The following is a 119,397-nucleotide window of genomic DNA, read 5'->3' as shown; positions in this document are numbered from 1 at the left end:
GAATAATAATTTCCATACAAATGAGAGAAAGTACATAATTTCCCGTGGCACTCCTTGGTGAGATCTCACGGCACACTAGTGTGCCTTGGCACCCTGGTTGGAAATCAATGGTTTAATTTACATGGGCCAGCACTACTAATTTAGAAGGCCATGGGCAGACTGACAAGGCTTTCATACAGACCGACATTTTATTGCATAAAACAAGAACAACAATAACAATCTAACATGCACATACATGTACTGTAAGCGGTTTATTTTAAATTAGAGTTTCAAAACAGCGTTGCAAGCCAGGGTTACGTTTTCACAGTAGGGTTTCTGGCCAGGGTTATCATTAGTATGATCAGTAGTGGGAGGCAGGGGGTGTTTCGGTCTCAAATAAGGGTTTCAAGACCAGTGTTAGAGTTTCTAGAAGGTTTTGAGTTTCAAAGTAAGGTTTCAACACATGATTAGAGTTTCAAAATGGGCTTTCTAGCCAGGGTTTGGGTTTCAAAATGGGGTGTCTACTGTCTAGGCAGGATTTGTGTTTTAAACTAGAGTTTCAAGACAGGGTTAAGGTTTCAAGGTTAGTCTTGTCATGAAAGATTTAGGGTTTAAAAATAAGGTTTTAAAACAGGATTAGGTTTCCAAGACAGTTTGAAGCCATTGTTGGGGTAGGTTAGGTTTCAAACAGTGATGGTGTTGCGCCAGGGCTAAGGGAAAAGCCACGTCAGAGGTCTGTGAAAACCCAGTTAAGCCCCTCCAGCATTTTATTTGATATTCTAATATATGATATTCTAATATATATTTATAAATTATTTTCTCAGCCCCCATCTGTATTGGTCAAGCCCCACTTTAGCCCCGGGAGAGAAAATAAATCCTGGAGCCATCCCTGGTTTCAAAGTAGGGTTTTAAAGTTGGGTTTCTAGCCAGGGTTTTGGTTTCAAGTTAGGTTTTGATTCAGGGTCAAGGTTTCAAATGAGGGTCAAGGCCAGAGTTAGTGAATATGATGTGGTGCTGCACTTCCATTGGTCCTTTCTCCTTTCCTTCCTTAATTAAATGAGCTAATCAAGTTCGACTTTTGGTCCACCTTGTTTGAAAAAAAATCTAGCCATGTTACGCCGGAGAGGTTTTTTTTTTCAAACAAAGAGTGTTCCATCACAAATCGTATAAATATATTGGGAGAGGTCAGATGCTTTGGCCCCCAACTCTCACCCCTCCTGCAAGTTGCTAATGGTACGCTCCGTTGCCAAGGTGCTCGTGGAAGCCAGTTCACTTCGCTTCACTTTAGCACGTCTGTCGTCAATCGTTTGCTAAACTTAGTTGTCTCTGAAAGGTGAGTAGGGGATTTCACAGCTAGTACGACACAGCTCTAAGTGTTGTGTTTCTTTTCCGAGTGTTCTCTTAGCACGGCGGTCACCAGTCTGACTACAGAGAGGAGAGTCTGACTAGCGTTAGCTGGGTTAGCGTTAGCTCCGCATTCAAACTTTGGAACTCGCATTGCCATTTTGCAAGCACTTAACTCACCACCGAACAAAGGAATGTGATGTTTTCAAATATGCTTTCGGGGCTAAATCACATCTTGGTTTCGCCTGCGTGGGCAAAAGGAATGCAAGTGGTGTGTTAGTTTGCAGGGGAAAAAAAAGGGGGGGGGGCAGGGGGTGGCACTCTCCTCCTCGTCTGACATTTGAAAGTTGATCTGAAAATTTAAGAAAATAAACCCCATACTCGTTGCAAGAAGACGTGGATAATGACTGGTGAGGACTTTCAGTACCTGATGACATGTCTTGTGTCTATATAAATCCTTACTTAAGCATTTCAGTAGATTGTCAATCCTAATCTCAATGTGCTTTTGTGGGATTTGCATTGTACCAAGTACTCTTTAACAAGCATCACTGATTTTTAGACTCCTTATTACTACATAAATGTTGTGTTTCATATACTCTGCAGCAACGATGGGGCGGAAGAGGAATTTTGAAGATAACTTTGGCACATGACATCCAATTGACTTGCGAGGACAAATCATCATCTAGAATCTTGCTCTTTTTCCCCTCCAACCATCCATTCCTGCCCAATGCTGCTCCATACAACCTAATGTGTCACCATGGACCAAGAAGAGGTAAACATTTCAACTGTTGATGTGCCTGCTTTTAACAACCTTCTCCGGTTTGCTTCTGTCACTCATATGACCTGCTGTTGTAATGCAATGACTGATTCATCTTTTGCGACACTAATTGCATCTCCTTACTACTTTTACTAATATCAGCACCCGAATGACCATTTAATTAAATCTTGTGTTCTCGGTTACTCTACTGGTAGTTATCTTTTGGCTGCTCTTGTTAACGTTATCGTGTCATTTGGTTCCTTCGTGCAGTAATATAGAGTCATTTGTGTAGTGTTTAAGTACAACAAGCCCCTGAGACCTGATACACAACCTGTGACAATATGCTGCATGTCACGGGCCACTCCTGGGGCCGCATGAGGGGCCAGCTCGAGTTACACGGCCTGTGAAGTACAGTATTGAGTTCAGCGACAGGTGTTTAGTGTTGGCACGCCATTCTAAAGTTGTAGTCATCACCTATGTACTCCCCGAAGCCAGCATCGGCTCCCCACAAGACTGACAGCCTTGATGTTGAACACTTTTTTCCAAGATGTGCTGTTCATACAGTGCAATATCTCCCCACTATTTGTGAAGAGTAGGGACCAAATCCTGTCGTGAATAGCAAAAAAAAAACATGAGTAATTTATACTGACACCCTGCAAAAACTGTTTATGGTCAGTGTCTGTTTATGATTTGTTTATGATTTATGGCCAGTGCTTACATTCACACCCCAAGTCCGCACGGGCGGGCCCCAGGGCGCATTGCCCACCCTCCATGTTACGTGTGCCAAAAATTGACATTTTTTTTGTAATTACATTTTTATTTGATCTCACTAGCTATTTTTTGAAGAAATACCAGTGTTGAGTTGTTTATCAAAAAATAGAAAGAAACAATTTGTGATTTTGTTTGACTGAGTAAAATCTAATCTGCAACAGCCTATCATGCTAAAAGTAAATTCGAATCATGTGACATATTTTACTGTTTTACTTGCAGTGGTGTGAAAAAGTGATTCTGAATCTTGATTTCTTATTTTTTTTGCATGTTTGTCGCTCTTAAAAGATTCCCATCACAAACACATTTAAATATTAGTCAAAGACAACACAAGTACTAAATGCAGTTTTTAAATTATTTTTCATTTTAATTTTTTTAATTAAGTGAGGGGAAAAAAACCTACATGGCCTTGTGTGAAAAAGTGATTGCCCCATAAACCTAGTAACAGGTTGCTGCTAAGCAGCAACAACTGAAATCAAGTGTTTATTTATTTATTTATTCACTTACTTATATTCTATTACAGGCAAATGAGTCTTTCACATCTCCGTGGAAATAATTTGGCCCACTCTTGCTTGCAGAATTGCTTTAATTCAGCAACACTGGAGGGTTTTTGAGCATTAGCAGCCTTTTAATGGTTATGCCGCAGCATTTTGATCAGATTAAATTCTGGACTTTGACCAAGCCACTCCAAAACCTTCATTTTTTAATGAAAAAAAAAATATATTTTTTTAGCCTTTTAGAAGTTGACTTGGTGATGTTTTTTCGATCATTGCTATGATGCAACCCCAAATGTGCTTCATCTTGATGTCACAAACTGATGGCCCAACATTCTCCCTCAGGATTTTCTGCATTCCACCATTTATGGTTCCATCAATTACAGCAAGTTATCCAGGTCCTGAATTAGTGAAGCAGCCCCAGACCATCATACTACCACCACACCATGTTTGACTGTTGGTATGATGTTTTTTTTCTGAAATGCTGTGTACATTTTCACCAGAAGTAACGAGATGCATACCTTCCCAAAAAGTTCAACTTTCGTTTTGTTAGTCCATAGAATATTCTCCCCAATGTCTTGGCAAGATATGTTTTGTAAAAGTAAGACAAGCTTTTATGTTCTTTTTGTTCAGCACTGTTTTTTGTCTTGGAACTCTGCCATGGATGTCATTTTTGCCCAGTCTCTTCCTCATTGTTGAGTTATGAACACTGACCTTAAAACTGAGTTGAGGGAGGCCAGAAGTTCCTTTGTGACGCCCTGGATGAGTTGTCACTGTACTCTTGGGGTAATTTCCGTAGGCTGGCCACTCCTGGGAAGGTTTACCACCGTTCCATGCTTTCTTAATTTGTGGATGATGATGGCTCTCACTGAGATTTGCTGGAGTCCTAAAGCTTTAGGAATGCCTTTTTTTTTCCAGACTGATACTTGTTAGTTACTTCATTTCTCAGCTGTTCTTGAATTTTTGGGGATTATGGCATTTTGTTTCATCTTTGTTGAGATGTTATGGCCGACTTCATTTTTTCCAGACACGTTCTATTTAGGTGATTTCTTGACTCAGCTGGTCTGGAGGTAGTCAGGCTTAGGTGTGGTCAGTGAAAATGAACTGAAAATTTTGAAAATAGCCACAGTAAATTCATAACTTGACAAGTGGGACACATACTTTTTCACACAGGGGCAGGTAGCTTTGAATATTTTTTCCCTTAATAAAACAAATCTCCATTTAAAATCTGCATACTGTATTATATTTACTGAGGTTTCTTTTGTCTGTCCTTTACATTTGTTTGATGGTCTTAAACATAAATTTGGAGAAACTATGCAAAAAAATACAAATTTAGAAGGGGGCAAATACTTTTTCATGGCACAGTACCTGATTGTGACTTCAGTGCGACAGAGTGTTAGAGCCTGGTAAAACTGGAGCTAGCATGTATTTGACTGACCATTCCTTTATTTTTGTAAGATATATCCATTTGGAGGTGTTTAATCATGTTCGTTTGCACAGTATAATCCGATTGCAAGTGTTGCTTTGAGGCAGCTGGCCATTTTACAAAATTTTGCTTCACTTTTGTTTGGCAAACACACTCCACAGCACACTTTGTCCATTTGAAGACTTCTTCACTGGTTCTGTCTGTGTATATTCAATCGACCCACGTGGTCCTGGCCCGTCCCACGCCGGCGACAGCCAATCGGCGTCGAGAACGTAATCTTCATGTCACACTCAGGTGCCGCACGAGCAGACACGCCGCCAAACAAAGAAAAAATATCAAACAAAAACAACTGACACACACACTCGCACAGCATTGTCATCAGTGAAATAAAAAGAATATAAATAAATAAATATGTTGATTTATCGCCCAGCCCTATGTGTATGTGTTTGACTTAACAACCCATAAAATAGCAATTGTCAATCAATAACGAGACTTGTCATATGTTAGCTTGAGTTTTTCAATAGCCAGTTGCCAGTCCAAAAACAAGCACACAAAAATGCAAGTTATTTCTTCTGCTAACAACCCGGGCTAAACCTCCCTAACATACAGATGCCTAGAATTCTTAATCGAGATGGAGCACTTCAGCGCAATTACGACTTTACAATTACACAGGGCTTTGAGTGGCATTTCTTTTTGTATCTTAGGGCGTTAAAGAAAGAGCACAATAAATGCGATTAGGTGAGTTTTTCAGTGTGTAGTTGAAAATGGATGAATTGGTAAATAACAAACCGCCATCAAGCATTATATATTAAGTCAACGTGAAAAATCGGCTTTGTCCTGTGCCCTCAGGTGCATACGGAGCTGGACCGGATATCTGCACGACTCCAGCAGGATGGTTTGCCTCCAGGGGCCAGTACGGAGGAGCGCCAGCACCACCTTTGGCAGCGACTCCTCGACACTGAAGCGCACCTGCAGCTGTCCGCTCAGGAGCTGCGCACTTTGCGCTCCCAGCAGGCCAACGAGATGAAGGAGGTGAGACATTGTTCCTGTCATGTTCCTACTCTGTCTATAATCAATTCAGATTGGTTACATTTTGTTTCTGTAGTACAATTTTGACGTTTAATTCCACTTTTTTGTTGTTGTCCAATGGAAAGTATGTACTGGTAACTTATTAAAAGATTTATTTTTTTTTCAAATCACAAATACACAAACATTCATTTTTACAAATTATGTACGTGCGATTGTGTTCCTCACTCTTTTTTGATCATGTGTTCAGAAATGCACTTTGCACATGTTAATGTACATTCATGTTTGTCAATTTTACCAACCTCTTCCAGAGGTTGAAGTGCAAATCTACCGGAAGCAGTAGGTACTGGTGAGGTAGATCAGACTCATCGCTGACTGGACCACGAGAGGGACAGTCCTCTCGTCCAATCAGCAGCGAGTCTGACCTCCCTTACTAGTACAGACCTCTTCCAGTTGGAAAATGTTGTTTTGTTTAATTATTTGGTCTGCTTTCCTTGAGAACTTTTGTACCTTTTGAAATGGGTTATTTTATTTGTTAGGTGGACAGCTACGTAGCGCATATCCGCGGCCTCCTGCAGCAGCGCGAGTGCGTAACTGCTGACTATGAAAGAGACAATGAACAACTGCGACAAGAGCTCCGCCACATCAGACAGCAACAAGGTGAGACCTTTGCAACTTTGCTGCACACCACATTCATTCAAAGGACATACACTACTTACAAAAAAATGTGAGGGTGACATTTTAGGATGGACTTGAAATGCACTTTTACAGGTGAACTGAATTTGACCTTCACTAAACCGGTGTCCAACTGTTCATTGTTTTAGTATTTTACACAACTTGCTGTCTTCTAGCAATGAGCTGAATGGTGCAATTTGGAACACATTTCAAATTTCACTCAAATTTTTCATGAATAGTCTACAAATTATACCTGTTCTTCCGTGAGTCTTATTTTCCCGTCCTGTTTTCCAAAACGTGTCTTCTAGAGATTCAGAGCAAGGAGCTGGCAGAGATGTTGGCGCAGGAAGACCTCGGAGAGATGGGCTTGAGCAGCCCCAGTGAGCAGGTGGCTTACCTCCTGGTGGAGAGGGCAACACTCCTGGAGAGGCTAGACACTACTGAGAGAAGGCTGGAGAGGCAGAGCTTGCCTGGCAATGCAAGGGATGTCCAGATACAGGTGAAGAGCACACTACTTACGAGTTCTGCTAATGGCCTCTATATATTTAGTGACTTCTGTTACACCGTTGTCAGGCATTAAAATGTCATTGTTGCAGAATAGAAGCACCATTTAGAATACAGTTAAATCAAGTAATGGAGCCTTGACGACCAAAGATAAGAAATGATGTCACCATTTCATTGGAGTCCCCTTAAGCACCCAATCAGATTGGAGCAATTTTTGCATGAAATCTTAACATTTCTATGATGTGAGATTATGTATAACCAGCATTTCTATTCCAAAATTAAATTTGCATTTCTGTATCTCTCTGGAGTTAAACATTCAATTGAAATCCAGTTACTTGTTCATCTCTCTTAAGTGGGCATGTCATGGTGATGGTCAAAGTAAACATCTTTTGACCAATGAGTTGAGGTGCAACCACCACATGAATGTAGCACTGACTTCTGGGACCCATTCTAATCTGAGTAGTTTTTTTGTTTTTTTTTAACTTCATATTTTACAATATTCTGTTGTCATGAGGCTCTCCAACTGTATTTCTCAGCATTCAAACACAATTTAGATCTGCAATATTCAGTTTATCTCTTTAATTTGAAATGGGTATATCAATCATCGGGTTAAAGCACACGTCTTTTGATCAGTGTGTACAGGTACAGCCACCTCATAAATTTGAGCGGACTTCTTCTGCGTTCTGCTGGTCAAAGACACCAGCGTCAAGCCCCGCTCGACCTTCTTTTGTCCTCTTCTAATCGTATTGTTTGGTGTGCTGCTGTACACGCTGGTCTTTGCTCTCAGCAGGGTTCATCCCAGACTCCATGGAAGAAGCTGTTTGGGCTGCGCAGGTCTGCTCAGAACAAAAACAATATTACCCCTGTAGGTTCCCTCTCAAGACTAACTAACTCAACTAACATACGCCATGATTTAAAACAACCACGTGAACAGAAGTTTCTGTGGCTTATTTCACTGTGGCATTGCTTGTTACTACTCGTACCTGCATGACCACAGCAATGGTTTTGTCACTAACACGTCCTTGTGCTGGAAACTGATGGGCTTGCAGGGGCACGTCGCAATTGCCAGCATGAGAATCATTTGTTGTTGCACTTGTGCAGGTGAATTGTAATAGAACATGTTGTCTGATAGCCCTCACTACTTTGCAGACGGGCGGCGATGATGAACTCAACTCAATCCTCAAAACGCATGTCTCTGACAAGTTACCCACTTTGTCTACTCCCAATCCCCCTGTCTAATCCACCTGTCATTAATGCCTATTTTGTCCGACAACAGGCGCACAGTGAGGAGCTGTCACGCGAGCAAAGTGAACGCCGGCGCCTCGAGCGTGATTTGGAGGAGGCGTCGAGCAGGCTGGAGATGGCTCATCACGAAATCCGAAGGCTCAACAATGAACTAGATGTGGCCAAAAGCAACAGCCTAGACCCCTGCGGTGTGTTACTCTAATGATACTAAATACCAGAGTTGGGCATTTTACTGAAAAGTCAGTTTATTGCCTACAGCCGGGGTACCCTTCCGCTGTCCGTTTATCGGCCCAAATAGTAATCGCCTATAGGCTGGTCCGACTATTGTTTGAAACGGGATTCCGTTACTGTTTCCAACTACCAACTTCTAAAAAAACAAAACAAAAAAAACGAAAGTAGAGAAGCCGAGCATTGCATCGATACCACGTGGGAGGCGCGGGTTACGTGATGTGACAATAAGGAAATACAAACACGCTTGAACGCACGTTGCTGTTCCACGTCTCTTCTTGCACAAACAACTGCCGCAATGATTCACGTGACCAACGCATTGTGCTGTTGGCGACAGGGCTGCAACACATGCCACGCACCCATCAGGAATTGTTGCTGCTCTCATCGGTCCATTATGTTGCGATGACATACAGTTTCCCACACGGAGGAGAGAATGCAGAACGCAGCTCATTGCAAAGCTGCTGCAAAGCAAAACTAGTTCGGCAGCGTTGTGTGTGTAAAGAATCGTATAGTCATCTCGGTCCCTTTATGGTTGTAGCAGGCACGATATGCATTGTTGTCGCTGTCTTTTTGAAGCGACGCCCCCAACTTGTTTCAAAACAATTTGTGTCCACGAGTATATTCAGACGCTAGCACATCAAGGTGGGGTCCATGCACTTTTATTGGTGTTCCCTACTTCCGGAAATACGCCATAGCAAACCTGCAGTGTATAGTGGTTTGCTGTTATGCTTTTATTTTGAAGGCCGGGAAGAAAGGGAAGTGAGGAAAATAAGTAACTTGACTGCGACTTCTGGCCGTCTGTTGGACCCAAATAATTATACAATTTTTTTTGGGGTCGGGGGGCGGAATAGGGCGGGGACCGACAATGTTTATGAATATGGCCGGATGGTCGCGGCCTGAAGGGTACCCAAGTCAAGGGTGGAGGGTCGTGGCCGGACCGGCAAAAAATGGTCAAGTGCCCAGCTCTGCTAAGTACTCTTTCGTATGGATTGCAGGTCAACATGTGGGGCTTGTCCAATTGCTGTTTAGCACATTTACTTTCTCCGGGCTGCTTCTACTTACGGTTTTGTCTCTAAAGTCATCTGCAAGGAAATGAAGTGTTTGCACCTCACAAAATAAACTGTTTTTAATCTCAGGGTCTGAGCTTCACGAAACACTCCAAGAATTAGACATTCTGAAGAAAGAAGTGGACAAACTAAAACAGTGCGGTGAGATTGTGGACATTTTGTGATTGACATGTAGTTACGGCGGCAAGATAAGCATTTATTTATACTTCAGTATCTTTGTCATTGATATGGTGCTCAATTTGTTTATACTGTACAGTTGTATTTAATGTCAACGTTATAAAATTGCAAACTTTTTTTATTTTTTATTTTTTTTAGAATTATGAATGTTACCAAAGTAATATGCCATCATCAGTCTAACTAATATGAATACGATGTCGGTCGATGCCAGAAAAAAATCCAGGACTGGTAGCGCAAAAGATAAATTTTCAATCCGAACTTCAAATTTAGAGTAGAACTGCTGCTCCTCTACATTGAGAAGGTGATGTAATTTTTCCAGATATGCTGAAGCTGCAGCGTGCCAAAGAGCAAAGTGACAGACTCGATGCTGACAACCGAAGTCTGAGGGAGATGCTGTGCTCTTTAGAGTCTGACAAGAAAAATCTTCTTGAGCAGGTTAGAGTTACTGTATAAGTCTATTTAATTTGAGACTATAGTATGCGGTTGTGTTTGTCCAGTTGGAAACAAGACACAAAGACCAAGATGCTTCCCTGAAAGAGGACGGGAGGCAAGACAACAGTTGCGGTGAACTACATAACATGTCTGACTTTTCAACTAAAGAGTCTGATCCGACTCACAAACGGTAAACATGTAGTCTTTAACAACGGTCTCTCGATCAATACCCTTATACTGACTCCTCCTATTCTGTCAGCTGTCATGCAGTGATTGAGGACAGACTAGTTCAGGTGAGAGAGTTGGAGCGTCAACTCCAAAGGCTACGCAAGGAGCAGGAAGATCTGGAGGAGAGGAATGAGGAGTTGGAGGCTCTGCTTGGCGAGGCCCAGAATGCCAGCAAGGAGGAGAGGCTTCGCCATGACGGAGAACTGGAGGGACTACACCGACGGGTAAAATGATCAGCATTAAAGCGTCCTTGAAAAATACTGTGGGATTGATAATTCATATTTTGGCAGAATAGTGGAAGGTAGGCAGTTTGTTTGCCAGACATCCAAGTAATGGAAGGTTTTTTTTTTTTTCTAAAGAGAGTTTAAGGTTGGCATTTAGGGCCATCTCCTTGAAGGATTAGTAATAGATGTGAACTGATCATGCAGATCAAAAACCTTGAGGGAGAGCTGAAGAAGCAAGAAACTCAAGAAAAGCTGTTAAAGAATGGTGAAGATGTCAAAACAGCAGAGTCCTTCTTGCAGCTGGTAAGAAACCCTTAGCTCAATCACTGCCAGACATTCTCACACCCTCTTTTGACCTAAAGTTTGAAAAAAATTTAAAATATAACTAGGTTCCTGGGATTGAATGGCAGGACGGTGAAAAGACAAATAAATTCGTCTCTGGCAGTGAATGAGTTAATGTCTGTGTGATAACAGTTATTATAAGAGCCATCTCTCTATAATGTAAAATACACGAGAATGAGTCTCATTGAGGTATTTGATTATACTTCCCTTTTTGCTTAAAACATACATTAAAGTATCTGAAACCTTAAGAACATTTTTTGTAATGACAGGACTTTTTCAATTAATGTTTACACATTTAGGACTTGTAACAACTGTCATTTTTATGCTCATATTTTACAATTGCATGGACACAGAATGCTGTTGTCATGAGGGAATTTACAGTATATTTTGTTGTTCTTTTGTCCAGGTAACTTTTGCAAAAAGTGTCAGGTATCATTTCCTAAAAAAATGCTGCAAAGTGTCCAAAAATACCCCACCCTGGTTACCTAAACAAAATCCTGGATCCAAGTCCAAAATTGAGCAGGGTCTTCCTCGGCCCCATTGCCCCGCAGTTCAATGGAGGGACAGCAAGATATGAATAGAAAGTGAACTGGCTTGTAATTGAAAGCAGCACCAAACCAATAATGTCCATTTTCCCCTCTCGCCTAAGTTATGGAAACTGTCCATGGTTTTAATCAAAACATGACTCTGAATCATCCTTCATGTGACATTGTAATGTAGAAAGGTTAATAGAGTAATAAAACAAAAGCAAATGCGTCATGCTCCTTTGTCTCTGTATATCAAGCACCTGCGGGACAGTAGCCCAGAGAGAATAGCTTTGCTGGAAGCTCGTCTGACTGAGGAGAAGGACTGGAGGAAACAACTAGAGCTTGACCTCAGTGCTGCTCAGACCGCCTTAAAAAAAGACAAGGAGGTATTATACTGCACAATACACGGCTTCGTTGTATGCATTTGCATTTTCTCACTGTGTAAAAATTTAAACTGAAACAACGCTTTTCCTGATTCCAACCAAGGCTTTGCAGATCGGTGAGCGAGAGCTGAAGAAGCTAAGACTTGAGGTCAACAGTCTCACGACTGACTGCCAACAAGGGAAAACCCTCATCAAGGGTCTCAACCAAGTCAAGGGGGAAAAGGCAGTTCTGGAGGAGAAGGTTTGCCAGATGTTGTCTTTACACAGAAGAGTTGTCTTAGTATTGCTCTTTTTACAATGAACTACAGTAGATCATCATTTCAGGAGGTTGGTTGCGACCTGTTTTGCAGAGCTGGGCATCGTCCCTCGGCCCCCGAGTTCCCATACTATATATTTAGTCGACCCACGTGGTCCGGTCCGAGTCAGCCAAACGGCGTTGAGAGTGGACTTAACAGATACCTCACACGCAGGCGCCGCACTCCTGACACGCGGTTGAGTAAGGAAAAAATAAAATATAAGAGTGTTGTGTACCTTGCGGTCCCACAGACGCAATGACATGCTTTGCAATGATATTCTTTTCATTTTACCGATCACCATGCTGTGCGTGTATGTGTGTCAGTTGTTTTTGTTTTCATATTTATTCTCCGTATGGCGGCGTGTCTACTCGTGCGGCGTCTGCGTGTGACGTGAAAATTACATTCTCAATGCCGATTGGCTGTCCCAGACAAGGGATGGGCCGGGACCACGTGGTCGATTTTAAATGCGCAGGACGGGAACTCGGCGATGGAGAGACGATGCACAGCTCTGCTGTTTTCTGGCTCTTCCTGCAATTTAATTTTATATACTAACACGCAGGACTGAGATATAATTGCATGCTAAAATTCACATACTAATTTATGATTGAGTACAGACAGGGGTCTCCTAAAACCAAAGCATGTGCATTGAATATTAAAAAAAATAATAATAATAATAATCCATTACCATGTGTCTCAGTTAGCCCAGATGGAGCGAGCTCACCGTCGTCTCCAGAGTGAGTTGGAGCGTCACAAAGACAGTAATGCCACCCAAAAGAACCTGCGGGAGAACAGAATACAGGTGGACCAGCTGCAGGAGCAGGCTGACCTGCTGACCAAAGAACTCATCAGCCTTCAGACAGAACACAACACACTCAGGTTGGTGGAATTTGACGTATGGCCCAGAAATTCTGAAAGGAGAGAAATGACGGGCCGATGACAGCAAAGCTTTCTTTTTTGGCTGACGTGTATTGGCTTGTCCAGAGATGAGATGGCCTCTGAGCGGCGGCAGGCCGTTGAGCTGCAGGCCAAACTGAGCGACAGCCTCCAGATGAAGCTGGTGGTTGAAGGGGAAAGAGAGAAACTAGAGCTTGAGATACAACACCTCAAAGAGCAGCTCCAGCAGCAGCAGGGACAACATTGTGTAGCTAATGAAGCACTTAGCAGGAACCTGAAGTCACTTCAATTAGAGTCAGGTTTTGGTCCAGTGGAGAATACCAACAACAAATGTTTGGATCAGGTAAGTGCACTGAACTTCATCTGGGAAAGCGATTTAGATTCACAAAAAAAAAATCATCTTGTATTAGTTATTTTGATGCAGTAGCTGTCATGAAAGCTTCATATCAGATCATAAACAGATCCCTGATGTGACTTCGTTAACACGTTCTTTATTTATTTATTCATTCATTTATTTATTTGTTTATTTTTAAATCATGAGGGCTTCCATTTTATCTTTAATAAAATCTGGCTAATAATTGAGCGTTTGTATGATTTTCATCCCTAGTATCCCTGTCTCTCCATTTTCTCTTTAGTCCCTGAGCATAGTCTTGAGTCAGAGGGCAGAAGAGGTTAAACATTTGAAGCAGGACCTGCAGAGAGTACAGAGCCTTTTCACCTCCGCAGAACGAGAACTGCGCTATGAAAAGGAGCAGAACATGGATCTGAAGAGGCACAACACCCTGCTGGACAATGAAAAACTCAGGGTGTTTTTTTTTTTTTTTTTTGTATTCGTTGGACAGCTATTCCTCAAGGCCTGGTACACACATAAGGATTGTTCAAATTTTAAACGATTTTTTTAAATGTGTGAATGACGTCACACATAACGATTAAAAAAAACAAATAGGCAATGAACAGTTTGGTCGTTTTGTGTGTGGTCTGCTCCAACTCTCTCAAAAAAAGATCACCACAAACCTAAAGATTTCTGCTCCAACACCGGTGTAGAATGCTGCCCTCCGAGGCAGAGCTCTCACGTGATCACACGTGATCTCACAAACACAAAGACAAGCAGGCACTTCCAGGTACGCGCCGATGGCCGCTGAGTGTTTCCAAAGAGGACCGTGGGAGCATGGAAAAACGGCAATGATTTTTTTTAAGATTGTCGTTCCGACTCGTTTTGGGCCAAATTATCGGGACTAATCAACTCTTAAAACACATCTGAGAAAGGGATAATATGATAGGCCAAACTTATAAGATCGTTGTGCTCCTGACATCCTTGGTCAGGAAGGGTTCAAATCGGGGCAAAAACAGCCCAATTGTCTTTTGAGTGTACCCGGCCTTAAACTATCAAGGGAGGAGGAATGAGTGACACATACAAGGAAATGTTGCTAATAATAAAATTGCCTCCTTTAGCTTTCTGCAGAGCTGAACCAGGCGCAGACCAAGTTGGCCCAAGTTGAGCAGAGTCTTCACACTCATATGGCTGTTTCAGAACGTCAGCAACAAAGAATCAAAGAGTTGGAGCTGGAGCTGGCACGCAGCTCGGCCAACCGCAGCGTCGCCAACAGTCTGCAGGAGGAGTTGCAGGCCGAGAGGGCGAGGGTCATTGCTGCTGACAAAAAGGTCATTGCGGGGGGAGCTCAAGTATTGCACTCTGATCCCATTGGATTGCTACATTTTGCTTTAAAGCAAATGAAAGCGATTGTCCTGATGCTCACCCTTACACTCTGTTGTTGTCCACAGTTTTTCATTTAGGTTTTTTTAATGCTAGTAGTAATGTTATTCTTCAAAGAATATTCTCATTTACTTTTGATGACACATGATTAGAAGAAAAAAAAAAATCTGTGCTGTATTTTTGAAAAACGTCACATCCTTATTGATATGCTTCAATCTTTCCATTAAATCATAACCACTTTGAAAGACATGGACAATGCTGGATCAGAAGCTGTAATGGATTTGGATCTGATCCAACATATTTGGCACCAATTTGCATCCATCCATCTACTAATTTTTCTACAGTGCTTATCCTAATTAAGGTCATGGGTCAGCTGGGCCTGGTACACCCTGCACTGGTTGCCAGACAAGTGAAGGGCACATGTAGACAAACAAGAATTCACACCAATGAACAATTTTGAACTTTAATGAATGTTGTTTTTTTTTTAAATGTGGGAGGATGCCAGAGTATCTGGAGAAAACCCACGACACAAGCATGTTGAGAACATGGAAATACCACAGAGGAAGCCCAGTGCCAAGATTTCAAACCCAAACTTCAGAACTGTGAGGCAGACGAGCAAACCACTATGGCACCCCACCCGTGCTGCCTAGCACCAATTTTACAGAGAAAGATGCTGTGATTGCTTTCATCAGATCATCTTATTTGGTGTGCATATCTACAGTTATATTGCATTTTAGTTTAAATCTGGGTCCTTTTGACTACTCAGAAACTTTTGTGGTTGCGTTTCACTCAATTGATTTTTGCCAACGTCTGCGCTCTTTTAAAAGATGATTTTCACAGGTTATCGGCAAACAAACTCTTTCTGTCTGGTGGTGTTGCTTCTGCGAGTAGCGCCGCTTTGTTATCGGTTGCATTTGATTGTGACGGCAGGTGGTGGAGCTGCAGCAACAGCTCAAGACCACTCAACACCAGCTGCGTGTGGAAGAGGCTCGGTCCAGCGAAAGCAGCCGCCTGGAACGGGACAGCAGAGATCTATCCGACACTTTGTCCTCCTTGAAAGCCCAGCAGCAGGAGGACCACATCAAAAGGTCCTAACAAAGTGCAGAAATGCCAACGCGGTGTCCTGTTTTAACCTGTCCCGTATCACTATGGCCTAGCTGCCGTCATCGTCCATCTGTCTTTTTCAGGAAGCTCTTAGAACAGCGTGAGGAGGAGCTCCAGCACCAGGTACGTTCCTTGAGGTTGAAGGAGGCCTCGCTCACCAGAACCAATGCTGAGCTCAGCCACCGAGCACAACAGAGGGAGGCAGAACTTAATAAGGCCCGGGAGGAGGTACAGAATGTCTTCATTGTATGCTGATACCATCAAATCACATTTCATACTCCTTGTAATGGTCGGTGAGCCCTTTAAAGAACTGTGCTTGAAAAAGGTGACCTACAATTTCAAGAAAAATACGGCCCAAATGTCAAACGGTTTCACCATGAATGTGTACAAAAATGGGAGAGACTAAACTGGATAAAGTCGCTTGATATCAGCCTCCACTCTCTTGACTGAGAGTCCACCGTCATTTGATTGATTTGCACTCTCCTATTCTGATAACATTTCACAAGGTGCTAGTTGTTCAAAAAATGTCATTTGGATCAAAATGATCCTAATTTGGGAATTACATTTTTTGCTATCCAAGATCAGTGATGCAAAAAAGTTTTGGGACCACTGCCTTTCGCTGGCGTCGGACCATAACCTCATTAAGTCACATTTTGGTGAATTTCATATTTTTTCAAAAATCGACACTATTGGTCAATCCACATGCGTGCGTGCTACTTTTACACATTATCGACCAACCTAAAATGTTGAAAATGGTTTGCTCGCTTTCACGATGCAATGCTTGCTGTTTTGGGGGTCTCCTAAAAAGTGACTATTTCGGTTGTGCAAAGTTTTGGCCCCACACCAGCGATATACAATACACGTGTGCATATAAGATAATACTTAAATATGATTTTAATTGATTTGTTCCTTGAAGCATTAATATAAATTTGTGCAATTGCAATGCCTCAATTATGTGTTATGGTGGTGATTTAGATGCATATCGTCGAAAATACTGTAATACGGAGCCATTGACTTACTTTCCTATAGTATTAATGGGTATGTTATGCTGCGTTATGTTAACGTTTCATATTTATATTTATCTGAAACCGTTCAATCGAGGCTTTTTGAATGTAATACACGAAATACTATTTCATTTAAAATCATGAGGATCTTTTAACCTGCATTGTTTATCACATTTGTAGTTTTCATTCATTATTAATATTATTATTTATTCATATTTTTCCATCAGTTTTTTTGTTTTAATTCCATGCTGGGATCCGGGATGCATCTTTAATTCTATTGCACTGTACACTGTACACCCCAGTGTGTCTCCTTCGAAAGAGTAACATTTTTTTTTTTTTTTGGGGCCACTTCAGACTGATAGCAGGCTTGTTTTTCAGATAAGAGATGACCAAGCATCTTGTCGCAGACTGAAGGATGACCTAGCGGCCAGTCAGCTAGATTGTGACAGAATGCAGGGAGAGCTCAAGCAGGTTTTCCTGCAACTGAATACATATGTCAGGTGAGACCAAAATGTTGTTCTTACGTGGAATGCGTTTTCAGCATGCACTTTGTCTGAGCCAAATAAGATCGTGCTATGAGTCACAGGTTGAACTGAAATGTGAGATGGGGGGGAAATGCCTCGTGTTAATGGCTTCATTGCCACTCCAACTAGGAAGTACAATGAAAAACAGAGTAGACACAAGACCAAACTACATCAGGCCAAGCAGGTCTTTGTCCAAGCCACTGCACAGCGGGACAACACCATCCAGAAACTGGAGAACGACTTATCCCTGGCCGCCAGTCTCTTGAACAAGGTCAGCAATTATGCCACCACCTTGTGCGACCAACTCCGATGCATGTCCTCATTTAAAAGTGCGTCACGAATTGCCTGAGATTTGACAAATGCCCTGGAACCTACAGGAAAAGGAGAGCATCCATAATGTGATGGAGGAAAATGAGAAGCTTCTGGAGGAGAGGAGGAAGCTGCTGCTGAAGATAAGCGAAGCGGAGGAAGTGGGCAGCAACGGCATCAGGGCGGCCTCCGCTGTCCAACACAGGTGTCAGTCGGACTTGCCTTCCAGCAACATATTGACCATCCTTACTATTGATAAGGACTTTGCTTCCCTTAAAGGGAAACAGTCAACTAGGTGAGAGTAGTAGTAGTCGATAAACACACACTGAATGAATAGTGTGTGTCTCTCCAAGGGTCATCGTCTTGGAAGCAGAAAACGGGCGACTGCAGGATCAAACTCTGAGGCTGTCCAATCAGGTCAGTTCCTTGGAGCGCGCCTTGAGGAACGCCCAGTCCTTCAACAGCAATGAGGTAACACACGCTTGTGTGCGCCCGCACACAGACACACGACTAAGTGTTGCAGCCCAACCCCCGTTTGATGAATTGAAATCAAAATCATGTCTCAGTACTTTTCAGTGTGTCCCTCTTGTGCTCAGAGTTTTAACACATTCATGATGTCGATTGAACAGAATTCCAAGAAAGTACTCTGTGACAGCATCATGCAAACATCCAACGTAAGGTATGAGTGAAAAACGAGAGGGATCGTTATTGTGCTTGGCACATTTCGATCACCCGATACATTCTGCCATGTCTCACATTTGTGTTCACTAGCCTCACGTCCGGTTCCTGTGACCCTTGGGAGTTATTGGACGCCATCTCCCGCACCAAATTTGAGCATGCGTTGGACGGCACACGAGCATCTGTCTCCACGCAGCAGCCATCAGAACAAGGCTACCTGAACCTTGTCTCCCCACTGTTTCCTCCTGACACTACTCTGGTTAGTCCAAATAGCAGTGATGACGCATGACAGGCACAAGAACTTGATGACGGAAAGACAAAGGGTAAAGTAGAAGTGGAATCAAAAGACTGGTGATGATAATAATAACAGCATAGCAACAGAAGACTTCCACTGTAGTTTTTGAGAAGGGGGTATTAAGATGACAGATTCTTATTATTCTGATGTAAATAGAACAAGATAGGACAAAGTATGTCAGGCCAGTGAATGTTGAAAGGATATCTGACTGAGATTTAAAACAGCACTTTATCAAGCATTTCAGTATGTTTACATTTAGGAAAATGTAGCCGTTGGATGCGAATAATTTGCATTTTAACCGTTTTTCTCTCCCCTAAACCACAATTTGTACTTCTGTGTTATTTTGCCAATGTTTTTACATTTAGTCATAGTGTTGCGGCCACTTTTGCCCGTTTAGTTATCTATGCCATAGTATGAACCAAGCAGCCACAACATTCTGACGATTACCCAATATAATGGTAGCCATTACAAGAGCTGTGTCAAATATTCTGCCTTTGCAAAGTGCTGGCGTCAGGCCGAAACTTCCAATGTCACAATTTAGTGAATTTCGTATTTTTTCACAAATTAGTCAGTCCATATGTGTGGCTGTTATTTTTACAAAGTATTGACCAATCTAAAGTGTTAAACATGGCTGGCTTTTGTTGATGATGCAATGTTAATGGTTGAACAAACACGTTGTTTTGGGGGTCACTTGAAAACTGAATTGAATTGGAGGTACGAGGACTCTTCCTGATGCTCGCGAAAGGGGGATGAGGGGGTGGTGGTCATGGACAGTGTTACTTTAATGCCCAAACTCTGGTAATTAATGCACAATTACCCTAATTAAGAAATTAAGAGCAGAACGCCAGAATTTTTGATATAATGAGTGATAGTATACTTTGAGTAAACAATTTCAAACCGTGACGAGGTTGATGATTAATTGATGTAAATGAAAACAGCAGAGCTGGGCATTTTACTCACCTTCTGCCTACAGCCGGGATAACCTTCCGCTGTCCATTTTTCTGCCATTTTGTCCGGCCGGACCAAATAGTAATCGCCTAAAGGCCGGTCCGACTAGCATTTTAAACCGGCGTCCGTTAGTGTTCCCGACGACAAACGTTGACGAACTACCACTAGACTGAGGGGGGGCGGCACTCCAGTTCCCCTCACGCGATAAAAAAAATGGTGTGATCAAGTTGGGGTCATTTCCTATTGAAGTCAGAGCAACAAATCCCATTCATTTGCAGTCTTTGTCAATGCTGTTGCAGAAAGTATGTCCTGTTTGACCAGAAGCTTCGGATAAATGAGGTTAGAAGTCAATTTTATCTTTGGCGGGCATTGTCCAGCACACATTCAGATTATTCTTAATTAATTCAACGATATGTTCAGAATGTTTCATGCAGCTCTTTATTGTACCAGTGGTCATAATATTGTGGCTGGTTGGCAAATAGTACCAGGTTTCTCTCCACTGCTGTTGCCACTCCAGTATTGATGATACGAAGATCGTTTTAAACGTCAGAAGAGTGAAGGCTGCTTCTTTCCTCTATTTTGACTCTACAAGCATGATTTGTTCATTCACAGGAGATTTTGCAAGAATGTTATTACACTAAGAGGGCGCTTTATGTACCATCACATCACTATTTGCATTATATGCTTTGTACAAACGGTAGTTTTTTTTGTCTTAAATGTGCCAAAATGACAAAGTGTGACTTTGTCTTGCTGCTCTGTGACGAGGTTGATAAATAGCCGTGTGCATGAAACGCAAAAGAACCTTGACTTTTTTTATAAACTATTTTCATAAATAAAGAACACCACACAAATTCGCTTGTGCATCTTGTTCTGCATGTACACTCAATTTCAGACAAAACAGGCGAACTGCTCTGAATTTATAACAGTCTCTTTATTAATAAACAAGGGCAAGATACAAAGATTTTTTTTTTTTTAAGTTTGAACTTTGCTAACCCATGGGTTAACTTTTCAGTCTTGGTTGTGCATATTTAGTTGTCTAGAAACTGTATATGAAGCCACAATGCAAGACAGGAAAAGGTTTAATAAATCTACTCAATATTTTTCCATAGAGAACTCAGGTTAAACAGTTATTATACAGATTACAGCTCCATGCAGGAGGGAACAAGAAAAAAAAAAGTTTGCATGACTGAATACTGCAGAACACAATACAGAATAATGGAGATGGGATGAAAAACAGTTAAGGCTTACATGTAAAATATAAAAGATTAATAACATACAAAGGTAATAGTTTTTTTTCCCCTCTCCAAACAAAACACATTTATTAAACCTTTAAAAAATAGATATTATGAGTAAGATGTTATACAGTACAGCAATATGAACATTCTGCCCGTTTTCTCGAAAGAGAGAGTTAAGTTGAAGAGGCAGGGTTTGTTGTTGGTGTAAATGTCAAAAGTTGCCAAGGCCAGTGACTTGAGTCTTGCACTTGGACTTTTTTGTTTACTGTTCATTTTTGTACACCGTTTAGTTCATGGTTCCTTCTCGGACGTGATGCCTCGCCGTGGCACCTTTGCACTAGTGCCCCGAAGGATACAGCGTATCCCATTAAGTACCATCAAGTGGTTTAGAAGTACAACGGAAACAAAACCAAGAATACTGTGTGCAGTCAAAATAATACTATGCGAGAGAGAACATAAAAGAGGAAGGCGTCATGAATCCTGGCATGTACAATACATTTTAGGTAGTGTTCACCACACCTCACTTTTCCCATTTTGTTACCCTACTGCAAAAATGCCAAATAATACCCAACCCCCAAAAATACTCTGCACAAAACACATAACATTTTTTGTATTTTTTTTTTTTTTTTAGTTTAATTCAGCATTTATTAAAACAAAATCAAATGAATGTTCACAGGTATATACAGCCTTTGCCATGAAGAGGGGTCACATACTGTAAGTGGTGTGCATGCACACTTAAAATTAAAAATTCCCACTCCGGTTCAAGTCTTGTCATTGCACATTTGTGCACCAAGCATTTTGGAGGGGGGGGGGGGGGGGGGGGAACTTGAGAGAAGATGCAAAGAGGAATGGGTGAAAGTGCCCATACATAGGTGTGCCAAGCTTGGGGTGGCATCATGTTCAGAAAGACTTGAGGCTGTATCTGCTCCCAAAGGTGTGTCAACAATGTATTGAGCAAAGGCTGTGAATACTTGTCTGGTTTCGTCTGCAAACGTCTCCAAAAGCTTTGTGTTATCATTATGTGCACAGTTGGGCTTTCCGCCTAGCCGACGGATCGGTCCGTTTATCCGCCTAAGGACGCCCATGTTGCCGGTGATAAACGATCAATGGGAAACTTAAAAAAAAAATAAAGTAAAAAAATAAATAAATCCCTAACCCATAAGCAGAAGTGTATTTTCGTCCGTCTATGTAATCGTCTATTGGTGATTGTTACGTTTGATACAGGTAGGTTTGCTGCTTGATTAGTGTATTTTACAGCTGGCATGATTTTGGTCAGTTAACGGGTCCTAATATGTGACATTTTTTTTTTTTTTGTATATTATCCCAAAACATAATTTCCACAATATACATAACATACATAGTTTAAGTCAAGTGCTATTTTTAGCCCGAGTGACATCACACCGTGCGGAAAAGGGTCAACACAGGCAAGTACAGACGCGCGCTCGCAGGCGACTCCTGTTAGTGCTGCTTGTTTTCTGCCCGAGAACGAAACATGCCGAGTAAACACTGCTGCTATAGAATTTGCAGAAACAACTCCAGACACTTCGACCGTCTGTGTATTCCTTATTCGTTTCCAGAAGCCAAAAACTCAAGAGGGATAAATGTGAACTTTGGGTCAACTTGTGCAGACATCGTGAAGCCTTTCACCTTCATATGTACGGTAGTAAACGTTTGGTTGGAGGCCATATGGTCCCACAGATGACAATCCCGATCCCTTGGCATGCCACTGCCTGCATCAAAGAGCTAAGCCATTGCGATCATTTTAGAACGGAAGCGCGTTTAAAGTGACAGACGGACGGAGCGACCTATTGATTACTATACCCACCCTTGACAAAAAGGTGGATAGACGGACAGCGGAAGGGACCCCGATTGTAGACGAAAGGCTATAAACGGACCAGCTCTGATTATGGGTGTAGGATTGCGGAAGAAAGGAATAGATTCAGATTTGTAATAAGGCTGCATCACAAAATGTGGGAAAAGTGAAGCGCTGTGAAGACAAAGTGTAAGCCTTGTGGATGTTTGTATTGCACTTCACTCCTTATGCATGAAGCTTATGATGAAATCCTTACCGAGTGCTATACAGTGACTTCACATTTTGGTCCAATGGTTGGAGTTAATGCTTGCTGCTCAAGTAAAATGACATATGCAGTAATCCCTCGTTTATTGCGGTTAATGGGAACCAGAACCCCCCCCCCCCCCACCCCCCACCCCCCGCGAAAGGTGAAAACCATGAAGTAGAGGTTGACTGTATTATTATTTTTTATTTCATATATTTATTTTTTGTTTTCATTTCAGGACGATTTGTGCCTCTATAATGCCGTTGCGAACCCCCCGACATAGATATGCTTGTGAGAGGAACGTTCGCTGCAAGCCCGGCAGCGGATGATTACGACGGAACGCGGACGGAACAGAAAGTTTTCATTTTCAACCGAAAATTGGCTTACCTTAACTCATTCAGTGCCAGACATTTTCAGACCCTCTTTTCCCGTAACGTTTGAAAAATATATAAATAAGTTCCTGGGATTGAATGGCTGGACTGTAAAAAGGCAAATAAATATCTCCTTGGCAGTGAATGAGTTAAAATATTGATTGATGAACTCATTCAATCACAAAGACATACTATGTCAAGACATATATGTCCTTGGCACTGAATGAGTTAATGATGCGCAGCCAAACCAGCTAACAGGATAAATCCACCAGTGCTCTCGATTGATCTATCTCGCGCCAGGAACCAATCACGCGCCTTGTACTGCCCGTGGGTACGTGCAAAGTCAACTATCGTTTTGAAACAACATGTCTTACCGCAATATGGCTGCCGATATGACTGTATTTTTTCATTTTTGTTTTTTTGATGAGTACTTTTCGAAAACCTGCGATGCACTGAGGCGGCGAAACTTGGACTGCAAAGTGGCGAGGGATTACTGTATACTGCTTTTGTACAGAATGTTTTTAGTAAGTGTGGTATGGCTGATTAGACCTGGCACCTGTTCCAAGTGTGCAGCAACCTATTGTCAAATAAAGCTTAATATTTCAAGATTGGCTTTCAACATATGGCACGAGTTTGCAGGACATGGGAAAGGCGAGGGGAATGGGCATTTAGAAAAAGCAGTGTTACTGTGACCATGTCATGTGATCACCAAGGTGCCATCAAACAGGGAGTGAAGGATTTAGGTGCAGGTGAGAACTTTGCTTCCCTTTATGCGTCTCTACTCCTTCCCTCCTCACATCAATAAAAACAATACAATCATTAAATGCTTCCATTGTCATCTATGATTGCCTCTCGAAATTTCGACGACCCTGTAAGCGTGTTCTTGAACAACCACGTGAGTAATACAAACAACAGTAACAGGGTAGCCTTTTTTTTTCTTTTTTTTTTTTCTTCTACACTGTCACTGCTCCTAGCTGCCACAGATAATGCCCTTTGGCATTTTCCCAACCAACAAGATTTCAAAAAATTTGAGCCGAAGCAACAAAGGCCTAAAAAGTGCTTTAAGATTCTCTTTGGATGTCTGCAAGAACACACCCAGCAAACATTTGACAACTTTATCAATTCTTTTTCTAGGAGAGGAATTTATTATCTGGTCTATCTTGAAATCCCATTTAATGGAGGAAGAGGAAGAAAAAAAAAAAATAGGCAAAAGTTTGATGGCCAATTCATCTGAGCCGGTATTCATAAAGAATCATCTACCGGTACTCTCCGAGAGGACTCTTTACGAAAACACGGCGCGGGCTGTTGACATGACGCTTACGAAAGTGCTTGTTAAATCTGACACAAGACATTCTTTGCCACCCCCCCCCCCCCCGTCCTCTGGACGACAGCTAGCTAAACTGTTACATTCACTAAATGGCGCCCCCGTTCTCGACTCTCGCACTGAATGCTCACGTCGGCTGTCGTAATGCTAATGTACGCCTTATGTGGATGACCGCAGGTGCGGAGCCCGCGAGGCTCGTGCCTAACATGGACTCTTAATAGAACCGATACTCGGCGCCAGACAGCTCAGATAAGGGAGATCCGTATGGGGATGCTGGGGGACTCGGTCCTCTGCGGGGACTGGTGGCTCACTAGGTGTTCCACCACTGTGTGTTTGGACATGTGCTTCATAAGGTAGGTCTCCTGCAAAGACAGACAACATGCACAGTGAGACACACTGATCTGCAAAGCTTACACAGTTACACGCAATACCAAAAGAAGCACAGCAGGAGGGCAAGAATCTGATTGGACACATTGGAAAGTGCATTGATCCTCTGGCGATGCTATGACATCACTGTACAGTGATGTCAATGCTTTTCATTCCATGATGTCGCTTTTTAACTTGAAACTAGTAAAAAAAAAAAAAACGACTTTGGATCTAGGGCTGCACGATATTGGAAAAACATGCATTATGCAATATGGATGATGACTACAGCGATAGATATTATTAGGATATTTACCTGTACCTAAAGAAATTACTTTTTTTTTTTGTTTTTTTTTAATCTGATGAAAGTACATTTTTTTCATGCGGAAAAATAAGCAAGCTCAATGTGTTCTTAGCTCATTAATTGAAATTCCCTGAGCTAATACTTAAGTATTACTTTACAGCTCTCTCATTAACAAAGACTGCGAATGAATGGGATTTGTTGCTCTGACTTCAATAGGTTACATTGAAATTGTTTACTCAAAGTATACTATCACTGATTATATCAAAAATTCTGGCATTCTGCTCTTAATTTCTTAATTGGGGTAATTGTGCATTATTTACCAGAGTTTTGGCATTAAAGTGACACTGACCATGACACCCCCCCCCCCAAACCCCCTCATCCTCTTGCTGAATAAGCCAAAAAATTAAATCAATAAAGACTGCTCCGAGTAGCTGACTTTGCAGCTTATCAGAGCAGCCTCAAAATACCATTCAATCTAATTGGAATCTTAGTAAGTGACCTTTTCTTTCCCTCTCTCAAACTCACCCACACAAAGCGTTAACCACTTCCCTTTTTCTATTAACCCTGATAGTATAGATGAGATGCAGAGTGAGTTGCATGGCAATGAATCATGACTAGATAGATCACAGCTCACTTCAGTGGAATGTGGTGAGCCAACTTGGCTCTCAAAGTTGCCACCTGTTTGGGGTAATCTTCTCAAATCTGCACCGCGCTGCTTTACTCATATTCCACAAGCACTATATGAATCAGAATGCCTTGTTTCTCAACTAGTGGGCGTGCATTGAACATTATTCTGGAAAAAGTCTGGTTGACTTCCCACTAAGCAGCCAAACTACAGAACCCTCAATTGTCCGGGTTCTTCTGTGTTTGGTGCATTTTCTGTCATTTTATTGTCCTGTTTGTTCACTGTCACTGTCCCTTACACAAGATTAACAAATTGAGGAGGTGGAACCTTGCACCCAATTGCTCTTCAAGTGTGGAATGCTTCAAGCTGTTGAGCTCTGCTAGCCTCTTTTTTTGTGTTTTGAAACACCATTTTTGACAGGCATTCCAATGAGACTTTTGTTCCCTGCCTTATATAAACTGCATTTCTGTATTTCTGTCGTTTAACCATGTGGAGCACTTTGTGAGGTGCGATATAAATAAAATGAATTACCGGTACACATTATTGCGCTACAAGCGTCACTTAGAAACAAGAATCATGGCTACACCGAGGTACAGGTGCGCACGCAATTGCGGTGGTTTACTTACTGAGGTGTACGCCCGGCCACACATGCTACAGCAGTAGGCCTTGGCGTTTTTGATGGCGTGCGCCGACAAGTGGATCTGCAACGATGCCGAGTCGGCGTAGGCACGGTAGCAGTTGGGACATTTGTACGGCTTGTCTTTATTGTGCTGCCTCTGGTGGGACTGGAAAGAAACATTGATCATCGCCATCATCAGGACCATTGGACTTATCGTCTCCCTCGGCGTGTTGACGCTAGAGTGGCAGAAATAAACCGACCTGCAGATTGGACAGCTGCGTAAACGCCTTGTCGCATCCGGGGTGAGCGCATTTATAAGGCCGGTCGCCGGTGTGGATTCTGCGACAGAGGGAGTGGACCAAGTAAGTGATGATGAATATTCCTATTTTATTTCAAATCATTCTTTTTAATTGCAGGCCCCCAACATCTGACTGACCTGGTGTGCTGCTGCAGATGTGAGAGCTGGCGGAAAGAGTTCTCGCAGTAGGAGCAATGATACGGTTTAATGCCCAGGTGGATACGCAGGTGCTGGGACAGGTAGGAGGCGTTGGCGAATGTCTTGGAGCAGTGGGGACACTTGTGTGGTTTGGCCTCTGTGTGAGACTTGGAGTGGATCTGCATCTCTGACTTGGTCAGGAAGGTGAGTGGGCACACTTTGCATCTTTAACAAGAAGACCCAGCGTCAGCTCGTTCAACACTTGAACAGAATGTGTTACTTTGCATTTTCTGCCTCCCTCTTGCAGTCGCGTAATTTAGTTACAAACACAACAATAAATGCGAGCTCCACAAAAACAAGTCGATTTTAATGCAATAGCATTGCTACGTGTTCTTGTAACAACCTTCCGAAAAATAATGTGCGGTATTTACACAATTACAGGGTTCAAGCCACAGTTGTGAGGTGTATTTTACGTTGAATCAAATGTGCTCAATACAGATGAACAAGTGGAAAAATAAAACAGGGTCCGACATTAAGCCTTTTTGAGTGGTAGCCCGAGCTAAGTTGTGGTGGCCCTGTCAGAACTGGAACCGGGGATCGAATCTGCAAAGTTGTTTTGAGTAACACTATTGACTTTATATTTTACTTCAATTTAATCCCATTTGAAACATGAAGCATAAAGTGGACATTTATGGCGATCGTAGTAATTCAGCCAAATCGATAAATTTTTTACGCACACCGTGACGTGACGTAAGTTAGTGATGTCTCCATGAAATGAGATATTAAAGCGTCGCCTCGTGATTTTCCCCAAAGACTGTATTTCTACCTCCGACCTAATGGCTTCACTGTACAAACGCCCCAACACGCTGGACCACATTTACTTCCGCAAACATCAATCAATCAATCAATCACATTTTATTTATATAGCACTTTTCATACATAAAAATGCAACTCAAAGTGCTTTAAAACATTCAAAGCAAAACATAGAATTATCTTCAATCAAAAGAAAAGATAAATTATTTAAAAGTTGTTGAAAGCCAAACTAAAAAGGTGTGTCTTGAGCTTCCTCTTAAAAATATCAACAGTCTCTGCAGACCTGACATCCTCTGGCAGGCTATTCCAAAGGTGAGGACCAAAATGGCTGAATGCAGCCTCGCCATGCATTTTGGTCCTCACCCTTGGAATAAATAAAAGGCCGGCGCCAGAGGACCTCAGGATCCGCGAGGGCTGGTATGATAAAAGCAAATCAGATAAATAAGACGGCCCAAGACCATTAACACATTTATAAACTAATAAAAGTACTTTAAAATCGATCCTGAAACACACAGGGAGCCAATGCAGCAATTTCAAAACTGGCGTAATGTGCTCCCGCCCTCTGGTTCTCGTCAGCACCCGAGCGGCTGAATTCTGCAGTAGTTGCAGTGGTGAAATGCTCTTTTTCGGGAGGCCAGAGAGCAGGGCATTACAGTAATCTAAACGACAGGAAATAAAGGCATGCATCAGCACTTCCGTGTTAGCCTGAGAGAGAAACGGGCGGACTCTGGCGATATTCTTAAGGTGATAAAAACCAATCTTGGTTACATTTTTAATATGAGGAATAAAACTGAGCTCAGAGTCAAAAATGACGCCAAGGTTCTTCACACAGTGTGAGGGATTAAAAATGTGTAGTTTTGGTAAAAGCTTCTCTCTCTGACCTTCGGGACCGATAACTAAGACCTCAGTCTTGTCCTCATTGAGCTGTAGGAAATTATCTGCCATCCATGACTTGATATCTAAAATGCAATTTAAAAGGGTACCAATGGGTCCTGTGTCATCAGGAGACACGGCAATATACAGCTGCGTGTCATCAGCATAGCTGTGAAAGCTGATGCCGTGTCCCCTGATGACATCCCCGAGGGGAAGCATATAAAGATTAAAAAGTAAGGGGCCTAAAATCGAACCTTGAGGAACCCCACATTTAATTTCATGAGTTTTAGAGGAACAAGTATCCATACTTACAAAGAAATATCGGTCTGTGAGATAGGAATAAAACCAGTCAAAAACAGTACCAGAGATGCCCACTAGATTTTTAAGTCTATTTAATAAAATTTGGTGATCTACTGTATCAAAAGCAGCGCTTAGATCCAGTAGCACCAAGACTGTGAGTTTTCTCACGTCTGCAGTGCACCTAATATCATTTAAGATCCTTAAAAGAGCAGTCTCCGTACTGTGGTTCATCCTAAAACCAGATTGATATTTCTCCAAAATATTATTTGTATTTAAAAAATGATTCAACTGGATGAAAACCAGTTTTTCTAAAATCTTACTTAAAAACGGTAAGTTGGATACGGGTCTGTAGTTATTAAAAACGCTCGGGTCAGAACCGCTCTTCTTCAGAAGGGGCTTCACCACCGCCGTTTTAAAGGCAGCGGGGAAGACGCCTGTCTGAAGAGAGCAATTGACTATATTTAAAATTTTAAATTTAAAACATGTCGGGAGTGACGTCGTCTCTCCTTCTGCGCATGCGGGCCACTTCGACGACGCATGTGTTCATACAGCAGACAAGACCGAGGTCGCATTTATAATGTAATGTGAACGCTTACACACACAAAAAAAAAAAAACCTGCTTCATTCTGAAAAGTGCGGTGATGTAAATTAGGACGGAAGTGAGCGCAACATAAATCCATGGGAACTATCTTGGTGAGAGAACAGCAGCTTTGAGTGACCAACCTGTATGTTTTGCCCTCTTTGGGTGCCACAGTGACGCAGCCTTGGTCTGCTAGAATAGGGTAGGGGACCACCAGCAAAGGACCTGAGGGGTTCTCAGCTTTAATCTTCTTTCGTCCCCGTGGTGCCTTGGGTGGGGGCCCCAACAGTCCCGCCAGGCCTCCGACTTTCATGTGGTCCATGCCAGGACCACTCGCCAACCCAGAGATGATGTTGAGAGAGGGGGCGCCACCCAGCCGATTATGGCTGCTGGAGGTCGGCGTCGTGGGGGTTAGGGCGTCAGTGGTGCTCTGGTGTTCGGGTCGGGATGAAGGAGCCAGACCTGTGGTGGTGGCGGGCAGGAAATTCTATTACACTCTTTCACTGACTACATACAACTATGTTATGTTATGACACTGAAATTTCATTTCAATATAAGGTTGACAATACATATGTTGTTCAAGTAATTTAATATTAAACTGGAATGTAAGGATAACAGTCAGAATTTACAGTTTTAAGGCCTGCAATGTATCCATGTCTTTTATAGATTCTATTTTTTTTTTTTTTACATTGCAGACTACTTTTGAAGACAACTTGAAAGATGTTTTATCCATAACAGCACTTCCCTACCTACGTCTTACATCTCACTCCCAAAATCTTTTGATATGGTCTCACACCCCCTACAGAAATAATGTCTCTTCTGAACAAGGTGAATTTTTAATTTTAGAGTACAGTGTACATATTTATTTCCAGGCACTGGCGGAGCTAGGATTTTTTTTCCTTCTCAGGGGTTCCACACAGCAAAAACCTTTTTTACAAAACCCCAAACTGATCAGAAAACGCTAATAAAAATTCATTATATGTTACCTATGGAGGATGAGGGGAAATTTTGAAAAAATAAAATAAAAATCTGAAAATACCAAAAATCAATTATCTTGTCTGGCACCTGGGGGGGTCCAAGCATATTACGGGGGGGGGGATTCAGTAGCTGGGTGGTCACTAACAAACTGTGAGATGTTGATAGCTTCACAGATCTGACAAGAAAGTGAAAACCTTTAGCACTTTATTCCCCAACTGCGTGCCTTGATAAAATGTAAGATCAAATCATCAGCCTGTCCTGTGAAATAACTACAGGTGGGCAATAAATCAAATTTTCAAAACAATTTGTGAATGTTGTTAGGAGCATGTGAAACATGTAATAGTACATTTACAATCATTTTTAGTGTGATTATAATCAAGTAGGATTTTGTACACAAGTAACATTTTCTACACAAGGGAGTTTGTGATACTTCAGTTGATAATTTTCGTGGGACTCTCTTGATTTTGCGTTAATAGTTGCGATAGCAACTTTGAGAAATCCTGGGGTGACTGATATACGAAAAGTGCTATATAAATAAAATTTGATTGATTGAATTAAAAAAAAGGTTCAGTAAACACGAGATCTCCGCCCCGTCCCCAAAAGATGGGTACGTTCATAACGTAGCAACACACAGCGCCGATACACATAATTTTTCTTTGATTATGTTTTATGATTGTGAGAAGCCAAAATCGAAATTACTACTAAATTTCAATTAATACCCCAGCTTTAGATGTTGCGCCACAATACTTACTGTGACTTTTAAAAAAAAAAGAGACCATATTAAAAAATAATAATAATAAAACTAATAAAAACAAAACTAAAATGAAGCCTTTTGGAAAAAATAAATACTAACAAATTCACACTGAAATCTAATTAAAACTACATTTAAAAAACAAAACTACAAGGAAGAATCCCAAATGATTATAACCCTGGTTCTAAGTACGTGGCCCATTTCTATCACTACAGCGTGCAGTTAGCTAGCCATGTCTACACAATGAAAATCCATCTTCCAGGATGCTAAAATGTACAGAATGGCTCGATGTTTTTTCAATTCCCAAGCGTTAATGTATTTTGTGTTATTCAGGCTACCATAATATATCGGCATGCAGAGCATTGTAGGGTATATAACTAGCAGGAAGTATGTGCTCAAACGTCTGTCATGTAGTGTGAGCCACAGGTTAAAGGTCGTGTGCCACCGTGTTTAATAAACGGTGAACTTTATGTGGGCCCACATAGTGACACAACACCAAGCGAGCAAGACAAGGCAAATTTTAGCTTGCGTGTCACTTATTTTCCTAGATATAAAATCTGCAGTACCTGAGCGATGGTTGGCGCGGGCGTGCTGCTCACTCAGTTGCCTCATGTGCCAGTCCTCCCATAATCCTTTGGCCTTCACAGCCGACTTGTCATCCATGCTTCCGTCTGGGATTTAAGGAGATTATATCAAACGTTACTCATATCTTTGACCGGCAGTTCGCAAGACAAGTCTTTGCAGACTCTTGTCTTTATTGAGTGTATTGGTATAAATAGAAATAAAACTTGAGGGAATTTCATGAGAGGTTTTAAGGATAACAAGAAAGAGGAGAAAAGTTTACTACCTGGTCCGGAGCTGGAACCTGAACGTGCGTGCAAAGTGACGTCCGAATGCTGCTGTGCGTGGTGGCCCGGCACCTGTTGCGACTGTGGCTTGGGAACCTGCATGCCATGCTGGGAGCCGGTGCCTTCCGGGGACGAGGTGGGCACCAGCAAAGGTTGCTGGGAAGAGGTGGACGTAGGCGGCATATGCAGGGGTCTGATCTTCTCTGCCATTAGTTGCTCCTTGATCTTGTTTATGAGCACCAGGTTATCCAGCTGAAAGGGTTAATGGGTCATGCTCAACTGAAAAGTGACACTGTCAACATGTGTTTCTTCCAGGACAAATGACTACGACACAAACAAAGACGAAAAACATTAGTTTGAGCGTTTCATCAGGTTTTATTTTCAAAAATGTGACATGACACTTGATCTAATAGCTTTTTGTCATCACTCGCCAATTCACACATGCTAACAACAGAAGATAGAAACATTAGAGATACGTGAAAAGCTGACTTACCTGGCCGGGCATGGATGGCGGTGGCGGCCAAAAATAAGGGTTGTTAAATCGAGGCTCTGCCATCCTAAAATTCAAAACATTGAATGAGACACTAACATAAGAGTGGGAATCATTTTGAGCTGTAAAAATAAATTTTGCTGATTAATTCCAGGATGCTCTGAATGATTTATTCCTTTAACTTGATTTGTATTTTGTGGCGTCTGTACAAAAGCAGACACTGTTGACTTTTTGACTGCTCTAGTGACTATTTCTCAAAAAAGCGACTAGGAGGTTGAATTCTCGCTGCGAAGCAGACAACGTGAGCGGTATATCATATTCACATTGTTTTCCATATGGCAAGAAGGAACGCAATCACGGTGTCACTCACGCTGAACATTCCCAAGGGCATGGTGGACATGTGTAAGTTGCAAAAGCACGGGTTTACTCTTTACTGTTCTACTCTGGAAATTTTGACCAAAGGTATGTGTTTCCAAGCTGATGTTGCCTTGCCTCAGCAGTTCAACTCTACATGAGAAAAGAGCAAAAAAGCTGGAGGGGTGCAGCATTACTGATAGACAAAGTATACACACGTGTTCAAATACCGGATTTTTGTGGTATAAAATAAGGAGACCAAGATAAGTACATTCAAAATGTCTTCACCATTAAAGCCCAAACATATTTTTTTCCAGAATATGTTCTATACTAGTGCTGCTCGATTATGAAAAAAAATATATGATTATTTTTGTATATATATATATATATATATATATATATATATATATATATCATGATTATTTTTGGTAATAATTGAAATCACGATTATTCAATTTTTGGTCCAAAATGAGAAAATGTTTAAATGTCCAAAATACAAAGACAAATAAAACAAATCAAAATTTATAGTGTGTTGTTATAAAATTGTTACAAAAGGTGCAAATGTATAAATTCAAGCATGATTTCCTTGTGTGAACAAAGGAAATTGTTCCTTGTTGGATATAAAAGAATATTAATAATCATTTTTTACAATCATGCCAATTCTGTAATTATGGAGTGTAATAATCGTAATTGTAATTGAATTTGGATTAATTGCACAGCCCTATTCTATGCAGGCCCACAAGTTTAAATACGGCATTCTGATGAATATTGTGTTTGTGGAATATAAATTAAGCAGCAAATTCACCCACTTTTAGCCATCTCAGGAGGCGGCCATTTTGTCACTTCTGTTGACTGAAGATGACATCAAAGTTGCTCAGGGCTCAAATAAGGACCAATCATGGCTCACCTGTTTTCTGAAGTTGAGCCATGATTGGCCGTTATAAATATCATACCGTGACATCAAACCGTGAGCATTTGATATTGTCTATTTTACACAAAGTGAGCAGTACAGTGTGTGTGTGTGTGTGTGTGTGTGTGTGTGTGTGTGGGTGTGTGTGTGTGTGTGTGTGTGTGTTGGGGGGGCTCGTTTGAATGCGGTGATGGAACGGATTACATTCGTCAATCAAGGTACGAAGTGCCTGCATACCAAGCGCATGCACTTATACACAAATGACTTGGAGGGAAACAAAGTTGAGTAGAGTTGCCCTACCAAATACGTAATGGCAAGTAATTCTGCCTGGGCATCATTAGAACCTTTCAAGGCTTCAAATCTTCAGCGGCACTTGAGTTCCCTCCATTCTAACACCAGGAATGAACTTCTCAAACACAGGTTGTTCACTTATAGGTCGAGCAGAAAAGTACACATCGTTGTTTCCAAAATTTATGAAGCACTCATATCAACTTGCTAAGAACATTTCACGGGCTAAAAAGGTATACAATGGACGGGAGTTTATCGGAACATGCAAACGAGTATTCGGGAGTGACGGGACTCGCGGGAGAGGTTTATGAATGCATATGGGTATTTTGTGGATCTTTGCAGTAACGGTCAAAATTGTGGCTCTCTTTGCCTTTGAGTGGTTGGCCACCCCTGAGCTAAGAGGCCGACAGCAATGTTCAAGGAGCTGCAGGAGCAAGTACTGACTGTTTAGTAAATGTGACAACAATCTCCCATCTTCGTGTGGGCAATGGGTGGTAAAACGGAAATCTTATCTTATAAAGAAAAACATACTCGCAGGGCTACATTTTTGCAATAACACTCTTGAAACCTCCAAAATTCACGTGGGTACGTATTATGGTCTGATGAAATGCTTTGCTCTTTGTCTGCAAAGATATTTGTTCTTAACAAGCAGATTTGGAGGAAGAGTATTTCACTTGCTTTAAGCATTTTTAAGGTATGTGTTAGCCTCAAACAAGAAATTCTATAATTCTTTAGGTCTATAATTCTATACATTAAGTTTTCAAACATTGGTGGGTGTTTTGAGGCTAGCTATGTTTGTTTGTTGTCAGTAATCTCGTGTCAGATAATTTTGCCTAAATCAAGTAATCCATTCTTATTTAATTACTTTACTTTTAAGACTAGTTTTGCAATCTAATTGATCTCATTAGACGTTTAAAGTATGTTTGTATTCATAAAATATTGTATACAGTTTTTCATTTGAAAAGGACGAATGAAAAGGTGACAAATTGAGGCGTCATATTATAACAAAAGTTTGACTCGAGTGTGCAGATTGCCGCCACGAGTTGCAGTTCAAACATCTAAATGTTATCCAAATTTAAATATAAATACTGGCCTGCTGAAGCGTAGGGGTTAGCTTTTATATGTAGTTTTTATTGTCTTTTCATCTGGCCTATCTGGCCTTTTTGCTATGATGTTCGTGTCTCCGTACAGGAACTAGTTAAGTCGACGTTTTGGATTTTTTTTTTTTTTTTTTATTAATTCGAAACTTTGCCTTTGTGTGGCCCGTGTTCGGCCACCTCCGAAAGCCCATCGTCAGGCTGCGGGAGTTTTTCGGAGCTCACATTTTCGACTAGCCCCAGACGGTCCATCTTAAAACATTCCCGGACAAAAGAGAAACAAAAATGGCAGCCTTATTTTTATAAGGCGGGACGCCATATTCTGCAGTCTTCTTCTCCCTCCCCCTCCCCAAAAATGTAGTGAGCGCGTCTTTGCCGCCGAGGTCGTGTAGTCGTGTAGCGTATCGTGTATTTATCGCGTCCATGTTAGCATGATGGATTGTTTACGGCCCCTTGCAGCTTTGAATAGCCCGGCCTCCCCACCCCTTAAAAAAACTGACACTTCCTACAACAACCATGCCCTGTCGAGGGGGGAGGGAAAAGAAAAAGCAGCGCGGAAACAGAAGACAAGATGCGGTCTTAAGCTCAACGGCCCATAAACGAACACCTATCTTTCCTCCACACAACGCCTCGACTATGCAGTGAAGGGCGACGTGCCATCTTAACCAAATACAACTTTGTGCGCTTTTTTTCTTTTGTTTTATTTTCTTTTATTAATTCTGCAACTTTTGGACGAATGAAAAGGACGGCGGGTTGCTATTTTTTTTCGTGCACGGTGCAGCCGTTTGGAGCAGATAATCGAACGAAAATACATGCACAAATAAATACCTCTGGTCCTGACTGCAGCTATTGTCTTGCGAGCACAGCTTTCATATACACAAAAAAGGCTGGCTGTTCTTTCTGCCTGCCTCCGTTGCGAGCAACGCTTCCGGGTCGCTTTGTTCACTTCTGGGTGCCACCAGTGCTGCAACCTCGATGGAGCTGCAAGCACGCACAGACGCACGCAGACTGAAGAAATTAGTTTTAGGCTGGCTTTTCATGTTTTTTTATTTATTTTATTTTTTTAACTCTCTGACCCATTTTAATAGCGTTAGATTAGAATAGAGTAAGACTGCCCGTGTGTTTCTGTTACAGTTGGGGGGGGGGGGGGGGTCTTCACAGCTTTTTAATGAGCAAATGCGTACAAGTCGTGAAAATTATTATGCAAAAAGGAAGTGGCCTAAAAAGAATATATGCGCTCACACCCAGGCTGCTACATTTGCATATAATAATTACATGTGAGCTATATGTCAAGAAGTGCATGTAGTTTTCAGTTTTTTTCTGTAATGTTGTTGATGTAATGTTGTTGATGAGAATGATTGCAAAATAAATGTGATAATCCAAACTGTACACACAATTAGGGAACTCAGTTGTATTAAACTCCAAGTTTGGCTGTATGTTGTACTGCATCATTTACCGATATTCGCCTCTGATCACGCGGGTCCTTCACAATCTACTAATGTTGCGGGTAAACTGGAGTCGATCCCATCCCAGCTGACTTTGGACAAGAAGCGGGCAACATTCTTGACTTGCCACCAGCCAGTTAAAATGGTTTTAAAGACAATCCAAACAAAGACAGGCTACTACAACTACTGCAATTCAATTTATTTTCAAATTAAACAGCCACAGCATAAAACGAAAATAAAACAAGAAGTATATCAAAAATATTCAGGAGATAACAATTCTGTAACTACAATCAATTCAGTTGTGAACATACGTGTCCACCATAGCAGCACTATGCACTTCCAAGACCAAGGAAAGCACTGATGAAACCCCCCTCCTACACAGAGCCCGAGACCCGCCCCCATAATAGCATCCACTGTGTGTTGTCTGCTCTCAGCACACAGGCGTCTAATAAAAAACAAGATTTTAGACGCACGTTTGAAAATTGGTGCCTGCCGATCAGACGTGCGGGACAGCGAGTCAATTTGCGGGACGCATCAAAAATCATTAAAATGCGGGAAAGTCCCTCGCAAATCAGGACATATGGTCACCCTAGCTGTGATTGGTTGTTATCTGAGCCCTGAGCAACTTCGATGTCATCTTCGGTCGATAGAACTGAGATGGCTAAAAGTGGGTGCATTTTGCTGCATAACTTATATTCCACTAACGCAATATTAATCAGAATGCCGTATTTCAACTAGTGGGCCTTCATAGAACATATTCTGGAAAAAAATGCTTGGGTTGACTTCCACTTTAAAATGTTAAAAAAAAAAGGTTGGGAAGCACTGAAAGTGAAAGGGATTACAATTGCTCCAACTAAAGTACTGAAACCACTTTTTTTCAGGTACAAGCACTTTCATTTTGAGCACTCGTCAATACCAGGAATGATTAGCGGATCAGCAAGATGACACACTTGCATGCTTGTGGATATTCTCATCCAACCAGGTCATTTTATTCTCAGAATTGATTGCAACTACATGCAGCAAGGCTTGGTGAGGACTTGCTGGTGCAGTGTCGTTGCATGAACTCATCAAGCCTACTCGAATGAGAGGCGAAACATCTTCAAAGAAAAATCTAGCAGTCCAGTTGGAATCGATCAAAGCCCTGAGAAGGACACACTAGTAATGTCACTTCCATGATTAGTGGCCAATATGGATGGCCATTAAATCAATATCGAATTGTATGGCAATATAGAGGTGTACCTTTCAGCTTTTTGGTGATTTTCACAGTTTAACTAACTCATTATTAAGCGTGCCATAAATGTTAATTTGGCCAGTCCCTCTTTAAAACGGAGGCTTCATGCTGTTTATTGCTACTCCCACTTGAAGCTAACTGTCAAACTAAACATGTGAAAAAGACAGTTACACATTTCATATTTAAAACAGCCTCATAACATCGCCTTAACCTTTTCCAGGACAGTGGTCAGTGATCACTATACTGGACAGCTATTCAATTGTTGCTTTCTCCTGTGTAAATGAATCAAATCCTTAAAAAACCTGATGCAAGTTATAATTCATGCATACAACTCATATGTATGTATTATTTATCCTCTGTGAGGAATGAATATTACTGCAGTTTACTGAACAATTGTGACTCCTCATCTCCTTCATGTGTACAGCCGTGGCCAAAAGTTTTGAGAATGACTCATATATTGTTTTTCACAAAGTTTGTTGCTACCGTATTTTTTAGATATTTTGGTGATATTTTAATATGATAGAATACAATACAACAACAAGCATTTCACCAATGTCAAAGGTTTTTATTGATGTTTACGGTAATACATTAAGTTTATACAGAGAGTACATATTTGCAATGTTGACTCTTCTTTTTCAAGACCTCTGCAATTCACCCTGGCATGCTGTCAATTACCTTCTGGGCCACATCCTGACTGATGACAGCCCATTCTTGCAGATTCAATGCTTGGCGTTTGTCAGAAATTGTGAGTTCTGATTTGTCCTCTTGGGGATTGACCACAAATTCTCAATGGGATTAAGGTCTGGGGAGTTTCCTGGCCATGGACCCAAAATTTCAGTGTTTTGTTCCCTGAGTTATCAATTTTTCTTTATGGCAAGGTGCTCCATCATGCCTGAAACGGTATTGCGCTTCACCAAGCAGTTCTTGGATGGTTGGGAGAAGTTGCTCTCCGAGGATGTTTTGGTACCGTTTTCTATTCATGGCTGCATTCTTAGGCAACATTGTGCGTGAACTCAGTCCCTGGGCTGAGATGCAACCCCACACACGAATGGTTTCTGGATACTTTACTGTTGGCATGACACAGGACCAATGGTAGCGCTCACCTTTTCTTCTGAAGCCAAGCTTTTTACCGAATACTTCAAACAATCTGGAAGGGCATTCCAGAGCTGGGCAGCCCATCACGAGGGCGGAACGGTCCGTCCCTCCGTCCCGGATGGACGCCCATTTTTGGGATGGAGGACGGGGGTGCCAAGTTTTAAAAAAGGGACGGACTAAGCAAGGGCGGAGGTGGATTTTAGTCCGGCCCACTAATCGAGGCGGCCAAAGTTCATCTCAACCTACTCGGCGAAATGGGCAAATAACACAAATTGCCTCCGAACACTTCAAATGCGCCACTAGTTACCCACCTGCATGTGCTTACTTGCATCGGGAACGCCCCGGTGGGAACGCTGTGTACTGCACACATTCGGTCTGCACGTAGGGGAGATGAAAAGGAAGAATGGGATGAAGAAAAAGTAGGAGAAGAAGGAGCGCTAGCGTTTGATCGGAGCAAATTTGAAACCCGAATGACGCAGCCACTTCATTCGCACACATCGGGGAGAGGAGGGGTTTTGCTTGGTAGTAAACAACGACCGGCAAAACAACAACAAAAAGATTTCGACATCGCAGCTGAATTAACTTGAGGAGACAATCCTGGCGTTTTATGGACTTTCTTGGGCACCCCGAACCTCTCTCCTTGAAGTTAAATTAACGGCAAAGAGGGACTTTAAATTAATTGCAATTCATCTGATCACACTTCAAAACATCGTAGAGTACATGCATACTGCCCTCATAAAAAATGAGGCAGTAGATTTTGTGAAAATTTGTATCATTCTCAAAACCTTTGGCCACGAGTGTACTATGAAGAGGTGGGCATTTTACTAAAGCAAAATACCGTTTCACAACCTCCTAACCCAATCTTTTTCAAAAATAAAAATAGAAACGTAAAACTTAACTCAGAAGAACTTCTCTGTAGAATTGTCTCTGTATTCAAAGCTACTTTATTACTTCTTATCTTATTAATTAGTCAGCCTGACTAACTCATGATTCTCTCTTTGGCGCATACTGTCATCTGCTGTACATATACAGTCAATGCAGTCTTGGTCATGTTTCTCTCGTCAGCAAACCGGGCATCCGTCAATGATGGACTGTGAGGTCCCTTCGGACTTGACCAGGTTAGTTATGATTACACAGACGGACGAAAATCCACCACTTCTGTCTGTACTTAGTGTGTCTTTTTTATTTTTTAAGGCTCATTTAAGTGTCGTCTAACGTCATCATAACTGGCGTCCGTCAGTGACGGACAGGTGGACCAGTCCGTCGGAATGCCCACCTCTGGTATTATGTATTATACTGCCTCCAGGTGGCCAAGGCGCACACTCTAGAAGGAGCAGCACAATTTCCATTGATCGAGAGAAAAACATTCAATTTAATTAGTCATTACTGTATGTGTTTTGTGTTGTGAGTGCTGTCATGGAACAAATTTAACTTTAACTTTATCTTTATTTAAATTTAAATTTATCTCAAGACACCTCTGAATAATATTTACAGTGATGACTTACTTGCACGACTGGAGATTTGCAGAAATTGATGGAACGATCATGAAGTGAAAGTTGTGACGCTGACAACATGCAGTCGCCTCCATCAATGCAGAGGTGTAATGTAATGTCACTGCATTTCCTGTGTCACGCAGCGCTTTTGTGAAGACCACATAAAACACCCCCGACGCACAGATACACACTATGCTTCTTCCTATTTGATCGGGCTTTACAGAAAATGATGGCAGATGATTTGAAAGACTCATCTTGATAGCTGCGTCCGCTCCTGGTGATGATGATAATGATGATGCCATGCTGTGTGGTAAACCTGTCAGATGACCAGCTGCAACTCATTGTAAGTTGATGTTTTCTTGCCTCAAGGTCTGCTCTTCCAACATGGATTTGGTGAGTGTTTAAAGTCCGACTTTTTGGATGTTGTAGTCTAGTGGGGGAAAAAAAATGCTGATAGTTCCCTTGTTCGACTGTTGCCAGGTAAAATAGGCGGTGGGTAATAGCAGATCATTAAATGAATCAATAAATATGTAATATAATATAGTATTGATAATAGATATTTAATACATAAATTACTGCTGTCAAACGATAAAACTTTTTAAACGAATTAATAGCAAAATTTTCCATAATTAATCACGGTTAATCGTATTTTTCAACTACAATTTCTTACGAGGCTTGGGACCATTATTTACTTGAGTAAAATCTTGTGGAAATGTGGAAAAAAAATAAAAGTATATTTCGATTCAAAGACTGTTCTAATAGCTTTCTTTGATGCTTGAATACGATTCTTTTCCAGTAAAATTCAACAGTTGAACAATACACCAAAGATGTGCAACTAATATGGTATTTGAAATTGGCTTTGGATTTCTCCAATGAGCCGTCAAGCAACTATTTAAAGTCCACCTTTGCGACAGTGACTCTCCTCTAAGTTTGGCTGCACAGGGAGCTGAGGTCAGCTGCTACAGGAAGTAAATAATACTGAGTTAACTGAGTTCTTTTTTTGTGCGTTATGAAATTTAAATTAATCTCCATAGTTAATGCTTTAGTTTTGACAGCCCTACAATAAATAAATAAATAAGTTAATTAACACCTTACTTGTGTTTGTTCCAACCAGTGAATCAGAAGCCCTAACATTACTGTTATCTGCCTGTACTTCACTTGCACAGATGGTGTCATCCTGTGTCATTGTCACCTCCTTCATCACCAATCCGGGTTCTCTTTTGGCCCTTTTGGAGCCACACCAACATTTATGGGTTCAACTATTTCCAAACAATGATTTTATAAATACCTCTTTTCAAAGTTTCAACTCACCCTACTACAGGCTTGTGCGCTGGTTCACTCCGACCGTTAGGTATATGGAATCCCCAAGCATTACTCAAATGTGCCTTATTAGTAGTCACTGAATCATCCGGCTACTGTGACGTCACATCTCCGGAAAAAGCCGAAGATGAGGGGGCGCGAGATTCAAACGGCAGACGACACATTCTGAATTGTATTTAGTGATTAATCTGCTGTCTACCACCGACCTAATCACATTTTAATGACAGTTATGCATTGTAAACGGGGTTCTAGAGGGCTACAGAAAAGTTTTCAATGTGTGCACCCGGATCTTTAAGAGGTTTCTTACAGGAATGCAGTTTCTGTGAATTTTGACTCCTAGGTCTAATCTGCATCTGGTGACAATATGATGGTTGTTGTAAGTGTTAGCCCAAAATATTGGAGATCAAAAGTATATAAATGCATACATACATACATAAATGACCCCAAAGTAGACTATAACACAACCATTATAATTCACTTCTTCTAAAACAAAAAAAACAAAAAAAAAGGCTAAGGCTAATACTGTGCAATAACGTAATAATGTACTCAACCCTTTACAAGTTTGATAATTCAAGTCAAGTCAAGTCAAATTTATTTATATAGCCCTTAATCAAAGGAAAGTCTCAAAGGGCTTCACATATGCACCAGATCATATACACGACATCCCCTGATCTTAACCCCCAGGAGGGCAAGGAAAAACTCAAAAAAACGCATCTGGGGAAAAGTGAGAAACCTTGAGAAGGGACCACAGATGGGGGAATCCCCCTTCCAGGATGATCAGGCTGCAATGGATGCCGAGTGGGCAATATTGAACACACATTATAGTACTACACAGTGATGTGTAAGTTAATCAAATGAAGTGCTGCAGGAAGATGACATCAATGAAGTGAGCAGGGGCCCAATGGTCAATGTAGAAATCGCCATAGCAGCGCCTCCGAGGATGTGGTCAGCCTCCAATCTTGTAGCAATCAGTTGCTGTTGGATCGAAACAGCAACCTCCAATTCGGTCGTCATAATAATGGCATAAGTACCCTAGCAGCAAGGGTTATTATTAAGATATCATTATCATTTTCATCGATAATAGCTAATAACTAATAAGCATGTTTCAAAATTAGTAGGTAGTAATAGTAATAGTAGTAATAATTTGAAACAGTAGGTTAATAACAGTCCAATTATCCTTCAATGAAGATGGCTGTGGATTGTGGGGTGCTTGGATACGTGTATGTGACAGTCTCACTGTGAGATAATGATTTGCTTCTCTTATTATCCATTCATCCGTTATCCGATGCGCTTCTCCTCACAAGGGTCGCGGGCGTGCCGGAGCCAATCCCTGCTGTCTTCGGGCAGTAGGCGGGGTACACCCTGAACTGGTTGCCAGCCAATCGCAAGGCACACAGAGACAAATAAACATACACACACACACACAATCACACTTATGGACTATTTAGAGCCATCACAGTGTCTAATGCAGACAATACAAATGTGAATTATGCAATTCACAATTTGTGTTCACCACCTTGAAGAAACAGAGAGATCTCCAAGGAAACTTCACATTGTGCACAAAACAGTGAAGGCAGGCTCTTGACCATTCCTGTAGTTGTGGAAAATATTGTGCTGAAGGTTTGCGCCTTCTTTTCCACACCTGCCAAAAGGAGAGCAAGACACAAAGTTTTGTAGGTTTTGTGACGATGACAGAATATTGACACACAAATAAAAATGTAACACTGTTCTTCCATCCCTGCCTGTGGGGGCCATGGCGTCCCCTTTTTTCAGGGGTGAGGTGGCAACCCTATTCAGGGCCTAAATATTTGAGCGGTAGCCTACATGCAGCCCCATTTGAGAAACTCGACTGGACCTGGTTCAAATAGCTGAAATTCACTCAAGACCATGCTACACTGTAATTTTTGCATCTGGTCAGTCCTAACCCAGATAGATTGCACTGGGGAACACATTTTTGTTAAGTTTGGTCTGACAGTTGTTTTAAAGTAATTTTTGGGTGCGGAATTTAAAACCTGTCAGGTCCGACAAAAGCGGACAGGAAAAAATGTGGATTCCAAAAACGCAGTACAAGACAAAATCATTGAATAGAAAAATATTTAATTACAAAATACAAAAATGAGTATGAACAAAGGACGCTGGCGAAAACAAGGCCAGAAAACATCAAATAGGAAACACAAAACGCTCGCACAAGGCAAGGAAGAATTGACAAGAGAAAAACAAAACGAAATTGCAAAAACTCCAATAATACGAAACACAAAGCGCTCAGTCAAAGTGACGAGGAACAAAACTTTATACTACAAAACCTAACCAGAAAAATCGAGAACAAGGTACGAGAACGAGGGGGCTAGAAAACAGAGCTTGGGCTGTGAAACGAGCAAGGTCAATAATCCGACAAGATGTGGTGGTGAACAGTGTCCTTTTAAACCTAGCTGATTATGATAAGCCACAGGTGCGCACCTGAAGGGAACGCCCCTCACTCCAGCTGGGCAGCAACTAACACAGAGAGAGAGAGAGAGAGAGAGAGAGAGAGAGAGAGAGAGCTAGAGAGAGAGAGAGATAGGGAGAGAGAGCCAGCGCGCGCCTAGAGCAAAATGACAAAACTGATCTCAGGTTTTCTCTAGCGCGCCAAGTTTTTGAGCTAAAAGATCCCTATTTCATTAAAAGAACATGAAATAAATGTGTATGTTTGTAAATAAAACACTAAGCTGGAATAATTACAAGCTTTGAAAACTAAAGACAAAGCAACATAAAACGAAACAGAACTTACAAGAGTATGCCCATGGTTACAAGGTTAAGAGAAAAGCCAGCACTAATCCTATTAATTCCTACTATGCTATCTTTTTGTTTGCAGATATTGATAGTACTGAGTTAGTGGGAGCTGCACACACCTCTCACCGCATTGTCTCAATTGTGACTGCACAAACAAGTTGCCACGTGCAGAAGCTGTAGATAAGTCCAATCGTAATCAGAGAACAAACTTGATGTGCTCTCAGAAAAAAAAAAAATGACTGCAATACCGGAATCAGCATGGCAATTTCAGTTTTAATCAGCATTCAAATTGCTCCTCAGTGTTATCAACCATTATGTCAGTCAGTGGCTTAGATTTTTGTGCCCATAATGATATTTGGAAACAAAATAATGGGTCAGCTGTGGTGAAATGCGGTGTAGTATTTTATCGTTTAATTGAATTTGTTGGTGTTTCATCATTGCATCTTTGTCTGTCTTCAGGTTTTCCTAATAATGGTCTTGCCTTGTATACGAGGACTCTTTAACCCTGAGCTGCTGGAACATTCCATTCCTTCCTGTTATGAAGAGTGTCCACCTGGCAAGTTAATCAATTTAGATTTCTTTCTATTATTAGTTGGATTGGATTTACTGAAGTATCTCGACTTCCTCCAGGTTATTATAAAGAGGGAAACTGTGATGATCCGTCTGCAAAGTATAGATGTAAAAAATGTGTCAATGGAACTTTCACAGCAATATCCAATAGCCGAGACAAATGCCTGAGGTGTAGAAACATGTGTGGTCGTAAGTGCCATTTGTCTATACACTCTAAAAATACAAAAATCTTAAGCATGAGACAGAAGCAATTAACTGAGAACCTTTCTGATTTCTCCTCAGTTAATGAAGTGAAAAGAAAGTCATGCTTCTTTAACAGTGACATTGTTTGTGAGTGCAAGGAGAGATACTACAATGCAGGTACCCAAGAAAGCCTGAACTGCTTTCCATGCCCGTGTGAAGCATGTAAAGGTAACAAAGTTAAGCCAGGAGCGGTACTGGGAGTCACTGTATTCACATTATTTCTTACAAAAGTATTATTTCCATATTTAAAAAAAAAAAAAAAAAAACATTTTGTTTGTTTGTTTATTTATTTATAGGTTCTGAGAAGAGCCTTTATGACCAACAGAAATGTGAGGCAAGCCTCAAGTGAGTACCGTAATTGTTGTTAAGTATGGTGTTGGACAGTCATTGGGAAAATGATGCATAATCATAATGAAAGGTGTTTAGTACAGTTTGTTTACATTGTGGTTAGCTACCATATTTCTTCGAACAGTGGCATGAAAGTGTTTCCATTACTCAACTGCAGTGCAAAATGGTAGTTTATTTGATGGTGGCGCCTTTTAATGGCCTGTATTTGTAAAACAAAATACAATACAATACAATACAATACAATTTTATTTATATAGCGCATTTCATAACAGCTAGAGCTGTAACAAAGCACTTTACAAACAGCAGACGATAACTAAATACAATAAAAGGCAGAGTATTCATAAATATAGATATAAAGATTATATATGAGATATAAATTTAAAAAATATATAAACAAATAAAGCCAACAAATTAACATAAAACAATGGTGAATGGTTTACTCAACTGTATTTTGTCAAGTACGGTATACATGGACAAACTAAATCATCTGTGTCTAGATAGTGTTAAAGTAGATGTATAGGCTGCTTAAATAATCTATCCGGATTCAGATGATTTTATTTCGTGCAACCACTTGACGAAGCAAGATTGAGTAAATGATGCACAGCATTTTTTTCAGTGATGATGAAATTCAGTTCTACATATACACCATATGCATAAATTCCAATATCCATTCCGCCATTAAACTGACATCAAAGCCTGGATGAAACATAACTTTCTCCAGCTACACTAAAAAAAAAAAATGTTGAATTTACTCAATTTTATTTCATCAAGAGGTTGCACGAAATAAAATGATCTGAATCATATATATATTTTAAGTAGACTACACACTTAAAAATTGTATCTGGATCCAGATGATTTTATTTCGTGACTCCGCTTGACAAAATAAAACTCCATCCTCACTCATCCATAATCCTGGCATTCTTCTTGACCCCACACTTTCATTTGAACCACACATCTAGCAAGTAACCCGGACTGCTTCTTTCCACCTCGAAAAACATAGCTTGACTCCGCCCACCTCTCACCTTCTCCGCTGCTGAAACACTTGTTCATGCCTTCATTTCATCCAGAATTGACTACCGCAGTAGTGCCCTTAAAACCCCTCAATAAACTGCAATACATTCAAAACTCTGCCGCCCAACTCCTCCCCCACACCCACTCAATTGAACACATCAGCCCTGTCCTTCACAAGCTCCATTGGCTCCTTGTCCCTCAATGCATTCAGTTAAAAATCCTTCATTACAATTTCAAAGCTCTCCACAGTCTGGCACCCTCATACCTCACAGATCTGCTCCACCGCCATGTTCCATCTTGTTCCCTCTGCTCTACAGACTCCAACCTCCTGTCCCTCCCCCATGTAGGACATCTATTTTTTTTAAATGTTCTTCTTATGAGTTTTTTTTTTTTATGGTTGTCTGATTTTGTTGTTTTCTGTTGTATTGTACCTCTGTGAAGCGACTTTGAGTGTCTAGAAGAGCTCAATATAAATAAAATCTATTATTATTATTATTATTATTACAGAAATTTTGCCTGTGTTTATGTTGTTTTTCAGGGAACAGTGTTTGAAAGATGCAGAATGCAAGACAAAATGTGCAACTGCAACTAATACCACAGCAGCAGAACATTTGGGTCAGTGGATAGTCGTCATTCCGGTTGTGATGCTCCTTTGGCTTCTGCCGCTCTGCATCTGCTTGGGCTTCTTCTTGCGCTATTCGCTCAACTGGAGAATCAACAAGAAGGCTGTGAACCTTACTGAGGTATTCAATGGTAAGTAAGTTCATTTGTAGTCAAATCCATTGTTGTTGTACTCCTTTTTAAAAAAAAATTTTTTTTTGCATACATGACTCATACCAGAGCTGGGCATTCCACCTATGTCCGTCCATCCGCCTATGACCGGCGCCCATTTTGTAGGCGAAACACGGGAAACGTAAAAAAATAAACGGACTAAGCATAATCGGAAACCCATTTTTATCTATGTAATCGTCTAGTTTCGCGGTGAGGCTTCAATGGCTTCCGTTTCCCTTTGGCCGTGGACAAGGTTTTTTGACAGTTTCTGGGTCCTAAAAGGAGATGCATTTAGTGGTGAGGCTTCCATGACACGCCGGTCGCGGAGAGGTTTCCATGTCACTGTGAGTCTTTCGTTTCAGATATCACTTGGGGCCTTGGGTTTGCTAATGATAGTTGGTCGAAGTTGCTGGATAGAAACATGGAATGGAAACCCGTTTAAAATGATAGGCGGACCGGCCTATAGGCGATTACTATTGTATGTTCTGGCCGGATAAAAAGGCGGATAGACAGACAGCAGAAGGGTACCCCCCGGTTCCAGGCAGAAGGCGATAAACGGACTGGGAATTTTTAGTAAAATGCCCAGCTCTGACTCATACACTGTTAAAGGGATATCAAACACGTCACTAGTTAACCGTCATGTGTAAACGTTGGCCGCGGCCCGGTGGTTGGGAACCCCTGCATTATGGCATAACTTTTGTTTGTGTACTCATTGTCTAATGTCTGTCTCTTGTCCAGCAAGTGAGTATCCACACATATTAGGTTTCGTTGGATACATGGATGTGTGATGAAAATGTTGCCGTGAAAGTGACATTTTTCACGAAAGTGGAGTATTTCAGCTCTTACGCACTTTTCCATGCTAAACTTATTAATAACTATCCAACAAGCCCCACCTAAAATTAATGAAGCTTTCCTTTAATAAATAATAGGTGAAGAATGTAATATGGTCCTTTCAGCCTATTTTTTTAAATGTATACTGCCCCCATAAAAAAATGGACGCACCTGCATTATTTCTGAGGTGTGCCAGAAAAGGTCAAGTACCGGTGTCACAAAATCTATCCAAACCCACACTATGAGTTTTACTTTTCAGTGCCGGCCAGACGATGAACCAGCACACCTACAAAAAGATCTTGCACCATTTGCTATATTTAGTGAGTGAGAAGAGGTGAGTTTAGTCGAGAGAGGGAGAGAAAGTTTTGTCGGACTCGCCGACGGACGGCTGTTTAGAATTAGAGGCAGACCGACCTATCGAAAAAAGGCGGACGACGGTCGACGGAAGGGTACCCACGCTGCAGACGTATGACGAATAACCGACGGCCAATTTTTAGTAAAATGCCCAGTTCTGTACTTACCACAAGATATGTTTAAAAGGACAATGTGTAGTGCCATCAGTGCCATCTAGTGGTCAACTAATAGAATGCAACGACCTTAGATGGAAGGGCCAGCATTTTGAAGCACACGCACTATGGTGCCTCCGAGAGACCACACGTCGCAAGCCTACCAACAGTTTCTTCATCTGAAGTGCAAGAAAAAACATTTTTTGCATATTGTTGAAATGAATAGTGGGTTTTTAAAATGAATGATCATTAAAAAATCAAAACATTCTACACATTGTCCCTTTAAGGGATGGACTCAAGACATTTTTACTTGCGTAAAAAGAGCCAAAGCTGCTTATGTGGTGGGACAGACAGTTTATGTGTGTGTGCATGAAAGAAAATGATGTGCAGGACATTAAATAAAGAAGACTAAAATTGAACTGGCTTGTTTTGTTACTTTCACTCTTTTGGGTTTTGTCAGGAATCTTACAGATAATATCCATTTTGTTCTCTGCAGAGGCTCACGGTCAGCCAGCCAGCCGCCCAACCAGACTGGTACGTTCTTGCTATCATGGCTCTTGTGTCCTGTTGAGATACTAGTTGAGATAGATCTGATTTATCATTAATATTATTATTATTAAATGTCAATGAAATAAATGAACTAATGACTATTTAAGTAGACATAATGTGGAAAATGATTACCGGTAGCTTATTATTAATATTTGGCTCTGCTGGGGTGCCTTCCTACTCATGTGTTAAGTTAAACAACCAGGTGACCATAAACAAAAGATACACTTTATTTCATTTCAAAGCCAAAAGGCAAGCAGAGCTGTGTTATTAGCACAGATTGGTGTGAGCAAATAGTGTCATTAGCTTCATCTGATAAACATGTTATAATAATATTTGGCTAAGTTGTTGTGTATGTAGGGATTAATGTGTTTAGCGATGCCATGTGCCATTCTGCCACACTAATTGAGTGTAATTCGTTGGCTTGTTGATAAAATTCGGCCTTCACGTGGCAAGTTCAAGTTCTTCAAGTGCAATTTACACTACCTGCACTTTTCAGCTGTTTTGTCACTTTCCGTCAACTGAAAATGACAGGGCTCAGGGCTCAGGTAACACCCAATCATGGCTCATCTTCGGAAAACAGGTGAGTCATGATTGGGCTTCAGAAAACAGGTGAGTCGTGATTGGTTGTTACTTAAACCCTGAGCAACTATGATGTCATTTTCAGTCGGCAGCACGTGACAAAATGGTCACCCCACTAGATGGCTAAAACGGGTGGATTTTGCTGCGTAACTCATATTCCACAAACGCAATATTAATCAGACTGCCGTGTTTAGACTGGTGGGTCTGCATAGAACATAATATTCTTGTAAAGAAAATGTTTGGGTTGACTTTCTCTTTAAATAATGATAGTAATAGCCCCTTGCCCCATAAAATATTTCTTGTATCAAACACCACTCTTTTACTCATTATGTTTCTCTTTAAAGTTCTCATATTTCCATCACACCCATCAGCACATTGTACTGATTCTGCCTTATTAAAGAAGTCACATTTCCTACCTTTATGTTCATCCATATACATGTTTTATTTAATGCAGATTGTCCTACTTTCCAGACACATTTGTCTTGTACTCAGCTTTAAAGGGTGCTTATGAGGTTTTTAAGCTGTATTTGCTGAATACACTTCAATGTTAAGTCAAGGCAGAAATGTCTGTTCAGAATCAATATTTTGTTAAGACTGTTTTCCATGTTTTAATCTAGACCATCCATCCATCCATTATCTGTACCGCTTCTCCTCACAAGGGTCGCGGGGCGTGCTGGAGCCTATCCCAGCTGTCTTTGGGCAGTAGGCGGGGGACACCCTGAACTGGTTGCCAGCCAATCGCAGGGCACACAGAGACAAACATTCGCACTCACAATCACACCTAGGGGCAATTTAGAGTATCCAATCAACTTACCATGCATGTTTTTGGAATGTGGGAGGAAACCGGAGTGCCCGGAGAAAACCCACGCATGCACGGGGAGAACATGCAAACTCCACACAGGGAGGCCAGAGCCGGGATCGAACCCACGACCTCTGAACTGCGAGGCGGACGTGCTAACCAGTCGACCACCGTGCCGCCTAATCTAGACCAATTTATTCAAATATGTTATGAACTGATTGTATTATGTACATGTAACAAACTTAAATGTTTATGACTAGGAAGCCCGTGATTTTAAGATTCACTTACTAGCCCCCATGAAGCATTTCTTGGACCTCATTTTATAGACAAAATTAGTAACGTGCAGGCATTAAAAAGAGTGAGTTGATGAGGCCGCCTCAACTCCGTTACTGACAAAACAGCAGCTCAGAGAAAAAGAAACAGCTCCTCAGATGAATTGAAGTGTCTTACAGAATGTTGTAAACAGAAACCAAAAGGAATATTATGGAGAGAGCAGGCAAGGTGGATTTATTAAATACCGTGCAGGGAATTTGTTTACAACATTCTGTAAAACAATTCAATTTTAAACTTTACTAGATCAATACTGTATACGGTACTATATTTTCATCTGGAAACTCAGTGATGTGAATGCCTGACACATAGCTTTCAAGGTTAAGAGACGATATTGTTACAGTGATTCCTTTTTTTTTTTTTTCACTCGTCATCAAGGCAGTTAATGTGTGTGAGGAAACCCCCATGATGACACCCTGTGAGTCTTCAAAAATACCAGCCCCTGTCGACCACATAGAAGCTTTACTGACAGACTCCCAACACAAAGGTAAGGGGTGTGCATTACAATAATGATACATCATAAGGTGTTTTGTACGGAGCCCGTCTGGTGCCAGGGTATGAGAAAAAATATTTTTTTGCTAATCTGTACCCACAGTTTAGTAATCTGTACCCACAGATTAATAAACTGTACCCACAGTTTAGTAATCTGTTCCCACAGTTTACTAATCTGTACCCACAGTTTAGTAATCTGTACCCACAGTTTACTAATCTGTACCCACAGTTTACTAATCTGTACCCACAGTTTACCAATCCGCTTGCATTCCGCCACCCTATAATGACAATAGCGTGATTGCTTGTGGCGAGCGAAAAAGGTTGTGAATGAATTTGACGCACGAAAAGTGAACATAAACACGTTGGCTAATTGTAGCCGTTCGCATCTGATAAAACTGCCTAAGCAACACATTAGAACTCAAGCAATAGTATTTCCATTTGATATAAGAGGATGAAAGTGAAAATAAACCATGCCATGACTGCTCTAAATGTGATTCACAAAGCATTGCACTACGCTCTAGAAACAATATACTTCCGAATTGAATTTACATTGACAGATATACGGCTGTGTGTACGACGGAACGCAAGCGGTTTGCTGAACTGTGGGTACAGATTACTAATCTGTTGGTAGAGATTACTAAACTGTGGGTACAGATTACTAAACTGTGGGTACAGATTAGCAAAAAAATATTTTTTGTCATTCAAATTTGATAGTCATGTGATCTTGCCGTGTTACTATGGATGCTGGATGTATGACTCTGTCAAGTGCTGACGTAATTAATGGTATGAATATTTTTAGACAGTCACTGATGGTGTGGTTTGCTCACCCGGCAGGCAGCATTGATTCAGTTCCCTTTCAGTGTGTCAATGTGCGTCAGGTATGAATCATGCCCTGTGATTGACTGACAGCCCGCTTTTTGCCAAAAGTAAGCAGGGATAGGCTCTAGCTCGCTACACCCCTGGGTGGGTAGATATTTTCCAGCTATTCCGCACAAATGATTCCATACATGTGATCAAAAGTATGCAATATGTCAATAAATAATGGGCCCATGCATGTTGTTGGCCATCAACTCTGCTCTTTCTTGGGGCTTCAAAGCAATGTGAAAATGATTGTGCTTATGCCGCCTGTTTCATATTGGGAATAACATTTCGTCGTCACTTTTCGTAAAATAGTTGATAGACATGTCGGACAAGAACAAACACAAATTTGGCAATAGGGCCCGATTTGAGACAGATTCCGATAGGCTATTTAGCAGAATAAAATCCCAGTAACATAAATTGGCTGATTCATTAAAATAATGTAAATATGTATGTATGAATAAAATAACTTATTTTATTTGGATCCTTAACACGTACAAAAATAAAGATATGAATTACAAGCAGAACATTTGACTGTTTTTACGGGTTAAATATCTTTACAACAGAGAAAAATCAGCAACACTCGACTGATTTTTTGGGGGCAGGGGGTAATGTTTATATGTTGTAATGTGTTAGTGTGGGGAAAAAAAACAACCAAAAATCTGCCCAAAATCAGCCGATTTTAAAATTGCTCATATCTGCTACACTTGGAACAACAGTGATTGTGCTTTTTGTAAACTACCTCGTTCCGTTCGCAACCATGTTTTCAGTGCAAGGGCTACATGTCAGTGAGGTCATGGTTTGACTATGAAAGTTGCGAAAAAAATCAACCTGTGCAGAGAACTTAAAATCACTTAATCACCCATTCCTTCTATGATGCGAAGCACCTAGATGCTTCCAACTTTGTCATTACTACTTTTATTGCTTAAAAAAAAAACACACACAAAAAAAACACAAAACACACTTGGACTTTTGAGATTTATTTATTCTTAACGCCAATTTTGTTTTTGCCCTTTTTATTTTAGAGGTTCTACTGACCAAAGGTGTAAAGCTACACATTCCCAACATTGTCATTTTATCCATTTACCATTGCTTGTCTTCTCCCAAGTTGGTGAACAAGAGGAGCCAATCAGGTGCTGGCCACCCACCGTCCTGTACGCTATCATTAACGAGGTCCCCCCGCGTCGGTGGAAGGAGTTCTTGAGAATGCTCTCGGTGACGGACCACCAGCTGGAGCGCGTAGAGCTGGAAGCCGGCTTTGGCCTGCTGGAGAAGCAGTACCAGATGCTGTGTCTGTGGAGCAAGCGCTCTTCATCCAGCGTAGAAGACATCTTCTCCGCCTTGCATGACATGGATTTGTCAGGCTGCGCTCAGATGCTTCGTGAGAAGCTGGAGGGACTTCAGCGGAGGGCTCGGCCAGAGGATAATTTCACAGCCTGCTGAGACTTCAGGTCAGGCAATATAACAGGACAGACTGCATTTGCTCAAGACTTGCATATCGTCGCTGTCCTGTGAAAAACACTTATCTCCAATTTTGGAAACTTTTTTAAAATTTTCACTTTCATGTGATGTCTGTAACGCAGAAACATGATTCAGGTAAAAATAAGAAAATGAAAAAAATGGAGATAAGTGTTTTTCGTCGTGACAGCGACGATATGCACAATTATATGACAATATGCACAGCCACCTGATATTGCAATATTGCAAGTTTATTCTATTTCTTTCATGAGAGATTAAGAACCATTGTCTTCTTTTTCTTTCAGCATAAAATATCTTTTTATTTATTTATTTTTTTTAACCACCCTTGTGAGGATAAGCGGTATAGATAATGGATAGATAGATGGATTTTTTTTTTAACCTTTATTGAAATGTTTGTTTCATAGTACAATTGTAAAATGTGTTTGAAGGTCAGGGTATGTCATCCTCAACAATGTGAAGTATATATTTGTTCATGCACTCAAGTGTATACGTATTCATAAGTATATATAACAGTATATACGGTGATCGACTGGTTAGCACGTCCGCCTCAAAGTGCAGAAGTCGTGGGTTCGAAACTGGCCTCAGTCTTCCTGTGAGGAGTTTGCATGTTCTCCCCGTGCTTGCATGGGTTTTCTCCGGGTACTCCGGTTTCCTCCCACATTTCAACAACATGCATGGTTGGTTAATTGAACACTCAAAATTGTCCATAGGTATGATTGTGAGTGTGAATGGTTGTTTTTCTGTGTGTGCCCTGCGATTGGCTGGCAACCAATTCGGTCTGTACCCAGCCTACTGCCCGTAGACAGCTGGGATAGGCTCCAGCACACCCGCGACCCTTGTTAGGATAAGCGGTTTAGATAATGGATGGTCGAAGCCTCAAGGGAGCTTATGGTTTCTTAAAAATGCTTTCTCTACCAAGACGTCAAGGAGCTATTTTTCAATTTTCCAGATACCTGCAGTCACAGGTTTATTCACATTATTTTCAGAGTTGGTGACCAGCTGCTAGCTAAACTCCTTTTTGGTGTTCCCTCCCAGCGCTACCCTATTTCACCTTCAAGCAGATTTCTTAATTGAGCACTAACATCTGACATATTTGGTATGAACTATGCAAGGTGTTGGATCATCCACATAAATCTTTGCAGCTCCTGTTTGTTCCGTGGGGCTGGAATTTGTGTGACCGCTCTCACTTTTTCCTCATCACGTCTCACTCTATCGGCTCTGAGTTGTGTGTCCGATGAATTTGATCCCTGTTGTCCTGATTACAAATGTGTTTTTGTTACATTTCAAATCATTCTCCCTTGCTCTCTTCAACAATAACTTTAGTCTGTGACCGTGCTCTTCCAGAGAGTCTCCCCACACTAGCAAATGATCAATGATGTTTACAACACCTTCGAGACTTTCTAACATCTGCTCAATAACCCTCTGGAACACCTCCGGTGCTGATGAAATTCCAAACGGTAAACACAGGAACCTCAACCTTCCAATGGGGTTACTGGATGTGTAGAGCTTTGAACTCCCATCATAAAGCTCATTCTGCCAAAAACCTTGATTGGCATCCATCACCGGGAATTATTCCGCATTTGGTCTACAGCATTTGTCCTCCTCCACATAGCACAGGTGTCAAAGTACGGTCCTCGAGGGCCACTATCTTGTTTTAGATACAAATGTGTGCCTTTCAGTTGTTAATTTCGCAGTTTTAGTTCACAATATGCATTAATAGTTCACAGTTTTTGCAAAGTAATTGTAACATGCTGTTTTGATTGCAAAGAACTCGAGCCAGAGCTAGCACGCTAGCATAAATGTGATTTTTTTTTTTCTTCTTCTCGAGCAATTGCCTAAAGAAGTTAATAAAAGGGGGGGGGGGGAAATTGATTGAGCAGATTTTTTTTCCCTCACTGTGTCAAGTTATCAAAATGAATATTGTATTTATTAATAATTTTGACCTTTGTACATGAACTGCTCAGCTGTCACAATCATCGCTTCTGATTCTGGCGCTGCACCCTTACAAAACAAGAAAAGTGAAATCCCCACAGCATGTATGATTTTCTGTTTGTGGCAAACCAGGGCTGTCAAGGCAAAGTAGGCTGTTCTTATTTTTTATGTATTTATTTTCAACAGAAGCCATATGCCACCGAAACTGTTGGTTTCCTTTTGCGGTATCTGTGTATCACATTTTGAGATTGTTTTGCGTCTGCACAGGTACTGACGGGAAAGGTTTTGGGCTTTCCAATGAACTCAGAATCATTTGTGGTTTTAGTATGAATTGCTGTTTTTGTGTGTGTGTGTGATTTCCGCTTTTTGCAGAGCTGGAACAAATGGATCACAATAATTTATTGTCCCAAATGGAATTTGTAAATGTGTATTTTTGGGGATTTAAGGTGGCTTGGTGGGCGGCTGGTAGCACAAATCTCACTGTCCTCACAGTTCAGAAGTCATGTGTTTAAATCTGGGCTCTGGCCTTCCTGTGTGAAGTTTGCATGATCTCCCTATGCCTGCATGGATTTTCTCCGGGTACTCTGCTTTCCTCCCACATTCTATGCATGGTAGATTAATGGCGACTCTACCTTGTCTACATGTAGCCGGGTTTTTAAAAACCCCTCTCCGTGTAGAAAAAACTTTCCATCCACACTGCCTCGTTTGTTTAAAAAAAAAAAACGCATCCATTCCGAAAGGCATAAGGGCAATAGAAGTAGGGCTGGGTCATTATATGATTGCGAATTGTGATATTAGTTGACCAGCTGCGAGCTATGAGCATATTTACTGAACTAGACATGGCAGCAATCAGAGTCCAGACTTTCCTTCAAACTTTGGTTTGCGAGTTGAAGTAAACAGTCAATAAATGAAAGAAAAAGCAGTAAACAGAAAGTAATCATATCAATGACCGAACGTGCAGCTAAATGCACTGCTGATGGGCGATGCCATGGCTTGGCATAATCCTCCGAAGCTATTTTGGCATTCTTTCCCATTGCTTGTGTGGCAGTATCTCCAGAGTGACGTGGAGGAAGCCATTGTGCACGGTACGTCATCAAAAACAAGGCAATACAATAAGCCCGTTGAATCATTTGATCAAGTAGCACCCAAGTAATGAAGTGGAAAGCATGAAAATGCAAGCGGTTTGCACAACCTGCCTATGTAAACATTAGCAGTTTTGCCGCTTAAACTAGATGGCAGCAACTAGAAGAAAGCAGCAATCAGTCGTGTCATCTATTGATCATGCACATTTGCAAGTAGCAATGATGCTAAAGCCGTTTGAAGGATAATAACTTAAATAATAGGTTTACGTTTTAATGCATACGCATTATTATTATTCATTATTTCTGAGGGGGGCGTTTTTTAGTAGTTAACTGTGCAATTCAATACAATTTTTGAACTAAATAAAAAAGTGTTGTATGTTAACAAAATGTTGAATTATTCCAAGTCAACCTCTAACGTCACCTAATAATTGAGCTTACATCCTAAGTGAGTGACCTGCTGACATTTTCCAACATAGCATATGCATTAAAATATGATTTCACTTGATGTGATTCTAAATGATTCTCTTTGTGTGCAAATGGCGTTTGGTGTATTAATTGACATTTTACCAGGTTGTTTGAGAACATTTCACTCAGAGTGCCATCAAGGTGCTGTGAATTTAGTTAACAGGCAAAGTTGTCGTGCAGTTACCATGGCAACCTGCCGAGCGCTCACGAGGACTACAGCTCACGCGCTGGTAAGTCTCGAAAAGAAGGAGAGGGAAACAAATATGGGAGGCGTTTGACTGTATTTTGAATGTCTTTGTTTTTGTCTGTGCTAACATTTGTAGCTTTTGTTTTTCAACGGCCATGTTGGGTTGTCTTGGCAACGCAGAGGGGAGCGCTATTGAATTACCGCAAATGAGGCCCACGTCGTGCTTTCCCCGGGCGGCCTGCATAAGACATGCACTCACACCGGCTCTATTTATTCTGGTTTTGTGCTGTTGTTGTTATTTTAGAAGACATTGAATAAGTCTGGTTTTCTGCAAGTTCTGGTCGGCCTGCTCTTGGACATGGAAAGCGAATGTTGCACGGGGAAGAAATACAGGTAGGTGGTACAAAAATTCCCACGATGCCATGGAAATTACACATCCCTTGGCTCATTAGTCAAAGTGCGGTACGAGAAAGAATCACTGCATTAAATACAATTTACAACATTTAAAATATGAAATAGCATTATGTAAACATTACAATGAAGACAGTCTATTTAAACTTTTATTTCTATCCAGTGCATATTTTACTTTTCATTTTTTAAGCACAGTTCACTTGTATTTAACTTTTAAGTAAATAAGTATTTTCAAAGTTTTAACTGACCTTTTTATTTAACATTAAAGTGCAATGGCTTTTCATTTAATCATGAAGTTGTATTATTTAATTTAATTTAATTTAATTTTTTAAAAATATTTCAGCGCAGTGTTAATGTTTACCTCTGCATTGTTTTTGAATATTTGGGCCTTATTATATGTTGTTGTATTTTATTGTTGGACATGATTATATATTGAAGAGCTATATTGTTTTTCTGAGGTGATACAAGTTTGAGAATCACTGCATTAGTCTACTTAAGGAATGTCCAAACGTTGCTACTAAGGGAACATGGAAAGTTCTCCTTATTTGTGAAATTAAATACAATCATGCTGTTGATCAACATATGCTTGCAGTTAAACACACAGTATTTCAAGACAAAAAAAATCAACTGAGTATTCAATAGTATTAGTGTGAAAATTGTGTTTAATATCTTGTAATGTTAAAGGTTTTCTTTTTTTATTATTATTTTTTTTACATTTTCATTCTTATTTTAAAAGATAGCTTGCATTCTTTTAACCTTTTTTAAGATGGCTGAGTTTAATTGTATGAATTGCTGCTGCAGTGAACTGCAAGCCATGATTATTTACACAATCAAAGTACTGAAAAACAATGAAGAAACAAAAAAAATACTACTCACACAAAGATGCATGGAGTTACTTGCAACACAGTTTCATCGGCACAACTCATGAACATTAGTTAAAGAGAAATCAAACCAAACACATTTTTTCAAGAATATGTTCCCAGCAGGCCCACTAGTTGGTATAGGTGCGAAAAGTATCGGAATACGATACCACGCATCCCATAATGATATTCTCATATATTGAATATTTTAGTATTGTGAATAAGATGACTCAAAGTGCTTACAGCTACAGTATTTCACAAGTAGCAGAGGTTCCAAAACAATGAACCAGCACCATTGTTCTTTTACATATTGTGTGGTATTATTAGTGATATTTATCCTCCCATAACAAGACATGTTTTCTACAAGTAAAACATATGACATCTTTTGTGTTGGCAGGTGACGCATGTGCCGAATGTGAGCGAATCAGTAATCATGACTACCCTGGTGAGACCTGGTGTTAAGGTTTCAGTTCTGTGTGAGGATGCAGACAAGATTCTCGAGGCTGGCGAACTAGTGCGGGCTACCTCCCTCTACATGTCAGCTTTCAGTACTCACGCAGCAACAACCGTGTCCCACATGCGCAAAATGGAGTTGTCCCACCTCCAGGGGGTCATCTCAATTCTAGAAAGTTGGCTCGACCATCACCAGGAGATCCAACCTCCCGAAGGTCTCAGTAAAGGTTTGGTCGCTGTCTTTCTGTCCACGCTCTGCCCAAATAATCTGTCAGCCACCATTTTCAAAATGGAGTCCCTCCTTCAGAGTGGTGGGCAAGGCTGTGAGGAGATTTACGATCGCTGTACTGCTCTGCTTGAGGGGAAACAAAAGCCAAATCCAGATGATATTTGTTTTGTGGCGCTGACGATAACCCGCGCCTTGGCCTGCTTGTTGTTTAAGCCCCGCCGAGCAAAGGGTCTGAAGCTTTACCTCAACTCCTACAAGAGCAACAAATGTGAAACTGTCACACTGGTAAAGAGCAGACAAGCTTCTCAAATACCTCATATAGTAAAGGCCTTTACAGAGCAAATGCATCACTGGCATCCGCCTTTGATGCTGGACAGCAAATGTGAAGTCACCAAAAAGGAAAGTCAACAGTTGAATGCTGAGGCTGCTTCTCCTCTGCTGGAATTCTTGTTGGAGCTTTCACCAGGTGACAGGCATGTGCTGGAGCTCCAGGCGGCACATTTGTTTTTCACGGGCCGCTTCGGTGACAGCGCAGATGTGTATTCAGCTATATTTCCGATGGTGCACGACACACCTGAGAGGCGAGCGAGGATCTTAACTGGACGAGCAGCCGCCCTCCTCTCGGCGGGAGGCCGGGTTGCAGAGGCCTGCGTGGATCTGGGCCAAGCCTTCGACGCGCACCCCGCTTGCGCCCGAATACACTTCCAAAAGCTCTTCACTGATCTTGGCACGGGAGTGGCTGCTCGCAACCATCTTCGCCAGCAGGCTGAAATGGGTCTGTCTGCTTTCCGGGAAGCGGTCCTCGTCCGAGCAGACTTGAGGTCCCCAGAGGGAGTGGAACTGCTGGACCCTGCGATCGCTCAATTACGGACCCTTTGCCATTTGGACGCTGACGGCGGAGGACGAGAGCTGCGGGTGCGACTGGCGGAATGTCTCCTTCTCAGAGGAGAGCATAAGGAGGCCCTCTCTATCTGCAGCCAGCTGGCTTCTGCCAAAGATCAGCATAGCTATCAGAACACTGTGCAAGTTCTCTGTGGCTATGCGCGACTTCTCACAGATGACCACAAGGGGGCTCTAGAGGACTTCCAGACGGTGATCGAACACAACGTCCCGCACCCGCCCAGTTGTGTGCGGGCGCTCTGTGGCAGGGGGCTTCTGCGCATGACTGGTGGCTTCAACTATCTCACCGCACTCGACTATGTGACAGCCAGCAGGCTGCACCCGCAGGAGACGGCGTTGACCGTTCGCTGTCTGGTGCCGTGGAACCTCCGGGGTCTGCTCTTGACTGTTCTTCTGGAGCAGGGCCGGGTCATGCTGGAGGGGGCCGGAGGGCGTCATTCGGCCCCATGTGACAACTCGAAGCAACCCCAACAGGAGGGTCAGCTGCATGTTACATCAAAGTCAGACGAGCACAAAGCAGGGTATTATGGGTCTTACGTCCATTCAAAAGTTACACTCTCCATCAGTTTAATGATAAACGACCAGAGGGGCAAAAGTACTCACACTCTGTACTACAAAGTAAAATGCTATAGACTCTAAAAGACACCTAAATACAAAACACGTTTTTATTTTCCTGTCAGTTTGATAACACAAAAAAAAGAATATTTGATAAAATTAAAATAAACATCAGACCAGCATGGTTTTATTGTGTTTCGTGCTGCTCTCGCTGGTGTCGCCAGTAAGACCAGCAGCAAAACAAAACGGCCAAGATCCAAACAGCCAATTAAACCTTCAATCACTGGCCAAACTGCTCTATGAATTGAGTCACAGCCGCCCAGCAGAGCCAGCATGTTGCTGGGGCCCTTGCCAGAAGTTGGTGATGGCTGCTGACCAGCTGGTGTCATCAGCTACCAGCAGGGCAATAACAGCACGTTGAGTTTGCTGGGTGACTGTGGTTCAGTTGGTAGAGTTGGTTGCTCAGTGACTCAAGGTTCAGAAGTTCAAATACAGGCTGATTTTGTTGGGTTTTGTTGCTGGTTTTGCTCGTGACACCAGCAAGACCAGGATGCTACTGTTGCTCTGCTCAGCTGGTGACACCAGCATGAACACACAACAAAACCATGCTGGCCCATGCTTTTTATTTCCAGGGTTATCTGCACACAAAATAGTTTCCTCGCTTCATGCTTGAATTAAGAAGAAAAAGACAGCTAGCATTGGGTAGGCTCAGGCTTAAATGTTATCTAACAACATTCCCACCATAGCTTTGCTAACATTGTGAGCTACAGTGCTAACACAAAATGCTATTACTGTATTAGCTAATTACAACTTGAAAAATATATCTTACCTATCTTAAAAAAAAAAAAGATAAATTCCAGTTTTTAGACAGGCTGGATGGGGATTATCTTGCTTCTTCTGACCTCTTTCTATTTACGTCTTTTTTACTTCGTGTTGCCATCCATGGCGATTGAAAAAAGAAATGAGTGATTTTTGTTGCAGTAAGAAGTAGAAAGGCCAGATATCTGTTTGCAAATATAGGGAGTGAATATAATAAGTTGGCTGACAAATGAATGCTATGATGTTTATTTATTTATTAGGATGAGTTATTTTTTATTCTATTTTATTATATGTGCAAAACATTTATGTATCTATCTTATTTACTGTATTATGAAATTCTTTGTTATATATAGACAGATACATGAAAAATGGATTCAAGTACAGTAATGAAATATTTGTACTTTGTTACTTTGAACCACTGTTAATTGCATCATGGTTTTTTACAAGATGTTTGAGCATAATTTTGTGTCGTTGATATCCAGCCTCACATGGCTTTCCATTGTGGACCTTCATCCCCCTCTGACATCAGGTCTCCTGCTGGTGTTCACTCTCTTGCTGTGCTGCTCATGGGTCTCCAACCAGGCGCAGATGGGCCTCAGATCTTAGCAGCAGACACCTTGTATCAGCTGGGACGAGTGGAGGAGGCATATCGCTTGCTGCTGCTTTCCATCGGGCCTACCGGTCCTCAGGCACCTGTCCTAGTCCGACTCGCACTGCTGCAGCTGCACAGGGGGTTCCTTTATGACACCAATCAGGTCGAGAAGCTTGAAAGTTTCCCCTTTTGTCATTTGTGTGCTACATGTACTTATTGGTGTCACGGGGCAGCAGTCTAGACAAAGCCCTCTGCTCTTAGGTATTTTTTTTCATTGTTGCAAAAGACTGGCTTGTTCTAATGTGACCCCTATTAATGGATTACTTTTATTTGTAGGCCTTTGTCACAGAAATAAAGCAAAAGAACAGCTATTCTGTTAAAGGCTTTAAAAAACAACAAGCCACCCACCATATACGGTACTTGTTCGTTTTTCGCTATTCATGGTATTGCTTGGTATTCACAGGGGACAACTGTGATTTTAGCTGAACTGATGTTCCCTGTTGGTTTGCCTTGTGACAAAGCAAGTCATTGCTAACAAATTCTATATTCGTATAGTCAGTCATATTCACAATACTTATATTTTCTTGTAATTTCCATTGAAAGAGGGTTTTATTTAATTTTCCTTCAATTTTGCAGCTGCTGAAAAAGCTCATTCAATGTGGGGACACCAGTTGCTTGCGCCCCTTGTTGGCGGTGGCGAAGCAGAAAGACCGGGCGCTGCTGCAGGCGCGTTGCCACTCTGCCGCCAAACGCATCTTGGAGTGCACGACAGACGAAAGCGCCATCAGGGAGGCTGTGGCCTACCTCTCCGTCGCCATCATCATCGGTGGTAAAAAAAAAAAAAAGGGCGAAAAAAAAAGCATGCTGGTGGTCTGAGCAGGAAACAAGTAATTTGGACATTCCCAGGTGGCGAGGCGTCAGACTCCTTGCTGGAGAGAGGAAGGTGCTATGCTCTGCTCGGCCAAAGAAAGACAGCCATCTTTGATTTCAGTGCCATTCTCAAGGAGCACCCCAAACATGTTCAAGCACTCTGTGGAAGAGGCTTCACATACCTCCTGCTGAACCAACAAAAGGTACAACTCAGACATCACTATACAGTATAGACAATGGGACACACCTCTTTTCTCTTCCACCGTCACTTCTACAGGTCTGTAAAAGCATGAATAGATTCTCGCATTCATAGGTGCAATTGCCAAGGATACCAAACCTTTTCTTTTCATCCCAAAATACAGGTGCATCTTAATTAATTAGAAAATGATAGTAAATTGATAGTATAATGATGATAATAGTAACGATAGTAATTTATTTCAATAGTTTAATGAAAAAAATGAAACTCATATACTGTATTATAGAGATTCATTTAACACATAGGAAAATGCTTGTGAGAAAGCCAATTGCTTCCTGATTTTCATTTTGGCTCCACCTAACTCGTTACTTATGAGGAAAAGCAGTATAAAATGGATTCTAATTTCTTGAGAAAAACCAATTGTGGGTATTAGAAACAGCAAACAAGGTGCACACTGGCATGTTGTTCCAGAATTTTTTACAAAAAGTGTACTTACGCAGGTTTTGTTGAGCCCATGGTGTGCGCACGACGAGGCAGGCATTGCTGGAGGGGTGGCAAAAGTCGCAAATTATCGTGAAAGTGTTGCTAAGTTGGCAAGACTGTAGACACAAGTCGTAGCGCTTGCTTGTACTAGCTTCCACCTGTGAACATCAAATGAAAGCACAACAACTCTAAAAACACAGCATACTTTCCATTATACTTTGACTTTATGGTCAATGTGAGGGCCAGTCTACTGTGGGCGGGCCAGATATGCCCGCGAGGCCGTACTTTGCCCAGGCCTGAGCTACTGTACACAATACATGCATGACTTTTTAAATTGAACTACTGAAACTACTAATTAGAAATTAGAAATAGTTTTCAATGATTTTCTAATTTATCGAGCCACATCTCCATTTTCATATTGCTTTTGCCCCCTAAAATTGAAGGTTGCATCCTAGCAAAATAACTCCACCCTTTCTTCCTACTGCAGGAATGCACTCATGACATCCTGGCGGCACTGCGGATAAACTCTGAGGAGGTCACCAAAGACCTTTTGTCACTCAAGGACAGGGCGCGCAAGCTGGTCTGTGATTGGCTGCATGAGTTCTGCAGGAGCAGCCTGTCAGACGTCCTGGTCGCCAATGCTGTCCCCTGTCACGAGGATCGGCTCAGGGAGGCTTCCGTAATCGGTTCTGCTCTGATAAGGGCTGACCGTGCAGCCCCCAGATGGCATCTCCTCTGCGTTGACATACTTTTAGCCAAAGGTGTTACTCAGCCAATCTTCGCTAATTGAATACACAGCGTGGCTTCACTTGAAATGTTCTGCTTGGGTTTGCACTGATACTCATATACTTGCTGTTATGGTCCATCTGCTTTCAGGTGAATTGGAGGCGGCAGGGGCCCACTTGAGCCAGGTGTTCAGTCATGAGCCAAGAGGTGCTGCGGTCCAGGCCAGGGCAGGTGTAATGGACGCTTGGCAGCACAACTATCGCAGCGCAGCTCGCAGACTCTGCAAGCTCGCTGAGAAAGAACCTTCATGTCTGGACTTCTTGTTGGCTCTGATCCCACCCAGTCAGAGGAAAGAGATAGCAAAGGTGCGCCATTTCTATTCATCCGTAATCAGCAAATTACTTTTAGGATTTTCAGTAGTGCTGGCCACTCATCCACACTTAGGAAATAGACTAAATTATAAAAAGACTTATTTGTATTAGTCAAAAGATTAAACTGATGTTCCTTGTAGGGGCAATGGAAATCTATTTCTGCCCCTCAAGGTACAATTTTTGCTAAAGTACCGCATAAGAAAAATTACTGGACTCCGAGGTAACTGTTTCAACCTTTTCCACTTAAATAATTAGGTAATTACCGTACAGTATTTCACTAAGCTACCCGCACCTATTTTAATTAACGATCAATAAGATAGAAATAATATAAGAAGAATAGCAAAAAAATTAATAAAAAAAAAAACAATTTTTTGGGCATTTTTTGCACAGTTCAGAGGGGTTAGCACATTGTTCAGTTGCATGATAGATCTAGACTAGATTTATAGATCTGTGCTCTAATGTGCGACTGTACTGCATTGTACTGAGAGCTGTTCCAAACAATTTGTTTTTTTTACTAGAAAGAGTACGAAATAGGACATTAAATATTATGTAATATTGCAACCTCAATAATGAATGTCATATTAATTGACAGTCAGCCCCCTTTATCGTTGGGAGACATTCCACACCCAGGTGCAAGTTGCAACATAAGTGACATAAACAGACCATTTAAAAAAAAAAATGTCAGTGTAATTTTCAGAGCTGGGCATCGTCTAACCGCCACCGCATTCCGTCCTGCATATTTAATCGACCACGTGGTCTCGCACGCACGCACACACCCACACACACACACACACACACACACACACACACAACGTGGTGATATGGGAAATCAAAACAATATGGGGCACATGTCATTGCGTCTGTGGGACCGCAAGGTACAACACTTTAAAATTTTTTCCTTACTCGGCTGCGTGTCAGGAGTGCGGCACCTGCGTGTGATATAGTACCGATAAATTCCGTTCTCGACGCCTTTTAGCTGACTCCGACCGTCTGCGACCACATGAGGCGATTAAATATGCAGATGAGAAGTAGGCGATGCCCAGCTCTGATCATTTTACCCCTCCTAAACACATTTAAATACAACACACCTTCGAAATAATGTAGGTTTTAGCACAAAAAACAATTGTAAGCATAAAAATATTTTGAAAAATACTATAAATATTGTCGTGTCTGTCTGTTAGATAGGAGATGGGGCCTGGGGCCTGTGACATTGGGGAGTCTGTGTGTGAGTGATTGAGCGTGAGCAGTGGCCGACAGCAGCTCCTGAGTACTTGTGCTCGTTGCGTATATGCTTTACTGTTCGCCACGCGTTTGATGAATGGGTGAAAGGTGTATCAGTGACTGTGGCGCTTCTTTCCCACATGCAAGGGGATTACAGTAAGTAGGTATACTGTAAAAACTCCTTATAAACAATTGCTATTAACTGCAGATATCCACAACGTAGAAGAGATATCTGTGATAAGGTGGTCATTTTGTAGGTATGTTCCACACAATTAATCTGCGAACTAGCGGAGCCACGGTATGTGAACCGTATTATAGCCGGGGAACACTGTCATAGCATTCACACAGCGTTATTTTTCTTTGAAAGTGGTCATGATGTTGTGTCCGGTCCGTTTATCTTATTCCTTTGGCAGGCAGCGGCACAGGATGCCAGCGAGGTGTCTTCAGACGGAAGCTGGCATCGGGCCCTTCCTCTCCTGACGCTGGCGGTACGAGCAGCAGACAAACACAGACTCCAGTATCTTCGCCAGCGTGCATCCTGCCTGGCGCGACTCGGCTTCCACGAGCGGACCATAGCAGACCTGGATGGAGTCATTCAGAAGCACGGCTGTTCTGACGCCAGCTGCTCTGACGATCCCCAAGTCCGGGCAGAAGATTTGTGCTGTCGCGGCCGCAGCTTGGTGCTGTGCTCCAGAGAAGGACCTGCTCTGGAGGACTACAGCAGGGCCCTTGAGCTTCACAGGGAGCGGACCATCCAATGTGTGGACGAAGGTCTGGGGAGGCTGCGTGTTGCCGAGTGCTTTTTGAGAGGTGCGCTGCAGCACTATGGCGAGCAGCAGCTCAGCAAAGCTTGGGCCTTGATCGAGTGCGGTCTTGTCGTGGACGGCAACAATGCAGAACTGCGCCGACTGAAGGCAAAGGTCAAACGAGAAGTTGCTAGCCCCTGTAATGTCAACTAGTGAGTCCACAAAACAATTGCTTATCCAGTCCAGTATCTTTTAGGACAGTGGTTCGGGGTCCGCAAAATCATGTGGAATAAATGATGCTGTATATATATACTGTACATATTTTTTAAGTACATATACTAAACCAATGAATTACTCCTCCCTACCCGAGCTTTTGGCCAATGAAAAGATTAGAAGTTCTGGTATGACTGTGATGCATCACATCAATCTGACACCCCTGCTTCTGCCTCGCATTTCTAGCCCGCTGTTATCTCATGCAGGTGAGGCAAGGCAATCTCGGCAGAATATTTGCGGCTTGGAAGGACGTACCTCGACTCAAAAGTTTCCAACTGCTTTTGCACTGCATCATGTTCAGTGCAGAGTGACTGCCTTCCATGCACCTGGCTCCTTTTTTGTCATATGGAACAAAATGTGAAAATGATTCCCTTCATGTTGTCTGTTTCTTAGTCAAAATCAAACTCACAAGCCACTTTTGTGAAAAATCCTGTAGATGCTTCAGCGGTCACAAAAGGCACGAAATCTAGTGACTGAATCGCTTAGCTGGCACCACTGTACTTTTGTAAACTGGCTCCTTTGTGTTTGCAGCCTTGTTGTGAGTGTAAGCAGTGCACATCAGCTAGCAACAAAAATTAACTGTTAAATTTAATTAATCTGAATTTAGTTACGTTCCTGTTTATTGAACAGGTCATGAGTATTTAGGTTGAAAAGTTTGAACAACAACTAATCCCCATTCAGAGATGCACAAGGTAGTTCATCTGGTTGTTTAATTGGTGTTGGTCGAATAAGAGGGAAGATGTTAATTGCAATGTTTGAATAGAAATGACATTTCTAGTCACTCACGCACAGGCACAACGTATAGTAGTCATCCTATAATTAATGTGATTGATGCAAAATAATTTGAAAAATCGATAATCCCAATGAATGACAACAAAAAATGTGTAACATTGATTTAAAGTGAACCTTCGCACTTAGGTTAGGGAACAAGACAATAGCGCTTTCAAACTGTTGTTCTCAAACAAATGACAAAGGTATTTCTGGCCAGGAATGACATGCAAAACAACCGTGGAATAAAAACAAATAGAGCTTATTAGAGAGTTTTGTGGCAGCTTTTAATGAATTCATGAACGAACAACTGCATACATAAGCCGTCAATGTCAGTATGTGGATCTGATGTTTCTGGAAGCCAAACAGATTGGTTTTATCACACAAGTAGAAGGAAGTCCCACAACTTTGTTTAATTCAAGCCAACACATCTAAATAAGAAAGTGCCCAATGTTACACTGTTAAATTTGAGGAGGCACAATTCCCATCAAATCCACATTGACAACCAGCAAGCAATCGTATATGAAACGTATATAAAGTCTTAAATGGCGATATGTAAGAAGGTTTACACTTATATTCTTCTTGGTGCATAAAAAGCAAGATGTGTTTAAAGTTAGTGAAAGTCAATTTTTAAGTGTTGCTTATGCTGCTAGTGAATTTCTATGTCCTTTATGCAGACACAGTAATGTATTGGGGCTCCATGTTGCCAAAGTAGGACTTCTCCCATTCGCTCATAAGGTCAAAATGCAAAGGGCGGTCACAGAAGGTGCAGGAAACAGCCGCGGGGTTGCTGAGCTTGAGCCCCACCTCCTGCCACACGTCCACCAGTTTCTCTGTGAATGTGATACTTCTTCTTAGTGTGTGTCATTGTGTTAGTCTGTGACAGTAAGTCAAGTCCACCCGTATTATTCCGAGAGCAAACAGAAAGTTACCTCAAGGCACTTTATGCGCGGAGCAGGTTAAGAACCACACTTTCATACAGAAAATCAAGTTAATCCCACATGATCCCCAACCCCAAGACTGTTACTGTTAAATTACTGTCTCGAGGGGTTGCGCAACAGGGGGAGGGAAAAGAGAACAATGGGCACAACAACAGCCATTTCAGCAGCAATAATAATAGTCCCATGATGGCAGCAACATTGACAACAAATGCAATTCCCCAGCACGTGTGCGTCACTTACCCACGAAGTACTCCATCATGGCGGGCTGGTGATGAGGGGACGGAGCCAGACGCAGCAACTCCTCTCCGCGGGGAACTGTGGGGTAGTTGATGGCCTGCACGTAGATGTTGTGTCTTTCAAGCAGGATGTCGCACACCTTGGTGTTCAGCTCGGCATTGCCCACCTGCAGGATGGGGCGGCGACAAAAGCAACAGTGATGATCAAAGCTTACTGCGCAGCCATTACTGAGCTAAATGGCAACAGTCATGCAGACAGGCTACATAATTTTACCACTGGTTTGTGACACGTGATTTTTTTTTTGTTTTTCTTTTTGGCCAGCCTCCATACCTGTATGGGAATGATGTGGCTAGGACAGTGGACCACAGGCAAGCCCTTATCCATGAGCAGCTGCCTCATGTGTTTGACGTTCCTCTGGTGGGCTCTGCGCAGGGACTGCCCCTCGGGGCCCCTAAGGACCCGCACGGATTCCAGGGCTCCGGCCAGGGTCATTGGGGGCAGGGCAGTGGTAAAGATGAAGCCGGCTGCGAAGGATCGCACTGTGTCCACCAGGGCGGCGCTGCTGGCGATGTATCCTCCCACACAGCCGTAGGCCTTGCCTGGAACAGCAGAGTGTGTATGTGGTTAGAAAAGATATTTTTCTTGAAATACTTCATGTATATTTCACTCGAGCAACCGTTTTCTATTTCGGAGGGGCTTATTCTGTGAATGTTTTTACACAGTAAGGAGGTTCCGCTAGTCTTTTGTTCACTGTGTGAGAATCGTGGTTCAACATTTGCTGTATATTGATACTAGACAGACGACTGAATAAAAAAGAGACACTTGCATGCAATCGAGGAATTACACAACACCATGAAGCTTCGAAAACCGGAGTGGGCAAAGTATGGCATATCAGAGTCCTGTAGCATTTGTGACGTTGCTTTGACTTTATTTGAAATGTAACTAATTCCAATGGGTTTATTCATTTCAAAAAATGTGTTAAATAACACCAGTCAACATATTTTTTAAAATCAGAGATGAAAGTAAACATATCTTAATACATTTGTTGCGCTGATTCTGAATCTGCACTGTTTTTTCTCAAGCACATCAACTTTTAATAATAATAACAATAGAACAAGTATATAATATGCAATATATAATACATTTTGTAATATTCATAAATTAATGGTTAGATTCAGCAACAGGTGGATTTTTTCCGAAACATCCATCAGCTATGAATTACATCGCATGGTAAAATTAGTATTGCGCAAGCTTTCATCGGTAAAATTGAGCAAAACAAAAATAAAAATATCTCAAAAACCTGATGTGCTAGAAAACTGATGACGCAGCACCAGGAGCAAATGGGGATTCAGTATCTTGCTCAAGGATACGTGGACATGATCACAACGGCCGGGGATCGAACCCACAACCTCTGGGTTGGGAAACGACCACCACTGAGCCATGCTGTATGTATTTTCAAGTTTCTTACCTGTGAAAACCTTCCAGTTGTGTTATGAGTAGAGTGTGGTACAATATTGTGAACTTGTACTAAATGTTATTTGAACTACTGTTATGACTCAAAACACTTTGAAATCAAGCGATGCAATCCTGCATTGGTTTAAAGTCCAAATGTGGCTTTGCCAGTACATTTTGAGCTAAAAGTTTTGAAGTTACCATAAAAGCCGACGCAACTTCTGATGTTGTTTTATCAGCAGAGCCACAGCGAGAGTAGCGCCAGCGCCCTGCTGATAACCCTCTGATTCCTGTGATGCAAACGCCTCCTCTTCAGGCCCTTAGGTGTGAGTTATCATAGTTAACATGGCACTATGACAGTGACAGTTAGGCCGAGTGGGTGTGAGTGTGACTTTAACCAAGAGGAGAGTGTGGCCATTGAACACAAATCCAACAGTGAGATGCTCACCTAAAGTCCCAGACACAATATCAATCTTGTGCATTACATTGTCCCTCTCCCCCACTCCGGCTCCATGGGCTCCATACAAGCCGACGGCGTGAACCTCATCAACAAACGTCAGAGCTCCGTAACGATGAGAAACATCGCACAGCTCTTCTAATGGACAAATGCCGCCTGAAATCACACAGGTCAGGAAAATCAAACAGGGACTTTCAAATTAGAAACTCAAATGCGCAAGTTGGGATGTGAAACGACAATTAAATTAAAGGTTGTGGTTGAATAAAGAAAAGCAAGAGGTACCCTATGACTTGGAAAATCAAAATCTGCCATTGTGGAAATAACTTCATTTAATAAGACAATTTATGTGCTTTTTATGGAGATGCCATAAAGGTTATTGATATAGAAATAAAGCTGTAACACACAGCAATTTCCTTCCACGAGACACAATGATGAATGACAAAAGATTGCTGAATTGTATAAAAAAAAAAAAAAACACTCCCAACTTTTCCATTCCATATTCTTATCAATTTAGTAATCTAACCGGTGCAGAAATGGGATGTGGCAGTGGCGTCTTGTCTCCAATTTCAATTGGAATAGAACATTTTGTAAGCCTCACCATCCATTGAATGCACCGTCTCAAATGCGACAATTTTGGGCGTCTTTGGGTCTGAGCGCTGCAGAAGCTCCTCCAGGTGTCGGCTGTCGTTGTGGCGAAAGATGAAGCGCTTGGATCCACTGTTCCTGATGCCCTGAATCATTGAGGCGTGGTTCCCGGCATCGGAGTAGATCTCACAACCTGGGAGTGGGACAGCAAACATACACACTGTTCATCGCTCGCCTGTCATTCACATCTTCATCAGTTGATTTATCTATCACATTGGTGTCCAAAACTACGACCCGGGGGCCATTTGCGGCCCATCATCCATTTTCTAGTGGCCCTCCGCATATACATACAGTATAAAAAATGACTTTTGACACAGCCTACAACCCCATTGGGTGTTGAAAAAGTGTGTGTTGGTCGAGGGTGGTGTTGTGACCCCCCCCACCCCCCCCATGGGCGCACCTGACTACTACTGCTAATAATAAATTTGACTGATATAGCTTTCCTAGGTACGCAAAGAAACTATTAAAAACGAAATTAGTAACAATTATAATGCCTCATGAAATAAGACATTTCAGTTTCAGGAGCAAAAATGTTTTCCTCCACTTTCTGCTATCTGTGTCAAGTTCTGATTTGTGAACATATCACGTTAATGATTCAGGTCCTGCTTTAAGTGTCCATGTCAAAGTGGCCCTTGCGTCCTACGATTTTTCTGTGTGCAGCCCTGGAAGGAAAAAGTTTGGACACCCCTGATCCATCCATTCATTTTCTACCACGCCTCCCGTTCAGAGTCACGGATGAGCTGGAGCCGATCCCAGCTGACTTTGGGTGAGAGGCCCCAAGGGTCCCCAGGGACCGCACGGCAGTCATTCACAGGGCACATATATACAAACAAACATGGATGGATGGAAGTAAGTTTTGATACGTCAAAGTGGTGGTCATACTGTACCTGGCAGCATTCTGGCCAAAGTGAAGAGGGTCGAGTCATTTGCCACAAAGCAGGAAGAGAAGACCAGAGCGGCGTCCTTCTTATGAAGCTGGGCCAGCTCCCTCTCCAGAGACGCATGGAAGTTACTGGTACCTGAAATGTTCCTGGTGCCTCCAGCTCCTGCGCCATGTTTGAATAGGGCCTCACTGAGGAGCAAAATAAGATGACACGTAAAGTATAACAGGTGAACAGGTGGGCTTCAGCGGTTCAAGTGAGCGCCGCGATTAACAGGAAACACAGACTGTGTTCCGAATGTGATTCTACTCCAGATTACATCCACTGTGCGGTGGTCTTCATTTTACCTGATGGCACCGAGGACCCGAGGGTGGCGACTCATCCCCAGGTAGTCGTTGCTGCACCACACAGACACTTGGGAGCCCTCACGGTCGGACACAGAGTAATCCTCAGCGAAAGGAAATGAGCCGGCACTCCGGTTTACGGTCTTAAAGACTCTGTAAGTGTGGTCCTTCTTTTTCTCGGCGATCGTCTCAGAGAAGAAGTGGTCGTAATCGTAGCTGGGGCCAACTGCACAGGCAACAACAGTTGTCGTGTATTAGAATGGCCCAGCCCTCTGTCAGGGGCCAAACGATTTCAAACAGGTGCTCTACAAGGTGTGCGCCAACTATGATTTTCAGCACGGTGCCATCTCCTGAATCTGGAAGGTCACTGTGCCCACGTGCCCCCAATGCAAGTGGACAATAACAGTAAAAGTGAAGATGAATTCACCTTTGAATTGCACCTCCTAATTGGGTTTAATTGGTATAAATGACGTTTAGACGATAACCTAACAAACACCACACCTGTAGTGTCAGCATACACACCCATGTTGTCTTTGAGGAGGTGACTGATGGTGATATCTTGAGGTGATTTGGGGAAAATGGACTCTTTTAAATCCTTCAGCAGAGAAATCATCATACCTGCCAAAGCGTTATGCAGTTTTATCACTTCAGCGTAGTCATTTCAAAATATTTTTCAAATGTTTGCTGATGTTTTGCGCTGCTTCCTACCCTCTCGGACATCCTCCTGCACTTCAGGGCTGGCTTGGACCATCCCGATGCGAGAGGTGACGAAAGGGCAAGCCTTCGACGCCGCCGGCTCCGCCACCTGAGGAGCCGTTTGAGCAAACGTCCTCCTTTGCTCCAGTGTCGGAAGCTGGTGACAGTCGGGAGGGGCAGCGGAGGCGCTCAGCTTGGCCTCCAAGGCGGCTGACCTGCAGACGCTGATCTGACGTGCAATGATGGGACACTGATTGGCCAGAGACAGCAATGGGCTTGATCTCCACAAAGCTGGTTTCGTGGCAGACTTGAAGAAGGGGCAGTGGTGAAGGAAGGCAGCCATGTTGAACCAGCTGTTCTTGCTCTGAGTGAGGACAACATTTTAGTTCATTGGGAAAGATCAACTCGGTTTCTTCAATATCAAGATAATTCCCTCTTTCGCCAATTATTGCTGTTGAAAAGCTGAGGCCGAAGTGAAACTTTGCTATCAACATTACTGATGCCATACTTATGACGTTTTGAGAGCTGAAGGTGCCTCCTTCAGGGTAGGGCTTATCTTCTCACTGCAGCCGCTCCGGTGCTGAGTGACGGACGTCATCAGATGAGGCTTGTATCAAATAATCCACCAAGACCACCGTTTTCCATCCATAATTCTGTATGTTATCCTACTTATGAGGCCCAAAGAGGTATTTTAACAATGTGTTCACTATTTTCGGTGTAGAATTACACTGCATCATATGGAGAGTTGTTACTAATAATTTGCCCATTCATGTAGCTAATTCAGGTAACTGAAATATAAACACAGCTCAGAAAACCCTCTCTGACAGGAAATGAATATATGACCAATAATATCTTCAGCAGAAGGGTTAATACAGCTCTTTTATTAGTTAAAATATATGGATACATCTGCGATGTGTTCAGACATCTTTGTCCTGGCCTGTGGTCAAAAGATAAGGCAATTCTTAGGATCTTGGGCTTTCTCTTGTGGTGATATGTCTATCTTGACAAAGGGCTGTCAAACAAATGCCTTTTCAGTGAAATAGATGTAAATTAATTTGTATTTGAACGCCAATTTTAGCTCATTGTGGATCAATAGCACCAAATTAGGACCTGATTGTGTTACAATAGTACAGGAAACAATGACTTCTTAATATGTTCCTTGAAAAACATTACACACTTCACAAAAGAATGCCACTTTTGAAAATGTTTTAATTACTAGAATTTTTACACGCATCTCCTACCAGATCAAATCAGAGTAAATTAATCATTAAGACTTTCTATTTTAATCTTACTGCTATTTATTTCTTCGGTACTCATAAATGGTCATGCATGTTTAACCATCACGAAATGTAACTTTTCAGCCCTCCTCTAGCCACTTGTGTCACTGCCACTCAATGTATTTAATAGAGTATGCTGTGCCAAGTCATTTAAAACAAAGTAAAACATATAACAACGCGAAAAATATATATATATAGGACATCCAATTTTTGGGGAGGCTATTTTAAATTATTTTATAACACACCAGATAACAGGAAGGTTCAAGATTACCATCATAAAGATGACCACAAAACGATATATATTGCAATTACTCAAGACTCACCTGTTGACCTGCACTGAGGACGAACTTCAAAAGAGCAAGTAGGTAGATGGTCAAAAGAGTCCACACATTTATTGGTGCATTAAGCAATCACCTCTGCCCCCACCCATGCACATTGTCACTGGGTGGAGTTGTGGGGGGCTGTACAGATGATGACATCCAATAGAGGAAACACATCACACACTCACAGGCAGTAAAAGTGTATCGAGCAGACACAGTAGCACTCGACACACACATTTAAATGTTTGTAAATGTACAATGTGTCTCATAATTTGCAATTGAACCGAAAATATGCACAGAGACATTTCAAAGACATTTTGCATGTAGGCTACTTAAGCAACACATTACTGCCACTGCCACTTAACACAATAACAAATGATAAATATATGTTTTTTAACTATATGTTTTAGATGTCTACCTCATTTGTATCTTTTTGTAACATTTATCTGATTGAGAGGAGGGCATATTTATTGATACACACACACAGAATATATATATATATATATATATATATATATATATATATATATATATATATATATATATATATATATATATATACATATATATATATATATATATATATATATACGTATATATATACGTATATGAGTGATTTTTTATCGTTGATTCAAATAAACAAATAATTGGTTGACTGATATACATTAATTTAATGAATGATTGGTTACATGATTATAATTTAAATGATACAAAAATGAATCATCATATTATTTTGATTTTACATTCACATTTTAACTACTTTTATTGAGCTAGTTGTTTTCTCACCTAAGACAGCTATCAACTAGATAAATAGTGTGATTGATACAGAGACCAGTAGAGGGCGCCTTGCTTGAAAGTTCCTGAAGGCGGAGTTTATTGAGCGTGCACTGCGCAGGCGTCCACGCTCAGGCTCTCTCGGTCCATCTCGCACCGACAGCGAACCTGCGTCCACCCAAGCAAGCACCCACCGACCCCAACCATCCATCTATCCAGTCATTCATTCTGTGAAGGTGTACCTGAGCGGTCGAGTGTGAGGATGCTGGCGTGTACAGAGATGATCACGATGTGTCTGCAATCTGCCAAGCGGCAGCACCTCAGCAAACAGCAGCAGCAGGAGTGTGATCACAACCACAACCACACCGCATCCCTTTTCCACGATGTGAGTGCACCTTCAGCTTCTTTATGTGTTTGTCATCATTGCATGTCTTCATACTGTTGTCAATGTCACTATTTGTAGGGTAAAAATGTCAAGGGAAGAAGAAAGTGTGTGTGTGTGTGGAGGGGGGAGGCGTCTACTCTGCTCATCGGGTGCAAATAGGCGCCGCCAGACTCCATTCATGTGGAGCCGATGATGCACAGCACCCCCGTTATGTAAGAAAGGTGTGTGTTGGCTGCTTGTTCACGATGGTTTGCTTTTGCATATTGTGGAGATAGGGTCACTTTGGTCACATTACCCTCACATACTCGAGGCGCCAATTTAAAATGTGGTTTAAGGTATTACTGACTTCTTTCAGCCACGCACGACATCTCTAGACAGGAAAACGCTCCCCATTCCCATAATTCATCTTTCTTCGCAACATGTCGTTTTTGTTACAACATGAAAAATGTACATCTCACGTTACTGTACTTCAATCTCCGGAGCTTTTATGGCTGCTGATGATTTATGGAGGTGATGTATGCCCTAGGAACAAAACACACACACACACACACACTTCATGCCAACATGCGTGAGTCACATCATTTTGAGCCACCGATAAATGTAAATTCTCCCAGAGGCATTCAATGTTTCTAAGTTAGCATAAGTCTCTTGACTAACGGTCGGCTATGTTTTCATGCATGGATGCTTGCCTGGTTTAGGAACTGAACATCCCATGAAATCCATCCATTCATTTTCTGTAGCGCTTGCCCTTATTTTGAATGTGAGTAACCAGGAGCCCATCCCAGCTGACTTGAGGCACGAGTATACAGTACATGTTTTTGGTATGCGAGAGGAAGTCACAGAAAACCCACATAAGCATGGGGAGAACAAGCACACATCACTGCAGCTGAGATTTGAACCCTGAACCTCAGGACTGTGATGCAGACATGCGACCCACTCAGCTACAGTTCCACCCAGGCCATTACGTGTGTATAAATATTGGCCCTTTTCCTGTTATAGTTAATACATGTTTTTATTATTAATTTAAAAAAATTCAGGCATATGCATTTGGTTTGCTCTATAAAGGCATATGAAATTAGGATTTGGGCCTTGGTGGAGTATCATTTCAGTTTGCGCTTGTTAGAGTGGATTGCAAATGAACGAGCAAGAAGCCTTTATTCAAACACACCTAACATTTTATTCTGCTGTCTTCCTATTTCCTATTTGTGCACTCTTATTACACTGCACTTTGTGTTCTTCTTAAAATACACACTCATTAATAGAGTCAAGCGACCCTTTGTGTTTCCAATCATTCTAGTTGAAGCCCCCATTGTTGATTTCAATAGACTCGCAGTTCTGCGGGGCTTATACTGTACATCTCCGAGAAATGTATTGCACACTTGTTTCTCCAGAGGCTGCTGGAATCGTGCCGCTCAGATGCTGCCGTACTCTCTCCTTTCCTGCGTTGCGGTTTTATCATCTTCAATAGGACGCAGCAGTGGTGCGTTCAATGTCTCCGGGTGGAGGGGGGGGGGGGCCGAGGTTGTTTTTTTTTTTTTTAGCTTTCTGGAAGATCCTCATAAGCTCTTTAGGAGCATAACGCCTGCGTTGACTCAAGCACAAAGGAGAAATGGCCATGTGAATGTCCGGAGCGCCTGCTGTCACTTTATCTTCGAAATTTGACAGAGAAACTTCCTGTTGCCTCCTTTCTCAGCATCTTTGATGTAAAAGCCTACATTGGCAATTTTAAGGTTTGCAGAGGACCGGCAATAATGGCGCAGCTTCCAGGTATCACGACATCATCTCCTGAAATTGCCTACATCGCTTGAACCAGTGTTTCACAACCTTTATTGAGACGAGGCACACATTTTCATAAAATTTCACAAAACACCAACAAACAGACGTTAAGTGGAAGAGAATTTAATCGTTCTGCTTGTCACTGTAAAGAAATAATATTCTAACCAATTAAATATCCTGCAGCACGTTTGCAGATCTCTCACGGCACGTAATATGTCGCAGAACAGTGGTTGGTAATCACTGACTTACATTATTAAAGCGCCACACCACTTGTTCACTCTGCCTTAAGCGGGGCAAAAAATCCTAACCAATTTTTAAAGGGTGACAGGTGACACACATGATAAGGGGGAAAAAAAATCCTCATGTGTTCTTACTGCTCTGGTAGCGTGCGGTGTACACAATTGCGCACGTAGAAATGTCACTAATAGTACCAGGACTGACCTGTGAGAGGCAGTGTGGTGCCATAGTGCATCTAGACGGTTGAAAAATCCAAAGAATGAAAGAGCACTGTTGTAGTAGTTGTTGTTGTAGAGTACTAGTAACATTAGCAATAGTATAGTAGAAGAAGAAATTGCAGTAAGTTTACTGGTCGCCTCCTGTCATATATGCAGTTCTCTTAACTTATTCAATGCCAGTCATTTACAGAAAAGACAACCTCGAGAGTGCCAGCCATTTTAGGGCATTTTGACAGATTTTTCAAGACCCACAAAATTCAGCAGGGGGAAAAAGTACAATTCAACCATTTTGCGTTCTTTAGTAATCACAGAAGAACATAGCTAAGTTTCACGAAATTGAGCCACTCCTCACAGAATCTGGAGAAAATTTGCTTTTTGTGGAAACATATCAAGCAGAATAGAGACTTTGATGCTAATAGTTTTGTTTTTGTGACACCTCAAACCGTGGTTTCATTCTATAAAGAAGGTAAACAACATTTAGGTATGGCTTTTGATCATAGCAGAATATTTAGTACTTCGTTTCATGTGTGACACACACATATAGTACTTCTGCTAACTGTCATACGACATAAGACATCTGTGTATGTTTGACGCGCAGCCAGCCAGAGCATGCTGCCGCTGTTACTTCCGTCATGAAGTCCTCCTTCGCCACTGTTTTCAGAGGTGATCTTCAAATCTAAAATGGTGCACCGCTAACAGCTACTGGCCATTTTGCCTAATTACCACTCTTCAAGTGCTTAGAATTCAAAGGAGAACAGCATCACAATCTTCTCTACCCCTCCCGCTGAGAAAGAAGAGCAAAAAAAAAAAGAGAAAACATGTTCTTAGCACTAAATGTTTAGGTTCTAATGTTACTACAAATAAACTGAGACGAGATGTAGTTTTTGTGAACTTTTTTTTTTAGATCCATCACTGTTTTCCTTATCCATATCTTAAACAGAATCTTCTCTTGTTACAGATATTTCGCCGGGCGGACAAAAATGGTAAGTAAGACAAAGCACAGTTAATTGGGTTGCTCTCTTGTTTTGATTTCAATTAATGCTGCAAGATAATTTGTTTAAACCTGGCATGGCCTCATTAGGAAAACTAAATTGATACACACCCAATGTAACCAGCACTCTTTCATTTGCAGAAAAAAAAAAAAAATGTTAACGCCTAGATCGTCAAGGCTTGAATTGAATTTAATGAAGCCCGAAACATGTGCTACGTTTTAGCTCCCCTTTAGCTTGACGATAGCAAATCCTTCCCTGAGGAAAACAGCAGCATTGGGCCACAAGGATAGGAAACAATAACCCTGACAAAAAGGAAAATGTTTTCTCTCTTAATCTTCTATTCACACTTGCCTCTCCGTGTAATCACATTCAAAATGCTAAATGGGTGAGTGTTTTGTGCGTTTAATCTTCTCAAGAGGATGTGTTACATAAGAGCCCCCTTTAAATAGTGCCACATTGTTGTGATGAGCTGCACACATTCTAGGCTTAAGGGGGGTCTTCAGATAGGAAAAGGGATTTGCTTTGCAATTCATGGATGAGCTGTTTTTGTCTTTGCACACACCCCGTACATTATTACAGCTAAAGACACATCCAAACTCTGGCAGAGGTCAACATTAATTACATTCTCTTTGCTATGTTTTCACTCATTTTCATGGCCGCTTGTTGCTAGGCAGAGTCCATGTGGAGCAATCATTGCTGCCCCAATAAGTTCCAATAATAATCATTTTCAACAAGCGTGTCATGTATTTCCTTTTGCAATCAGGGCCAGGAGGATGAACTAAACCACACAATAGAGAAAAGACAGGGAGAAGCGTCAGGAACAGCAAGTTAGAAGTGCAAATGAAGTAAATGACGTCAAAAAGAGCCCTTTAATGATTGTGAAGATTATTGATACACTCAAATTTACAAAGTGAATCCTATAAGAAACATACAGTCACCGCTGTTAATAATAACAAGTGTGCACAAGACCAAATACTGGCACTGACATGTACCGTTCCTCTTTTAACGTTGTTGAATGTTGACAGCCATATTATACTGATTAGCCTGGACAGAGGTGAGTACCAAATGGCCAACGGTGCAGATAACTGACTCTGCACTATATTCATTAACTGCCGGAATATTATCATGTATTGTCGCCATCTGCTGCGTCTATTGGGGGCAACGTTGCACTTGCCCCCGTTTTGTTTTGCAGGTCTCGAGGCCATAAGCCCAATTAGCAATTTACAAAACAACTCCTTACTCAATGCGTGTTCGTTTTATCTTTCAAGAAGGTATCCAATGTAAATAAAGACTCACACAAGTCGATTGAATTTTCTCGTCTGTTTCCTTTTCCATCTCTGAAGATGATCAGACATCTAAAACATATTGTTAAATGATCAGATCTGGGCAGCTTTTCCATCCTCGCGAATGCTCTCACCCGAGACGGGCGAGGGCAGGAAAGGGGCACGGTCTAACATGCAGCCCTCACATTTATACTGTCTTCAAAATTTAAACATAATGTGGGCTGGTCTCCTCCCTGGCTGGCCCTGTCTGTAGGGCTGATCCTCTTCAGCTGCTCCCATGGTCAGATCAGGGCACGCTGACTCTGAGACTTTTAACTGATTATGCGATGTCCGTAAATGTATAATTGCCATATTGTTTTTTTGGTTAACCTGTTGGCTAATATGTAGCCATTCATATAGATTTAGATCCTTCACCCCAAATCCAAAATCACCTCTGAGAAGCAGAGGTGTCAAAAGTACTCAGTCTCTGTACTTAAGTTGTTTAAAAAAAATACACTCGTAAAAGTAGTTCTCAGACTCAATGCCTGTACTTAGGTAAAAGTAAAAAAAAAAATAGACTGTGAAATATAATTAAGTACAAAAGTAAAAAGTGTGGGGGGTTTCTGTCGGTTATTTACAATATTCCTTTGTATACATTTATCGCTGGGGTTACATTCCAAAAATAACCCGCGATAGGTGAAATCTGTGAAGTAGAAAACTTTTTTTTGCAATTATTATACTGTTTTAAGGCCGTATGTCTCACTGTTAACATTTCGCGCTTGTTTAAATGATCGGGTCGGGAAACCTTCAAAGTAATGCTCACCGACCCGATGAAAACTGCGCTCCACCTCCCCGTCGCCGTTGTCGCAGTTGGGTGGTATGCCCCCTCGTCCCTGTTGATGGTCCTGTCTCCACGCCTCCTTATTTCTATTGCCTCCTTGATCCATCTTTTGAATTCATTGGTTTCTGATGTGAGGACTTTCCCCTTCTCCCAGTCCATAATGTGATTATTTCTTTTGCGGCGGTCTGTTATGGCTGATTTCTTGTGTTCTTGTTCTGCTTTTTTTCTTTGTGTTCTCTCCGCTTTATTTATGATTTGATGTACGTTTCTGGTCGGGATAGGGTTCTCGATGTTGATGGTTGCCGGAGTTATTGTTTCTTCTTTACATCTGAGGTTGAATCTCAATTTTTTTATGCCGTGCAAGATTAATTTTTAATCTTTCCTGGCGGCGGAGGGTGACGACACGCCCGTATCTTCCTTGTAATCGCGTTATAACGTTCATCTTGTCTTGTTCTTTAAAACCGTTTTGGAGTTTCTTTTTCTCAGAAGTTTGTTTCCAGTAAAGACAGAAAACTCTTACCTTGCTGACTTCAGCCTTCGTCAGAGCTGTCACACTTCCGTATGATGTACTGAAAAAAAACAGCTGATCATGTCGGGAAACACTAAATGCAGACATGGCAGGGGAAGAGATGTATTCAAATTGGTCTATAGTATGTACCTTAGCCAATCAGAATGCAGAAAACAATGCTTGGCGGGGTGAATGCTGTCAAAAAAATAGCATGCAGAATTGCACAGCCAATTGGACACAATAGGGGTGTTCGTATTCTGTAAAAAAAAACAGCATGCAAAATAGCACTGTAAAAATATCTGCGATGTAACGAGCCCGCGAAAGGTGAACTGCGATATAGCGAGGGACCACTTTATAGGATATTGATTTTTAAAACCTGGCACAATGAAAAAAAACTGAGAACAACATTGTGACTTGAGTGACAGAAAAAACTGTTAGATAATGTTAAGAATATTATGTGTACGTTTTTTTTGTAATTGGACGGAGAATTTTGAATGCCAGAAGGCAATAGTTTTTAGGCTGACAGAAAACACAACAGTGCCCAGAATCATTTTTGAAGCTAGCTTATCAATCAGTCCTCCTAAATGAGGCTATGGATGTGGAATATCTTGCTTCTCCAAATCTGTTGCTGTCGTTAATGCTGCCTAGTTCACATTCCTCCATGTCGTTGCTGTTCACTTTTGTTCCTCCTCCTCAGACCCCAAGATCGCAATCAATCAAGATGTCAAGCGCCATTGACTGTCAGTCTCATGTTGTCATGCTTGGGCAGGTCGAAAATCAAAACAAGGAGTATAAAGTAAATAGATCTACTTTGAATATGTAGGGAGTAAAAGTGATCATAAATGTTAATACTAGTTATATCATTACAGGTACCGATACTTAAAAAATCTCATTTTCCACCACTGGTAACAAGTGCAAAAACACAACAGAAGTTGTCTTTCAAAAAGTGATTTTGGCTTCACTTGTGTAGCTATACCGTAGAGGACATTACGCACTTGTGTGAATCCCCAAGTCTGTTTCCTCATCTCGCCTTTCATGCTTCCCTGCTGGCTGGAACAGAGGGAAGGTTAAACAAGAGTGTGTGCAGCGGCTTGCTTGTGCGAGCTATCTTCACTTCACAGCGTGTGTGCGCACAGGCTGTGAGGAATGAGAGGGAGATGCGTCCTTGCCCCAGTCAGCACTGAGTGGGATGCTTAGAGCAGTGCACAACTGCCACATAATGAGGAGGCGTTTTGATAGGCGTATCAACACACTGCACAGTTTCCCTACTGCAACATTGAGACTGTGGACTTTTCATATAAAACACAAACTGGAAGCCTTTGTGTGCCTGCCAGGAACAATGCTGCAGGCAGATGAGACAAAACCAAATCAGGAGTTCATTCTCATCTCTTTAAATGAACAAACTGTCTGACTGGCATATTTATTTAATTCATTTAATCTTAAGTGTCGGACCCACAATACTTAACTGTGCTTGTTCAGTACTGTAAGAAACAATTGTGTGAGGACGTTGAAAAGAGTTAGTCACCAAACAATCGTGACCTAACTCGGCGCTCGCCAATTATTAATTTATTCACACCATTTCAGTTCAAGGCAGCAGAGTAGTAGAAGATGCTACAACTCTGATCTTGGTTAATCCAGAGGTAGTTAATAGTTATAAATTCAGTGCGACTTCTTGCCTCTTTTGTGAGCTTACTGATGTATTAGCTTCCCTAATGGTGGCCCTTTAAATAGCCACGGTGTCATGTTATCAAATGTACATATTCTAATCCTGGATCTCACAATGTGCATGAGCGTACAGGAATGATGGAAGACAATAACTTTCCAAGTGTTTGACAAAGTACGCATAATATTGCATTCATAGGCTGATTGTAGTCGTGTCGGGCCTCCAAGGCGCAAGATGGACAAATTATAGTCCGGATCGCCTGGTCTGCCATCATATTTCTCTGACACGCGCTCGCGTACCGTGCCACCGAGTGTTGTCAGTTCTAGAATTGAATTTCGTGCGAATCAGATGGTGGAGAAAGGCTGCAGAATGAGTCACATCCAAATTACTCCTACGTCTTGCAGCATTAAAGACATAGCAGATGCTTAAGGTCAAAGTTAAAAATGAAGACTCTCAAAAAATGTTATTTTCCCACGCTGAAAAGAAGGTGGTTTAAAGCCTAGTCAAAATCCGCAGTTGTCACAGGCGGAAAACGGAGTCGAGGAGTGGCATGGTGGACCCAAATGCAGAAATGTGAGACTGGGGGAGGTGTTTTTAATAATAACTGACTGGAGAAGCCAGGCTGGACGTGACTGGATAAGACCCAGCAAGTTCTAGGGACTTGATGTGACCACTGGGGGGAGCTGGACTTGACGACACAGAGGAAGCTAGGCTTAACATGACCGGGGAAGCTAGGCTTGAATCTATGAAACATAACGAAATGGAACTCACACTGCAAGGTGACGCACTGTCAAAGACTCACCAAGACACAGATGGACTAGGACAAGCAGCAACACTGACAATGACCCGACAAGGAATGAACGAAAAGTAGGAACTTAAATACAGACATTCTGACGAGACAACGAGAAACACCTGGACAAGACACACAAGGCAGGAGGGAGCTGATTGGCTAACGCTAGGGAGTAAGGCACACAGGTGGACAGGACACAATAATTATGACGAGACAGACACAGAAACACTGAGCAAAACATGAGAACCCAAAACAGACCAAACATGACAGCAGTCCAGTTAATTGACATCAAACCTTGAACTTTAACCTTCGGTAGAGAAATGAAATGCACTGATGTGAATGTTACTTGTTGCATCTCCTTGTGCAAGCCATTTAAATAATCAAAACAATGATGAAACACACTGAAACGAATATTGCCTGAAATTAGCTGATCTTTAAGGAACAAACATGCATTATTAAAGAAAAACCTTTTAAAGTTACATCCATCCATCAACAATATGTTCTCTAGCACGTGTCGTCATTTTGATTGTGCAGTTTGATTTAAAACCACAATATAGTTATGCATTCCATTTGCACTATATACACAGCTTTGAAATCATTTTGTGTCTGCTGTGCGGATTGTGTCTGCTCACCAGTTTTTACTGTCGCTCACGCAAGATTAAAAGGTGAAGGTGATAAAGCCTTGCAGTCTTTTGCTGCCAAATTATAGAATGCACTTGCATTTGAGCTTAGAATGAATGGTCTCGTCTGTAGACATTTTTAAAAGAAGTGGAAAATCATTTGCTTAGGCAGGCATTCCAATGACATTTGTTTTGATTTTTTCCCCTTGTATTAGCAGCTACCTGTTTGTGACCACTTCAATCACTTTCTCCTGTCAAGTGTTGTAGAAATCAAATTTACTTAATGACCTTCTTTAGAGCAATTACTTACTTGTGGCCAGTGGCAGTATAGTACCTGCCACTAGCATAAAAACTGTGCCAAACCAATCATGTGATGTGGCGACCTCTGATGGGACAAGCAGAATTCCCCAAAACAACTTACTTGTGATAATAGTCATCTCATGTTGTGTTAGCACTGGCATTTGTGCATGATTTTCAACACATTCTGGCCATTTTGTTCCTTGTAAACTGCAATTACGGTTAGTAAAAACAAACAAAAAAAATTCATTGCATGTCGAGAGGCTTTTATTTTTATGATACCACAGCGTGCCCCATTATCTCCTTAACTCAATTTCAATATTGTGGCCGTTCTGAAAAATGCATGGGATTTTTAATGCAGGCATGGGACTCAAGCTTTTCATGACATTGTCACGGTCTTGTGTGCTTTCAGATGACGGGAAGCTGTCCTTGGAGGAGTTCCAGTCGTACTTCAGTGACGGAGTCCTCACAGGCGAGCAGATGCAGGAGCTTTATCACTCCATCGACAGACAGAATGCAGAGTGAGCTCCTCTTGCTTTTGCCACCTGTAGCGCGTCCTGCAGCCCACCTGGCACTTCCATATTCATTAAATCAAGATTATGTCCATGTTACACATAAGCCTCCCTTTTCGCATTCAAGCCAAATTTAAAATTTGCGGAAGCAAAGGCCTTAAGTACCGCTGCACTTAGGATCAGAGCTGGGCATTTTACTAAAAATTTGCGGTTTGTTAGCGTAAAAACCGCAACCAACTACCACTAAATTTTGATTCGTCTATCCATCTGACCGACAAAAAAAGTGTAAAAAAAAAAAAATCATATTCCATTACATTATGCGGCTCTACATCATTCTGCCCAAAGAGCTTTACAAAGCCTCACATGTACTTATTTTACTTTCAAACTTAAAACGGCCAAAAGTTTATAAGTTTAAAATGGCTTAATATTGACAGGATCCCCCCCCCCCCTTTCACAGTTTAAGTTGCTAGAGACAATGTTCTTGAGTTCTCCTGCGTTCAACTCCATCTCTGTTCTTCTTCTTGACACACGTCTTGTGTCGTGTTCTTTAATTGAACAAATAAAAACGTGGGACAACTGCAGCTTGTCGATGGCTTTTCTTTAGTCCCGCTTGAATGACAACAGCACATTTACATTACCTATGTTAATTAAGTTTTTTTGGGGGGGGGGGAAAAAAAAACAATGCATATACAATGCCTCACGTCAGGTCGGTGACCAAAGAGTGTCAGTTACCAACAAGATAATTCACCAAAGCTGTGGTGAAATAAAAAAAAAAAAACAATGTGAAACAACAATATATAATGACAAAGGTTATATAAATCCCTCTACATGCAAACCTGTTGTCTCCGACAGGACATAACACATGTTTTTCAAATCACCGCAACTCATGGACCATTTAAGCTAGCAACGTAATTTCAACAGATTCTGAAAGCAGAAAAGTGGAGCTTTCTGTCATTACCACATACATTACGGTAGCTGACATTTCTTATGTGCGGGGCGGGCGGAGCCGTATGTCATAGTGGAAAGTGACCAAGATGTCATGTAACTCATGAACCGTTTGTGCTAGCAATGTAATTCCAACGAATTCTGAAAGCAGAGAATCAGAGCTTTGCATCGATACCACGAGGGGTGCTTATGCTTAATCCGTCTTTTTTTCCCCCCCGTTTATTGCCCACAAAATGGGTGTACATCATAGGCGGATACACAGACCGGTCCGTCACATAGGCGGTATGCCCAGCTCTGCTTAAGATAATATGAGAATCAGTCAAAACAGAGAATTTGTAAACAGAATTTTTGCACCGGTACTGGATCTCATTTGACTGTGCAGTTGTTCCCAATAAAGTGTCTGCTCTGTTAAAACTGATTCTTTACATCTGTGCGCTCCATTGAAATGGACTTTTGTCTTCTCTAACTGCTTCCCCATAGAAATATGGACATCGACAAACTGTCAGGTACAATTTTTCTGTGGTCTTTTTAATCCTCACACTCTCATACGAGTCTGCATGTTTGCGTTTTTTTTTTCATTAACTCAGCACATTATAAATACCTGTGTCCTTTTTCCAGAGTACTTCAGTCCACATGTGGGAGAGTACATCAACGTGCTGTCTGCGCTTGAGAAGCTAAATGTGGCTATTTTAAAGGCAATGGATAAAACTAAAGAGGTGGCTGACTTGAATCTTTTTTGCATATCAGATTTGTGCATACTGTATGTGGCATAATGAACGATATAACCATAGGATAGGCCATTATTACCCTCTGTATCTTAATTCTTCAACAAGGTATTAGCTGAAAATTATCTGCTTCCAACTTTGAACTTAAATTGTTATTTTAGTGAATGTTGTGGACTTTAAACATAAGACTAGTCTGCTGGATGAGAGAAACCACAATGGAGTAAACCTTATATTTTCTTTAAAATGTATTTAGTCATAAACAAATTAGAATACAGCAAAGTTACAATTAAGGAATCAAATGGGACATTTGAATTTAGAAACTTTAAGGGAACACGATTGCAATATTATTATTATTATTATTATTATTTCCAGTATGAACTGTGGAGGGACTTGGCTGTGCATCATCTTCAGTAGCAGAAGATGCTCCAAATATTTGAAGAGTTCTCCAGATGTGCCATACTAATACATATACGATTTTGACAGGACACATGCATGGATCGAGTATGTTAATTAACAGGTTCTTACGTGTTATTAATTAAACAATTAAAACAGGAATAGTATCAATGAACAAAACATATGGCCCATTTAACTGCACATTGAGCACTTTTACTGTTGAACATTCATTCAGTAGACCTAAAACCATTTCAAAGAATCCCAACTTACTCTTTGATATGTCAATTCATTTGAAACATCCATCCATCCATTATCTGTACCGCTTATCCTCACAAGGGTCGCGGGGCGTGCTGGAGCCTATCCCAGTTGTCTTTGGGCAGTAGGCGGGGGACACCCCGAATTGGTTGCCAGCCAATCGCAGGGCACACAGAGACAAACATCCGCACTCACAATCACACCTAGGGGCAATTTAGACAGTCCAATCAACTTACCATGCATGTTTTTGGAATGTGGGAGGAAACCGGAGTACCCGCAGAAAACCCACGCAGGCACGGGGAGAACATGCAAACTCCACACAGGGAGGCCGGAGCCGGGATCGAACCCACGACCTCTGAACTGTGTGGCGGACGTGCTAACCAGTCGACCACCGTGCCGCCCATTCATTTGAAACAAAAAAAAAACAAAAAAAAACAACATAACTTGCAATCATCAATTGTCAGGCAATAACAAGGCCTCCATCTTAACTTAGTGTCAGGGGTCTGGGTGTGTGGAGGGCCCAACTGCAGAGACCTGAGACGACTTGAGAATGATGCGTTTATCAAATCAAGGATGAAGGTGTACCTGTAGATCAGCGAGTGAATCCAGGAGTTGTCTTTGTAACAGGCGGAGTTCGCAGCATAGGGTTGGCAGGCTGAGTGCAAGCTAAACTGAGAAGTAATACACAAACAGGTTCAAAATTCTGGAAGAGTTCAAGATAGTGGCTGGATGCACAAACTCTGAATTGAGAATGATGATCTGGTGACGAGGTGGTGGTTGTTACCAGCTTAAGTATGCTGCTGATAGTGATTGCTTGCACCTGGTCCCAGCACCAATTGTCTCTCGACACCTGCTCCACGAAAACCACCCACCCACACACACACACAAGGAAAGGAAAAGGCGGGGCTCAAGGAGCAGAATCAGGGAACCTGACGCTTAGCTTGCGTTTTGAATGAACCCCTTTGCAAATCAACAACCCCCCAGAAATACATTCCTGTGCGGCTCCACATATTACACATACCGAAAACCTAAGTAATGACAGAAGAATTAAAAAACAAAAACATATTTCCAGTAGTACTAATTGGACTCTAAGCCAGAATGTGTAATAAATGTAGAATCTCCTTATCAGATATGGAATAACTGATGTACATTGTACATACATTCAAGTAAAAATTGAAACGTGAAAAATATGGTGTGCATCCAAGTGCAGCACGTGTTAATTAGAGCGCTTTGAATCCCCTCATGGATGTATATTTCATGAGATGTACTGCAGAGTAGATGGAAGGTTTGCACTTGTAGTTTTCTGCCATCACAATGTAGCGCGAGCTCAAAGAACTTACACTGAGACAAAATCAATAGTGAAGCTTTCTTGTCCTCCGTACACAATGCCAAGCCAAGCCATGTTCATGACAGTGTGTTTCACAAATTTACAATTTGTCAATCATTTTGCCAGTGTGTCTGGAACGTACCTCCCGCATGAATGATGAGCTTTTCACTACACGTTGTGTGCAGGCTGCTGTGTTCTCTGCACTACAGTACTAAGAGAGAGTCTTGAAGGTCAGCGGTAGTGCGTAAGGATCCTATCTTAATGTTCTTTTATAGAACAGGAAAAAGCAAAAAGGATGAGTGGATTGTAAAAAAAAAAAAAAAATGGCTCTAGCACAACTCTTTTTAACTTGAGGATTTAGTGGAAAGACTGCTGTGAAGGTTAAAGCATTTTGTCTTCTTTGAGTTTAGTTTGCTGCGCACGGGCCCTGAGCAGTTCTGATTTAGTTGTTCATTTTTGGTTACGTGAGTGTTGGCAGAACAATGTTGGCAATATATTTCCCATCCATTGATTTTCTATACGGCTTGTCGTCATTAGGGATGTGGGTGAGCAGGAGCCTATGTCAGCTGACTTTGAGGCAAAGGCAGGGTGCAGGGTGGATGAGTTGCCAGTCAAGAAAAAACAGCCATTCGCACTTACAGTACATTTACACCAATAGGCAATAAACATAACATACCGTTACATGTTTTTGGAATGTGGAAGATGGCTGGAATACCTACAGAAAACACACAAGCACGTGGAGAGCATGCAAACTCCCCAAGGGGGGGATTCAAGCTTAATGGACTGTGAGGAAAATGTGCTAAATGCTACTGCATTAGGCGTCACGATGCCAAATGAAATGTTAACGCTTGTGTCCTTTTTCGTTGCTCACTTTACCATACCCACCATGCAGGAGTATCAAGGCTCCTCTGTGCTGGGTCAGTTTGTGACGCGCTTCCTGCTCAGGGAGACCTCCACCCAGCTGCAGTCCCTGCAGTCATCACTAGACTGCGCTATGGAAGCTGTCCATGACCAAGGCTGCACGGGCAGAAGGTCCGTGAAGAAGCCTGAGGACCTGCCTATCCAGAGGGTCTCCAAACGTCCGGCCCGACGCATCCAGAAGAACATGTGTCTCTCCCCTACGGACCCATACTCAGGCATGCTGACCACAGGTGGGTCCCACCAACCCCATGAAGTTGTTGAAACTGGCGGCTAACCGGCAATACTTAGTGTACAAGTGCAAAACTGTGTTGATGTTGTGTTTCAGGGGTCAGCGTGGAGTCCGACTACCACTGGGGAGCCCAGGTCGACCAACTGGATCAGCTCATAGACAAGCTGGAGTGTGAGGTTCGTATCGAGTGCACTCTAGATAATTTAGTGTGAACTCCGCCCACCCCACCCACAACCTCGACTTGACAGATATTGTGGTTCACAATCGAGCACAACCAATAAATAAATAATAGATCTGCTGCCCCACCCAAAAGGACAGTAACTGGAAGTCAGACTGACACACACTTAACAAATTTGACAAAAATTCACACATTGGCTGATGCAACCCACAACATAGCTTAAAGATGCATTCTGTACATGCCATGCATGGAAATTCACCTGCATGCTACCACCCTGCTTCTTTCTTTCTTTTTTTATTTGAATCTGTGATGGCCAAAAGCTTTGTGTCTGGTTTTCAAGCCATAATAGTGCCTCTGCTTGTGCATGACTCAACTATCTCTGCTCCCACCTTCAGAGTCCACATCTTGAACCTCTTAAAGAAGACACACTGGCAGGGACATATAAATCGGTGAGTCGGACTGCCTTTTGCTGAGTGTTTTTACATACAGGGCCAAAAGTAACATGTTTTAATTCTACAATATGGATTTTTTTAATGTAATATGTTTTAGTTGTACCTTCCAATTACAGCATTGTTAGCTTGTAATGTGCCATGCCGTGGCAACCGCACATAGGTTCTCTTGGCGCTGGCGTGTATTAAATATCCAGCTTGAAGACAGGAAAAGTTCATCTAATGTACGGTCGCGTTAGCTTGTGAATCACATGCAAGAGCAGTGGCTTGTGTAGTTCAACGGGTTGGACAAAAGACATGTTTTTTTCTTTTGTTGGAATATGTTTGTGTCGTAGAGCTGTGCCATATGCTGTAGTTTCGTCATCGCTGTACACAATAGAGGTCTATTGCGTAGTAGTCACCGCAAGTCAGTTTTACAGTGTTACTGCGATGTAAGAGGAGAATGATGTGGGGGGTGGAAGTGTCCACTTCACATGCGCAGCCAACTATATCATCCGCAAGGGGACATCTTGCAGTTTATAAACCTGCTTTTTGTGCACCAATCTCCTGCAGAAGCCAGCGAGTCCATTTCTGCCACCTCAGTGTCAACGACTGTGTGCCTGGACTGCCTTGATTTTTAAGGGAATGAGGGGGGCCATATGGATTTGCCGGTAGTCGGCTGTGTCCCGCCCCACAATGGCGCAAACGTCACCATCTACCTGCGTGGGTCTAGAAAAATTCCCAAAGAAAGAAAACTCCCACCATGCGCACAGTTAGATTCCGCTTTGCGCGAGACTTGCGCTGGGCACGAAAATAGAGCCATAAATGTTATTGATTGAAGGTGTGTCCACAGCACACTACCAAACAAAAATCTCACAACAATTGCAAATATTGAAACAGTGATAGTGTCTTCTTAATTTGCTCACAGGTTTACTTAGCAATTGTGAAACCTGGGCCTGTTTATCTGAGCACAAATACTTGCACATGCAGGAAGCCATGACATTTTGTTGTATGAATGTCAAGAGGTGGGTGCACAGGTTTATTGTACCGTCACTATATGTCGCTAGAATGGATAGATTGAAATAGATCTAGAATAGAAATTGAAATAGAAGTATATTTGTAATCATTTATAATATTTTTCTGACAAATTGAGTGAAATTGGATAATTTTCCGTGGCACCCATGACGATCTCTCACACCACACTGGCGTGCCACGACACAGGAATCACTGTAAGTTATTAGACAATGGATGGTACTGTATGATGACGCTAATGTGGCTGTTTCGCTTGCTCCCCATCTAGAACATCCTCCTGGTCCAAAGACAAATGTCAGTGAAGGAGTGTGATGTGGAGCGCTTCCAGCAATCTCTGAAGATCTACACAGAGGCCAGCAGCGGACAGCAAAACAACCTGCAGTCAGTCCATTGGTCTCCTTTCCTACCTCGCTTTAATCACTGCAGCCTTTCCTCACTTGTCTTTCTCTTGTTTCTTCTCGCTCAAGCATTTCAGTTCAGAACCTGCCTGACAGATCGTGCTTCATCATGTACGAATTTTGGCAGGATCGTCTCTCCTGGATGAGGTGAGGAGCAGAACCACACGTTTTCAAATATCAATTCTGAAGTGCAGAAAAAGGAGGGATCTTTTCGAAACAAAGAGCAATGCGTTTCTCCGGCGTCTTTCCTCACAGCTTCCTGCAGTCGTCCATCAGTAAGACGTTCCAGCGCTGCATTATCGATTCACTGGAGGAGCAAGAGATCGTCTCCACCATGCTCCTCCCAGGTAATCCAAAGCAAACGACAAATTAATTTGGAAAATTAATTAAAAAAAAAAAAGACCATCCATCCATCCATTATCCATACCGCTCATCCCCATTAAGTTAAAATCTACTTATGGATAATATATTTGGACAAAGGTTAGTAAGACACCTTTGACACCTAATGAAAATGATATTGTTGTCTTTGTCAGCTTCCTGGTGGATTATGAACAACAACTGACGGTGCAACGCTTCTTCAGATCGGCACGAATGAAAAATGGCATTGTTGTTGTTGTTTGTTGTTGCTCTCTTCTGTAAATTCTGATTTTCCTTAAGGCATGATGGGCAGAAGAGATGTGCTTCAAGGTCCAAAAACAGAAAAGGACTTGAATAGAATGTAATGCAATATTTGATGGAGAGATCAGGATCAGTGCTGATGTTGATGTGGGACTTTTCTTACTCCTGATTTAACAGAAGCACAAGTAATTGGGGCGGGAAAAAAATAATTGCATGATTTCTTATACCTATCCTTCTCATCTTACATATTGCATATATACAATGTCGCTACAACAAATACAGACTATTCACTACTCCCCCCGCCCCTCCAATACCATCAACAACAGGGAGTAAATAACAAGTTAATATCCTAAATTCCTGTTGTCCTCTTTGTGATGTTGTGCGCTGCCGTCTCCTTAAATAGCTCGCATCTTTCTACTGGTGGAAAAAAATAAAAGCTCTGGTCCAGACTCAATGACAAAACTATTTAACGAGATATATATGTAATACTAAAATGGTCCACTGTCACTCTTGCACTTTAGTAAAACTCAACCTACGTGTATTTGTTCAAAAATATAAAATAGATTTATTGTAGGCTGTAAATGTATTTTCAACAAGAATTTCACTTTAAATAGAATATGAATAGCATAACCAAATCAAATGAAGCCAGTATTTTACATTTGCGTTTGTAACCATGCAGGCAGGAAACACTCACAAAAAAAATGGTTGCTTGTACTATATTTGGAGCAGGAAGTCTTCTCTGCAATGACACAAGAGAATAGAAGTCTATTGTGTACAGTCGTCACGTGTAAGTAGTGTAGCTGAAGATACACTAAGTCCAATGTACAGTGTGATGGTTACTCCTCATGAAATGTGACAAACAAGCATTCTCATGGTCCATGCATGATACGTCATAGAAAGACAAGTAAAGTACGGACTGTTCACCCCCACCCCTTCTTTAGCAATAATGTGAACTTGATGTGTTATGTGTTATATTTGTTTTCTGGCATGCAATAAAACTAATGACATGCACAAAATGTTCCACTGGTCACGTCATTATTTTTCTTCAAACAGACATAAGTGTTGACATCTGAAAATGGGACGTTGACTTATTTCATCATGTTGTTTCTTCAAAACTATATTTAGCATTTTTCGGGATGATAGAGCAGTATAGAATTACTGCATTGAAAGTATCCAATTTAAGTCATGTATATGCATACCGTTACAGTATTTCCAATTGCTAAGACACATTTCTCGGAAGCTGCTCACCATTTCCCTCAACCAAAACCAAAACCAAATTTTCAAGTGAGATTCACAAAACCCCAGGCTCTTCATACAAAATCAAACTGTCACCTCAAAACTGTTAAACCTGTGTTCAAAACTGAATTTTGTTTTCAAGTCGTGCCCCGAGTCAATCAAAAATTAAAAACATGACTGAGCAATCAGTAATCGCTAGAAAACACAATGCTCAGGACATGAAGCTGTAGAAATACATAAGTGTTTAGTCTTCACTGTTGGTTAAATGCACGTTGCAATACAACATAACTGTGCATTTAGCCCTTGTACATAGTAAAAAACAAAAAAATGTACAGTATAAAAACAAAAATGTTGTGCATTAACAACTTGCACAGTAGAAGAACAGAAATCTTGTGCATTTAACACGTAGCACTTGTACAGTACAAAACCAAAGAAAAATCTTTTGCATCTAGCACTTGTATACAGTAAGCCTATGTAAACATAAAGTACAAAAATATACATCGAATACTAGGCCTATATCAGTTAGTCTAACCATCCATGACAATATTACAGTAATTGGTACAGTGATGTACTGAAGCATATACGGTATTGAAAAGTATTCTGTGGTACAATACACAGTATAGAATAGTCACACAGTAATTGCTGTTAAGTGTCAACATTCACATCAAAACCATAATTACCTCTTCCCTATAGTTTCGGAATATGGTGAACAGTGGACACAGTGACTTGACTGATGTTTATTTGTAGCCTTTGTCCGGCCTCCCTCATGCACCTATCACGGAGAAGAACATGGTCAATCACAGCAGCTCTGATTTCTTCAGATATTGCTGCTCTTTGTGTTCGCTGACCACCTCTCACACGAACTCCTCCTCAAAGAATTCCCTCCAATTTACGTTGTGCCTCTCAAACCAATGCTCTCTGAACTGGCTTATGTATGTTCCCTCATATCATTAACTACAGGTATGATCGACTTTGTGTTGTTGTGTTCGCCGGCGGCGACACGTGTGCTTTAGTTGTTTGTGACTTTTGCCACCTGTGCTCACCATCATGCAACACAGGTGCATCCCAGTGAAAATGTGTTGGTAAGTTATGACTGAACAGTTGAAAAGAGCTGAAGGTTTTCCAAAAGAGTGTCTGATCCAATTGGCGGGTTCAGGCAACTGAAATGGTTCAGACAGGGTGTGTTGAGGAAAATTGTGAATATATCATTCATAATACATGATATAATAATCAATAAATAACAGGTCGAATATCACATTTGACATGCTACTTTTAAAAGACATCAATGGATAAAAGGAATGCAAATTACACAGGTGCAATATTAGGTAGAATTATTATTATTATTATCATTATTATTATTTATTTATTTTTAAATAAAAACATAATTTCAATGGTATATAGAGATGCACAAGGTAGATCTGCTTATTTGGCTAGAACATGGGCTCCTAAAAGATTTGAGATGAGAACCCCTGGTCTAAAAAAATGGACAAACACAAAATTAATATTTACAAATATGTGTATAGTATAAAGATGTAGTAAAAGTGGGAGGAGAGTAGTCTGAATTGGGTTCTGGAGCCGTGTTCCACCTCATCCATCGAACTCATTTGCCAGCCGCGAACCGTTCCAAGTCAAGTATGCGTCACATCCACTAGGAACGCTGGGAAAGAGCGCCCTCTAGCTTCTCCTGCTACGATCACACACTGACCAGTATTTTCTGGTGACTCGCTCACCCGAATCAGGTGACACCCTGCAAGGGCGGCAATTGGCTCTTGTCTCAGACCTTCCCCGAGGTGATTGGTGGAGTGATGAACACTCTGCACGTGACCTCTACGATGAGCTTCCTCCCACGGAAGTGACGTTATGTCACCAAATGACCTTATTGCAAACATTAACAGCCATACTTTTATAAAACGGTGCAGTATTAATCATTGTAAGTCCATGCAATATTATTTTAGTAACCATTCTCTTTCCTGTGTAATCTTATTTCTAAAATGTTTCTCTTGTTATGTACGCATGTCTTGTTTTCAAACCGTAAAGCAAAAACATCACGAAGCCGTGATTGTTCCAATGCATGCCGGGAATTGTGGGTGCGTTGGTCCAGCACTGCTAATTTACTCGATTACTGTACATGCGTAAGTAGTAATACCCTGCACTGTGGCCTTAATTTTTTTTAGAAGTATAATGTATACAATACCAAAACGATCATAATGTATGTTTGTAATGTTTGTATGCGTGTGTGCGCGAGTGTGCTTGTGTCTGCTTGTGTGTGCTTTTGCGTGTCTGTGTGATTGAAGGGATGAATGAGCGGCCATTTCGTACAAAGTGTAGGTTGGCGCTTTGCCACGGTCAATTCACTGACCTACATTAGTTTGGGTAGATCTGACCCCCCCCCAAAACGGCGGACGCGCTGACGTATTGAAGCCAATGGACGATGCGGTCAATGCGAGTTTGTGTATATACGTCTATGTGCACTTAACTGTTACTGTAATGTCTGCAGGTTTTATGCTGGCAAGATGCATTATTATTAATTATTAGAAACATCTTTCATGGCAACGGAAAGCGGGTGGTCTGGATTCCGCCTTTCCCACAATGCATTTTGGCATTGAGCGCAAGTGTTTTACCACGTCTATCAATAAGATGTCAACGTATTTTTCATCCCTCGAAGTCGTATTCAAACGGGATGTTTTTCCTCTCTCCCAATTTGGCCTTCACAATCCAAGTTATTCTAGATAGACCGTGAGTAAACTTGATGATTGTTTGTCTCTCTATTTGTACAGACCGCCCATTAATTCACATCCGGGCATTCAGAAGGCTTGCACTCTGAGCTACAAGCAGGGAACTTGGTTTCTCCCCCACTTGCTCAGGGGAAAGTCCCCGGACACACAGCAGAAAGTGCACCGCGTAAAGCGGCTGTCGGCTCGATTGGCCAACTTAAGCGGAGATGTTCGCACAGAACTGAGCTTGCCAGCGTCGAGCCGACCTTGTCACCTACCACAGGCATGCAAGAGTGCAATAATGCACTGACAGAACGGGGCTTAATCTCTGAATGTACATTTTTCTTAAATATGAGGTTAAACACAATACATCTCAAGCGCGGAGATGCTTTTGTGCTCAAGGCCACATTTGAAAAAAACAACAACATTCACTTTATTGTCACTGGATGGCAGGCGTACTAGAGTGTACACAAATGTAAGTCTTTTTTGGGTGAAAAATGATTACTTCTCGTTTTAAAAACATGCAGTATTTATAATCAATTCAACGTAGCAATTATATAATACACACAAATTATAATGGCTTGGTTTCAACATTGAACATTTATTTTGAACATGAAAACAATAAAGAACCAAAATGTAATGCTAGTTTTCCATGAGTAAAAAGGAGTGGGAAGAATATAGTTCTAAACTTGTGAAATCCCATCACTTTGCCATAACTGTTCATTTAAACCTATTCTTACACAATCACAACAATAACAACAACAATAATAATAATATAAATAATAATAAAAAAAGACATACTATACATACATTATAATTTCCAGTTGACAAAGACAAAGCCAAGGGAATCAACAGGCCACAACAAATCCACTAACAAGTTTGAAATCAACATGACATGCACTTTGATAGAAATGAGAGACACAATTTCATTTAAAACATTAAAACAAAAAATCTTGCATATGAGTAAACAGCTCGTTTACAACCCACGTTGGCAGCTACTAAGAAGTACCTGCCCATTATTTTAACCCGTGTATAGTGTTTGCGGGTCTGTGGCATCAAAGTTCAGTTTTTATAAAAAAAATAAAATAAAAAGAAATAATGACCCAAGGCATATCTGAAACATTCTCCTCATGGTGATAACACACTGTTCTCGGATTTTTGTTACTTTTTAATTTAATTTGATTTTTTTTAGTACATTTTATTTTCAAAAAAGGAGTAGCACAATAATTCATGAATGTGATCTAACAAAGGTAAAGAAAAGGTAAAAAAAATATATGTTTGGGTTGAGTTTGTCTTTAATGTTTAATAAAGAATAGGTCTACCAAAATACCCAAACATATTTTTTTCCAGAACATGTTCTACACAGGCCCACTAGTCCAAACACGGTATTCTGATTAAGATTGCGTTTGTGGAATATGAGAAATCCACCCGTTTGTAGCTGGCTCAGGGGGCGGCCATTTTGTCATTTCTGTCGACTGAACATCGAAGTTCAGATAACAACCAATCATGGCCCAGCTTCAGAAAACAGGTGAGCCGTGATTGGTCATTATCTGAGCCCTGAAAAACGTCATCTTCAGTCGACAGAAGTGACAAAATGTCCGCCCCCTGATATGGCTAAAAGTGGGTGCATTTTGCTGCTTAACTTATAGTTCACAAACGCAAAATTAATCAGAATGCCGTATTTAAACTAGTGGGCCTGCATAGAACATATTCTGTAAAAAAATATGTTTGAATTGACTTCCCTTTAACCCATTAAAGCCGGGAACGCACAAGTGCTGTTGCGTGTTTCTCCCTTTAAAGCCGGGAGAGCATATATGACATTTTCTTTTTTTAATCCAATTCTCAGTTGCTTAGCCAAGTGTTTTTCAAACTGGAAATTATCTAATTTTTGCAGTCTACGCTTGGCAGCGTAATCACGTCTTTACTACATTGTAGTACTCTTCCATACCAGCAGGTGGCAGCAGCAGGTAGCTAATTATCATTGTTCAGAGACAAGCGAATTAGTGACGCATGTTTATCCAAACAGGCCCATGTTTCACGCTAAGTATCAATATGAAACATTATAGAATACTTTTTTCTTGTGTGTTGTGTTTATTTAATACCTATTCAAGACGTTATAATATAATGTCATTCTTCAATGTTAAAAATGCTTATATAAACAAGATAACACTTATATTGTTAAGATAAGCTTTTTTTTTTCACAATTTCAGCTGGTGGTCTGCCGCGGAATTTTTTCAATGAAGTAAATGTGCCTTAACTCATAAAAGTTTGAAAAACACTGGCTTAGCCAATGAAATTCATCAGAATATACATGTGACCGTGTCGTGAGTTGTTGGAGGATATCCATCATTTTTTCAAGGAGTAATTGAGGCACAATCGATCGCGGGAGCTCTGATATAAGTCAGGGCAGTGGGACTTTAAAGCCGTGAAACCAGCAAAACGTGATATATGGTTAAGATATACTGTATGTACATAGACAATGACAATTTCAATGTCTTTGTAAAGGCCTAGATAGACCAAACCAACGTCGGAAGCGTTGTGGCGTCTGAATGTGCCGTCTGATTGGTGTAGTGACCACCGTCGTAGTGTCGTAACTCGTCTGCAAGCGTCTGGGGGGCGTTTACGCATGTTGAATCGGCGTCGCCAGTCATGACATTTGGTCACTCTGATTGGCTGTTAGCTAGCAAATCAGCGCTCGGACCACCAACGGGAAGTGACAAATGCGGATAAACAGTGAGCATGCCTTCGCTGCCTTAATCTTCTTGCGAGGGTTGACAATTTAAGTATTTCACAATACCGTGTCAAGAATGTGATGGTTTATTTCGCATGGGAGTTCATTTTGAGCGAAGAATATAGCTGAATGCATTGTTTACATTTTTATAATCCGCCCCCGGCCAACAGCTTTCCGGTTGGATTTTTCTAACAATGAGAAATAGTGACTACCGCCGCTGATGGTATGGGAGGGAATTACATCTTATGCATGAGCAGAAGGTACTTTAATGGTCAGAGTCGCTGTCTGTCGTTGCCGTGTATTTTTCCAGCGTTCCGTGCCGACAGCCGGCTGGACGCCACAGGGGTTAAGCGTCTGTCACTGTTTGCCAACGTCGTTTTGGTCTATCTATAGGCCTTAAGAGAATACAGCATGGTAATTAACACTTGATTATTTTTTTATTAAAAATAGTGCTTCACTTGAATTTTTGATTGAAACAGTAAAGATTAAAAAAATGGGCCCGTGTGAAAGTCGCATGTCTAAGATCTCAAATTACAGTATTTTGGAATTATGCTGCTACAGCGGCTAGGATATTAATTATTTTGTAGGTGTTGAATTTCCGCAAAAAGGTCAGGTTTTCAAGGGTGACTCCAATGATGACCGTAGGTTTCATAGAGATGTCTCATGAGGGGCGTCAGGCTTTAATGGGTTAAAAAGGTTTGCTGTTCATATGGCTTGCAATTGGGATGTAGTAAACATCTGTTGAGTATTTTAACAGAAAATGATTTGATTGTGTAGTTTTGAAAACCCCAAACTCTAGATAGAGGATCCACCAGACCCATCAACACTGGCTGAGTAACAAAAATATGAACACCATACAAGGGTTACACATACAAAACTTGCCTCTACCCACCAAAAAAGATGTTTAGACAGACATTCAGAGAAGATTTGATTTTTTATTATTATTTATCCTTTTGTAATTGTGCTCGGATAATGGATGGATGTATTCATTGTAATTGGTTTCTTTGATTTGTCTTTGTTTTTTTAGTATTAACTTTAATATGATGTGATTGTGTGCTTTATCATGAATGTATACATTTATGAACGCATTCTATTGCTACAAGAAGCATTTTGTGAATCCTCCCTGTCAATAGTGATACATTAAAAGAAACGCAAAAGTGGGAGGAGAGTAGTCTGAATTGGGTTCTGGAGCCGTGTTCCACCTCATCCATCGAACTCATGTGCCAGCCGCGAGCCGTTCCAAGTCAAGTGTGCGTCACATCCACTAGGAACGCTGGGAAAGAGCGCCCTCTAGCTTCTCCTGCTACGATCGCACACTGACCAGTATTTTCTGGTGGCTCGCTCACCCGAATCAGGTGACGCCCTGCAAGGGCGGCAATTGGCTCTTGTCTCAGACCTTCCCCGAGGTGATTGGTGGAGTGACGAGCACTCAGCACGTGACCTCTACAATGAGCTTCCTCCCACAGAAGTTTTCTTTGAACACTACATGACTATATCACAGGCGTATATCGCAACGTTTTTGTGCAACGGTGCCATTTTGGGAGTGTATGTCTATATAATGCATTTTAAGGATCATTCTCTTTGTTGAAAATCGTTCTATCTTGACTGTGTCTCTTGTTATATACGTGTGTCTTGTTATATAAGCTGCAATTCTTGAACACGAAGGAGCCATGAATGTTACAATGCATGCTGGGAATTGCAGTCTTGCATTCCAGTACAGTACAGTACGTTAATAGAATAAAGACGGATTGGAATGTGGAAGAAAAAAAAGTATGATTCTTTGATTCCTCCCATGAGTTTAAAGATACAACATATACTATATTAGAATATTCTTTGTATATATTTTTTCACATGAGACATTATAGTCTCAACATGTTGTAAAACTGTGCTATAAAGGTAAACTTTAAAGATGAAAGGAAAAGTTGGTGGTTCCACATTGCCCACTCTCAAAGGATAAAAGTCCACATTTAATTGAAGAATATGGCTCTACTCAAAATAATTCTCATAAAAACCAGCCTTCGTATGCCCGCTGGGAAATGCACGAACATATTCCGATGTTTAAGCAGATACAGTAGATAGATTCTTTTTGTCCTACAATTTGGTAACACTGTTTTATGTCACAAACAGGTCTAGTAGGTTTACATTTTCCCTAATTACTATGGTGTGACTTAAGTATGACTCCATCGTGGCACCACAAGAAGCACTGGTTCAGCAGCATCCTCTCTACACGCACACATGCACACGCACACACGCACGTATGAATACACTTCCTCTGATCTCATTTTAAACGTGTATTCCATCCATGCATGACGTCACGCTGCCCCTAAGGCACACAGCCGGCATTTGTTTTATTTGTTTGCTATTAAGTTATTTTACTTTACTTATGTATTTTGTCGTTGTCGTTTTAAGTTAAATTGAAAGTTGAGTTTTCAAGGATTCAATGGATTTGACTTTCCTCAAAATTCAAGGATACCAAGATCCAAGGACTTTTTTTGTTCTACCAACACAAATATTCACATGATGTGGCACGTAATACCGATGTCCCAGGTTAGCCTAGAAGTCCCAAGACTTGTGTGAATAAAGACAAAACAATAACATAAGATAATAAAAATATGATAAAGAGATCAGAGATGCATATTAATTATTTGAATTTCGCAAAGATGCAAGGCATCAAAGTTTTCGATGTAGCAGAATGCAAACGCAAGCGGCATTATATTTACAAGGTCATTTTGTACTTGACAAAAAGAAAAGTGACTTCAAGAATAAAGTGTCAACATGCAGGAATTAATGGCCATGAGGCTATGAGTTTGCTTAGAATTTATGAGAGTATGAGTTTAGTTTTTAGTAGCTCAGTTGTAGTAGTTAATAAAAGAGCTGGGCATCGCCCAACAGTCACGAAGTTCCCGTCTGCATAGTTAGCCGACCCACGTGGTCCCAGTCCGTCCCTTGTCGGCGACTGCCAATCTGCGTCAGGAATTTAAAGTACACGCACACATACTCACGCACACATTCACATCGTTGAAATAAAAACAATACGGGGCACATGCCATATGCGTCTATGGGACCGAAAAGTATACAACACTTTTTCTTTTTCTTTATTTGGCTGCGTGTCAGGTGTGCGGCACCTGTGTGTGATGTGGGATCGGTTAAATCCATTCTTGACGCTGTTTGGCTGACTTGCATCGACTGGCACCACATGGGTCGGCTAAATATGCAGACGGGAACTGCGTGACTGTTAGCCCAGCTCTGGTTAATACATACAAAGTACAACATTTTGAAGTCAATAAATAATCGTTTTATTCACTGTGATTTCAATCTCGATCAAAACAATTGTTATTATTATTATTATTATCTTTTTATACATAATCGCCTAGTCCTGCCCCCCCCCCCCGACACACACACGTACCCCCTCCCCAATCCCCCCTCACACACACACACACACGCACTGAGCAGACTGTGCGTCTGGATTAGCCAGCAGCACACAAACAGATTAAAACGTCACGTGCCTAACCCTTCCCCACACACCCAAACTACCCCCACCCCCAACGTCCCCGCCCTCCCCCACAATCGGCCTCCTTCTGTGCTCGACCATCATTTAGCAGGAGTGGGCGTAGGCTAGCGCAGCATCACAAGGTGGAGTGCAAGGGATGAGGGAGGTAGAGGCAGAGAGGATCAGGGTCAGATGGAGCCTAGTTAGCTAAAGTGACGCGCAGTGTGTGTGTGTGTGTGGGGTGTGCGTGTGTGTGTGTGTGTGTGTGTGTGTGTGCACATGAGTGAGCGAGAACAAACAAGGGAGAGAGAGAGAGAGAGAGAGAGAGCATTGAGGAGAGAGTGCGTGTCTGCGAGTGTGTGCGCGTGTGTCTGTGTGTGAGAGAGAGAGGAAAGCCAGACAGGAGGAGCAAGAGGACGCAAAGGCAAGGAGGAAAGAAGGGGCAGCAATATAAGAAACGGGGAACCAGACTAAGAGGAAATAATGGCCGAGCCGGAGCTGAGATTACGGAGCAGCCGAGAGAACGTTGCCAAGGAGAAGATGGAGGGTAGGTAGCGCTAAGTACACTACACACTACACCAGAACACAGTATACACTCCTGCACATGGCGCAAGGGTGTACTAATACACCATGTGGGCTGACGCAATGTTGCATGGCAAAGGTGATGCCTCAGGCAAGTATGTGCGTGTTTGCCGTGCCAGGTGAATCCTCTGTGAAAATGTATGCCTCATTTGCATTCAACTGAACTCGTCTTTGTCCCTCCTTTGAGTTGCGTTTAATACACGCACACAAGATTTATATGATTGCCAGTGTTGTTGGTCGATCTGTCAATACATATACCAAAGCTACCATTTGATGCTTTCAATCGTTTGCTGAGGCCATTATTTGGGTCACAACTCCTCCAGTTGGTTCAAGAACAGTTGCAAAGCATAAAAGTCCTCCCTATTTTTATGTACAGTACACGTATAAACGAGAGCATGATGTCGGACGTTTAACATAGAGAACGCACACAACATAAGTGACACACCGCAGTGATATTTTTTACATTACAAGGCAACTAGGTCCTTCTGTTACAACGAACACGACGGGCGGTTAATAAAATTCCCCTCACAAAGGCCCATACCAAAACACAATTTGTAAGGAGGACTACAGTAGTACACTTCCAATTCAATCACCGCTCTGTCTGAAATGTGAAATGCAAATTAGAAAGAAAGGAAACAGCATCATGTACTGTCCCCTCCCCTTGTCATTTACAGTATGTCTTTGCTAGCAAAGGTAGTTGGTACCATCAGTGCCATCTTCTAACCTTCTTGTTTCTTCAATGTTTCACATGACCAGAATCAAACCCAGACCAAGATGGCCAGATCATCGAGAACATTTCTCCATCCACCCCCATGGTCGCTGCCACCTCAAGCCCCTCCAACCCGCCACCCGACAAGGGGCAGAAGATCGAACTCAAGCGCAGCATCACTCTCTTCAACGGCGTGGGCATGATCATCGGCACCATCATCGGCTCGGGGATCTTTGTCACGCCGTCAGGCGTCGTGAAAGAAACGGGCTCGGCCGGACTCTCCTTGGTCATTTGGTCCATCTGCGGGGTGATCTCCACAATGGGGGCGCTTTGCTACGCCGAGCTTGGCACCACCATCACCAAGTCCGGCGGCGACTACACGTACATCCTGGAGGTGTACGGCGAGCTGGTCGCCTTCCTCAAACTGTGGGTGGAGATGCTCATCATCCGTCCGTCGTCACAGTACGTGGTGTCGCTGGTGTTTGCCACCTACCTCCTCAAACCCATCTACCCCAGTTGCAGTGTGCCCGACAGTGCCGCCAAGCTCATCGCCTGCCTGTGTCTCAGTGAGTATCTTAGGAAGCACAGGGGGCAAAAGTGCTCACGTTCTGTGCTGAAGTTCAGATACCTGTGTGAAAAAAAAAGACCAGCAAAGTGGAATCAATTCAAAACTTGTACAAAGTAAAAGTAAAAAAGTACAGACTCTGAAATGTAGGCTTACTTAAAGTGGAAGTCAACCCAAAACATGTTTTTCTAGAATATGCCCACTAGTTGAAGGCAATATGATTAATATGAAATATGTGTTAAGCAGCAAAATCCACCCGTTTTTAGCCATCTCAGGGGCGGCCATTTTGTTACTTCTGTCGAGTGAAAATGACAACACAGTTGCTCAGGGCTCAGATAACCACCAATCATGGTCCGGTTCCAAAAAAATGGTGAGCTGTGATTGGTCGTTGCCTGAGCCCTGAGCAACTGTGATATCATTTTCAGTCGACAGAAGTGACAAAATGGCCGCCCGCGTAGATGGCTAAAAATGGGTGAATTTTCTTGCTTAACTCATATTCCACAAACACAATATTAAAAGTGTTGTGTTTCAACTAGTGGGCCTGCATAGGACATGTTCTTAAAAAATATATGTTTGAGTTGACTTCCGCTTTAAGTACCAAAGTTCATCACAGTTTTACTGTAAATTATTAACAATACCCATTTTAATAATTTTAATAGATTATTAACAATACCCATTTTAATAATTTGACACAGAAAAACACACACGCTTTACTACTCCCGCCTTCATGATGAAAAGCGTCACTCATGTCACTGTCCACTTCTCCACTGCACTCTGCAGTTGACATCGACAACAGCGCTATGCTGTATATAATGTAGCGTATGGCTCTTGTTTTTGTCGCTGTCAGTTATGCCCAATTGTCAAGATGAAAAAGTGTGAAAATGTTTGTAGCTTCGAAAAAAAAAAAAATTCTCATGTCAAAATAGTCATGACAACTTAAACACTTTTCTGAGTTTTTATTGTTATTATTAAAACAATAATTACTTTAAGTTGAAGACAACTGTATTAATCAGTTTTAATGAGAAGTTTGTTCCCATTTTTTCCTGCCATGTAAGTCTTCAAGATCTTAATCATTTAGGATCGGAACCGCGGTTAACGCTCTCCGTTTACATTACATGGTATCATTATCGGCAACGGTTAAAAGTAACACGCCTATTAGGGCTGCTCGATTAAGCGATTTTGAACCGAAACCGAATTTTCTGGATAAAACGATGTTAAAAACGCTCAAATTGGCACGTTCGATTTTTTAATTTTTGGTGTATCTAAGCCACCGTAGTTTCCTCTGCATTTCCGCTTCCTCCTACGAGCGCGCGGTCCGATAACAACAACAACAACAACAACAACAACAACAACAACATCCATGGCTACCGGCGATTCTGCTATTGGCTCAGACAAGTGAGAGTTTAGTTAATAAATGATTTGGCAAATGGTTGGCAAAATGACAAACTGTTTGGTTTACAGACTTGACTGTCTACCTTGTCTCATGTTGATGATTTTTTCAGATGGTATATGCACTTTCTTCATTCATTATTGGTTTAATTAAGAACAGATCTGATATCTATTGTGTAAGAAAAATGCTGTTAATCCCAATGGATTGTTTTGTGTGTATTAAGGTAAATTGACTGGCATTTTGAGTTCAAAGAAAGAAAAATTCAAGACATTCAAAATACTTTTTCATTATTTTTCATTTTACAAAGAAATCGTAATCGTAAAATCGGGTTTGAGAGAAAATAATCGGTATTTTCTTGTTAGGCAAAATCAAACAGCCCTAACACCTATGTTGACAAAGTAAGGAGTAAAATGTGTAGCTATCTCTTTAAGTGTGATGAGTACAAAAGTTAAAAAGATTTCCGAAAAATAAATACGCAAGTTAAGTACAGAGACTGTAAAAATCTATAAATTAATAAGCATGTGTACTTTGGAGAAGGCAACTTAAGTATAGGTGATTGAGCCTTCAGTCTGTCATTGGTTCTCCCCTCTTGCAGCCGCCCTGACCTTTGTCAATTGCATCAGCGTGAAAGCCGCCACCAAGGTCCAAGACTTGTTCACTGTCTCCAAACTGCTCGCACTTGTCATCATCATCCTCTTTGGCTTCATACAGATCTTCACAGGTGAGTCCCAGAACAACATTTAGATTTTTTCACATGTATGGTGGAACACCTTTTTATCTGAAGTAATAGTTAATAGGTGGATTTTTTTTATCACGCTTAACCAATATGCAAGTACAGTATACAAAGAAGATAACTCCCATTAAAAGTTCAAAAACAACAACAACAAAACATGCACTTATCGTTAAAGCAACACTGTCATGTCAGTTTTTGTTGATTATGGCAGTGCCATGTGGACAAAAGCGGTAGTGTTTTAACAAAAATCAACCACATTTCCCATGGGTGCCAGCGCGTAGTGTCGTGAAATCCTGAGCCGTCCTTATAGCCAAAGGAGGAAGTGAGTATGCCGTCAATGTTTCATCAAAAGAGTTATGGAATTTTTTTATTAAGGTCGATTTCTTGCCCAGTGCTGCTTTAACTCTGAATAGAGTGTTGGTAGTCAGAAACGCTAAGGGAAGCCTGTTTAAAATGATAGGCAGACCGGCCGAGAGGCGATGACTATTTGGTGTGGCTGGACAAAATGGCGGGTAGATGGACAGCGGAAGGATACCCCAGCTGTAGGGGGAAAGCGATACATGGACCATGAATTTTTAGTAAAATGCCCAGTTCTGGTCAAATGCAAGGCCGCTGTCAGAGCTAATATGATGGCGAGCAGCCAACTCTCAGCTGGTGTCCACTGATGCCGAGCGTGAACGCCAAGCTCGGCCACAGGTGAGCATGCACTCGTGCGCATGTTTGTGTACATGGCGATTGAGTGCCGCTTGGATGAGCAGCGTCGAATTCATGATTGAATGCCTCAGCAATCAATTGCTCAAGTGGCCACTGGCCTCATTTTAAATGTTCCGCATTACGACCAATTTATCAGCCCTTGTTGCAGGAACGATGACCTAAAGCGGTAACTAACAATGAACCAAGCTTAAAACTTGAGGCGTCACTAATGTCGACAAAGCAAATGGTGTCTACTTTGCATATACAGTACTTCAGTTTTCTTCAAGAGACCCTGTGAAGCCAAGTATTATGTATACAACGTACTACTGTACAGTGAATATGTATTTTATCCTTTTTATGATCATGGTGATACTGAGTCACATCAACTAAAGTCCCATTTATAGAACAATGATATGTGGCACGAGGCAGACAAACAGCGTGGCCGCCGCTCGGGCCGGTCTACATCTGCTCCTCGCTCGCCCTTATTTGCAAGGCCACACCCACAAGTATTGTGCTCTGCACCGTGTTGCCATGGTGCAGACTTAGCCAAGCTTGCCGGCTGGTGTCGCACGCACACACTGAGGCCTTTCAGGGAGCCCCAAAGAAAGAACAGAATGTGAGAGTCATGCACGTGCGCTTTGGTCTTTCTCATTACCATCTGAAGAAGACAGTTTTAGGCGGGAACTGGAACCAAAACGCACAGGCACAGGCGCACTCTATTCATTCAACACTGGGTATGCTTTAAGTGAATGATAACTGGATTGGGCACCCACCAACAGATGGATCACAACATGACCAGCTCGGATGAGAATCCAAGCCAAAAGTACATGATAAGCAACTAGTCAGACGGTCTAATTTCGCTCACAGGATGAAGACAGTATCTATCCATGTAGACGATGGTCCGCTCAAAACATCATTGTGGGACAGTATGGTCGACTGGTCGCTAGTCGACTAGTCTGTACAACCCCTAATGGAGATACACGATGAATCAAATCGAAAAAAGTCAAATATTCCTGTCTTCTGTCTGTGTGTATACAGGTGATGTGCCCTACCTGACGCCTGAAAACGCCTTTGAAGGCAGCAAAGTGGGTGTTGACAATATCGTCTTGGCCCTCTACAGTGGTTTGTTTGCTTTTGGAGGCTGGTGAGTGATTTGTGACAGAAGTACTGATCATAAATAGAAACAGAAACATTGTGGTGAATGTGTGCACACACTGGCCACGGCGTCAGGTATACCTGCACAAAGCTGTCTTTACCAAGATACCCAGCTTTGATTGATACTCTTAGTGTTTTTGCAGTGTCTATTGGCGGTGAACTGCAGCCTGTCATGTTTCAAATATTATCACCAAAATATTACAAATTGCTCTCCGTATAATATCATACAGTTCTACACCATTAGAAAATGCAGAACAACCACAATAATCGTCATTTTGTTAACTTTCCTGATGGCAGCAATCAAATCTGAGCATTATACAGTAAGCCTGTATGCTTGAAATTGAAAGGAATGTGTTTTCTTTGTTTCCTTCTCAGGAATTACCTGAATTACGTAACCGAGGAGATGATCAATCCAGAGAGGTGACTTAAATGTGATGGAGTTTGTATCCTGTTAGTATTTGCCAATAGCATGACTTCACTTAGAGCTGAAAGAGCATGCTCGTCATCCCTCATTTGCATGATGCAGGAGTGTAAATTGTGGCAAAAACAAACAAAATATTTTACAATATAAATGTCGAATGCTCATGAAAAATTGACAACTGCTCTGTTGTCATAAAATTATGACTTTTTCTTGATAAAAGCACTTTTCACGTAAATAAAATGTGGCTATTTGCAGAAGATTATGACTTTTTAATGAAAAGAATCATACATTTTTTCCTCACAATATTACAACTGTATTTCCCCAAAAATATCAACTTTCCAGAACAAACTGACTTTTGTATTGATAATAAATGATTTTTTTTTTTGTGCAGAAGATTCCAAATCTTTTTTCTTTTTAAGAAAATACAAATATTTTTTTGCTCATTATTGCTTGAACTGGATTCTCATAAAATTAGTTTATTTGTTTGTTAAAAAAAACATCAGAATCATTTTGATAAAGACACACATTTTTGTTTTCTTATTTTACATGATAAATTCTCACGCTAATAAAATATTAAAACTTTAATTTAAAAAAAACTGCAACTTTTTAACATGAAAATTAAATTTCCACGTGATTATAAGTTTCCTGTTGAACAATAACGTTAGTCTCTTCATATTTAAACTTTATTCTCATAAGATTATGATTTTTCTTACCTAGTAATATCACATCAGTTTTGTAGGATATTTTTACCCCCAATTTTTAACTTTATTCTCAGAAAATGGTCCTTTTTATGAAAAAAATATTTGTCGTTTTCTCATATTATTACAACTGTATCCACATCCACATCCATGTTTTTTTCATGACTATTTGACTTTTTCTCACAATAATACCACTTTATTCAATTTAAGAATGCACCTTCATTTCCTCATAATGACCTTGTTTTCGTTTTAGTGTGGCACTCTCATGGCTGCCGATAAGAAAGCTCAAATGAACACTGTCTCCTCTCCAACCTAGAAACTTGCCCCTGTCAATCATCATCTCCATGCCTATTGTCACGGTTGTGTACATCCTGACCAACTTGGCCTACTTCACAACCATTTCACCTCAAGACATGGTCGAGTCGGAAGCTGTCGCCGTGGTGAGTAATTGCCTGTAAAATAACTGTTGCCTTGTTGCTACTAATTGATAATATAAAATATTTAAAAACCGTAACTGGCCATGTTATTATAAAAATGTAACCCGTGTCCTGTGGCTGTATGCAGAGTTTTGGCGAGTATCATCTGGGTGTGATGTCTTGGCTCATTCCAGTGTTTGTGGGGCTGTCTTGTTTTGGAGCTGTCAATGGATCCCTGTTTACTTCAGCACGGTAAACTGAAAATGTGTTTTTGTGATGATGATGATGATGATGATGATGATGATGATTTGGGAGAAAAAGGTTTGGGATTGCAAGCCTTCCTGTAAAGTTGAAGTGCCTGCAACTTAATGTGATGTGCAATCAAGCGTGTCTATCAACTGACTGATTGTTATTGTGAGCACACTTGATATAGGCCAAGCGGATCCTGTTAGAAAATCAATAAATGTATCCTGTACCATTTGTTCCAGTTTGTTCTACGCTGGAGCCCGCGAGGGTCAGCTTCCTGCCGCTCTGGGACTGGTCCACACAGACCTTTTCACACCGGTGCCATCCCTCATCTTCACAGTAAGAACAGCTAGGATAACAGCACTGCTTATGTGCTTTTCAAGTCATAACAATCCCAATTATGTGGAATTTGACCCATGGAAAGGTTGAAGGGTAAAGGCCAAACACCTGCTCTGGAAACGTAAACACATGCTCATACTGTAGGTTTCGCCGCATCACTCTCGTTCTGTTGTCACGGCACTGCGCTGAAAAAAATGGCGTGTTGAATTTACTCCGTTCTATTTTGTCAGGCTGTTGCACAAAATAAAGTCATTAGGATGCAGATGATTTTGGTAAGTAGATGTATAGTCCACTTAAAAATGTATGTGGATCCAGATGATTATATTTCGTACAACCACTTGCAGAAATAAAATGGAGTAAATTCAACAGCAACTTTTGTCAGTGTGGCTCTGTTCATTTTAGGTATCAGTACAAAATACTCAATACAAAAAACAGTCACTTACAGAGCCATCATTGGTCAGGCTCTAATTTATTGCTGAATATAGTGTCATGCGATTGTCCTGTTAGGCCACTGTGGTCTGCTGACTGACTTTTTTACTTACTGCCTCTTACACTGAAAAAAATGGTGTGCACTGTTTACTCAATTTTATTTCTTCAAGTGGTTGCACAAAATACAATCATCTGAATCCAAATACATTTTTAAGAAGACTATACTTAAAAAAATGTATCTGGATCCAGATGATTTCATTTTGTGCAACCACCTGAAGAAATATAATTGAGTAAATTCAACTATCATTTTTTTCAGTGTACACAAAGTGAAAACTAAGAGGTGGCAGAGCCTTGCTGTCCATTGCCCCCAAATTGCCCAATTCAACGCTGCCTCTTTAAAAAAGGCGTTTCGAAACGCAGTTGTCTTGACAGGCATTCAAGTAAAACGAGTTTGCTTGGATTTGTTAGATTTGTTCTCATGGTAACTGTTAAATAAAACATGCTTCTGTGTTTTATATATGTTAACTATTCTATCACTATATGAAGCAACTATACATTGGCCTTGGTCCTATTCTATGCAGTTCTTTGCAGGAAATGCCGTAAATGTCCTAAAAGTCTAGAAGCTACATACAGTAAATATTTCGTCCAATTTGAGTGCTATCATGTTTAAAGCGTGTAACTGTATGCCAAATTAAAGCACAAATCTGTTTCAACAATTTAACTCTCAAATTAAAGCTTAAAGTGGAAGTCAACCTAATCCTATGTTTTTCAAGAGTATGTTCTATGCAGGACCGCTAAAAACGGGTGCATATTCTCATATTCCACAAACGCGATATTAATCATATTGCCTTGTTTCAACTAGTGGGCCTGCATAGAACATATTCTTGAGAAATATATGTTTGCGTTGACTTCCCCTTTAAATTATTTTGACAGTGTCCTGGCTCAGACTAAATTGCCAACAGAACTATGCATGAACAGGCACAGGGTGACAGAATCAAGGAAAAATTCCCTCCAAGGAAGAAACCTTGAAGAGAATCAAGTTTCAGTATGGGCTAGCCATCTGCCTCAACTGGTTGGGTTGAGATAAAGTGATAGAGGAGAGGGGCGGACCGGAGGCAGAGCGAGGGATCGAATGAAGGGATTGCAGCGGAGATAATGATGCAGTGTGTATTATAGTAATCGTATGAGCAATAATAAATACTATAATGATGAGCAATTGTAGTAGTATTCATACAACTAAATTAATCGGAGCAGTACAGGAACCTAAAAGGTGAAAACAACAACAAATGTCGTAGCAGTGTTATTGTCTGCAGCATGGCCAACCATTCTGTTGTTGCCGTGGTGACTGTCGTACTGGTGAACCAGCGAGGACACCTCTCGCTTGCTGTTTCCACTACATGCACCGTATGCTTCATAACATGTAGGCAGATGCCAGGAGAAAAACAAAACAAAACAAAAAGCCATACAGAAAGAAATGCAGTTCCTTAAAGCGGAAGTCAACCCAAGCATATGTTTTTTCAAGGATATGTTCCCAGCAGGCCCACTAGTTTGAAACACAGCACTCTGATTAATTTTTATGCGTTGCGCAAAATGCACTTGTTTTTAGCCATCTCTGGGGGTGGCCATTTTGTCTTCTGTCGACTGAAAATGACATCACAACTGCTTACAACGACCAATCACAGCTGACCTGTTCTCTGAATCTGAGCCGTGATTGGTCGTTGTGAGCAGTTGCGATGTCATTTTCAGTCGACAGAAGACAAAATGGCCGTCCCCGGAGATGGCTAAAAACGAGTGGATTAACACTTATTCCACAAACGCAATATTTAACAGAATGCCCTGTTTCAACTAGTGGGCTTGCATAAAACATATTCTTGAAAAAAATATGTTTGCGTTGACTTCCGCTTTAAGTCTACTATTACAAGATGAACCTGATCTGATCTTTCTCTATCTTTTGTCTTTACTTCCAGTGTGTGCTGTCCATGCTTTACGCCATTTCCCAGGACATCTTCTCTGTCATCAACCTGTTCAGCTTCTTCACGTGGCTCTGTGTTGGCATGGCCATTGCTGGGATGCTCTGGCTCCGATTTAGAAAGCCCAACCTGAGAAGGCCAATAAAGGTACAATGGTTGTACCTATGGGAGAGCATGTGGTGGTTTTGAAACCCTCGAAGAGGTCGAGACTATTTTTTATATATATATAAACAAGAGCTGAAAACCCATATACGTGCTACTGTTTGGACAAGGCTTGTATTGCCCCTTTGTTTCTTTGTTTGTGTGCTGTCTTTCATCTTTGCGCACAGACAAATTGCCTCTCAGGCTGTTTATATCATGAAAATAATCTCCAGTTGTGTATCTGTCCTCTTTTTGTAAGGAAATTGTTATGGACTAAGCCACTTTCTTATATTTAAATTCAAAGCATTGTGTATTTATCTTCGATAATAAAACGCGATATAAAACAAAGTCCTGATAGAAGGGGGGGTTGACATTGCGATAATGCAGTGAATTGATAATAAACACAAGTAAGGTGGTCTTTGAATAAGAATTTGGTTGAGCAGGAAAAATACAGAAAATGGATCAATAGTTTGTCATTCAAACAGACTTGTCAAATTTTTGGTCCTGCTTTTTGGTTATCACAGATAACAAGCGTTTTGATATTATTCGATATTGTGTTGTTGCCTTGGCACAGATCTGGTTGTTTATCCCCGTGACTTTTGTCTTGGGCTGCATCTTCATGATCATCGTCTCCTTCTGGGCGGCCCCCGTTGAGTGCCTGATAGGCTGCAGCATCATTCTCACGGGCATCCCGGCCTACCTGCTGGGCTACAAATGGAAGAAGCCACGTGTGGTCAAGAAGATGCTTGGTGAGTTGCTATTGTTTTGGAATCAAATGAAAACATGGGGATTTGTCCAGGCATAAGATGGGAGGCATCAGTGACACTTTGTTATGAGATTGTGGGAAGAAGAGCAGCTGGACAGCACATGTGGGCCTTGTTACCATTAGTGGGTTTGTGCAGAGTCCAAAGTGTGGTGTTGGCTTTCACCTGGCAACACCATCGGTCAATAACAAGGCGTGTAGCTCGAGAAAATGGTCTCATCGGACCGTGAAAACTTAAGTTTGAATGACCACCGTATCAGTTCCAAGATCGGCAGAAAATGTCATGAAACATAACACAATTATAATTTCATTTAGGATTACAGTTGTAATTTAGAATTACAAATAAAGTGATCTTTTTTTCCACTTGCTAGCGGTGCTAATCATGATTGACAACTTCAGCTCTGTTTCTTCCTTCCGGAACTTTGGTTTGGTTGGTCTTGGGACTACTACAGACTCATGTGTGTTTGTCCCCCAAGCTGTTCTTTCCAAAGTCTCAAAGAGAACTTGTTTCTTCCTAGGACCTCAGCCCGATTCTGTGTGATATCGCTTTGAAAAAGTAGACAGCATTTAAAAGCTGTGTGACATGGAGCCATGTCACATGTTGCCCCTTTACTGATGATGATGATGATGATGATGCGCTGTCTCGTCTCAGAAATCTTCACCATGTTCTGCCAGAAGATATTCCTGGCCGTCCCCGAGGAGAGGCAAGAGGAATCGGAATAACGCCGGATGACCCCCAACCAGCTCAACACCTCGTGGCTCAGCATTTTGTTTACTTGAACGTTTGCAGTTTCCGTGCTCTTTGCCGTTTTGTTTTCTTCTTCTTTTGTGGTGGAGCTTTGCAATCTTGGTCAAGGAGGGTTTACATGAACATATGCACTTGAGTTCAAAAGTGTGTGTCGGCTAAAATACGCGCTTCAAATGTGCATTGCTAATTGTAAGCTATTCATTGTAGACTTGGAGAAGCTGCATACAACGCACACTCTAGTGGCCTAAAATGTACCCGAGAGGTTATATTTCAGTGTTGTTGCTCTCACACAAATTTAGTAGGATTTGCCACAAAATGAAGGTGCGTTTTTTTTCTCTCTCTCCTTTAAATCAAACGCTTTAGTACGGCTTCCTGCTACATTTTTGTGAGAGCATTTTCAGAATGTTTCCTTTAGATAAACTACAAGCAACACACACAAAAAAAGCACACATTTTACGATAATCTTTGTGCTGTCTTGAATAATACAACTAATCAGAATCCGAAAGAAAGTGGTTAGCCGATACTTACATGCTACTAATATAATGTATGTCTTAATGATATTTTTCAATATTTTTAGTTTTGTATCCATTTGTACATGAACCCCAAACTATACAGTGAAATGAAATGCACATGTGCGTGCGTGTGCGTGTGTGTGTGCGCGCGCGCGCTGATGTTGTGCTGCTGTCTTTATTCACCGTTACGTTTCATGTGAAAAGGGCGACACTTTTCTGCGTGCCCACGAGGGATGGGCATTTGAATGAAATGAACAACAAACAATAGTGGACTTTTTTATTCTTCTCACTCGTTCCGAGGCGGCACGCTCGGCCAAGTGGTTAGCACGTCTGCCTCTCGGTTGACGGATTCTGGGTTTGAATTTTTGCTCTGGTCTTCCCGCGCGGAATTCGCATGTTCCTCCTGTGCTTGTGTGGGCAGTGCAGGCAGCGGCCCTCCCACATTTCACAAACGTTGAAAATTGAAAATGGATGGTTGCAGCGAAGCTTGCTTCAAGATGAATACAAAAATGAAAAAAATTCACTAGACTCACTCAATAGTCACCTAATGCCCATCCCGAGTGACGACGCTGAATAAGAACGTCTGTGTTGGAGGCTTTACAAAGACTTGCATCACTGTCAGTCGGTAGTAACTGTATATATAGTGTAGCAAGCGTCACTGTCGTATTTGTATTTTGGATCACATGTACCTATTATGTGTGCTGATATCCCCAACTTGACAGAATGTCCCAATTAACCTGAGTCCAAGGGGAATCTAGTGGAATCTTGTTTGAAAAGTTTAGAGTAATGAGTACAATCCTAGCACATTTTTTAACATTCTTTTTAAGAAATCACATTTTTATGTCATTGTGTTTTCTTGCCCCCCTCAAACCCAAAGCTGTCTTGAAAACAACTTCCTGCTCATATTCTCATCCGATTTCCTACTGAATTATAAAATGCAAGTGCATCTCAATAAATTAGAATGTATTGGCAATTTTAATTTATTTCAGTCATTGAATTCAAACATTGAAACTCACGTAGATTCACATAGCACAATGAAATATTGAAATATTTCATGATGATTTCGTTGATGATATGATTACAGCTAACGAACACCCAAATTTACCATCTCAAGAAATTGGAATACTACAAACCCAATTCCAATGAAGTTGGGACTTTGTGTTAAGCATAAATGAAAACAGAATACACTGATTTGCAAATCATGTTCAACCTGCATTTAAGTGAATACACTACAAAGACAAGATATTTAATGTTCAATATGGCTGCAACACGTTCCCAAAAAGGGGCATGTTTACCACTGTGTTCCATCACCTTTTCTTTTAACAACATTCAATAAACGTTTGTTTACGCTGTTGTAACACGTGCAGAATGTGTTTTGGCATTGTCTTGCTGAAATAAGCAGGGATGTGCACGTAAAAGACGTTGCTTGGATGGCAGCATATGTTTCTCCAAAACGTTTACGTACCTCTAAGCATTAATGGTGCCTTCACAGACATGTAAGTTGCCCATGCCATTGGCAAAAACACAGCCCCATACTATGACAGATGCTTGCTTTTGAACTCTGCGTCCATAACAGGGTTAGGGTTAGGTTCTTTTGTTCTTTGGCCCATAATTTCCAAAAACAATTTGAAATGTGGACTCGTCAGACCACAGAACACTTTTCCACTTTGCATCAGTCAATCTGAGATGAGCTCGAGCCCAGAGAAGCCGGCAGCATTTCTGGCTGTGGTTGATAAATGGCTTTTGCTTTGCATAGTAAAGTTTTAACTTGCACTTACAGATGTATAGCGCCAAACTGTGTTTACTGACGTTGCTTTTCTGAAGTATTCATGAGCCCATGTGCTGATATCCTTTGCATGTTGATATTGGTTTTTTGATGCAGTTCCGCCTGAGGCATCGGAGGTCATGGGCATTCAATGTTGGTTTTGCAAGGATTTCTCCAGATTTCTGGAACTTCTGATGATATTATGAACTGCAGATGATGAAATCCCTGAATTTCTTGCAACATTGTCCTTAAACTGTTTGACCATTTTCTCATGCACTTGAGGTGAACCTCACCCCATCTTTGCTTGGGAATGACTGAGCAATTCAGGAAGCTCCTTTTATACCCAATCATGACACGCACTTGTTCCCAGTTAGCCTGTTCACCTATGGGATGTTCCAAACAGGTGTTTGATGAGCATTCCACAACGTTCTCAGTCTTTTTTGCCAACTGTACAAGCTTTTTTGGAACGTGTTGCGAACATGAAATGATAGGTTAATGATTATTCGCTAAAAACAATCAAATGTATTAATTTGAACATTAAACATCGTGTCTTTCTAGTGTATTCAACGAAGTTGAACATGATTTGCAAATCATTGCATTCTGTTTTGATTTGTTGTTTTTTCTTTATGTTTAACACAATGTCCCAACTTCATAGGAATTGAAATACTTTTAATGCAGAAATTTGGTCTGCAGTTGACTGGCGACCGGTCCAGGGTATACGATGGCGCTCTCCCAAAGTAGGCTCTTATACAGGCGCCATCCTAGCGAGGACAAGTGGTATATAATAGGGATGGATGGATCGAAATTTGGGTTGGGAATGGCCTGAAAAGTATTTTTTAAATACTGAATTGGATTTTTTTATTTTTTATTAATGAATGAAATATAAAATAGTATGAGTGTTCTTTTTGAATTGAACTACTGATATAAATAGTCTGCAATATTTGAATATAGGCCCACTTATGAGCATTCCTGTATCTGTGATCATGATTGATGGTCAACTCTTCAAAGAAAGTGGAACATTGATGTAAACATGGAAAAACACTGTCAGCCTTAATTTTCAACTCTGGATTATAATAAAGACAATAGACAGAAGGACTGTTGCATGTCTTCAGTGAACACATTTGATGCAAAAAACAACCAGTAAAATCATTGACCGTCCACTAAAATATTTTTGCAATCCACCCCCATCGATGCTGCCTTTGCTGGTAATTGTTTGACGACCAGCTCTATTTCATCAGAAGTAATTGAAAGCGCCTCTGTTCGTTTCTGCCCAACTGTTGTGTGGCAGTGAATTTGCCAGGCACATGTCAC

The 119,397-nt window shown here is 41.4% G+C and overlaps 7 protein-coding genes, 3 long non-coding RNA genes and 3 other non-coding genes across 23 annotated transcripts; 7 read left to right on the top strand and 6 right to left on the bottom strand.

Moving 5' to 3' along the window:
- The first annotated feature begins 1,183 nt into the window (after positions 1 to 1,183).
- Positions 1,184 to 20,443, top strand: ccdc30 (coiled-coil domain containing 30). 3 transcript variants are annotated; one of them, XM_086051976.1, is made up of 26 exons: positions 1,184 to 1,312; positions 1,927 to 2,095; positions 5,618 to 5,800; positions 6,334 to 6,454; positions 6,778 to 6,968; positions 7,764 to 7,838; positions 8,250 to 8,406; positions 9,583 to 9,654; positions 10,010 to 10,125; positions 10,188 to 10,312; positions 10,382 to 10,574; positions 10,779 to 10,877; positions 11,701 to 11,829; positions 11,930 to 12,067; positions 12,820 to 12,998; positions 13,104 to 13,359; positions 13,652 to 13,822; positions 14,469 to 14,678; positions 15,661 to 15,818; positions 15,918 to 16,062; positions 17,217 to 17,338; positions 17,492 to 17,633; positions 17,740 to 17,876; positions 18,025 to 18,142; positions 18,301 to 18,350; positions 18,443 to 20,443. In XM_086051976.1, exons 2-26 carry the CDS (start codon positions 2,081 to 2,083, stop codon positions 18,636 to 18,638), a joined length of 3,498 nt encoding a protein of 1,165 aa, XP_085908102.1. In that variant the 5' UTR covers positions 1,184 to 1,312; positions 1,927 to 2,080; the 3' UTR covers positions 18,639 to 20,443. The 3 variants fall into 3 exon arrangements, with proteins under 3 accessions (XP_085908102.1, XP_085908110.1, XP_085908118.1); XM_086051984.1 differs by lacking the exon at positions 7,764 to 7,838 and having other exon boundaries at positions 10,167 to 10,312; XM_086051992.1 differs by lacking the exon at positions 10,779 to 10,877.
- Positions 20,444 to 23,045: 2,602 nt separating this feature from the next.
- Positions 23,046 to 36,221, bottom strand: znf362b (zinc finger protein 362b). 4 transcript variants are annotated; one of them, XM_086051956.1, is made up of 9 exons: positions 36,037 to 36,221; positions 32,563 to 32,626; positions 32,069 to 32,321; positions 31,788 to 31,892; positions 29,636 to 29,954; positions 26,927 to 27,151; positions 26,751 to 26,829; positions 26,498 to 26,656; positions 23,046 to 24,941 (listed from the first exon to the last, which is right to left on the bottom strand). In XM_086051956.1, exons 2-9 carry the CDS (start codon positions 32,623 to 32,625, stop codon positions 24,825 to 24,827), a joined length of 1,320 nt encoding a protein of 439 aa, XP_085908082.1. In that variant the 5' UTR covers position 32,626; positions 36,037 to 36,221; the 3' UTR covers positions 23,046 to 24,824. The 4 variants fall into 4 exon arrangements, with proteins under 4 accessions (XP_085908082.1, XP_085908072.1, XP_085908064.1 ...); XM_086051946.1 differs by lacking the exon at positions 36,037 to 36,221 and adding an exon at positions 35,434 to 35,977; XM_086051938.1 differs by lacking the exon at positions 36,037 to 36,221 and adding an exon at positions 34,124 to 35,400.
- Positions 36,222 to 40,661: 4,440 nt separating this feature from the next.
- On the top strand, positions 40,662 to 57,404 carry LOC147152733 (tumor necrosis factor receptor superfamily member 1A). Its single transcript, XM_086051926.1, has 9 exons — positions 40,662 to 40,865; positions 45,021 to 45,117; positions 45,192 to 45,320; positions 45,414 to 45,542; positions 45,671 to 45,719; positions 47,272 to 47,486; positions 49,338 to 49,375; positions 51,477 to 51,585; positions 53,557 to 57,404. Exons 1-9 carry the CDS (start codon positions 40,824 to 40,826, stop codon positions 53,889 to 53,891), a joined length of 1,143 nt encoding a protein of 380 aa, XP_085908052.1. The 5' UTR covers positions 40,662 to 40,823; the 3' UTR covers positions 53,892 to 57,404.
- ttc34 (tetratricopeptide repeat domain 34) lies at positions 53,874 to 67,333 on the top strand. 3 transcript variants are annotated; one of them, XM_086051897.1, is made up of 9 exons: positions 53,874 to 53,899; positions 57,898 to 57,986; positions 59,262 to 60,967; positions 62,350 to 62,575; positions 63,049 to 63,241; positions 63,319 to 63,485; positions 64,449 to 64,722; positions 64,838 to 65,052; positions 66,693 to 67,333. In XM_086051897.1, exons 2-9 carry the CDS (start codon positions 57,963 to 57,965, stop codon positions 67,236 to 67,238), a joined length of 3,351 nt encoding a protein of 1,116 aa, XP_085908023.1. In that variant the 5' UTR covers positions 53,874 to 53,899; positions 57,898 to 57,962; the 3' UTR covers positions 67,239 to 67,333. The 3 variants fall into 3 exon arrangements, with proteins under 3 accessions (XP_085908023.1, XP_085908013.1, XP_085908029.1); XM_086051887.1 differs by lacking the exon at positions 53,874 to 53,899 and adding an exon at positions 57,620 to 57,636; XM_086051903.1 differs by lacking the exon at positions 53,874 to 53,899 and having other exon boundaries at positions 57,652 to 57,986; positions 63,049 to 63,238.
- Positions 67,334 to 68,336: 1,003 nt separating this feature from the next.
- Positions 68,337 to 75,429, bottom strand: alas2 (aminolevulinate, delta-, synthase 2). Its single transcript, XM_086051914.1, has 10 exons — positions 75,320 to 75,429; positions 73,732 to 74,083; positions 73,546 to 73,641; positions 73,027 to 73,249; positions 72,686 to 72,870; positions 71,752 to 71,931; positions 71,145 to 71,309; positions 69,575 to 69,843; positions 69,248 to 69,410; positions 68,337 to 68,899 (listed from the first exon to the last, which is right to left on the bottom strand). Exons 2-10 carry the CDS (start codon positions 74,060 to 74,062, stop codon positions 68,736 to 68,738), a joined length of 1,776 nt encoding a protein of 591 aa, XP_085908040.1. The 5' UTR covers positions 74,063 to 74,083; positions 75,320 to 75,429; the 3' UTR covers positions 68,337 to 68,735.
- Positions 75,430 to 76,209: 780 nt separating this feature from the next.
- LOC147152728 (N-terminal EF-hand calcium-binding protein 1-like) lies at positions 76,210 to 94,656 on the top strand. The gene is made up of 12 exons (XM_086051854.1): positions 76,210 to 76,475; positions 79,665 to 79,689; positions 86,092 to 86,200; positions 87,617 to 87,642; positions 87,755 to 87,852; positions 90,729 to 90,987; positions 91,083 to 91,162; positions 91,560 to 91,613; positions 92,893 to 93,005; positions 93,092 to 93,169; positions 93,278 to 93,369; positions 93,556 to 94,656. The coding sequence occupies exons 1-12, from the start codon at positions 76,353 to 76,355 to the stop codon at positions 93,582 to 93,584; spliced, it is 1,086 nt and encodes a 361-aa protein (XP_085907980.1). The 5' UTR covers positions 76,210 to 76,352; the 3' UTR covers positions 93,585 to 94,656.
- LOC147152730 (uncharacterized) lies at positions 79,540 to 84,813 on the bottom strand. 4 transcript variants are annotated; one of them, XR_015089592.1, is made up of 6 exons: positions 84,744 to 84,812; positions 83,305 to 83,359; positions 82,460 to 82,566; positions 82,322 to 82,370; positions 80,995 to 81,053; positions 79,540 to 80,476 (listed from the first exon to the last, which is right to left on the bottom strand). It is a non-coding gene; the product is annotated as an uncharacterized LOC147152730 (long non-coding RNA). The 4 variants fall into 4 exon arrangements; XR_015089593.1 differs by having other exon boundaries at positions 84,775 to 84,806; XR_015089591.1 differs by having other exon boundaries at positions 83,305 to 83,355; positions 84,744 to 84,804.
- LOC147152729 (uncharacterized) lies at positions 85,929 to 89,260 on the bottom strand. The gene is made up of 2 exons (XR_015089586.1): positions 89,095 to 89,260; positions 85,929 to 86,253 (listed from the first exon to the last, which is right to left on the bottom strand). It is a non-coding gene; the product is annotated as an uncharacterized LOC147152729 (long non-coding RNA).
- Positions 94,657 to 96,417: 1,761 nt separating the features above from the next.
- On the bottom strand, positions 96,418 to 96,724 carry LOC147152727 (Nuclear RNase P). Its single transcript, XR_015089721.1, has one exon.
- A 24-nt stretch (positions 96,725 to 96,748) lies between these two features.
- LOC147152725 (uncharacterized) lies at positions 96,749 to 97,929 on the top strand. Its single transcript, XR_015088540.1, has 2 exons — positions 96,749 to 96,806; positions 97,654 to 97,929. It is a non-coding gene; the product is annotated as an uncharacterized LOC147152725 (long non-coding RNA).
- On the top strand, positions 97,675 to 97,927 carry LOC147152726 (RNase MRP). The gene has a single exon (XR_015089698.1).
- A 3,549-nt stretch (positions 97,930 to 101,478) lies between the features above and the next one.
- Positions 101,479 to 101,785, bottom strand: LOC147152724 (Nuclear RNase P). Its single transcript, XR_015089713.1, has one exon.
- A 2,141-nt stretch (positions 101,786 to 103,926) lies between these two features.
- LOC147152723 (large neutral amino acids transporter small subunit 1-like) lies at positions 103,927 to 119,178 on the top strand. Its single transcript, XM_086051842.1, has 11 exons — positions 103,927 to 104,358; positions 105,150 to 105,668; positions 107,653 to 107,778; positions 109,522 to 109,627; positions 110,014 to 110,058; positions 111,074 to 111,197; positions 111,322 to 111,425; positions 111,662 to 111,758; positions 114,155 to 114,304; positions 114,873 to 115,047; positions 115,714 to 119,178. Exons 1-11 carry the CDS (start codon positions 104,295 to 104,297, stop codon positions 115,782 to 115,784), a joined length of 1,581 nt encoding a protein of 526 aa, XP_085907968.1. The 5' UTR covers positions 103,927 to 104,294; the 3' UTR covers positions 115,785 to 119,178.
- Positions 119,179 to 119,397: the final 219 nt, after the last annotated feature.

The sequence above is a fragment of the Filicampus tigris genome, chromosome 1, assembly GCF_054856515.1.
Source record: "Filicampus tigris isolate MCC_2025a chromosome 1, RoL_Ftig_1.0, whole genome shotgun sequence".
Classification (NCBI taxonomy): domain Eukaryota; kingdom Metazoa; phylum Chordata; class Actinopteri; order Syngnathiformes; family Syngnathidae; genus Filicampus; species Filicampus tigris.
Note: the sequence above shows the minus strand (reverse complement) of the source record. Positions and strands in the feature narration are given on the sequence as shown.

Excerpts from the sequence above, each read along its gene's own strand:
- ttc34 (XM_086051897.1), top strand. The coding sequence starts at position 57,963 with ATGTTGCACGGGGAAGAAATACAG. Across the intron at positions 60,968-62,349 it reads TCAGACGAGCACAAAGCAGG|GTCTCCTGCTGGTGTTCACT; the intron begins GTATTATGGGTC and ends CTCTGACATCAG. Across the intron at positions 65,053-66,692 it reads AGAGGAAAGAGATAGCAAAG|GCAGCGGCACAGGATGCCAG; the intron begins GTGCGCCATTTC and ends TTCCTTTGGCAG.
- alas2 (XM_086051914.1), bottom strand. The coding sequence starts at position 74,062 with ATGGCTGCCTTCCTTCACCACTGCCCCTTCTTCAAGTCTGCCACGAAA. Across the intron at positions 73,250-73,545 it reads CCTCCTCAAAGACAACATGG|TTGGCCCCAGCTACGATTAC; the intron begins GTGTGTATGCTG and ends TTGCCTGTGCAG. Across the intron at positions 69,411-69,574 it reads GCCACATCATTCCCATACAG|GTGGGCAATGCCGAGCTGAA; the intron begins GTATGGAGGCTG and ends CCCATCCTGCAG.
- LOC147152733 (XM_086051926.1), top strand. The coding sequence starts at position 40,824 with ATGTTTTCTTGCCTCAAGGTCTGCTCTTCCAACATGGATTTG. Across the intron at positions 45,118-45,191 it reads TTATGAAGAGTGTCCACCTG|GTTATTATAAAGAGGGAAAC; the intron begins GCAAGTTAATCA and ends GACTTCCTCCAG. Across the intron at positions 49,376-51,476 it reads CCAGCCGCCCAACCAGACTG|GCAGTTAATGTGTGTGAGGA; the intron begins GTACGTTCTTGC and ends CTCGTCATCAAG.
- znf362b (XM_086051938.1), bottom strand. The coding sequence starts at position 34,161 with ATGATGCCCAGGCAGAATTACTTGCCATTACGTATTTG. Across the intron at positions 32,627-34,123 it reads TACTTGCCATTACGTATTTG|GATGGCAGAGCCTCGATTTA; the intron begins GTAGGGCAACTC and ends TTTGAATTTTAG. Across the intron at positions 32,322-32,562 it reads CGCCATCCATGCCCGGCCAG|CTGGATAACCTGGTGCTCAT; the intron begins GTAAGTCAGCTT and ends TAACCCTTTCAG.
- LOC147152723 (XM_086051842.1), top strand. The coding sequence starts at position 104,295 with ATGGCCGAGCCGGAGCTGAGATTACGGAGCAGCCGAGAGAACGTTGCC. Across the intron at positions 107,779-109,521 it reads CTTCATACAGATCTTCACAG|GTGATGTGCCCTACCTGACG; the intron begins GTGAGTCCCAGA and ends GTGTGTATACAG. Across the intron at positions 115,048-115,713 it reads TGTGGTCAAGAAGATGCTTG|AAATCTTCACCATGTTCTGC; the intron begins GTGAGTTGCTAT and ends GTCTCGTCTCAG.
- LOC147152728 (XM_086051854.1), top strand. The coding sequence starts at position 76,353 with ATGCTGGCGTGTACAGAGATGATCACGATGTGTCTGCAATCTGCCAAG. Across the intron at positions 87,853-90,728 it reads CAATGGATAAAACTAAAGAG|GAGTATCAAGGCTCCTCTGT; the intron begins GTGGCTGACTTG and ends CCCACCATGCAG. Across the intron at positions 93,370-93,555 it reads CTCCACCATGCTCCTCCCAG|CTTCCTGGTGGATTATGAAC; the intron begins GTAATCCAAAGC and ends TGTCTTTGTCAG.
- ccdc30 (XM_086051976.1), top strand. Across the intron at positions 7,839-8,249 it reads ACAAAAACAATATTACCCCT|GCGCACAGTGAGGAGCTGTC; the intron begins GTAGGTTCCCTC and ends GTCCGACAACAG. Across the intron at positions 10,126-10,187 it reads AGAAAAATCTTCTTGAGCAG|TTGGAAACAAGACACAAAGA; the intron begins GTTAGAGTTACT and ends GTGTTTGTCCAG.